The sequence below is a fragment of the Ruditapes philippinarum genome, unplaced genomic scaffold (genome assembly GCF_026571515.1).
Source record: "Ruditapes philippinarum isolate M1 unplaced genomic scaffold, ASM2657151v2 ctg1439_1_1_1_1, whole genome shotgun sequence".
Classification (NCBI taxonomy): domain Eukaryota; kingdom Metazoa; phylum Mollusca; class Bivalvia; order Venerida; family Veneridae; genus Ruditapes; species Ruditapes philippinarum.
Genome location: NW_026862107.1, coordinates 1 through 115,865, shown reverse-complemented (window position 1 = coordinate 115,865; position 115,865 = coordinate 1). Strand labels below are relative to the sequence as shown.

Sequence of the window (115,865 nt, the reverse complement as noted above, 5' to 3'; positions counted from 1 at the left end):
TGTTAAAATGGTGTTTGCCCATTTTTTGAGGCAGGCGTTTTTTAGTTTTTTGGGGTTTTTTGTTTTTGTTGAAAAATTATTCAAAATTTGGGGTAATCTTTTTGCAGGTAGGCATAAATAAGTTTTGGGGCGGGTTTTTTTACCCCGGGTTTTTTGCTTTTTTGGTTTGGGGGGTTTTTCAATTCACATGGAGGATCATTTCCAGGCAGGCATCAATAGAAATTGGGTTTTAATTATTGCGTTGTCATTATTCCTTTGGGGAATGTCATTTTTAAAGGGAGGCATAATTAGTAGGGTGCAATTATTAAAGAAATTTTTTCCCTTTGGGCCAATTGGGGGGGATCATTTTCCGGGCCCAGGAAATAAGGGGGTATGTACTTTTTAATGGGTTGCGTTCTCAGCTTTCACATTGGGGTCAAAATTTTGCAAGGAAAGGGAAATCTTTGGGTATGTGTGGTTATCTTTGTTTTGTCCTTATTCACATTAGAGTCGTCATCTTGCAGACAGGCATCATTGGTACGTGCGGTTATCAGGGTTTTGTCTTCATTTACGATTGGGTAGATTTTTTTCAGGCTGGCATCATTGGTATGTGTGGTTATCGTTGCGTTGTTTTCTTTCACAATGGAAGCATTATTTTCAAGGTCGGCATCATTGGTTCTTGCTGTTTTCATTGGGTTATTGCCGTTTACAACGGGGCTGTCATCTTGAAGGCATGCAGAATTGGTATGTGCGGTTATCGTTGTGTCATTGCCATTTCCAACGGGGTCGTCATTTTGCAGACAGGTATCATTGGTGTGTGCTGAAATCGTATCCTTCTTCCTACAAGTGGCTGGCGCATCATTGCATTTATTTTCAAGTGAAATGTCACTTTGCTCATATTCAATCCGGCATAATTCTACTTCTTCAATTCGTAACTCTTGCCACCATTCCTCAACAGGTGATTGTCCTATCGGAGACGACTCATGGACCTCATGGAGAAGATCATATAAAACTTGTTTCATCTCTTTCAGTGATGCTTGCCTTTCTTTTTCTGCTGTATCTGGTGGTGGTTTATTCCATTTAACAGCTAATTTCTTCGTGACAGCCTTTTTAAAACTACTGCAGGCAAATTTACTCTCCCTGGTTAGGCTTACCATTAAATTTGCAGATGGTCCAGCGGTATTGTCGTCGTTATTTTCGCCTTCATTTATCTTGTTCCAATGACTGCTTTCTGTCGCACTGAGCTTTGCTGTATAAAAATTACCTGTTTGACCTCTGTCACCATTGTAATCAGCTCCAACATTTACTTCTATTTGACTATTTGTGGTTTGGATGTTTGCAGTTTCACTGTTTTGGGTTTGGCTATTTGCATTGTGGATATTTGACGTTTTTGTATTTGCGTTTTGGCTACTTGCGGTTTGGCTGTATTCATCTTGGCTATTTGCAGTCTGGATCTTTGTTGTTTCGATATTTGCAGTTTGGCTACTTGTGATTTGGCTGTTGGCGATGTTGGTGTTTTCGTTTTGGCTATATGTGTTTTGGCTATCTTCGAAGTGACTTTTTGTGGTCTGGCTATTTGTCGTTTTGCTGTTTGTGCTTTGGCTGCTTTCGGGTTGGCTATTTTCGGTTTCACTTTTTGCAGTTGGGCTGTATGTGTTTTGGTTGTCTTCAATTTTGCTATATGAGGTTTGGATGTTTGCGGTTTGGCTGTATACAGTTTGGCAATCTGCACTTATTGAAGTTTGGCTGTTTGTGTTTTGACTGTCTTCACTTCGGCTATATGTGGTTTGGCTGGTTGCGGTTTGGCTATTTATAGTTTGGCAATCTGCGGTCTGACTTATTGAAGTTTGGCTGTTTGTGATTTGGCTGTTTGCTTTTTCGATATTTACTGTTTCAGCACTTACCTTAGATAATTTGATATCGGTAGATGAAGAGCTGCAAGAAGATTCACCACAGGCACTTTGGGCAGAACTTGAACTAGATTCAGATGAACTGCTCCATGGTCTTGGGCCTTTCCCTTGAAAATAGAAGTAAATATTTTTTAAACTCTGCGAAAGTTTTTTTTATTGCAACAGTTCCTTTACGCCATAAATTTCTGGCACAAGGCTTACCCCACCCATACTGCCGCCACTTTAAACATTCATACAGTTTGTTCAGGCTCTATACTGTTTGAAGTTAAATTATGTTTGTATTTTGACATCGCAGGTCCTAAAACTTTGAATGCACTAATCCAAATTCAAATCTTGACAAGTCCGTTACAAATGAGCATGGTGGGCAGTGTGTTCGCATTTCGGTATATTGGCGACATAAGCCGCTGTCGTTGCAAGTACACAAATAGCTATTTTTAGTGTGACTTTTCTTTAAACAGAGGTATTGTTATACTGTTATAGTCACCTGCCGTCCGCAAGCTTGTACCTTGATCATAACTTGGTGTATGATCTTCATACTTGGCCTAACAACCCTTTAAGTAGACCAGGCTAACCTTTACCTTCATTCATAAATGACCTTGAACTTCAAGGTCAAATTTCTAAATTTGCTTGTTTTTTGCTGATTTTTGTTATTAGTGGCTATAATATTGTTATTTTTTGATGGATTGTCTTCAAACTTGTACATATTTTTTAGGATATACTTTGAAGTAAACTAGAAGATCTTGACCTTCACTCATAAATGGCCTGGACCTTAAAGGTCAAATAATTGATTTTCTTTGCTGTCACTGGCTATAACTTTGTTATTATTGAATGGATTGATTTAATATTATAACAGAAGATTTTTAAGGATAAGGCCTTTATGTACATTTGTACATTCAACATTAATTGACATTGGTTCATTTATGACTTTGACCTCGAAGGTTAAATTATTGAATTTTCTTTATTACATGCTTTTCGGTGGTTTATAGAAATATATCAGTGATATAAAACTGGTAATTTCACTGTTTGAAACAGTGAAATTACCACTTTGATAATTTCACTGTTTTGAATTTTAGCCCCTTACGTTGTTTCAGTGAAATACCAGCGTGCACAGTACTAGGAACCAACTTAATGACGTGACGTCGTAAATGACGTCACGTTGTATTATTATTTGGCGCGCTTTTCATTCAGTATTATGTTTAATGTCTTTTTAAAACGTTTCTTTGCATATAATAAAAAGAAAATTTGTTTAGTTTAGTGTAAGATCGAAATATATTTCACCTTGTGAACACCAAAAGTTCATATTTCACTCGTGGCTGCGCCACTCGTGAAATATACCTTTTGGTGCTCACTCGGTGAAATATATTCCGATCTTACACTGAACTAAACAAATATCCTCTATATAATTGACTAATTTGGTAATAAATAAATGGATTATCTTCATAGTTTTAAGACCTTCTTAAAGGTTAAACTGACCTTGACCTTTAAATAACCTTGACCGTCAAGGTCAATTTATTTAATTTCTGTTAAATTGTCATAATTTTGTGAATTATGTACGGATTTGATTTGATCTTGAACAAAACATGACTTACTACCAAACTAACATATTGAATAATTCAATTGTGACCTTAACCTTTTATTGACCGTGATTGTCAAGGTCAAATTAATGAAATCTCTTGTTTCTTCTGTAACTGGCTATAACTTTGTTATTTATAAATGGATTAAATTCATATTTAGATATAACATCTTATAAGTCAGAACGTTAATAATAATAATAATAATAATAATAATAATAATAATAATAATAATAATAAAATCTGTATTTATAGAAGGTAACATACAAAGTTCACAGTAAGAAGTATACTTATTTTCAGTATGGCCTTCTGATTAAACAAAGAAAAAAATGTAGATCTATACAAATATTTAAAATCTTTTGGTATATAAAAAAGATATATATATTCATATTATTTATATTCTTGAATGTAAAGGTTAGATATTTTTTATTCATTCATCCGACCGACACTCATATTAATTATAGTTATTATAGATAAACTCGTAATGATTTTTTAAAAAAAGTGATGATATCAACATTTACAACAATTAAAATATAAAATGATCAACTTTCATCATGTATCTAACTGTAAACTTAGAAAATAAATTTTACATTTGTTTTTGAAAGATTGTAAAGTCGAACATTGTTTGATAGTAATAGGTAATTTATTCCAAACGTCAATACTGAAATAAGTAATAGAAAGAGCACCGAAACACGAGGCTATCTGATTTGTACGAGGGGGCGTAGCCCCCGAGTATTAATCAGATTGCCGAGTGTTTTGGTGTTCTTTCTCTTTTGTATCATAGTCAAACAAAAAAGAACGTTCCCTGTTGTCACAATATGAAACCCCGGCAAAAATGAACCAATGAACGAACATCTGAATTTGACATTTCTGTCGCTTTCCCTTTCTCTGCCGTCACAATATGTAAACCCCAGCAAAAATGAGCCAATCAATGGGCATGCTCTGGAGTGCGGGTAACTAATACCCGCACTCCAGTTAACGCACTGTGCATGTATATGTATACGATTTAATCCTGACACATTTTCAACAGAAAGGTCTCCAAACTATGATACAAGAAAAAGAATCCTTTTAATAATTTGTATGAGGTATACTTTTCAGAACAAGATCTTTATGAGCGATTGAGCGTAAATTATGTAATTTATTGTGAGAGAAACTAAACATCTCACTCGTATATAACGGTGCCAGATTGTTTGGTAATGATATTTGAAATATTGATAAAATGTTTATTTAGTTCATTGGTAATTTCTAATTCATTCTCAATTACTCCATCATTTTTTTTTTCTATTTTAGACGGAAGTGTTATCCGTTTAGTTTGATTGATGTTAGATGTTAGAAGCTTCTTTCAAGTTTTTCATACATACTTTGAGTCCTTATTCTCTTCAATGACATTATTAAAGAAATATTTCTTAGCCTTTCAAATTAACAAAGTAACTTCTTATATTTTTGTACTGATCGAAATCTCCTTTATTATGACACTTATTGCGCAAATTTATCTTCTTTTTTAAAATTTTTTAATTGGCGCATGTTTTGCTAATACTTCATTTAAAACAAAGTAAAAGAAATTTAAAGAGTTATTTGGATTTGTAATTGTTTCAGTAGTATCTATACCAGATGTTAAAAAGATCACGTTGAAAATTTTCTTCACAAAAAGTTTCAGTCATTCTAAATTTTATCACCTTATGCAACCCATATTTTTTATTTTTGTTAGTTTTAGTTGAATAAACCATGCAAACAGGAAAATGATCACTCATAGATAGAGATGAGACGAAAGTGTCCTTCACGTTCTCAGTATCACTTGCATATATATGATCAATTATAGATGAACTTTTTTTTGTTGTTGTTCTCGTCGGAAGTATTATTCTACAGTGATTATTTAAGAATCCATTATGGCAAGGATCACATTTGTTATCACAAAATATCAATATCTTTAGAACAAAGTTACTCTTGTAGCATATTTCTTTGTTTACTCAACGAATTTTTTTCTATGACCTATTAATACAGAAATACAATTCAGATCCGTAAATTATCATACGCTCTTAAACTAACCAAAATGCAAATACTCCAAAAGGCTTCATTATACATTAAATCCATTCAAACAAAAGTGTGTTACTTATTGCAGAAGACCACAAATCATGGTCAATAAATTCGGAGAGGTCGATACAATATAGAAACAAATAAGAAGGTGGAAAGAATGTAATCTCAATAAAAATTTGTGTAAGAAATGGTAACTTCCTACATTTTTATCTTTAAAGGGACAGAGTAACGAGTGCTAATTTGATTAAGTCAAGGGGGCATAACTAAAACTCTTAAGCACGACAGCATATGCAATGTCATTTACTTAACAAACAGCACATGTAATTAGATTTTGTTGAAATGAACGGTATTACGATATCCGTCTGCTGTACGTCCAGACAACAGTGTACAAACCACACCCCGTCTTTCTACAAACTTTTTCTAGACTGTGTCCCTCATATTATAAGATATGCATTATTACTTAAATTAATTATATAAGGCCGGAAATATGTGAGCATTTTGCTTCCTCTGAACAAAGAAATCTCATAAACAAAATAATTTCTAAGACCGTCTTGTAAAGATAAAAAACAACAACATGATTTCATAAGGAACATTGCATTGGTAAATCTTGAAAAACTTTAGATATGGTACTATATAATTGTATAGACTTTGATTTTAAACCAAAATTATTATGTCAGTTTTTGATGCATTTGTCATGTGTGTTGGCTCAATTTCGTCATACTCGTCCGTTTGAGGATATAACAAATCTAAAGACATTAAACGAACGATCGAATCCTCGTGACATTTTGTAAAAGAATGTTTAATGTTAAATTCAATACATGTAATGCAAGCGTATATAGGGAGTTAGATATCATTTTTTTATTCCAAGACATGTTAGAATTATAAAATGCTGGTGTAAATTGCTGAATAAAGACAAATACATTATTTGCATAAAGTTTATGAATTTGATTATCATAAAGGTTGTAAAAATTGGGAGACTGCATGATATATATGGGTTTTAGACTATTCCTTTGATACAAACAAAGTTGATTGTAAAAATTTTCTATAAACAAAGATTGCTTGATAATTATGGTCAAGAGTGGAATACAGCGATTTAAAACAGATTTGAGCCGCGTCACGACAAAACCAACATAATGGGTTTGCGACCAGCATGGATCCAGACCAGCCTGCGCATCCGCGCAGTCTGATCAGGACCCATGCTGTTCGCTATCAGTTTCTCTATTTGTAATAGGGTTGGTCAGGTTGCGCAGGCTGGTCTGGATCCATGCTGGTCGCAAACCCATTATGTTGGTTTTGTCGTGACGCGGCTCATATAAATTGTGTATAACTGCGCATATGACAATTATTCAGATTTTTTACTCATTACAAGAATGCGGATTTCAGCGCATGCACTTGGAATACAAACTACAAGGTACGGTTAAAATAGATTACCACGCAATGAAAGATATTGTCTTTGTTGTAACATTGTTGATATCGAGGACGAGTACCATTTTATATTGATATGTCCGTGTTTCAAAGAAATCATAAAAAAACGTTTATTAAAAATAGTATCATAGAAGAACTTCCATGATTTAAATGTATTGAATTGATATGTAATCGTAGTATGAATATACTTCTAAATCTGTCAAAATACATAAAGGAAGCATTAAATTGCAGACATTCTATGATTAATTTTATCAGTTAATTATTTACAAGCCAAAATGATTATCCTCGATATTATTTTCCTCATTTGGGAAGAAAAAAAAAGAAAAAGAAAGATCCGTGTCAGTTAGCATAAAGTATCAAAAAGTACGAAAGCCAGATTTCAGTTTCTTGGTTTATCTATTTGTAAGGCAAATTCATGATATCACGTCAGAAGAGATGGGCTTAAAAACGAGCTAGTTGAACCAGGGACCAGACTGACCTGAAGCTAAAACTTTGATGTGACTAAATCTAACATCAGCTATTAGACTAAGCCCCTAGCAACTTCATTTTCTTTACATAATCTAAATTCAAAATAACTTTTTTCTGTCCATATAATCTAAATATGTCAGTTGAATCGATGTTCAACTACAGGAAGCACAATAACGTTTCAGTCGTTATCAAATCATGTAATTGACACAAATTCGCGAGTATGTGAGAAGTAAGCAGTGAACAGTGAGCTAAGCAGAAAGGCATTTCAATTTATATAGGGAAGGTAATGATCTGCTGTAATGCTCAGCTGTTTTGGGCATCTAGCAGGGCATTCCTAAATATAGTGTAAAAATTTGCTCTGCTTGCAATACTCAGCTGTCTTGGCAATCTAGCAGAGCATTCCTAGCTATACGTGAAAAAATGCTTCTGCTGCGAAGCTTCAGCAGGTGGCTAGGCAACTCTAGCAGGTGCATTACTTAAATATAGTTTTGTTAAAATGCTCTGCTGGATCTTATGTGCTCAGAGTGCGGTAGCGTGAAGCTGGCCTAGGCAATCTAGCAGGGGCATTACTAATATATAGTTGAGAAAATGCTCTGCTGGAATGCTCAGCTGAATGCTAAGCTGGCTAGCAATATAACAGGGCATTAACTAAACTATTAGTGTACAAATGCTATTCTGGAATGCCTTAACTGGCTTTTAGGGCAATATTAACAGGGCATTTCCTAAATATAGTGAAAAAAAATGCTCTGCTGGAATGCTCAGCAGGCTAGGCAATCTAGCAGTGCATTTACTAAATATAGTGTAAAAATGCTCCTCTCTGGCCAATGCTCAGCTTGGCTAGCTTAAGCTGGACTAGGCAATCTAGCAGTGCACTTACTAAATATAGTGTTAAAATGCTCTGCTGGAAGGTGCTTCAGCTGGCTAGCTAAGCTTGGCTAGGCAAAAATCTAGCAGGGGCATTACTAAATATAGTGAGATAATGCCTCTGCTGGAATTGCTCTGCTGGAATGCTAAGCTGGCTAGGCAATATAAACAGCGGCATTACTAAATATAGTGGTTACAATGCTATTCTGGACATGCTCTCTCTCTCTCCTAGGCAATTATTAACAGGGCATTCCTGAAATATAGTTGAAAAAATGCTCTGCTGGAATGCTAAGCTGGCTAGGCAATCTACGCAGAGGCATTACTTAAATTATAGTGTAAAGATGCTCTGCTGGAATGCTAAGCTGGATAGGGCAAATTTAGCAGGAACATTACTAAAATATAGGAAGAATAGCTCTCCCAGAGGACTCAAGATCCTCTATGTAAAGAAAGTCATCCAAGCAACACACGTCACTCAGAAGGCAGATGAGAAAATGCTCTGCTGAATGCTAAGCTGGCGGCAATTCTAGCCAGGGCTTACTAAATTATAGCTGTAAAATGCTCTGCTGGAATGCTAAAGCTGGCTAGGCATAGGTCTAGGCAGGGGCATATTACTAAAAATAAAGTGGGTAAAAAATGCTCTGCCTGGATGCTAAGCTTGGCTAGGCAATCTAGCAGGACATTACTAAATATAGGTGTTAAAATGCTTCTGACTGGAATGCTCTAGCTGGCTAGCTAAGCTGGCTAGGCAATTCTAGCAGGGCATTAACTAAATTATAAGTGAAAAAAAAATGGCATCCTGCTGGAATGCTAAGGCTGGCTAGGCAATCTAGCGGCGGCATTGCTATAATATAGTGTAAAAATGCTCTGCTGCGAATGACTTTGCGGCTAGGCAATCTAGCAGGACATTACTAAATAAAGTGTACAAAAGCTATTCTGAATGCTAAGCTGGCTTAGGTCAATTATAGCAGGGCCATTCCTTAAATATAGTGGAAAAAAATGCTCTTTGCGGTTTTTTTGATTGGGAATGCTAAGCTGGCTAGGCAATTCTAGCAGGGGAAAAAAAAAAAAACATTACTAAATACAAGTTTGTAAAAATGCTTTCTGCTGGAATGCTAAGCTAGCTAGGCAAATCTAGCAGAGCATTACTTAAATACCGTATAAGTGAACAAATGCTTTTCTGGAATGCTAAGCTGGCTAGGCAATCTAGCAGGGCATTACTGAAAATATTAAGTGTAAAAATGCTCTGGTGGAATGCTAAGCTGGCTAGGCAAGTCTCAGCAGGCGCATTACTTAAATAAAGTGTTAAAATGCTCTGCAGGAATGCTCAGGCTGGCTTAGGCACTATAGCAGAAGCATTCCTTAACTAATATGAAAAAATGCTCTGCGTGGAATGCCTCAGCTGGCTAGGGCAATCTTAGCAAAGAGCTATTACTAGATATAGTGTAAAAATGCCTCTCTGCTTGGAGCTCTGCTGGCTAGGCACTATTAGCAGAGCATCCTTATATAGGTGAAAAAAAATGCCTCTGCTGGAATGCTCAGCTGGCTAGGCAATCTAGCAGAGCAAATTACTAGATATAGGTGTAAAAATGCTCTGGTGGAATGCCTCAGGGCTGGCTAGGCAATCTAGCAGGGCATTTCGAAATTATAGTTAAAAAAATGCTCTGGTGGAATGCTCAGTTGCAGACTGATTCTGAGTTCAGGATTTATTGTTTGCCAAAGTTTTTATTGACATTTTCGACTTCTTAGGCAATTCTGAAGGCACTCGCCAGACTTTTCAGTGAATTTTCCGGTGCCAATAGAAAATTTTTATATTTTTTGACTTCTAAAAACCTTTCAGAGACTATTTCATTAGATCCTGCGACTTTTTGAAGGACACTTGCGCAGACTTTTCAGGAATTTTGTGGTGCCAATGCTGATATTGACAAATTTAAAGACTTCTAGGGACCTCAAGAGTCCATTTTGGTCGTCTGCGACTGATCTTGGACACTGCGGCAGACTTTTTTTCATGAATGGTTGGTGCCAATGGAAATAATCATATTTTTGACTTCTAGGGACCTTTAAGAGTCCATTTCCATTGGCCTGCAGCGTAATTGTTGGCGACACTCGCAGACTTTTCAGGGAAAGTTTGGTGCCAATAGACGATGATTGGCCAATTTTACTTCTAGGGAACCCACCAGAGTCCATTTTTTATGCGTCTGCGACTGATTCTGAGACATTGCAGACTTTCAGGAATCTCTTCGGTGCCAATGGAGATAATTTACATTTTTGACTTCTAGCGACCCACCAGAGTTCATTTCGCTGGTCTGCGACTGATTTTGGGACACTTGCAGACTTTCAGGAATTTTTGATGCCCAATGGATATAATGACATTTCTGACTTTTTTAGGGAACCGCCAGAGTACATTTCTTGGGGTCTGCGACTGATTCCTTGAGACTCGCAGACTTTCAGGATGTTTTTCAGTGCCATTGCAGATCGTGACATTTTTGACTTTTAAGGACCCCTTAGTCATAAAGCAGAGCATTTTAAACCCTAAAATGTCATTATCTGCATTAGCACCAAAATTCCTGAAAGTCTGCAAGTGCCCAATAATCAGTCGCAGACCAACGAAATAGACTCTGGATGGTCAAAAATGTCATAAATTGTAATTATCTCTATTTGCACCAACAATTCCTGAAAGTCTGTGGACTGTCCAAGATTAAGTCGCAGACCAAAAAAATGGACCTGGATGGTCCCTAGAAGTAAAAAATGTCCATTATCTGCCTTGACATAAAAATTCCTGAAAGTCTGTGAGTTGCCGTCAGAATCAGTCCGCAGACCCAAAAACAAATGGATTCAGAAACGGGTCCCAATAAGTTTCAGAAATATCATTTTCTGCATTGACACCGAAATTCCCGAAAGTCTGCGAGTGACTCAGAGATCAGTCGCAGACCAACGAAATAGACTCAGGAGGGTCCTTTTGAAGTAAAAATGTCATTATCTCCATTGGCAGCCGAAAATTTCTGAAAGTCTGCGAGTGTTCGAGAAACATTCGCAGACCAACGAAATGGACTCTGGATGGTCCTAAAAATTCACAAATGTCATTATCTGCATTAACACCAAAAATTCCTGAAAGTCTGCGATCGTCCCAGAATCAGTCGGAGACCAAAGAAATAGACACTTGAGGTTCCCGTAGAAGTAAAAATTGTCACTAAATATTTCAGAAAGTCTACGAGTGCCAAATAATCAGTTGCAGACCAACGAAATTTATACATGTACTTTATTTAAGAATGCCATGCTAGTTTGCCTAGACAGCTCAGCATTCTGGCAGATCATTTTTACACTAATTTTCAGAATGCTTTGCTGGATTGCCTAGCCAGCTGATCATTTTTAACACTATATTTAGGAATGCCCGGCTAGATTGCCCACAGGGTAGATTGCCTTTGTTGCAACTGTGTAGCCTCTTTAAATAAAGACTTTATTATTATTATTATTATTATTATTATTGCATAGCTAGCTGAGCATACCAGCAGAGCATTTTTCACACTATATTTTGGAACGCTCTGCTTGATTGCTTAGCCAGCTGAGCTTGCCAGCAGAGCATTTTTATACTATATTTAGGAATGGTCTGCTGGATTGCCTAGCCAGCTGAGCATTTTTAACACTATATTTAGGAATGCCCTGCTAGATTGCTTAGCTAGCTGAGCATACCAGCAGAGCATTTTTCGCACTATATTTTGGAACGCTCTGCTAGATTGCTTAGCCAGCTGAGCTTGCCAGCAGAGCCATTTTTTACACTATATTCAGGAATGCTCTGCTGGATTGCCTAGCCAGCTGAGCAATTGTTAACACTTTATTTAGCGATGCCCTTCTAGATTGCCTAGCCACTCAGCTGAGCAATTCAGCAGAGCATTTTTTACACTATATTTTGGAATGCCCCGCTAGATTGCTTAGCCAGCTGAGCATAACAGCTGAGCATTTTTACACCTATATATCAGGAATGCCCTGCTAGAATGCCTAGCCAGCAGTGCATTACCAGCAGATCATGTTTACACTATATTTTTGGAATGCCCCGCTAGATTGCTTAGCCAGCTGAGCATAACAGCAGAGCATTTTTACACTATATTTTGGAATGCCCCGCTAGATTGCTTAGCCAGCTGAGCATAAACAGCAGAGCATTTTTACACTATATTTTGGAAAATGCCCCGCTAGATTGCTTAGCCAGCTGAGCATAACAGCAGAGCATTTTTACACTATTTTTTGGAATGTCCCGCTAGATTGCTTAGCCCAGCTGAGCATAACAGCAGAGCATTTTTTACACTATTATTTTGGAATGCCCCGCTTTAGATTGCCTAGCCAGCTTGAGCATAACAGCAGAGCATTTTTACACTATATTTTGGATTGCCCGCTCTAGATTGCTTAGCCAGCTGAGCATAACAGCAGAGCATTTTACACTATATTTTGGAATGCCCCGCTAGATTGCTTAGCCAGCTGAGCATAACAGCAGAGCATTTTTACACTATATTTTGGATTGCCCCGCTAGATTGCTTTAGCCAGCTGAGCATAACAGCAGAGCATTTTTACACTATATTTTGGAATGCCCCGCTAGATTTGCTTAGCCAGCTGAGCATAACAACAGAGCATTTTTACACTATATTTTGAAATGCCCCGCCTACATATTGCTTAGCCAGCTGAGCATACCAGCAGATCATGTTTGTACACTCATATTATGGAATGTACCGCTAGATTGCTTTAGCCAGCTGAGCATAAACAGCAGAGCTTTTTACACTATATTTAGTAATAGCCCCGCTAGATTGCTGAGCCAGCTGAGTATCTTTACACTATATTTAGGAATGCCCTGCTAGATTGCTTAGCCAGCTCGGCATAACAGCAGAGCTTTTTACACTATATTTAGTTATGGCCCCGCTAGATTGCTTAGCCAGCTGAGTATAACGGCAGAGTATTTTTTACACTATATTTAGGAATGCCCTGCTAGATTGCCTAGCCAGCTGAGCATACCAGCAGAGCATTTTTACACTATATTTAGTAATGGCCTGCTAGATTGCTTACCCAGCTGAGCATACCAGCAAAGCATTTCTACACTTTATTTTGGAATGCTCTGCTAGATTGTTTACCCAGCTGAGCATAACAGCAGATCATTATTTCCCTATATAAATCATAATGCCTTTTTGCTTAGCTCACTGTTAACTGCTAACTTCTCACATACAATTCGCGAGCTAAATATTTAAGCTAAAATAAATTGATTATTAATACAAAAATGATGCAAAATTTTATATATCTATTTACATGTACCTGTTTTTGTGATATTTTTTTAAACGAAGAGTAGATAAAACCAATTCAAACTTGTCAGGAAAGTATTTAGGGTTTCCTTAATTCTAGTAGCTTAATAGTTTTTGATACACTGAACAGAACTTATAAATCTAATGTATAGCTATATACCATGAAGCAAATGATATGTTCAGCACAGACGCTTGGGGGGTCAAATCATGCCCCCAACCTGATACGCCCTTGTAAACACGCTATCAAAAATATTTTAATATGCGACTTAATGGTAAAAAGGTATTTGTTTTTCATATATTTAAAAAATGTTTGAAAACCAGTTTTATGTTGTAGCTGATGTCCCATCCGTTTTGAAATATTAAAATATGTTTGATAGATTGTTTACAAGGGCGTATCACGTTGGGGGCAGGATATGACCCCCCAAGCGTCTGTGAAGTTCAGGTAGACCACACGCCCATACAAAATTCCATTGCTTTCAAACCACATTTTACACACAGCTCAGCTAACCATGTTGCCCTAAAATTTTTGGATATATATGAAATTTGGCGTTGGTTATTGGGATAAACATGTATTTACCTCATATCTTATCAATTCAATTTTACTAAAAGGTATTTCCACATTTCTCAAATCATACGGCAGAGTTTTATAAGGTTTGTTCTATGTGTATAAATAGTCTGTAATATCATGAAATCGACCATTTTTAGAAAAGGACCATGTCTGAACATGACAACTTTTCACATTTGTATTACCAATAATTACAGATCTGGTGGGTTTAAATCTGGCTCAGCTAAGAAACATTAATAAGAAAAAATGTAACAGCAACTCACCTAAGGATTTGTACCATCTTCTGCTGTAAGGTGTACCTCGTACACATATAGGGCTATATAACAGTGGACTGGAGGGTACGGCTGTACTCTCTTCGTCTAGAATGTAAATAATATATAATATTTGTGACTTTTAAACTCTTAATATGAGCCGCGTCACGACAAAACCAACGTAATGCATTTGCGACCAGTATGGATCCAGACCAGCCTGCGCATCCGCGCAGTCTGATCAGGATCCATGCTGTTCGCTAACAAACCCTTTAACAAGTAGAGAAACTGATAGCGAACAGCGTGGATCCTGATCAGACTGCGCGTATGCGCAGGCTGGTCAGGATCCATGCTGGTCGCAAATGCATTACGTTGGTTTTGTCATGACATGGCTCATATTTTCTTACCCTAATAATTTCTTTATATAAGTTTGTAATGAGTTGTTAGGTTAGCTGCATGTCAAAAGTATAATACAGTAGCTACATGTTCGTACATATAGTTACGTTGTCCTTTTTATATTAATCTATACTGGATATATATTATGGTTTTGTTTAAGAGAAAAATGCCGTGCTTTTCGAGAGATCCATTCAATATTGACTTTTAGAGGTGACTGAATGATTTATTTTCACTTACCACTGTTACTGTCACAACTACTGTCTGAAAAGTTTCTTTCTTGCCTGCTCAGTCTTGCGTTCTGGCGTCTCATTTCCGCCATCGCGCGCATGTCAGCTTTTATTTCCTGTACGATGTCTCTTTCTTTAAGACTTTTTTTAGAATGTCGGTACGTTTTGTGCGAGTAAATTTTTGAAGGCTTCTCTGCAGGAGAACTGGTGCTTATGTCTTCATCTAGAAAATAGCCATGATGTTTAATTTATTAAATGTATTTATAAAGGAAAATAGATTGAGTCACAGTATGGAACCATTTAAACATTTCTAAAAATGTATCAAATAAATCTCATTTTATTTGGAAATTAAAATTTCACTGAAACTATCTTAATTAATGCCCGATTTTGTCGCATGAAATAATAAGAACATTTGGTAAAGATTTGATTTAAAAAGGACAAGCAAAGAAATATCTCACCGCTGTCACTTTCAGAACTAGAACTACAGCCTGCCTGATTTGTAGCCCTGCTCAGTGCTTCTGTGCGATGTACTTCCTGTGCAACATCTCTGTTTGATTGGCGTCTTTTTCTGTAAAGCTTAGTAAGCGAGTCACACATTGTCAGCTTTTCTTTTTTGAAAACGGTGTCCATGTTCACATCTGAAAGATACAATTGTGATATATTTAAAGTGCTGAATCCTGTTAAGATACATGTATGTCAAATCGTTTTACAAAGTAAAAGTTATTTTATTGCAAGTTATAAAATAACGTAGAGAATAATTTCAAAGATGTCTGACGGATACCTGAGAAAATTATATAAATATTTTAGAAAATTATTACTGTCAATGTTAAGATATTATTCGAATAGAGTGAAAATATGATTATATACCATCATCACTATCAGAGCTACATTCTGACAAGTTTCTGTTTCTTGTCATCCTTTTGTTTCCCGCCCCGTCGTTTTTCCCCCCTGCGTGCGAAATTGTCATTTTTTTTTATTTCCCTTTAAATGTCTCGTTTTTAAAAGGGTGCCCCTTCGGGGTTTTTTTTCTTCCCTTTTTCTTTGTTTGTCATGTTGGAAATTTTCCCTTTCCCTCTGACGAATCGAGTTGCCCCCCCCAAATTCCCCCTTATCGTTCATTCATTAAATAAGAAAAAAAGGATTAAAATTTAATTTTTGAATAAAGACATTTTTTACTTGAATTAAATTTATAATGAAAAAAAAAGAAAATCATTTTGATTTTAAAAATTTTCAAAAATTTTTATTTTAATTGGGGAAACAAAATACTAAATTAAAGTCCCCATAAAAGACTTACATCACTTTTTTCCCCCCGGGGGGCCTTTCCGGTCGAATTTGGGAGTTCCTGGCTGTGGATTGGATTCAGGTTTAAATGTACGGGGAAGTTCCGGGTTTGTGTTTTTGGTTTTGGCACCCCCGTACATTGGGAACTAACTGCTTGTTTTTTGCCCGGTGTTTGTAAAATACTCCCAGCCTGCCAGATTTGTAGCCCTGCTCAGTGCTTCCATGCGATGTACTTCCGCCTGCCGGCGCATATCAGTCGTCACTTCCTGTGCAACATCTCTGTTTGAATGGCGTCGTCTTTTTCTGTAAAGCTTAGTAAGCGAGTCACACATTGGCAGCTTTTCTTTTTTGAAAACGGTGTCCATGTTCACATCTAAAAGATAAAATTGTGATATATTTAAAGTGCTAAATCATGTTAAGATACACGTATGTCAAATCGTTTTATTTTATTGCAAGTTATAAAATAACGTAGAGAATAATATCAAAGATGTCTGACGGATACCTGAGAAAATCATATAAATATTTTAGAAAATTATTACTGTCAATGTTAAGATATTATTCGAATAGAGTGAAAATATGATTATATACCATCATCACTATCAGAGCTACATTCTGACAAGTTTCTGTTTCTGGTCATCCTTGATTCCGCGCGTCGTATTTCCGCCTGCGTGCGCATGTCAGTCTTTACTTCCTTTACAATGTCTCGATTTGAAAGGTGTCTTCTGGGATTTTTTCTTGCCTTTCTCTTGATGTCATGTTCGGCAATTTCTTCCTCTGACGAACTCGAGTTGATGTCTAGGTCTGGACGCCAATATCCACTTATCTGTTCATTCATCCAAATAAGAAAATATGGACTTACAATTAATTTGTTAAATAACAGGACAGTTATACTTGAAATAACATTTCAGAATTATACTAGTACAAAATACTAAAATAAAGTCACATAAAAGACTTACATCACTGTTTTCCCCGCTTCCGGTCGAACTTGACGTTCCTGGCTGTGGATTGGCATTCAGGCTTTCAACTGTCTGCGAAGTTCCGGGTTTTTGCGGGTTTGTGGTTTTGGCACCCAAATCTTAAAAAACTAACTGCTTGTGTTGCACTTTGCTTTTAAATACGACTACCCCCTTTGGGGTTTTCTCAAAGGTTTAAAGAAACCCCGGGAAGCTAAATTGCTGTTGATGGTCCCGTTTTGGGGGCACCCGGGGGTTTGATTTTTGAGGGTTCGAAATTTTGTAAAGCCAGGCTTATTTTTTCCCTTTGGTTCGCAAAATTTAAATGGGCTGGGGTGGTTTGCTCCAGGTAATTTCTGTGAACCATCGAGTTATGCTCAATGTTGTTCGACCTGTTACGGATGTGCATGTTTTGGAAAATCCGACGAGAAATCGCATCTGTAGTAATAGAAATAAGTTGGCATTCTTTAAATTTGTACTCACCACTTATCTCGGTAGCATGATGTAGACCTATCAGAGCAATGCAAATGTTGTAGTTTTAAGTTTCTTAAAATTACGTTATGTAATAACATTGTTTACTGCCCTTCAACATCGACAATATAGTTATTTTGAGTCTGGCTTATGCATTAATAAATCGTATAACAATCATATACAGTGTACTTACTGTCCCGGTTGACTTCATCAATTGGCTCTGTTCTTATTCTCGACAAACGAGAACGGGATCTGCCAACTACTCGATGAGGTGCCCGGCTGAAATTATACACGAGTAGTCTTAAGGCATCAACAGACGGTAGGATTTAGTTGTACAACACTAATTAGAGATAAGATGTACAATTTTCAATGCAAGACAACACTTGCAATCAGACGGTAATTCTGCATTGTAGGAATCATCTCAGGTTTCCCTAAAAAAGTTCCCTCATAATTGATCCCTTACATACTTTACTCACTAATTTTTTTTTCTCCATGAGTAATGATTGAAACACCTCCATTAAAAATCGTTTGTTTTTTTAAATGTGAAGCCTGACCGAGACTCCAACCTGGGACCCTCGGAATACCGTACTGCGGTTCTACTGACCGGCCGCCTACAAACTACCTCCCCTGATTAGAGAACAAAGCAATGCCGTTACATAATCATTTTCGGAACAATTTGGGATTCGAACATACCAAAACTTTGGGTCTCCTGGAGAGTTTTTCAACATTATTTTTACCCCATCTTTCTATTATGTTTATCTTTTAGCTCCTAATTTCATTCATTTCACCCAGGATCAGGAGATAATTTGGTAATTGTGAGAGGTCTGTAGAAATCTGTACGACAAGATTTTCAAAATAGAACATGTCCTATCCCTTACATCTAGACTTAAGGTTTCCGAAATCAAGAAATAGTAGCCTTCACACATTAAGATTTGCTAACATCTTAGTTTTAATTGGTGTTGTACTTCAAAATCATACCGTCTGTGGAGGCCTTTAGAAAGATAAACATCTTCAGGGCTAAGTAAAATGAGCCGTGTCACGACAAAACCAACATAATGGGTTTGCGACCAGCACGGATCCAGACCAGCCTGCGCATCCGCGCAGTCTGATCAGGATCCATGCTGTTCGCTTATAAACTCTTATGGATCCTGACCAGACTGCGCGGATGCGCAGGCTGGTCTGGATCTATGCTGGTCGCAAACCCACTATGTTGGTTTTGTCATGACACGGCTCAAATATGATACATGTACACATACAAGTAAATTCTCTCGATAGATAGTTGTACAAACTAAATAACTAAATGATTTCTTACATAATTTGATAACATATTTCGCTTTGAAATCAATATTTAGCTTCTAAGATCTTTTTTTGCATCATACCAAAGTTATTTATAATATAACTATTTTAGAGGACTCTCTCGAAGTTTATTCCTGTGAAATTTTGTCATAACTCATTCAGTAGTTTGAGAGATATTATTAAAAGGCCCATTATGCCTCAGAAATACTATCATTTTTATTTATCAAACACTTGTTTTTTTATTTTTGGTAACTTGTTACAGTTTCCACAAAAATATTTATTAGCTGTATTCATGAACTATCTTGTGCTACTTTTTCTTTGTTGGCAGTTGGTATAATTATAGTGAATCAGTAGTTGTATGGAAGTCAAAATACTACTTTGTTTACATTTTTTACTTTACAACACATTACTACATGTTCAGGGCTGCTTTCCCTCAGTTGTTAAACATCCAGCATGCTTTAAATCCATAATTCAAACATTATTAAACAATGCTTGACATTTCTATCTAAAGAATTAAAACAAAAAGGATAATGTGCGACTTATGACGGAAAGTATGCTATGTAGGAGCACATTTGTCTCGAAACACATTTGTCTTACGTAAGACCGATGCGGTCGCATTTGTCCCACATGAGACAAATGGGACCTCAAATATCTACCCCAAAAAACTCATTTGTGTGACAAATGTGCTCCGATCAAGTTTTTTAAGGGACAAGAAAGCACATTTGTCTCATGTGTTTTTAAGGGATAAGAAAGCACATTTGTCTCATGTCATTTTTATGAATTTCCCCACGGCAGAAATTCTTTTTTAGAATCGAGGTTCGCCGTATTACCTCATGTCAAGTGTAATCATCAATAGGTTTGCTTACGCTTTCTTTATGAAAACCTAAAGTAAATATTAATTACAATATCTCTTATTCAAGAAATTGATTGGCATAACCTAAAGACGTACACTGAAACATGCTAAATCTCGTTCACGATGGTACAAATGGTGACAGCGCGATGGCACGATGGTACGTTGATGAAAACGCGATGGTGCGATGGTGAAAACACAACGGTACGATGGTGAAAAAGCGATTGTACGATTGTGAAACAACGAAGGCTCGGTGATGAAAACGTGATGGTACTATGGTGAAAGACGATGTTACGATGGTGAAAATACGATGATACGATATGATGAAACTGCGATTGCATGATGATGAAAACGCAATATTTTTTTCTCTATCGTGACATCGCATCTTCGTGACTTCACCATCGTGTCATCGTGTTTTAATCATCGTACCATCGTACCATCTCAATTTCACCTTTGTACCATTGTGCATAGCTGTTCAGGGAGACAAAAATGTTACTTATGTCCAAACAGAACACCGTAATCGGTTGATATTGAATGATACAATATCGTAACTCGTTTCGCATCTCGCCGAAATCTCGCGTCTCGCTTCGCATCTCGTTCGTCGACGTGAGACAAGAAATTGATTCCAGGTCATATACCGCTAAGTAGTATTTCCTTTATAGTCTACATAGAATCACTTAAAGGCCCATTATGCCTGAGAAATGCTTTTATTTGTATTCCACAAAAGCTTTTTTATTTTTGGTATACTTTTATAGCTCCAAAATGTTATTCATTGGCTAATTACCTGAATCATTTTTTCATCTGCTGCTTTTTTTCAGTTTGTACAGTTGAAGTGATTTAGAATTTTGTATTGAAGTCAATTACTATGTTTACAATTTGCTACTTTTATATCACATTATTTCACATTTATCGCGAATTTCTTTGGGTTACAAGCATCTAACTACCTCAGAAATCATTATTTGAATACTAATAAATTGATACTTGCCCTATCTAAAGAAGTAAAAATTTATTCATTTCCGAAAATCTCGTGGTACGGGATACTTTGACATTGCGAGATCTCGTGTTGCAATATCGTGCCTCTCTTCGTGTCTCATTGAAAAGTCGCGTCTCGCCCGATTCTGAGTGGCCCGATATTCCTTAATTATGGCATCGCCCGGATTATTTTAGAAAGCATGTTGTAAGTGCTTTTTCAATGCCGGATATGAAAGCCGCAATTCTTGGAAAATGACTATTTTTTTCTACATATATTTCTGATGAAAACAAAATACGTGTGTAATGGTCTTCTTATTTTCTTCCACAGATCATTTAAGGGCCTCCGTGGCCGAGTGATTCAAAAAAACAAAAAAAACAAGCCCCTAACCGCTGTAGGTTCGACACATACACGGGGCGTCGAACTATTCATGCGAGGATCCTGGTCAGGTTCCAAATGCGGAATACATATCCGCGTGCGCATGCAATAGCTATCTCGTGCGCACGTAATAGTATCGCGTAGCCATGGACGTAATAGCTATCGTGTGCGCACGTAATTAATAAGAAAATTCTATGTCCCGTTTATGCCACCGTAGATACTACCTTGTTTTGCTTAAAATATTTCTAGTGCCATAAATCATTTATAAAACTTTAAGCATTTAATACAAACGTATCACAATTAATAACGATAAGAATAGACTTGCTGAATATTTAGGTATTGGATGCTGCACTTGTAGAAATTTTCATTGTGACATGCAGAACGGGGATATTCTTTACTAACTGGAAGTCACGTAAAAACGGTATTATAAATACAGAAAACACAGAACAATGGCTGGTAGCCGGTATACAGATGGGCATAATTATTACCTTTTAAGAATTTTATGGAAAAATGTGAGACACATGTGCTTCGTGTGTCCTTTCTATTGTGTGTCGAACACATCTGTCTCATTTCCAATTTGTCGCAAATATGAATGTTTACGAACACATCGGTCACACTTCGTGAGACAAATGTGCTCCTACAATGCTATCACAAAAACTCAGATACGAGTTCGAACGTTTCTGCCTTCACCCTCTCAGCATTAACACATTTATTATTTTTCGTAGCCCAAGAAAGGTTTTCTAATTATTTACAATTTACAATTTGCGTAAGGTTTAAATACATTAAATTTTATTGACATCGAGATACCTGTTGAACCTATATATAGAGAATAATAGGTTGGTGCCGTGGATGGAGAAAGTTGATCTGGCGAGGCGGGGGAATTTATTGGGTGAGCCGAAGGCGAACCCAACAAATTCCGGAGCAGAGCCAGATAAACTTTCTCCATCCACGGCACCAATCTATTATTCTATTTATCCTGTCACCGTTTTTTTAAAGAATTTTATTAGGCAAACTACCTTTAATCACACTATCGGAAATGTTTCTATATAAACAAAGAAGGCCCGAAGCGTGCATTATTCTACATTAATACACTTGTTACTATACCTATAGTAACAAAATTGCCTATGATTTCAACTGATTATGAGTGTCACGTGACCTATTATGAGTTTGCGGCCCGGGGCCGAGAACTAGTTATCAGCCCGCAGAACATGTGCACGTGCACAAACTTAAAAACAATGACGTCATATTTTACGTCATCAAACAGTTAACTGTAAAAGTGAAAGTAGGTTGTCAGCACTTATTAAGAGGTTAATACACGGCAGGAAAGGGCCGGAAGCTGATAATCGGCCCGCAAAATGAATAATGGACCCGAGGGCTTTAGCCCGAGGGCCATTATGCATTCAGGGCCGATTATCACCTTCTGGCCCTACGCTGACGTGTATTAATGTCTTTAATACACTTGGTAGATCTTATAGTAGCATTAAAAAAACAAACAAACAAAAACATAATCAAAACAAATAGACTTTGAAGTTCTTTCATTGAAATTCTTGTCTTCTCTTCTACTGTTCTGTACTGGTTTGGGAGATAAACTCGGCCGAAAATCGGTGTTTTTGGGGCATATTTCATTTATTTGTTAACGTATTCTGATGAATCTTGCACCATAATAAACTTCAGCTCTTCGATTTTCCGGTATCACCATAAAAGTTATATTTAGAAACATAACGGGTAATTTTGAGAGGCCCTGGAAGAGGTACGTAAAAAGGATATTTTTAACGCGCGCGAGTAGATAATTCCGGCTCTTTGTTTTTCTTCTTAAATGAGTAAGTTAAAACGTAATATAACATGTTTAGACATTTTATTATTTCTTTGATGTTCATTTATGTCAAATAAAAAGTATTTGTTACCAAAATTGTTGAGCATTACGTTAGTATAATGAATATAGATATGATAACACGATATTTATATGCAACGTACTTTGTAACATATAAATCAATTTTACGGAAAAAAAAACACATGCATTATCATTTATTAACGTATAACGAAATATGTAGTTTAAAAATTAGTGATTCAAATTTATTTTTGCTTAGCTTAACAGAGTGAAGAAGAAATTAAATTTAGTGGTATTCAACCTACACATTAACATATAAAAGGAGCATTTAACATCAGTCTTTCAATCCATTCCACTTAAAGATTACAATTGTGTAATCAGCCTTTTTTCTGAGTTAGCAAGACAAAAGTGAGTCTGAATTTCATCTACAAAATGTATACGTAAACGTCGTCTGCTTTATCGGTAGTCGGTCAATATATAAAAGTACCCCTGTGCGGGCCTCAAAATGAGCATCTGCTGCACATGCGCACAACAATGGGATTCCCGTACTTTTTATAGGCATGTTTTGTAAACAAACAGGTAAAAGTCTGTGTTATTTTTTAAATATCTTACCAAACTTGACAAAATTTCCAGATATTGTCGAATTCCAGCGATAGTATGAGATGGTGAGCTTGATTAGATTAAAAATTCCGATAACTCGATTTAATTATAAAAAGCCGAGTTTATCAACCAGCCGAAGTTATCTCCCCAACCAGTACAGAGATGTTTTCTGCTTGTGTGCAAAGCAGTAGAACCAAGAAGCAAGTTTTATTTTCATTTTTTTGCGGAATGAATTTGTCGTATTATTTCTTCAAATTTCAATAGTAACAAAAATGTGTTTGTACTAAATACGCTTAAGATCTCATAATAAAAATAAAGCGATACGTGCTGACAACCTACTTTCACTTTTACAGTTAAGTGTTTGATGACGTTAATTGTGACGTCATTGTTTCACTTTGTGCACGTGCACATGTTCTGCGGGCTGATAACTAGTTCTCGGCCCCGGGCCGCAAACTCATAATAGGTCACGTGACACTCATAATCAGTTGAAATCATAGGCAATTCTGTTACTATATATAGTAACAAGTGTATTAATGCTTTATTTTTATTATGAGAGCTTAAGCGTATTTAGTACAAACACATTTTTGTTACTATTGAAATTTGAAGAAATAATATGACAAATTCATTCCGAAAAAAAAATGAAAATAAAACTTGCTTCTAGATTCTACTGCTTTCAACACACAAACAGTAAACATCTCTGTACAGAACAGTAGAAGAGTAGACAAGAATTTCAACGAAAGAACTTTGTTGTTGTATTTTTAAAAAAAAAATGCTACTAGAATCTATTAGATCTACAAAGTGTATTAAAGACATTAATACACGTCAGAGTAGGGCCGGGAGGTGATAATCGGCCCTGAATGAATAATGGCCCTCGGGCTAAAGCCCTCGGGTCCATTATTCATTTTGCGGGCCGATTATCACCTTCCGGCCCTCTCCTGCCGTGTATTAACCTCTTAACAATGCACTCGCCGTTCTTATTATCTCCCTGTGTATTTTCACATTGAGGGCGCCATTTTGTTTGAAAAATGTGATAAATAAAAACAATTTTTTGTCGAATTTTGTTGTGAAAACTATCTAGAATGAAAGAAAATTGTCTAACTAAGAAAATGAATTCGAACACCAATATCTTTTATTCAGTCGTTAACGCTGTACAGACGTTTAAAGTATTGTTTACGTGACGTCACAATGTAGCGCCAAACAGCACGTGCAAAACAATCAAATCAAGTACGCTATTTTAATGTCGCAAACGAGTTAAGTTTAGGAAATAGATATCAATTCTGAGTGCATTGTTATAGGGTTAACGCACGTTTTTCCGTGTTATAACGTCTGCAGAGTCCCGAGGAACGGTTGGTGCCCGAGCCCGGTAGGGCGAGGGCTCCAACAGTTCCGAGGGACTCTGCAGACTTTATAACACGAAATAAACGTGCGTTGACGCTATTATAGCATAAAATTTTAAAACAGATTCATGATGTATATTATATATAAAACACAAACATTAAATCCTTGTGCTTGAACGGTTTTTATCCAACTCTACATGTTTTACGTATGCGTTTTATTTTTCCGGGGCCAACAACTTGAGAACCGAACGAAATTTCGAATTTTAATTGATTTAACAAAGTTTAACTTTGGAGATATATTAACTTAAGAAAAACGTAACATAACTCTACCCAAGACAAAACAGGCGCCTCAGAAATTCCTAGAATGATTACAGTTTGGCGGTAGGAAAAAGATTGGTGACATCAGATTCAATTTCAGAATCGGTTTTTTTAAGCACGCAAGTTTTAAAAAAAAATCAGGCATAAATCATTATTTTCTTAAAGAAACATACTGAACATTTATCAATATAAACGTCAATAAAACAACGTTTTCTTATATTCATTTTGTGCTTTCCATTTTTGTAAGTTAATCGGGGGATTAAACTGAATGACAGATTCTATTTGTTTACATTGACAACTGTCCGTTTCTAAGAAAGGGCGACAACCAAGATACGGCGATGTCTATACGCCGTATTGCCGGCATAATTACTTGAATGCTGTTCGCCGTTATGCGACTAGGGCCCTCGAATTAATAGTTCCAATATAACAAGAGAGCATGACTCTGGCAAACAGGCCAAATCGTCATTTTTGTTTGTTTACTGGGCCCTGTATGTATTGCGCATAGGTAAAACCGGGCTATAACAAGAGCGCGTGACTATGTTAACGCATGGTTTTGGCCCCGTTATAACATGGGCAAAAGAGGGAAAAATAGCCGATTTTATGCTATAATATAGGGTTAACGCACGTTTTTCCGTGTTATAACGTCTGCAGAGTCCCGAGGAACGGTTGGTGCCCGAGCCCGGTAGGGCGAGGGCTCCAACAGTTCCGAGGGACTCTGCAGACTTTATAACACGAAATAAACGTGCGTTGACGCTATTATAGCATAAAATTTTCAAACAGATTCGTGATGTATAGTTTATACAAAACACAATTACATTAAAGTCTTGTGCTTGGACGGTATTTATCCAATTCTATGTTTTACGTATGCGTTTCATTTTTCCGGGGCCAACAACTTGGAAAATTCTCGGAACCGAACGAAATTTTGAATTTTAATTGATTAAACAAAGCTTGGCCTTTGGAGATTTATTATCTCAAGAAAAAAAAAACGTTACATTACTCTACTCTCTACCCAAGACAAAACATGACCTCAGAAATTCTTAGAATGATTTCAGTTTGACGGTAGAAAAAAGATCAGTGACATCAGAATCGGTTTTTTTTTTTTCAAGCAAACAAGTTTATAAAAAAATCAGGCACTAAGCATTATTCTCTCAAAGAAATATAAAGAGCATTTATCAACATTAACATAAATAAAAAACATTTTCTCATATTAATTTTGTGTTATCTAGTTTTGTAAGTTAATCGGAGTGTTAAACTGAATGACAGGTAGATTCTACTGTATTTGTTTACATTGACAACTGTCCGTTTCTTAGAAAGGGCGACAACCAAGATTAGCACCGATGTCTATACGCCGTTTTTCCGGCATAGTTACTTGAATATGCGACTGAGGCCCTCGAATCAATAAATTTCAATATAACAAGAGCGCATGACTCTTCGGCAAACAGGCCAAATCGTCATTTTTTGTTTGTTTGTTTACTGGGCCCTGTATGTATTACGCATAGGTGAAACCGGGCTATAACAAGAGCGCGTGACTATGTTAACACATGGTTTTGGTCCCGTTATAACATGGGCAAAAGAGGGAAAAATAGCCGATTTTATGCTATAATGTAGAATAATGCACGGTTTGAGTTCAAATGCGTAGTAATATAATCACGAAGGCCGATAGGCCTGAGTGATTAATTACAAAGCATTTGAACGAAAAACGTGCATTATTATACAATAATGCACGAAGAATTAATATATATTTCCATTCTAACACGTCAAGAAAAAATATAATTATTATTATAAAGTTGGACTTTATGTTTGGTGGTTGAATTTGTTTTACCAATAGAAACGTTCTTTAAAGGCTGTTCCAGTGGGTTGAAACAAAACTGTCGTTAAATCTACCGTGTGTAGAAACATTTTCAGAATAACGAATTTTGAAAACTTTGATAAAACCTTGTTTGTTTATTTTATTTCACCCTATAACTTTTCAAGCGAAATACAAATTATTAAAAGTGAAATAAATGTAAAACGTAACTCGTTTGCGACATTAAAATAGCGTACTTGATTTGATTGTTTTGCACGTGATGTTTGGCGCTACATTGTGACGTCACGTAAACAGCACTTTAAACGTCTGTACAGCGTTAACGACTGAATTAAAGCTATAAGTGTTCGGATTCATTTTCTTAGTTAGACCTTTTCCTTTCATCCTAGATAGTTTTCACAGCAAAATTCGACAAAAAATTGTTTTTATTTAACACATTTTTCAAACAAAATGGCGCCCTCAATGTGAAAATACACGGGGAGATAATAAGAACGGCGAGTGCATTGTGGTAGAATAATGCACGCTTCGGGCCTTCTTTGTTTATATAGAAAAATTTCCGATAGTGTTAGAATTTACATTTTTTCACTTTTAATAATTTTTATTTCGCTTGAAAAATTATAGAGTGAAATAATATAAAGAAACAAAGTTTTATCAACGTTTCCAAAATTCGTTATTCTACACACAGAAGATTTAACGACAGCTTTTTTCATACCACAAAGTCCAACATTATAATAATAATTAAATTTTTTCTTGAAAAGTAGTCCGGCAAACCATGCATACCACGTGATCAAGTGCCGTAGATCAGTAAAAATATACGGCACCTTGTTATCGGGCCGAAATTGATACAAGTGACAGGATAAATTCAATTTCTTTCAATCTATATTTAACCTGGGTGCATAAGTGCTTAAGGCAAAGAAGTATTAATACTGTAAATGGTCTAAGTACAAAATGTAACTGTTAGCTATAATAACGTTCTCTCTGTCTCTCTCTCTCTCTCTCTATTGGTTCCACAAAGCACATCTGTATAAAACATTGTTTGAAGTGTTCTTTGAGTAATGTTCACATTATAAGTTGTGTTCATTGAGTAATTTTAACATAGTAAGTCGTGTTGAATGAGTAGTGTTAACATTGTAAGTCGTATTCATTGAGTAATGTTCACATTGTTATTCGTGTTCATTGAGTAATGTTCACATTGTTATTCGTGTTCATTGAGTAATGTTAACATGGTAAGTCTCGTTCCTTGAGTTATGTTAACATTGTTTGTCGTGCTGATTTAGTAATATTCATATTGTAAGTAGTGTTCAGTGAGTATGTTAACATTGTAAGTAGTGTTCATTGAGTAATGTAAACATTGTAGGTAGTGTTCATTGAGTAATGTTAACATCGTAAGAAGTGTTCATTGAGTAATGTTAACATTGCAAGTCGTATTCATTGAGTAATATTAACATTGTTAGTAGTGTTTATGAGTAATATTTACATTGTAAGAAGTGATCATTGAGTAATGTTAACATTGTCAGTAGTGTTCATTGAGTAATATTCACATTGCAAGTAGTGTTCATTGAGTAATATTAACATTGTAAGAAGTGTTCATTGAGTAATGTTAACATTGTAAGTCTCGTTCATTAAGTTTAGTTAAAATTGTAAGCCGTGTATTTTGAGTAATATTAACATTGTAAGAAGTGTTCATTGAGTAATGTTAACATTGTAAGAAGTGTTCATTGAGTAATGTTAACATTGTAAGCGTCGTTCATTGAGAAATGTTAACATTGTAAGAAGTGTTCACTGAGTAATATTTACATTGTAAGAAGTGTTCACTGAGCAATATTAACATTGTAAGTAGTATTCATTGAGTAATGTTAACATTGTAAGTAGTATTCATTGAGTAATGTTAACATTGTAAGCCTCGTTCATTGACAAATGTTAACATTGTAAGAAGTGTTCACTGAGTAATATTAACATTTTAAGAAGTGTTCACTGAGCAATATTAACATTGTAAGAAGTGTTCATTGAGTAATGTTAACATTGTACGTCTCGTTCATTAAGTTTAGTTTAAATTGTAAGCCGTGTTCATTGAGTAATATTAACATTGTAAGAAGTGTTCATTGAGCAATGTTAACATTGTAAGTCTCGTTCTTTAAGTTTAGTTAAGATTGTAAGTAGTCTTTATTGAGTAATATTAACATTGTAAGTAGTGTTCATTGAGTTATATTAACATTGTAAGAAGTGTTCATTGAGTAATGTTAACATAGTAAGTCTCGTTCATTAAGTTTAGTTAAAATTGTAAGCCGTGTTCATTGAGTAATATTAACATTGTAAGAAGTGTTCATTGAGTAATGTTAACATTGTAAGTCTCGTTCTTTAAGTTTAGTTTAGATTGTGAGTAGTGTTTATTGAGTAATGTTAACATTGTAAGTAGTATTCATTGAGTAATGTTAACATTGTAAGCCTCGTTCATTGAGAAATGTTAACATTGTAAGAAGTGTTCACTGAGTAATATTAACATTGCAAGAAGTGTTCACTGAGCAATATTAACATTGTAAGACGTGTTCATTGAGTAATGTTAACATTGTTAGTCTCGTTTATTGAGTAATGTGAACATTTTAGTAGTGTTCATTGAGTAATAGTAACATCGTAAGTAGTGTTCATTGAGTTATTTTAACATTGTAAGTAGTGTTCATTGAGTAATGTTTACATTGTAAGTAGTGTTCATTGAGTAATATTAACAATGTAAGTAGTGTTCATTGAGTAATGTTAACATTGTAAGTCACGTTTATTGAGTAATGTGAACATTGTAAGTAGTGTTCATTGAGTAATATTTACATTGTAAAACATGTTCATTCAGTAATGGTAACATTGTAAGTAGTGTTCATTGAGTACTATAAACATTGTAAGTAGTGTTCATTGAGTCATGTTAACATTGTAAGTAGGGTTCATTGAGTAATGTTAACATTGTAAGTAGTATTTATTGAGTAAAGTTAACATTGTAAGTCTCGTTTATTGGGTAATGTGAACATTGTTAGTAGTGTTCATTGCCCATGTTAATATTGTAAGTAGATGCTAACATTGTAAGTAGTAATCATTGAGTAATGTTAACAGTGTAAGTAGTGTTCATTGAGTAATGTTTACATTGTGAGTAGTGTTCATTGAGAAATATTAACATTGTAATAAGTGTTCATTGAGTTAAATTAACATTGTAGGTAGTGTTCATTGAGTAATGTCAACATTGTAAGTCGTGTTCATTAAGTAATGTTAACATTGTCAAAAGTGTTCATTGAGTAATGTTAACATTGTAAGTCTCGTTTATTGAGAAATGTGAACATTGTAAGTCGTGTTCATTGAATAATGTTAAAATTGCAAGGCGTGTTCATTGAGTTATGTTAACATTGTAGGAAATGTCCATTGAGTAATGTTAACACTGTAAGTAGTGTTCATTGAGTAATGTTAACATTGTAAGTCTCGTTCATTGAGTAATGTTCCCATAGTAAGTAATGTTCATTGAGTAATGTTACAATTGCAATTCGCGTTCATTAAGTAATATTAACATTGTATAAGTAGTGTTTATTGAGACATGTTCACATTGTTAGTCTCGTTTATTGAGTAATGTTCACATAGTAAGTAGTGTTCATTGAGTAATGTTCACAAAGTAAGAGGTGTTCATTGAGTAATGCTTAAATTGCAAGTCGTGTTCATTGAGTAATGTTAACATTGTGAGAAGTGTTCACTGAGTTATATTAACATTGTAAGTAGTGTTCATTGAATAATGTTTACATAGTTAGTCGTCTTCATTGTAAAATGTTAACATTGTAAGTCTCGTTCATTAAGTAATGTTAAAATTGTAAGTGTTCATTGAGTAGTGTTAACATTGTAAGTAGTGTTCATTGAGTAATGTTAACATTGTAAGTCGTCATCATTGAGTAATGTTAACATTGTAAGGAGTGTTCATTGAGTAATGTTAACATTGTAAGTAGTGTTCATTGAGTAATGTTAACATTGTAAGTCGTGTTCATTGAGTAATGTTTACATTGTCGGTAGTGTTCATTGAGTAATGTAAACATTGTAAGTAGTGTTCATTAAGTAATATTTACATTATTAGTCGTATTCATTGAGTCATGTTAACATTGTACGTTGTTCAACGTTCTTTGAGTAATAGTAACATTGTAAGTCGTGTATATTGAGTAATATTAACATTGTAAGTAGTGACCATTGAGTAATGTTCACATTGTAAGTAGTGTTCCTTGAGTAATGTTAAAATTGTAAGTAGCATCATTGAGTGATGTTAACATTGTAAGTATTGCTTAGTTTGTAATAATCATATTGGAAGCAATGTTCAGTGAGTCTGTTCACATTGTAAGTATTGCTATTGAGTAATGTCCACATTGTAAATAGTGTTCATTGAGTAATGCTTACATTATTAGTAGTGTTCAGTTAGTAATGTTCACATTTAAGTAGTGCTGAGTTCGTAATGTTCACATTGTAAGTCATGTAAGTAGTGCTTGGTTAGTAATATTTATAATTTAAGTAGTGAGCAATGATCATATATCAGTATTACTCATTATTCATAATTTGAGATGCGTTTGACTTATGTTCATGCTATAAGTAATGCTCATATAATGAGCAATGCCTACTAAGAATATTTATCAAAGATTCAAACTTTGAGTAGTGCTAAATGATTGATGTTCATTGAGTGTGTAGTATTTCATGTTTTGTGTTCATTAAGTGAGAAGTGCTCTGTGAGGTCTGTTCACAGAGTATGTGGTGGTCTTAGAGTTATGTTAAGTGGGTAGCTGCTAAACATATGTGATTTTTAAGGTAATTTTTAAATTATACAATTACATTTTTTAAAATTTAAACCTCTCGATTACATTACAAGGACATTTTACATCAATTAAGGGTTTTTAAGTGTCATATACCACACTTCTATACCTATTGTATTTTGAAACGTTTGCTTACTCAGTGCAGTCTCTTTTAAACAAATTGCATGCTAATTCTAAATGCAATTTTACCTCTAAAGCGTAGGGGACATACACGATGCATTGTCCGCAATTGGTTGCTATTCGATTAATTCTTCATGTTCGCAAATGAAACACTTCATAATCATTGTCGTTATGTTGTTTTGTTTTTTGTGGCTGTTTTTACCTTGTCGCCATATTTTTTTTTGTAAACTGATTACATGTAATTCCCAGCCACTGACCTTACCGGATTTGAACCCTAGGCCTCTCGATTACTAGGGCGGACACTTAACCACAACGATAAAAGGTTAACCAACAGTATGAAGAAGCCTATACCTATAATCACTACAGATGAAATTGTATTTTCGTTATTTAAAAAAGAATGTTCTCATAGCGATATGCTTCTGTCATTAGGCATACAGATAATGTAGGGAACTAAGGCAAACACATAACAGCAACAGCATGCGTATATTGGTTGATATCCCCTTTCAGAGAAGAATATCTTCCCCTTCTCTCCCGAACGACACTTCAGGGTAATTAATCGAGTCACAAATTATCAACTACTATAAATACTCTTTATACTATAAGATTTAGAACCATCTACTACCCACTGATGCCATTCTGCATATCCTAGAGCAGACCCGTGTAGCAATATCTGGCATTAACATGCCTCACCCTAGTTGACAAGGCTCCTGGAATTTGTTTCATTTTTATTAACAACATTTTAAAAAACCTATTTTGAGCGATTCTTATTACGCTCCCGTGAGGTGTTGAGATAGATTGGATAGTTAAAACGTTTGTAAAACTAAAGGCATATGAGCCGAGCCGCAAGGCAGGCGCTTTATTACCGGCCATATAAAAAAACCTTTCGAGTTTTTTCATACCAATAAATAATACATTATTACTTCCATTTGTAATAGTCTTGCAGAACAGATAATAAATATAATAATTGACAAATACAAATCGACATTAAAAATGAACGTATAAGACCGATTTAATTATAATAATACAATGGAAATATTAAGGTTGATGTAGTAAAATATAAACTAAAGTACTTACAAAACGGCAGCTTCTCTGTAAGGATCAGCTCTTCCTCTTCTAACCTGGGAATCCAACCTGATTGGGTTCCCCTCCACTTGTCGCCGAGGTTCATCCGGTGGACGCACCATTTTTCGGCTCAAGCGCGCTTAATTCCTTTAAAAACTACATTTTTTTAAAATAATATCTAAGATAACAGTTAAATATTATTTAAGTGATGTGTTAACACTGGAAATATTTGAAAAACTATCAAATACTTGCAATTTTTGACTGCGGTCTAAAAAGGCCCGCTCTTTGTTGCTAGAGTCAACAAATCAATGATTGGCGTCGTTATGCAGCCGACCTTGGTAACGACGTCAAAGTACGCACTTCCGGTACAAGACATGGGGAAACTACGAGGAATTAAATAGTTCGATCTTAAATGACGTCAACATGGTTTTAAATACTTTCTATATATTAAATATTAACCCATTTTACAAAATTGCTGCCTTAGACAACGGGTAGAAATATCTTTTATCGTTAACTGTATGTACTTATTTTTTTATTTCTGGAAAGTAGTCTAAAAATAGAACAGATAGTTTCCAAATATAGAACATTGGCGTCTGGCGTCATATTTGCGATTTTTCCATATATACTGCAGTACACTGTATATTCGTATCGATTTATGTTGATATAGATAGGATTTATTTGACAGTTCTACTTATTTGAAATGATTTATCAGTATTGTTTTTTTTATTTCTAAAGTTTAATAAAGAATCGCATATAAAAGTTTGATTCCGACTAATACTTCTAATGCTTCGGACAACGTTGAAAGTTTTCCGACGAACTCCTGACAAGTTATCATAAGAACTACATCCCTTGTGTAACATTCCCTCCCCCGTGTCATTGGAACACTGTTATTACACTAGCGTAATATCGTTTTTATTAATAAATCAGGTCTTTATTACACTTTTGTGCCGTGAAAAAAGCTAAAACTTCTATCTTTATAATATTTCTACAATATCGACTGTGCCAATGGTGACCCATAAAGAATACGAATATCTTGTATAGACTAAATAAAGCCAATGTAACAGATGTTCCTTATGTTACAAAATTGTAAACCACACTTAGACAATTTTCCAAACCATATATGGAATAATTCTGATGTAAATTAAATCGTTATTAATAAACTTACATATTTGTACTGAATATTATATGAAATTTTTAACAGACGTTGAAATTTAATCTGCTTTTATAAATTTATGTAATACTATTAATAGAAGACACGAACAAATTTATATTAGCATTCAAATATTTTAAAGAACTTTTATATATGAATTCATTCTCTTCACATGGAGGATTTTCAACTTCAATTTATTGACCACTAGGATATTATATTGTATTTGCGTCTATCCAGGATGCTAATTAATTTACTATGGTAAAAGTAAACACAAACCAGTTCAATATATATTGGCATTGATCATTTATTTTCCATTATATAATATTTACACATTGAATAATATAAGTGGAATGCATATACATAATGAAATACATTTACAAAATATCAAAAAACAAGAACTCAGTAACAAAGAGAAGAAGAAAAAAAGAAAGAAAATCAGATTCAAAAAGTCCATAAAATGCTGGCAAGACAATTTTGTTATGACATCTTAGTGAAGAATTCATTTGGTGTAAGCGGACAGTTTCTAATCAGTGAGGAAAAATTGGAAAATGGTAACAATATTTTGAAAATTGAAAAAATGCTAATAATAATTTTATCATTTCCATAGCAACAGTACTGGGTACTAACTACATGTACATGAAAAATTAAACAAAGCTCTGAATAAAAACATATATTTGAAGTTCAAGTATTACACATCAAGTTACTTTAATCTGGGATAAAACCAACAAACTACAAACAGGCATAAAATAGTGTTAAATATCCAAGGCAACAAGCACAAAAGAGACTTAACATGAACATTAATAATTTACTGATTTCTTCAAACTCACTGTTTGTTAACCCAGTAAAATATGGCTATAACTTCACATTATAAGCAGTCTCTCTTTTTCGCAAATTAGTTAAATATACAAATGTCAATTTTTTTTTCTTATCATTTGAAAATAAATGACAAGTAAATCTAACCTACATGCAAATCCGTAACCTTTCCAACATATATGAGATATGAGAAATATCTTCATTTCACACATAGTCTTATAGATCTACTCGAAATAAAAGAAAATATTAACATGAATAACACATATTTAAACTAAATGACCAACAGTGACAATTAAAGCAGAATGCTTTACAGAATCAAGCCAGACTACAGACAACACAAGAACATTTTCTCTAATCACAGATATTCAGAATTATGAGATTCAATTACACTGTAAAATATCTTTAAAAAAATCTCTAGCACATGTTTTAACGCTGAACAAAGACAAGGGACAAAAGTTATAATGTAGATTTGATTTTATTCTCCAATGATTTGCTTATGTCAATAGTATAAGAATGCAAGACGAACCGTATTGCTTAACTATTCTACCAAACTCAAGTATTTTGGTATTGAAATACAACTGAATTTACAATAGGCAATTTAACTAAGGTCATTAGGCATAGAATAATCTTTAAACCTGCTGCATTTATTCGTGTACTTCCTCTGCTTTGAATTTGCAACAATCCATTGATTCAAGAATTCAATATTTGAAATATAAAAAATTTGGCTACCAACAGTATAGAGCCTGCTCAGATACCATGAAAAAGAGCAGCTTGCCTGGCTCTATACTGTAACAAAGGTAAATTCCATACAGTTCCAGCTAATCAAGTTTCTATCATGTTTCTTTACTGGAGAGCTTTCTTAATTAATTAATTGACAATTAATAAATTTACAGACTCTTGTGAAGATGACTTGAATCTAAGAGTGAAAATAATGAAATCTATATAAATCTAAACACAAATTTCTATTCTATGCGGAATGTTAAATCTTGGTCCCTTTTATCCTTTTCTGAAAGCACGTGTATAACACACTGAAAGCTTGGAGTGAAACTAAACAATTCAGTTAGAATCATTAACAAGGGCATATATATTGTGTACACAAGTTTTCACATTTTAGACAAGAAATCAAATTTTCCTTCTTACACATAAATCTAAATATTTAGCAACGCCAATTCTGATAATTTGTTGATTAATTGATACAATTCTTATCAGTATCTATATTTTAATTATGTAAATAATTAATTTAGACATATTTACCTAGTCTATATACACACAATCAAGGAATATCATTTTTATATATCACTATAAGCTTTATTTCAATTTAATAGAAGCATGCATTTCATTATCTTAAAACTTTTGCAGTCTAATTCTTGGCAAATTAAGGAGCATTTACAATTCAACATAAAGCAAGCATATATACACAAATTGCAACACAAGTTAATGTTCTTATATCTGTGGTATAACCACCAAGAAAGCATAAATTTTATCCCTTTTTTTAACAACTTGATCTAGTATTTCCTTCCAAATGCATTTGATGCATTTACCTAATTAGTCATACATTATACAATAAAAACAAATTTTCTTGTTTCCATCACATAGCGAACACATTATTTTATCAGATATAACGTTTCCCCTAATGTCCTTCACAAGTCTCTTAATTGTTAGTCATCAAATGGAATCTTTGAAAAAAAATAGTTGAAAATCATAAAAAATGTTAAAATGCTCTTTGTGTGTTTCTAATTTGGTAAATATAAAATATTTCAACAAAAAGCAAAGACAAAATCATTATATTCCTAAGAGATTATATTTTTTTTAAGAGATTATATAATTGAATTTATTTTTTGAGAGCTATATATCTATATTACTTAAAATCATACCAAACATTTGGCAACTAACTATAATAATAATTATCACTGTCATAATTCAAACACAACCATTTCTTTCTTGACTTTTGTGTACAATTTTTTATTTAATGTACATGTATTCTGTAATATAATACCAGCCAAAGTAACTCTGTATAAAAGCCTTTTAAGATACAGATATAAAGTGTAATGTTTTAATTGCAGAGAAATCCAATCACCAGAACAATAAGCTTGGTAGATTACTAACACTACTTTACATAAAAATGATCAATTTCACAGTACATATATGATAAACCTACATTTGAGCCGCGCCATGACAAAACCAACATAGTGCGTTTGCGACCAGCATGGATCCAGACCATCCGCGCAGTCTGATCAGGATCCATGCTGTTCCCTTACAAACCCTATTACAAGTAGAGATACTGATAGCAAACAGCATGGATCTTGATCAGACTGCATGGATGTGTAGACTGGTCTGAATCCATGCTGGTCACAAACGCACTATGTTTGTTTTATCATGGCGCAGCTCATTTTATTTCAGTTCTAAACCTGTTTAATATTCCATTATTTCTAAGGTATTTAATAGAGGAATTCAAGCTACACATATGATATATCCTATTCCTATACTGCTTCAAGACATACCTTACATTTGGTGACTAGCTATTTCTCTGTTTCATGAAGCTTATTATCATTTATTTAAAGTAAGTAATAAAAATAATACACAAAAAAATGAAGTAAAATAATAATAATAATTATACTGACTATTTTTCTATGAATACAGATCTAAGCTAGAGCATCTGATACTAGGATCACTGAAAACAACTTCTATGATATCTATATATATATATACAATTTACAATCTTGTCAAAAATAATTCTTAAAACTATGTTGCACCTATACACTAGTAAATTCTCCCTAATATCACAAAATTAATAAAAGGCTATGTTTATTTGAAGCCAACTTATTACACAGATGATCCTGAAAAATTGACAACCAAAACATAATACAACTTAACATACATATCTTTCAAAAAATTTCTTTTCTTTGGCAAACAAAATTTCTAAATTTCTGTTTTCCAGCTAGTGGATTACCATTTCAAGCATTTCTATGTTTATTCAGCATACTGTTTAAACAAATGGTGAACATTTTTAACAAAGTCAAGTTATAAATAATTATAAACTTATATAATCACATGCTAATTTGTAACTACATATCCTAGACTAATAAATTTTTTACTTTGAATGGAACATTGTACATATTTATCCAAGAAGATTAACTCGTAAGCTAGTATTTAATACATTAAAGTCTTTCATATAGTTTTTCCATTTTAAGTGCTTTGCTTGATTATTTGTAGGTGTTTCAAATTTCATGCTTTTAGGCATTTAAACCTCAGTGGAGTTCCTTTAAAAGCAAGTTATCACTTTCACCCTTTTTAAAGTAATCGATACAATAAGCATCCTTACCTTTAAATGAATAAAATGACAAAATACAAATACAACTGAAAGTCTTCTATCTATCTCATTCTAGTACCTGTAACATGTTGTTGTTTTTTTTAACTTACATACCTTTTAGTAAATATTATATATAACAGAATCTTTTCTATTATTTTCCCTGCACTTTTCAGTATGATAAAATAATTGCTTGAAGATCTCTGAAAAATGACTAAATCCTTAAACTGCTTAATGTCTTAATAAATGACAAATCCAGTTTATTTTTTAGAGATATCAAGATGAAAATTTAAATTAGTGAGGCAACATATTAGAGCGTGGTCAGACTGAACACATCTGCAACAAGGCCTAGAAGCTGCAAATACCTATCATGTTAGGTTGCTACAGGATAGAGGTTAAAAATGACTTAATACAAGTAAACTTCTAATTAAATGCCCTATTGTGTTCAGGTATTGCATATTATAAAATCTGAACCAAATTTAATGTTGTTCACAAACCAATCATTATAATATTTATATAATATATATATTAGTAATTCTATTTGCAATACTGAAAATATATTCTCATCCCCCCCCCCTTATTCTTATGACAAATGTCCTCCACTTTTTCTCTCTGTCACATTTTTTCATCAAATTCACAACATAAACTGACTTTTCTTGTTTAAATTCTGTTTTCTATACAGTTAACCAATATCTGGTGGTTTTATTTTTTTTTCTTGTAAAGTTTCATTTCATTGGTCAAAACAAATCAAAAGATAACTTTTTTTATGTTACATAGAAAAAAGAAAGAAAACACCTTAACAGGATAAAAAACATAAGATCAGAAATTTGTCAAGATCTATACAAAACAAGAATGATACAATCATGGAAGTACTGAATAAAACCCGTTGACAAGTCACGTATCACACATGTGACTCTGCCACTAATTTACGTATACGTTCTATCTCTACTTGAGTCGACAGTCGAATCTTTTTCTCCTCGTCTACCTCTGCCATAATATCTCTCATTCTTCTAGAATAAGTAGATTTCACCGAGTCTAGTTCTTGTTTCAGTCGCTCGTTCTCAGATTTGAGTTCGTTAAAAACTGTTTTTGATACAGAGTTATTTTTCAGATCAATCATGTCCTTTCTTAGTTCATCTATGGCTAATTGTAGACTTGCTGTTGCTGAAAAACAAAATAATGACTATCCATTATTAGTTATACTCTCTAACATTTAAATGCAATACAATTAAAAGGCAAGAAAAGGAAATAACTTAGTACGACAAATGGAAAAGAAAGGAAATTACTTAGTAAGAGACATACATTTAAGTAAAAAAGAAGAAATGTCATTCAAAGGTTATTCTCTAATGGAATTATTGCTTGCAGCAAAATACCAAATTTTGAAAGAAATTGACCATTTACTATTTCACAGTATTACAATATCATATTACTGTTGAACTTCAGAAGACCACTGATAACAAACAACATAGTGAGATGAAATAAAAGTTGTGGCATCCCAAAATGAAATGAATATCTATCTAATCCCAGTACAACTGTTGTTATAAATGTTACAGATTCATCATAAGAAATTTATGATATTTATAAGACTATGACAACCTTTTTTATCTAAAAAGAATGATCTTTGCTTTATAATTATAAATATAGAATTCTTCTTCAGGATTATGTTTTAAATACCAACATAAGAATTTCATTCCTGCCTTTTCCATATCTCAATATCATAATAAGACTATAGTGTATACCATAATAATTAAAAGCTTATCAGTGCAAAAATCAAGTATATTATATTTTCACAAGAATCATTACATTTACCTGGTGAGGGTTCTTGCGGGCGTTCAACTGGTCGTGATGGCACAGAATGGGATTTTCCCGAAACCTGGAAAAATAGAACAAGTATTTAGTAAATTATATACTATCACAGTAAAATCATGACATCTTCTTTTGATATTGTTACCTATGTTAGAACATTCTCTCTCACCATGTTGATTGTGCCTAATTCCTAGATACAACCTTATTACAATGGTCAATTATTAAATATAATAGCCTACTGAATTTTGAGTTTTCCTACATATAATTATTATCATTGTATGGCAACTAATGGCTTTACTGGCAGATAAAGAGCCCAGAAGCAATAATGTTTATCATTTATGTCACTACTGGGATCTAGGTAGAATCTCAAGTCTTTTTAATAAACAACACAAAATCTTACTCAAGACATTATTCACTCAATCCTTTAGGAGTAAAATTGTAGTAATGAAGTTAGCAACAATTAACCCTTAACCTGCTAAAACTGAAATTAATAAGCCTATGAAACTAGGATAGAGTAAGGCCAGACTGCTCTGAAATTCCTTTGATGTTGGTAGCTCAATTTTTGTATTTCTATACTGAAATCCCTTAATATTAAATGGAATGTTCTAAATTCAAAACAAGGCAAATCCATCACACAAATTCAGTCTGTTAAGGGTTAACATCAGCTAAAGAGGCTAGTATAGTCACTTGCTGGTACAACAAATACAAATTTCTGCAAAACAGATCTTCATTTTTGTTAGTCAGTATGTCTATTACATTAACTAATTGGAACACTTACCTCCTCGGATTTATCAGGTTTCGAGTGATGGTGTGAGGTGTGGTGGGAAGTTGTATGATGCGAGGCTGCATGAGGTTTATCCTCCTTTACATCACCGTTCCTCTCTTCTTCCTGTAACAATATAATAATATAACTATATATCTGATACATGTACCTTAATTACAACACCTATTATTTTCTATGAGGTAATAATTTCTAACTATAAAATATAATTAATATGTATACAATAAAACATCTTTCATGAATAGTTGTTTCATATAATCTTGTTAGCAATCTCGCCAAAAGTTACAAAGCGATTATGTGGCAAGCTTTTTTAACTTTACTGGGACAAATTAAATGCATGTCTATGGTATGAATATAAGATTCTTTTCATCACATGAAAACCATACAAGTCAGAAATGGTCGGAAAAAAAACAACACAAAGGCTTAAGTAACATAACATGCAATTTTGGAATGACTTTATACGTTAAGATTGGTGAAAAGTTATCTTTACAATTTTTCCCTTCTTTTATCATTTGCCATAATCTCAATTTATTTACTACCTGTAACAATGAGCTTTACATTAAAAACTAGAACTATCGCTGAATGCGATTCATACCCCCACCAATGTCCTTGACAGAAGACCACTTTGAAAGGTGGTTAAGGGAATAACTTATGTGGCACAAATACAATAAAAACGAAATTATCTCTGGTGAAAAAAAGATTAATTGTAACAGTAATAGTATAAATATATATTATTATCAATGGTCGAAACTGTTACAATAACCTTTCATTTTCCCAATGTATTAAAACATTTTATTTATAAGTCAATTTTTGAACCTTCAAGTGTGGCCTTGACCTTAATCCTGGCACAAGGGTAAGATGGGTTTTGCACAAATCACCCAGTTTGGTTGAACATTTTGAGTAAAGTTTGAAGAAAATCCTTCCATTTAGTATAGAATTTATAGAGTAGACCAATATATTGTTAGTATTGGTTGTATTGTAATTTGAAGACTTAAAAAAGGGGCATAACTTTGTCAAAATGCAACTACAGAGTAATGAAACTTGACCTGCATATCTTATTTGCCACATCCTCAGATATATCTTTTAAGTTTCAGCAAATGCCTGCGCTAGTTTTCAGAATTAATTCAAGTACAGTGTTAAAATTTAAGAACATTTTCCTAAGTCAATTTTGGACTTTCAAGTTTGACCTTGACCTTTAGGCCGGCACAAAGGTGACAAGGATTCTGCACATAACCTTGTTGAGTGAAAATATGAAGTAAAATTTGAAAGTAAAATTCTTCCATTAGTAAGGATTTATATAGAGCGGGACACAACATATTGGTCTAATATTTGATTGTATGTAAATTTGAAGACTTAAAAAGGGGCATAACTTTGTTAAATGACAAATACAGAGTTATGAAACTTGAACGAACAGCACTATCGGAATTGTGACCCTTCAAAAATTTTTAAGTTTTCAAGCAAATACCTTTTCTAGATTTTTAGAAAATATTCAAAAAAATGTTAAAATTTTTTTTTTTTAAGAAATATTTTCTAAGTCAATTTTTTTACCTTCAAGTGTGACCTTGACCTTAAGCCAGCAAAAAGCAATGACATAAGTTCTGCACATCCTCTGCTTGAGATGAGACATTTGAGCCAAGATTGAAGAAAAATCTTTCAATTTTTAGTGTAGGACTTACAGAGCGGACATGACATACTGTGTCATATTAGATTGTTTTGATATTTGACCTTCAATTGTTACCTTGACCTTGAGCTGACACATGGGCAACATGGGTTCTGCACATCCCCTGGTTGAGGTGAATATTTGAGTCAAGTTTGAAGAAAATCTTTCAATTAGTGTAGGACTTACAGAGCAGACACAACATACTGTGTAATATTTGATTATTTGATATTTGACCTTCAATTGTGACCTTGACCTTGAGCTGGCACATGGGCATTACATGGTTCTGCACATTCCCTTGTTGAGATGAACATTTGAGCCAGATTGAAGAAAATCTTTCAATTAGTGTAGGACTTACAGAGCGGACATGACATACTGTGTAATATTAGATTGTTTGATATTTGACCTTCCAATTGTGACCTTGACCTTGAGGCTGACACATGGGCAACATGGGTTCTGCACATCCCCTGGTTGAGGTGAATATTTGAGTCAAGTTTTGAAGAAAATCTTTCAATTAGTGTAGGACTTACAGAGCGGACACAACATACTGTGTAATATTTGATTGTTTGATAATTTGACCTTCAATTGTGACCTTGACCTTGAGCTGGCACATGGGCAACATGGGTTCTGCAGCATTCCTTCTTGAGGTGAACATTTGAGCCAAGTTTGAAGAAAATCTTTCAAGTAGTGTAGGACTTACAGAGCGGCACACGACATACTGTGTAATATTTAATTGTTTGATATTTGACTTTCAATCTGTGACCCTTGACTTGAGCTGACACATGGGCGACATGGGTTCTGCACAATCCCCTGCTTGAGGTGAACATTTGAGCCAAGTTTGAAGAGAAAATCTTTCAAGAAGTGCAGGACTTACAGAGCGGACACAACGTACTGTGTAATATTTGACTTGTTTGATATTGACCTTCAATTGTGACTTTGACCTTGAGCTGGCACATGGGCAAGACATGGGTTTCTCCATATCCCCTGGTTGAGGTGAACATTTGAGCAAAGTTTGAAGAAAATCTTACAAGTAGTGTAGGACTTACAGAGCGGACGACATAATGTGTAATATTTAATTGTTTGATATTTGACCTTCAATTGTGACCTTGACCTTGAGCTGACACATGGGCGAACGATGGGTTCTGCACATCCCCTTGTTGAGGTGAACATTTGAGCCAAGTTTGAAGAAAATCCTTCAATTGGTATAGGAGTTATAGAGCGGACACGAAAATGGAGACAGACCGACGGACGGATGGACCGACGCGACAAAGCGAATCCATTATAGCCCCCCCCCCACATTTTGTGGTGGGGGTATAAAAAACAGTCTTTATACAGTGTTTCTACTGTCATCCATTTAAGCATGAAACAAGAATATCAGTTACAGTGACAAGGTGCTCACTAATGTCACTTTGACCATGCTAATAATATAGCCTGATGAGAAAAAATTGGAAAATCTCCTTTTTCCCAAACTCTTAACCACCTAAATTCTAAAAATGGACTTTTCCACCTGTTCTGGGAAATGACTATGATCAATTTCCGGATATTATGATGAAAATTTTAAATCTAAATTTAAACAGTATAGAGTCTGTCACACTGCCCAGATATCAACTCTGGCTCGGCTCTATACCAATCTAAAATTTAAAGTTCAAGTTTAAACAGTATACTGAGCCTGTCAAATTGCACAGATCTATACTGGTGGCAAAGGAAAATCACTTTCAGTTCCGGCAGGGTAAGGGTACAGACAGCTTGATCTGAAGTCTGACATACATGAAATGTATCAACATATCAAATATCAGTTCATAAATACTAGTAACCAAGACAGGAGGAAGGATAATCTGGTAACTATAAACATCATCAAAACATTCAAGGGTGCATTAAAATTTTCCGAATTTTACTACATGCATGATGCATGCATATTTGAGTTGACCTTACCCAAAATATATTTTTTGATTCAATCAGATTTATTTCTTTGCACCATAAGAATGAACTTTAGCTTAAAATATAGGACAAGCAATTTGTTCAGTTTTTTTATGCTGAAGAAAGAATAACATTGTAGAAAAATTGTTATACAAATTTCTCGAGAAAAATAATTGATTTTTGTTTTGTACAATAAAGCAATGAAGCTCTGAATATGCAGTGATGTAGTATTCAAGCAAAAAGTAGGGGTATACATTAAGACAACACACATCAAGCCCTTGAAATAATTTAAAACTGACAAACAAGCAGCTAACATTCAAAGAACTAAACAGAACTGTAATTTCTTTCTTGTGTAAATAAGACATAAACAACCTGCCAAGTCTGGAACTTTCTTTAATGATTTCAAATCTTAGATCCTATTATATAGAGGTAAATAACTTGAATATGGACTGAATTTGCAAAGATTTGAAGTAAAATATTCTCTATTTAAAAAATCTTTAGTAAAGTGTTTGTGCAGAAGTATTTAAAATTCTTACTTAAAATGATTCATCAATATAACTTGCCAAGATTCCAGCAATAATACAATACAGTACAGTCATGTGCATCAGTGTCTTAATTTGTTCCTTTTATGACAGTCAGTAAAGACATTCAATGTCACACAATAAATATACTTGTCAAACTTCTGTTAAGCTTTAAAGCTGAAGCAAGAACTAAGGTGCCAACCTGTGAATTATTTCAGGCATAAGCAGGCACCTGAGAAGAGCTTTCAACCTTACATCATGAACTTTTTTTGTTGGATTTTAAGTCACACAAACACTGTAATGGTCATACATTGGTGACTTTTCTGGTTTACAGGTGAAGGGAGAGTTCAAGTGACCTACTCTGCATTATTTTAGTAATGACTGGGAACCTGATTATATCCTTTACATGAAAGAATAAAAATCCCCGAAAGGATTCAAATCAGAAGTGGATAAAGCAAGTTTGAGGCCATTACATTAAACACTTGCCAAGATTGCCAGAATAGAATCCTCTGATTATTTTACTGGATTATAATTCCTCATATAAACAAATTCACAGTTCTTAGCAGGTTTTGTACAAACAGCAGATTTGGGCCATAAACCTTTACCATTTGGTCACAGAAGATGCTTATATAGTGTATATATATGTGAGCCATAATTTCTATCTTAAAATAAGGTGACATACATTAAAATATACATATAGAGATCTACAGCTAACTGCTTCTAACTTTCTACTCTAGTGTTTCCATTAGCAAGCCTTGTCACAAAGACAAGTACCCCACCCATCTGATAAACACTCAACTCTGACAGGGAATACATGTAACTCATATTGTTTAAAAGAATGCATTTTGACAATGAATTTCATTGATATACTGGTATTAAAACTGAACCTTTTGTAAGATAGGATACAAACAAAAACTTGCAGAGTTATGTATAATACAACTGTTTGATTGACGAGTAAATAAAATATTAAAACTTTATTATGAACAAAAGTTCATTTTTTTCTATCTTACTTAAATAAATTTGTTCTGTTTCATAAAGTCCAAAGGGAAATTGATTTTCTGTCAAATTACACTTTCTAAGTGACTTTAATATTTTATAAATCTCTTTAACTCTGCTTTAAGAAGCCATACACTAAAGTAATGGGACGGAGTAAATTAAGATATGAATAGCTATCAGCTGTCTGAAAATATCTGGCGAGAAAATCGAAATTATGTGAGAAGAAATACACCACAACTTAACAATGACTTTTTTATAAAATCTTTCAAGAAAATTACGATGGGTTTCTCAAAAACAAGATAAATTGTCACTGAAAGTAACAATAATGTAACTGTGACACCCAATTTTTTCATAACTTTCACTGAAGGTTTCATGAAAAAATATATCATTAAGTTGTTGTATATTATTGCTTCCATAGTAAATGCATAGAGACTGGCTTCTTTTACCAAAACAGGGGATAGTCATGAAAAATTCATTGTCATGCGTGTATACATAAGTTAGAAGACATGAATTTGTGTTAAGGATACCTCATACGCCACGTTGGCTGTCTTGGGCTGCAAACAAATACAAGACACAACACTTACATACACACAACAACAAACAACACTACACTCCCCCATACCAGACACGTGGTGTAAAACAGTTATTACTCAAACAACATCAAGGTATACACCTATTTTGCACCAAACATGATTGTAGTGATAGTTGCATGCAATAGGATACTATTTCATTACAAAATCATGCTATTTAATGAAACATCAAAACCTTTAATATCTACCTGATATGAATATATAATATACAAGTATAAAAAACCCTTTTTTAAAAGGGGAGAGAGTTTTTTTTTGCTCAAAACAAGGGTTTTTCCAGTTTAAATATTTTTGTGCAGGTTATAAAAAAGGGGGCCCATGAGGGCCCCTAAAGGTGCTCCCCTGTATATAGGCCCGCCCCAACCCCCAGGGCTTTTATTTGCACAAACTTGGTAGACACCCATATGAAAATGTTTCATGCTAAACATCTAAGCTCTAGCTCATTGGGCTATTTAAAAAGAAGATTTTTTTAAGTTTTTACTATACACATAGTTAAAAACAATGACACGCCTGGGGCCGGGCCAGTTATGACCCCAGGGTTTTTATTTGAACAAACTTTGTAGACACTTACTAGAATATGTTTCATGCTTAATATCTAAACTCTAGCTATTTGGGTTTTTTTCAAAGAAGATTTTAAGTTTTTGCTTTACACATATAAGGAAAATCAAAATGACCCTGGGGCAGGGCCAATTTTGACCCCAGGTCTTTTATTTGACAAAACTTTGTAGACACTCACTAAAAGATGTTGTTTCATGCTTAATATCTTAACTCTAGCTATTTGGGTTTTTTCAAAAAGATTTTTTAAGTTTTTGCTATACACATATAAGGAAAATCAATGACCCCGGGGCGGGGCCAATTTTGACCCCAGGGCTTTTATTTGAACAAACTTGGTAGACACCTATTAGAACATGTTTGATGCTAAATATCTTAACCATAGCTCTTTGAGTTCTTTAAAAGAAGATTTTTAAGTTTTTTACTATATGCATATATAGGGAAAAATCAATGACCCCCCCGGGCGGGTCAATTTTGACCCCAGGGCTTTTATTTGAACAAACTTGGTAGACACTTATTAGAACATGTTTCATGCTAAAATATCTTAGCTCTAACTCTTTTGGTTCTTTAAAAAGAAGATTTTTTAAGTTTTTACTATATGCATATAGGGAAAATCAATGACCCCCTGGGGCGGGGCCAATTTTGACCCCAGGGCTTTTCTTTGAACAAAACTTGATAGACACCTATTAGAACATGTTTGATGCTCAATATCTTAGCCATAGCTCTTTTGAGTTCTTTAAAAAGAAGATTTTTTAAGTTTTCACTATATGCATATAGGGAAAATCAATGACCCCCGGGGGCGGGGCCAATTTTGACCCCAGGGCTTTTATTTGAACAAACTTGGTAGACACTCACTAGAAGATGTTTCATGCCAAATATCTAAGCTCATAGCTCTTATGGTTTTTTAAAAGAAGATATTTAAAGTTTTTTCTTCGGTTGCCATGGCAACCAGAGTTCTGCATGGAATTAAATTCTTTGAACAATTTTTTAAAGGTGACCACCAAAGGAACATTCCTGTGAAGTTTGGATGAAATTGGCCTTGTGGTTTATGAGGAGATGTCATTTAAAGTAAAAGTTTACGGACGACGGACGGACGGACGCCGGACGAAAAGCGATCACAAAAGCTCACCCTGTCACTTTGTGACAGGTGAGCTAATAAGGTATACAAAAATCAACCACTTTATATACTGATGAATCCTTTTTATAACTTCCCATAGCATCTCAGTTAGTTTTTCATTGTTTCAATTCTTTCTTAACTTTTACACTTATTTTGTTAAATGTTACCAAACCAAATAGGTACTGGGGTGCCATATACAAAATACTTGTGAGTTCTTAATTGTTAAAATCTACTATGCCAGTCTTTATTTTGCTTGTCTTAATGGATCTTCTTGTTTTCTTGTCAACAAGACTATTTCTGGGAGATTGTAATTTACTGACTAGTGAATGACAAACTTTATCACCTCTGTACATTATCTAGATGGCTTTCTTGCATAAAATACATTAATAACATCACTGGTAGAACAAGCAGAGGTGTGGAACAACAAGACTTTATGTTGGCAACCTCAACCACCTGGCCATCTTTACCACACTTAAAGGACATATTAATTTATAGTGGTGAAGTGTTTACAACAAATTAACTTTAAATATGATGGTGCAAAATATTGTGGTGAAGTGTTAACAACAATTTGACTTTAAATATGATGGTGCAGAATATTATTAGAGTGCATGGACATCAACATGTTAATATTAAACAATGATAACTCTCAACAAGATTGCATTTGAGAAAAATGCTATGCCACCGCATTAATACAACACTAAATAGTAGTGTAGGAACAGATTTTTTTTGTTTCTTTACAATTGAAGATTGTCATAATGCATAGATCCCTTACCTTTCTAATTTTAAATTATAGATTTAGTGGTTAAATATATTGTTTTATTCCCAATAAAAGATAAAGTAGGAATATAACCAATGCAACCGAAGTCAGGAATTTTCGGTGGTGAAGGTCATATTTCACACAGCTTAAATTTCACGACTACATCAAAGGACAACACAGAAAGACTCTTTGTCAAAATCTAGGTCAGCTGTGATATTCAAAGTTCACTTTACATCTTAATCTGTGCACATGATTTTATAGCTGTACATCAAAGGCAAGAAAGTAGGTCACATCATCAAATCTTAGGTCACCTGATATCAAAGTTCAATTTTACAAATAAAAACTGTGCACATGGTCAAAATTTCATTGCTGTACATGAAAGGACAAGAAAGTAGGTCACTGTCCCCTTGGGGCAAGGCCAAGGGTTTAATTCAAAACAATCTTGATACAGGTCCACCAAACAACATTTTTAAGTCAAATATCTAACCTGTAGCTTCTTCCCATTTTTTACTATATACATTTAAGGAAAACCTATGGCCCCGGGGCAGTGCAATTTTGACACAACTAGAGGCAAAAATTTGAACAACTTTGGTAGAAGTACCTATAGATGAAATCATTTAACAAAATTTAAAATTAAAGCTCTAAGCCTTGTACCTTCAGACAATAAGATATTTTTTATTTTTTACTATATGTATATATTGAAAATCAATGACCCCCAGGGCGGGGGCAATTTTGACCCCGGGGCTATAAATTGAACAATCTTGCATGAGATTCACTTCACAATGTTCATGCAAAATATCTAACCCTTAGCATTTGTCAATTGCTAGAAGATTTTTTTTTTAAGTTTTTACTATAAGTTTTTACTCTATACATATAAGGAAAACCAATGACCCCCGGGGCGGGGCCGTTTTTGTCCCCAGGGCTATAATTTGAACAATCTGGGTAGAGGTCTACCAGACAATGCCTTATGCAAAATATCTAAGCTCTAGGCCTTTTGGTTCTTTACAAGAAGGTATTTTAAGTTTTTACTATATGTACATAAAGTGAAAATCAATGACCCCCGGGCGGGGCCAATTTTGACCCTAGGGCTATAATTTGAACAATCTTGGTAGAGGTCTACCAGACAATGCCTTATGCAAAATATCTAAGCTCTAGGCTTTTTGGGTCTTTACAAGAAGATTTTTTAAATTTATTCTTATAATTCCTTTTGGTTGCCATGGCAACAAGATTTCTGCATGGAATGAAATTCTTTGAACAACTTTGGAAGCCCTTCACCCAAGGATCAATCCTGCCAAGTTTGGTTGAAATTGGACTAGTGGTTTTTCACAAGAAGATTTTTTAAGTTCACTATAAAATCTATATAACACACACAAACAAACAAACAAACAAACACACACACACACACACAGATGAATCGCTATATGCCACCGCATCGCAGATGCTGCGGTGGCATAAAAATATCCATTAAAACACTCCCTCTTATTTTTTCTCTCAGTCTCTTAAATTACTGACCTATATAAATCAGTTTGTTTTTTATGATAAATACATAATATATCTTTATCATTAATTTTTCTATTCTAGAGAGTTATATATACTTCACTGCTAACAGGCTATATCATTAAATTCTTATAAATATCTGTTTATTCTAAATATTACTTTATTTTCAACAAAAGGAGCTCTCAATTTTTGTGATTTTTTTTTCCTACAAAAAAGATCTGATCATCTACAAGATATATTATATCTACTTTGACAACACTATAACGTATATCATACAAAAGGGGAAAAAAGCATTAAAAACATAAAGTTAGAGACAAATACTAATGCTAAAATAGTCAGAATTCTATAAATGTTTGTAAGTTATTATTCTTGTACTATATAAAGAATTCATTTTCTTAAAATATGAAACCTCTTTTGTGTATGTTAATTCAAGCAAGGAGACATATACTCATGTTCTGAAAACTGGCATCTATAAATTTATTATCAATATTTAGTAATTTTCTCCTCTTCTGGTAATAATTAGTTTATGCCAAATAGTTGTTTTTTATTTCATCTAAAACACTATTGGATATGTTCACCAAATGAAACATTCCTCAATCCTTTGCTGACTTTGGTTTATCTATACTGATTTATATCAACAAACTCAAGAAATCCACTTGAGTAGACAGTTTAGGAATATGCATACTTTCATATTGTACACAAATTTATAGAATTCCGACATGTATTACAACATCCAACCAGTGTGTATACTGCTGGTACAAGGTGAGCTCCCACTTGGTGAAAATAGAAATATTTCCTAACATTTAGTAAGAATACTTGAGAGGGTGGTCTTTTCGCTGGTCCCCGGGGTCGTGATGCAGTAAGGTGTGTCAATTTGTCAGATCCGGTCTCCACTGCTTCAAAACTATGAGCTTTGTCTGAAATTAAACATAATGATTTAATGTATCAATTATCATAGAAGTGTTAGCTACAACACAGTCATGGCTTGAAGATGTTAGTCCTCAATATTAAATTTTGTAATAGACTTTTCCTGTTTTCCAAGTCGGCGCATCAACACAATTTAGGTCATATGGTGCAGAACAGGAAAGATTTTGGCTAACTTCGGGTGTTACAAAATAAATGCAACACCAGGACTCTTGTAATTCCAACCCATTTAATTGATTTTTATGGTTACGCAGGGATAAACTGTGGCTGCAATTCTGATGCCTCAATCCTTAAAGGCAGCCTCTCAGCCACAAGGTGCCAAGTTGAGCTCAAACCCAATAGTCATAGGTTAAAAGGCATACAAATTAACAACTACTGGTCGACCACTGCTCCTCTTTGTATGTTATTAATGTTCTTGAAGCAAGGATAACATGAATAACATTACCACAATTTGTGATGAAACCTTAATAATTTAAATGTCTTAGTTACAGAATACAGTGTTATAAAGCTTCATCCGACACCTGCCAACAACTCAGACAGGGGATTCTTATTTTCTTTAACAGAAAATTTACAGAAAAATAAAAAACAAAATAGGTTTCCCATTACTTTGTCATTATTGGCAGTTATAATTTCTGGCACACAACTTAATTGATAAATGACTGAGAGGCTTCTTTTTGTCATTACAATTCTTAACTTATGAAGGGCACATTGACCCTCAGACAAAAAATTACTTTGTTTCTTTTTATTTAAGGCAAACATGTGTTTTATACTATTTCAATAATGGATCTACAGCAGGTTTGACTATTACTGTAAAATCATTATTATTCGTGGGGCACGAATTTTCGTGGTTTTCGTGGGTAGGTCAATCCACGAATTTAAGATCCGACGAACTTTTATCCCAACAAATTCATCTTACCCAGTTTCTGTTCCATATATAACAAACATGCGTCGGCTCTTTTCCGGTCGATATTTCGTAAAATTGATGTAAATACAGACATATAATCAGGTTAGTGACATATTAAATCTGTTTGCAATATTTAAGAAACTTGAAAGAAAACTCGATTATATAATGTCCTCAATTTACTGTATAATGAATCCAGTATAATGAATTTTAATCTGTATTTGTGCGAATGCTATTCCGTAAACATCAGACGCCACCGACTTTTAAAAGATCCACATTTACTCGTGTTATTTACCGAGATTAATTTATAGTATATGCATTTATTTACACAGTCGCTGTGACGTAGCGTGTACTTACTGTCAAATATGTTAAGACCAATTAAGGGTGTAAACTTTTAAACTCTCTGGTTAAAACCTGTCAGGTGTCGTATAAATTATGCGATGTTTACATCGGCGAATTACAGGGGCAGTGTGTCCAACGGAGGTGCATATCATGTCACATAAATGTGTTAATTGCAGTCAATTATCGGCAGTAACTCTGCTATATTAGAGTTATGCCCAGAGGCAAGGATTAAATTTATTGACACGCGCTGTGTGACAAGTAAAGATATGTACATGTTGTAAGTAAAAATGTTCGGCGATTAAGTTTTAGATTGCTATGCATTAGGTTACTGAATTTTTTTTTAACAAGAAAACGAAAATCCACGAATTTAAGAACCCACGAAAATGCCCGTTTTGATAAAACCACGAAATTTCATGCCCACGAATATAAGTGAATTCGCAGTATCACCCAAGGTAAGTTCGCTGCATGTGGAATAATGTGGTATTTTGACTTCCATACAAAATATTAAATCACTGTAACTGTACTAAATGCAAAGATGGAAAAGAAACAAAAGATGGTTCAGCTTTATGGTTTATGAGTAATTTTTGGAAACTGTTACAGGACCCAAAAATAAAAAGCTTTTAAGAAATAAAAGTACATGTAATATTATATTTGTGGCCTAATAAGCCTTTAAGCTTAGCTATCTATAGGATATATTTCACTTACTTGTTTTACAATCAATGATAAATATTTACAATACCTGTTTTTGATTCGTCTTTCTTGTCCTCTTTGCTAATAGCATCTATAGCTTTGATTGGTTTCTTTGTGAGAGGTGGAGGTGGGTGTACTGGTTTCTTTGTTGGAATAGTCGGCTGCTGGCTGACGGGTTTATCTTCTGAAATATATGATAAAATATGATAACAACATGCAACAAGAGGGCCATGATGGCCCTGAGGTCGCTCACCTGTATATAGCCCCCCCCCCCAACGTTGCAGGGCCAATTTAACCCAAGGGCTTTTATTTGCACAAACTTGGTAGACACCCATAAGAAGATGTTTTATGCTAAACATCTAAGCTCTAGCTAATTGGGCTTTTTAAAAGAAGATTTTTTTTAAAGTTTTTACTATACACATATAGTTAAAAACAATGACACCCCTGGGGCCGGGCCAGTTTTGACCCCAGGGCTTTTATTTGAACAAACTTTGTAGACACTTACTAGAAGATGTTTCATGCTTAATATCTAAACTCTAGCTATTCGGGTTTTTCCAAAGAAGATTTTAAGTCTTTGCTATACACATATAAAGAAAATCAATGACCCCCGGGACGGGGCCAATTTTGACCCCAGGTCTTTTATTTGAACAAACTTTGTAGACACTCACTAAAAGATGTTTCATGCTTAATATCTTAACTCTAGCTATTTGGGTTTTTCAAAAAAGATTTTTTAAGTTTTTGCTATACACATATAAGGAAAATCAATGACCCCTGGGGCGGTGCCAATTTTGACCCCAGGGCTTTTATTTGAACAAACTTGGTAGACACCTATTAGAAACATGTTTGATGCTAAATATCTTAGCCATAGCTCTTTGAGTTCTTTAAAAGAAGATTTTTTAAGTTTTCACTATATGCATATAGGGAAAATCAATGACCCCCCGGGGCGGGGCCAATTTTGACCCCAGGGCTTTTATTTGAACAAACTTGGTAGACACTTATTAGATCATGTTTCATGCTAAATATCTTAGCTCTAACTCTTTTGGTTCTTTAAAAGAAGATTTTTTAAGTTTTTACTATATGCATATAGGGAAAATCAATGACCCCCCTTGGGCGGGGCCAATTTTGACCCTAGGGCTTTTATTTGAACAAACTTGGTAGACACCTATTAGAACATGTTTGATGCTCAATATCTTAGCCATAGCTCTTTGAGTTCTTTAAAAGAAATTTTTTTAACTTTTTACTATATGCATATAGGGAAAATCAATGACCCCCCGGGGCGGGGCCAATTTTGACCCCAGGGCTTTTATCTGAACAAACTTGGTAGAAACCCATTAGAACATGTTTCATGCTAAATATCTTAGCTCTAGCTCTTTGGGTTCTTTAAAAGAAGATTTTTTAAGTTTTTACTATATGCATATAGGGAAAATCAATGATCCCCCGGGGCGGGGCCAATTTTGACCCCAGGGCTTTTATTTGAACAAACTTGGTAGACACTCACTAGAAGATGTTTCATGCCAAAAATCTAAGCTCTAGCTCTTATGGTTTTTTAAAAGAAGATATTTAAAGTTTTTTCTTTCGGTTGCCATGGCAACCAGAGTTCTGCATGGAATTAAATTCTTTGAACAATTTTTAAAGGTGACCACCAAAGGAACATTCCTGTGAAGTTTGGATGAAATTGGCTTAGTGGTTTATGAGGAGATGTCATTTCAAGTAAAAGTTTACGGACGGACGGACGACGGACGGACGGACGCCGGACGAAAAGCGATCACAAAAGCTCACCCTGTCACTTTGTGACAGGTGAGCTAATAAAACAGCCCAATTACGCATATTAGCACTTGGTGTCCTTATTTATATTAATACATCTAACAGATGAACAACAGATTACTTAATATGCAATAAACTTCACTTATAGACTTACACTTATAATAATAACCTGGCTGAAATTCATGTAAAATATAGGTTGAAATCGTTAAAAAATATCAACAAAAGCTTTATATAATATTCTGCTTTCAGGTCACCAACAATTTTATTTCACATTATTTATCTATAAAGTTATACATAATGTTGACTTACCTTTCACAGGATCTGGTTTGGAATGTTCTGTAACTGCTGGGGCTTTGTCTGGTAGTTTGGGCGGCGGTTTGGTTACAGAGGCTTGTGTCGGTGGTGGTGGCTTCTTCGGTTTAGGCTAAAATATAAGGGGCTTGTCAATTTATATATATCTAGTAATTCATTTTCATTTCTTAAAAGCATGCAGGTAAAGTACTTAATAGTAATATAAGTATGGCAGAAATAGTAATTCTATCTATGAAATAAATAAGATGGCCAGATATAAGAGCACAGTAAACTGCAGATTACACTTATTTCTACTTTCTACATAGCCTGTCTCTTGCCTAAGCTTCCATATTGTTTGAAAAGTTAATGTGGTGTAAAAATCAATTGTGTAAATATATAATCTAAACCAATCTAACATAAATAAGCAGATATACCTTGGTGTTCTAAGCAAATTAATAATGCATCTTTAAAGCCAAGTTTACTGTGCCTTCATATCTGACTAAATATCAACAATATCTAAATTTGTAGCTTTATAAATTTATACACATATATGTTAATTTGATTCATCAATAAGGAAGACAACCCTGTCAACAATATCTTATTTATGTTTCTTAAAATTCTTTTATTACAGTTTCATCATAAAAAAGTTAATGGTAATTTTTAGAAACAATGATAATTTAAAACTGATTTAAAACTTCAATTAAATTATATGACTTTTTCTGAAAAGTACATAGTTTAAATGAAAATGAAAATAATATTAAGATATTTATTGTGTAAATCTAAAAAATTGTTTTCAGTATTATGTACAAGATTTGGCCGCTAAAAAAATAGCAGGAGAACTGGAATGTGCTACTAAAATAGTCACCTCTATAGTAAAATATTTAGTCCATATAAAAATAATTATCATTTTGTAACAATATATTTCTCAAAACATAATGTAATTTGTTAGAAAAATCAATTTGAAACAATATAACTAAAACGATTCATGCATTGTCTGTGCAACTTTAATGAAACATGAACAAGCCCTATCAATAACATAAAATGGCACACTCTGATATACTATAAAACTTGCTACATTCCAAAACCAAGTCATGCTAAATCTACACAAATCTTATCATAATATGCCATTGGTCACAAATTTGACATGAACTTTATTTCTCTGAAAAATCAACTAGATACATGTATAGTAGTGTTAAAGTTATTTGCAATATTCAATTCAACCATAAAAATCAAGCTATATTCCTTAGAATAAAAGGTAAAGTGGCCTATCAAAATATCAAACTTAAGACTCGAGTAATATCAGAGACTGGTGACCAAACTAGGGATTTCAATACACAGGTGTAACAGCTAAAAGGCATAAAAGAATGTATGTTGTTACAGAAAAAGTTGAAGCATTGCAAGAAAAAATTGAGTTCATAAGTTATTTGAGCGGAAAAAAATGTTTTAGTACATGGGTTGGAAGATTATAATATAAACAAAATATTTGATTACAAGCTAAAACTGAGCAAGAGCTGTCGGTATGACAGCATGCTTGACTATTCTCAGAGCTTGATAGAAAAACAATAGCCTGGATAATGTAGATATTTTTAAGCTCAATTCAAAAACTCATGAAAAAAGCCCTTAATTCTGTCAACTTCTATGTTAGAATTAAGGCCCCAAAGATTACAAATTTAAACGGATTCGTTTCGATTTTTATTCGTAAAAGTTTACGATATTTTCTACCGTTTAATCGAAATGACCATATTATCTTACAAAATTTCTTAATCATTGCCTGTAATCATGGATTTTATCAATTCTTGTGGTTTATTCCAAAGTAAACAAGAACCGGTTGAACCGGGTGATGCTCCCCGAGAAGGTTCTGGACACAGGAAAGTATAAAACAAATGAACAAAGGGCAAAAACTCCAAAATTAGGCAAAGCAGAGTTATGTTTTTTTGCACTGCACTTCTATTCAATGAGATCTATCTATCTATAAAGTTTCCTGATGATATCAGAGTTATGTCCCAGGTAAAAGTCAAAGTGTAAAAATGAACAAAGGGCAATAACTCCAAAATTAGACCAGGCTTTGTTGAGGTTCTTTAAGCATTGCAGTTCTATCCAATTATATCTAGCTACCTACAAAGTTTCATGTTGATATCTCTAATAGTTTTAAAGTAATGTCCAAGACAAAAGTCAAAAAGTAAAAATAAACAAAGGGCAATTACTTCAAAATAAGGCAAGGCAGAGTAATGATTCTTAAGCACTGCACTTCCACCCAATGAGACCTATCTATGTTGATATCTCTTATAATTTTAGAGTAATGTCCCAGATAAAGTTCAAAGTGTCAAAATGAACAAAGGGCAATAACTCCAAAAGTAAGCAAGACAGTGTTACAGTTCTTGTGCACTGCAAACTTACTCAATGAGATCTATCTACCTACAAAGTTTCATGTTGATATCTCTTATACATTAAGAGTTATGTCCCGGACAAAGTTCAAAGTGTAAAAATAAACAAAGGGGGATAATTCAAAAATTAGGCAAGGCAGAGTTAAGGTTCTTGTTCACTGCACACCTACTCAATGAGATCTATCTACCTACAAAGTTTCATGTTGATATCTCTTATACTTTTAGAGTTATGTCCCGGACAAAGTTCAAAGTGTAAAATAAACAAAAGAGATAATTCAAAAATTAGACAAGGCAGAGTTACGGTTCTTATGCACTGCACACCTACTCAATGAGATCTATCTACCTACAAAGTTTCATGTTGATACCTCTTATACTTTTAGAGTTATGTCCCGGACAAAGTTCAAAGTGTAAAATTAACAGAGGGGAATAATTCAAAAATTAGGCAAGGCAGAGTTACGGTTCTTGTGCACTGCACAAATACTCAATGAGATCTTTCTACCTACAAAGTTTCATGTTGATACCTCTTATACTTTTAGAGTTATGTCCCGGACAAAGTTCAAAGTGTAAAATAAACAAAGGGGGATAATTCAAAAATTAGGCAAGGCAGAGTTACAGTTCTTGTGCACTGCACAAATACTCAATGAGATCTATCTACCTACAAAGTTTCATGTTGATACCTCTTATACTTTTAGAGTTCTGTCCCGGACAAAGTTCAAAGTGTAAAATAAACAAAGGGGGATAATTCACAAATAAGGCAAGGCAGAGTTACAGTTCTTGTGCACTGCACACCTACTCAATGAGATCTATCTACCTACAAAGTTTCATGTTGATACCTCTTATATTTTTAGAGTTATGTCCCGGACAAATTTCAAAGTGTAAAATAAACAAAGGGGGATAATTCACAAATTAGGCAAGGCAGAGTTACAGTTCTTGTGCACTGCACACCTACACAATGAGATCTATCTACCTACAAAGTTTCATGTTGATACCTCTTATACTTTTAGAGTTATGTCCCGGACAAATTTCAAAAAGTAAAATAAACAAAGGGGGATAATTCAAAAATTAGGCAAGGCAGAGTTACGGTTCTTGTGCACTGCACACCTACTCAATGAGATCTATCTACCTACAAAGTTTCATGTTGATACCTCTTATACTTTTAGAGTTATGTCCCGGACAAAGTTCAAAGTGTAAAATAAACAAAGGAGGATAATTCAAAAATTAAGCAAGGCAGAGTTACGGTTCTTGTGCACTGCACACCTACTCAATGAGATCTATCTACCTACAAAGTTTCATGTTGATACCTCTTGTTGTTTCAAAGTTATGTCCCAGACAAGAAAAGGGGACGGACGGACGGACGGAAAGAGGGACGGACAGACGGACAAGGCGGCGAGCATAAAAACAGAAAATGGGTGTTGACAACCCTTTACACAGCATTACCGTGCAAAAAATGCTTGTGACATAATACATTTTTTGTAAAAAATGGGGTTACAATGCAGAAAATGTGTGCTGACTCAATCGTGATGAGCCCTGCACAGTAAATCATCATTTGGCGACTCAAATACATGGTGTATATAGTACATAGAGGTACCACCGTTTAAACTGTATCGTTTCGGTTCTTAGCAATCATGTAAACGTTTACAAAAAATTGTAAACGTGGGAGCCTTAGTTAGAATTATGGGTCTTGGACAGTGATCTCTTATTATGTTCTAAAATTATTTTGGGAAGTTTCATCCCACTCCAAGTTTCAACCAATTCTTTTCACTAGTTTTAGCGCTACCAACTTGCAGCAAAAACTTAACCAAAATGTGATGTAGCGTCCGAGACCCACCAGTTCAATAGCTCTCCCTATTCTTCAAATAGTCAAGCCATAAATGCTTTCACGCAACTCAAAATAAATATTTCCTACTTAAAAACAGCAAACATAAAGAAGAAAATTTTCTTAAGTTGTAATTTACAGTAAACAAAAACAAAATAATTACATTTATGCAAGGAAAGCCCTCAATAAAACAAGTAAGGTTTAAAGACCACTTATAGTATATTATCCCGCAAAACAAACTTGCTTATTGAAGATCCACCATAAATGAAAAGCTGGCTGCAATATAATTCTGCACTCATGAATTTATCCATTTATTACATTTTATTTCTGGTTTTTCAAAATATCCTGTAATGGGGAAATCACTCAAAAAGTAACGTACTCAACAAAATTATATGAAAAATACAAACTTGGTTTGATTCAGAGAAAATGTAAAAGGCAACATCTCTCATCCTCCCATATTTTCTAGCCTTGATATTGATCTAATTTCAGTATTTTTGACATGGATGGACACACCAGTAGAGCCACTGACCTTACCATATCTAACTGGATAGCTTCCTTTTATGAAAGAATTCAAAATCTCTCCAAGCACAATGAAAATCTGTCATGGACACAGCGGAAAAAGATATAAAATATTGCTCAAATTCAAGAACTTATTTTAACTATTTTCTTAATTTGTAAATTTATATACCTAATTTTATATTAGTACTGTTGCAGAAGAGACAATTTTAGCAGTCATTGTTAATAAGCTCCAATACATGTAATCATTGCTTCCAAAACTAGAATTTTTTATGTAGGTTTGGTTTTATATATTTTTGGATTATAATTATTATTTTTGTTACTATATAAAGCAACATTACTATCCCATCTCCCTAAATGATTCTTTCTAACACTATGTCAAAAGCCATCTATTATCATTCACTACTAATGCAAACAAGAGCACCGCTAGGCGGAGCATTATATGCCCGAAAGTGTTTTTTTTTTTTTTAGTAAGGATGAAGCATTTGTAAGACATGGGAATTAGCTGTTCATCCTATAAAATTTTACAGCTGTAGGTTGATTAATACTTAAGTTATTAATAATGACCTTAACCTTTGACCTTGTGACCCCAAAATCAATAGGGGTCTTCTACCTTATATGGACAATCATCCTATGAAGTTTGAATATAGTGGGCCAAATGGAACTTACGTTATGCTCCGGAAACTGTTTTTGGTTTTAAGGTAATTGTGACCTTGACCTTTGACCTAGTGACCCCAAAATCAATAGGGGTCTTTTGCCCAATATGGACAATCATCCTATGAAGTTTGAATATTGTGGGCCAAATGGAACTTAAGTTATGCTACGGAAACTATTTTCAGTTTTAAGGATATAGTGACCTTGACCCCAAAATCAATAGGGGTCTTCTACCCAATATGGACAATCATCCTATGAAGTTTGAACATTGTGGGTCGAATGAAACTTAAGTTATGCTCCCGAAACTGTTTTCAGTATCAAGGTAATAGTGACCTTGACCTTGTGACCCCAAAGTCAATAGGGGTCTTCTACCAAATATGGACAATCATCCTATGAAGTTTGATCATTATGGGTCGAATGAAACTTAAGTTATGCCCCGGAAACTGTTTTCAGTTTTAAGGTAAAAGTGACCTTGAACTTTGACCTTTTGACCCCAAAATCAATAGGGGTCTTCTACCTAATATGGACAATCATCCTATGAAATTTGAACATTGTGGGCCAATTGGAACTTAAGTTATGTTCTGGAAACTGTTTTCAGTATCAAGGTAATAGTGACCTTGACCTTTAACCTTGTGACCCCAACTTCAATAGGGGTCTTCTACCCAATATGGACAATCATCCTATGAAGTTTGAACATTGTGGGTCGAATGGAACTTAAGTTATGCTCTGGAAACTGTTTTCAGTTTTAAGGCAATAGTGACCTTGACCTTTTGACCCCAAAATCAATTGGGGTCTTCTACCCAATATGGACAATCATCCTATGAATTTTGAACATTGTGGGCCAAATTGAACTTTAGTTATGCTCCGGAAACCAAATTGCTAACGGACGGACGTACGGATGTTCTTATAACAATAGATGTCTTTGATGTCATTCATTCTGGGGTTATTTTCTGCATTGTGGGGTTAAAAAGAACAAAAGAAATAACAAAAGAAAACCCCATAATGTAGCTCTGGTAAGAACAATTGACCAAACCCCATAATGAAGCTCTGGTTTGTACGGACGGACAGACAGACGAACGCCAGGGGGTATAACATAATATGCCCTTTCGGGCATATAAAAAGGATATATTTGCAGAAAAATATTGTAATCATGTTGAAAATTTGGAGTGGTTTAAAACACATGGTCGTATTAAAAAAAAAATTTAAAAAAATGTAATGCATCAGCTTCTGCGAATGAAGATAATTTCTGACAGAAAAGAGTCCAATTATATAGTAACATAATCTTCTCTATTTTCTACAAGCAAATAAAATTTGCTTTACATATTTCTTCATGAAAAAAAAGCTTTGCCTTTCTCTTCTGTAAAAGATTGGCCTACTTGATTATTTAGGACAACATTGATAGGGGAAATAAAAGTTACACATACTGTTGGAGCAGGTATCGGGGGTTGTGGGCCTTTGTTTAGCTGAAAATAATCGTAATTGAAAATTTACAAGTTAGTAGGACTACATTTGAAAGACAAGACATGAAAACAAAATGGCTTTAGTCAAAAGATGAAAATTTGCCTTTTTAAAAACATTATTTCACATACCATGTCTGGTATTTCAATTTGCAGCTTATGACAGACAAGAGTGAAATTCACTTTTTAAGTCATTTTGAAGCTAGATCCCAAATATATATGATAGTATAATATTTCAAGCATATTACCTTTTAAATACATATAGTTAAAGTATTAATACAGGTATAGTGTATTTTTACGGAAATCACACACACTTTAAATATAAAATGTATAAATAAAATTTTTCAAATATTTCTGTATAATAATATAGTCTAGTTTAGAAAAAATTTAAATAATAAAAAGTGTATCCAAATTTAAAGATCTCTATGGTTTAACAATACTTTCAGCCTTTCTCTGTTTCAGCACAATCTTTTTAAGTGTTTTTATTCTCTGTTAAGCGCAATCTTTGAAGTGTTTCATTTATTAACTTTACCCAATCATTCATCGAAATCTGTACTGCACAGATCTAACAATTACCTTATTCAGCAAATATCTATGAAATCCACGACATATCAATTAAATCATCTATAGAAGACCAGAAGCATCTGACATTTTGTGCAAAACAACCTCATAATACAAAGCTCCTTTAAGACCTTATGCTTTCCCTACTAAAACTATTTCATACCACAAATTTATTATATGTATTACTTCACCAATTAAGTCACCAAACCAATGCTATGATTCCTAGGCTGATATAACATTATGATCTAGAACCCACATATTAATATAAAGATAGATATATTAACCCCTTACTGTGCTTCTAGTGATAATGACTTGTGTATATGTCACCAGTATAGAGCTAGGCCACTGAGCTTGCATATTTATGCAGTCTAACCAGGATCCAAGGTTACAATTTTTTTTTCTAAGCTCCAACTCAAATCTCTAGTATTTGATTGGTCAGAAACCAGCACAGAATATATGGACCAATGAAAATCCTGAGATTCAATACAGAACTCAGAAAAAAGTTTTACAACCTTCAGGTCAATGGCTCAATTTCATTATTTTGATATTAAAATCCCTTTAACTCCAATTCCAAGCATGACAAATACATTATACATAATTATGTAAGCAAAGTAAGGGTATAAAGAATATATTTGATAGCCAGATAAACTTTTGCTAGATTTTACATGTCATACAAACAGCTACATATATATACCTGAAACTGGCTAAATCTTTGACGCTAAATAATATTACAAGAAAAATTTGATTAATATTTTAGTACATTATATTAACCATAATATCAAAAATATAGATACAGACATACACATAAAAATATGCAAAACAGATACTAAAGTGACAATCATGCTTATAGAGAAATAAGTTATTTTTTGACCACTAAACGCTAAATTGTATTAAGTCAATAATGTAAAAGAATTAAGTTACAACAGCTACAATACAAATGATTGATGTATCGAACAACATAAAAAATTAAGTAAAATTCAACATTACACTTCCACCTTTTAAATACTGACTGAATTTTGTAAACAGCAAGTAAGCTCAGATATAACTATGATGATTTGTTTTTTTATTTTTAAGCAAACCTATATTTTGAAATGTTCCAGCTTGCTAATCAATAAGAATTTTTTAACCATTCAGTAAGACATTACACAAGGCTGAAGATGTACTTGGAGATAAAACACCCCTTATATCCATAATTGCATCAGAATTTTCACGAAATGGTAACAGCTAAAAAGTCTATTTGAAATTTCACTCTGCCTGTTGAGTACAAGAATCCACTAGTACTCATGAACCCAAACTACACTTTTGTATCAAATGCTCAGTCATTAGCACTCATAACCAAAAGATTAGAATTAGATTATGAAAATATGCAAGTAGAAAACCTATCACTCTACATTGCTGTATGATATATAATATTGAATATTATTCAGTTTACATCAATTATATATTACATGCTATTATAACATATAATTACATTAAATGAGTATCACAGCCAATGATAAACTTATCTAGCAGTTAAAACAAAAATCCACATAAAAATCTCGTATTATCTAAAATACAGTAGATCTACACTCAAAAGCCACACCATGCTATAAATACTTTTACAACAAAATGTGTGTTGAGAATCAAAAATTTCTTGCCTTTTTCTCTGTTAATATCTAGACACAAAAATTAGGAAAATGTAAAATGGTAATTTCTCAAAGATAAAAAATAATATAAAATAAAAGACTATTTATCAAGGCTATATAATCATAGGTTTTTTGTGTGTCACATACACATACCAGATTATATTTTTTATGTTAATTATAATTCACTCAATACACTTAATACAAACAATTTAAAAATTTTACATCAAGGAGAACAAAACAATCTCAAACAATACCTGATACAGTAAAACTTGTGCATAAAGACCACCCATGTGACTTATATAATACAGTTACCACAGTAGGCAGTCAGATTTATACACATCAAAGCGTAGTAAAAATGATACTTAAATTTCTGACACAATCCCAGTCTTTAAAAGACTAAAATAGAAGGTAGAATCTGTTCAGGTGGGCTTTACAACAGGTTAGCATGATCATCAGAATATAACAGGAAAAAAATCTTAAAAACAATATACTTTGGGGGGAAAAAAAGGATAAAATATTCAAAGGCAGATCGTTCTCACCTCTTCTTTGATGATTTCTACAAAGTTATCTGGAAAGACACCTATTCGACCATTTAATTCCCCTTTCCACCATCCACTATCTTCTAAATCTTTATCCAGAATATTTACAGTCTCTCCTTCAGTCAGCGTAAGTTCATCCTCATTTTCAGCTGCATACGAGTACCGAACAATTGCCTTCTCCATTGCCTTTGTTTCTGTAACACAATAAAAATTTCAACTATAGATAATTTATTACTCTTATATATTCACAATCATGTATGATTCAATCACAATATTAATAGGCTATATATGTTGCATTTCTGTACATGCAGGGTAAATAATTTGCAAAACAGTTTTTTTGTTGGGTTTTACATTCCACTTGCCACTTACACAGGTAACTTTCAGCTTTACTGGTGAAGGAAGACCTCAGGTGCCCCTCCATGCATTATTTCAGGCATGAGCAGGCACCTGATTGAGGAGAACCACTGAGATTCCTTAAGCTAGCTGCTGGATAACTTCCTCACATGAAAGGATCCAAAATCCCTGGTGGGATTCAAACCTACAGCACGTAACAGCAGTGAGTGGCAAGTAATTTGAAACTAATGACCTAAACCACTTGGCAACAGATGCCCATTACATTTTAATAACATTTATCAATATATTGATAGCATCTCAATCAAAAATATCAATTTCAGAACAGAAAAACAAAACCTGTATGAAAATACAAAATATTGAAAATAAAAGCCTGAGCTCATCAAAATCATGATTGAAAGCTTTTATTCACCTATAGATCATAGATTCACATAAAGTTGTTAATTATTTAAGAAGATGGATTTTATATTGTAAGTTTTTTTTCTATATCCAAAGACAGTTATGTGTTGGATAAAATTAAGATCAACCTTTAACATACAGGGTAAGTCTAGCTTAATCAATCAATTAAATATAAACTCAAAAGCAGTACATTAAACAAAATGACTCAAATTTTACCCTGCTGAATTTGTGTACTGGATTTGTCCTGCTTTGAACTGGAATAGTCCAATAATAGTATTAACCAGCCATGAGGTAGACCACAGATGTACAGGCTGGCTGAATGCTTACATGTGGCACTGGCATGTTGTTGTTTTTGTAAAATTCACATCATATTTTAATTTATATGAAATACAGATTTCTATGGGCCACATAGAAGATTGGTTGTATTTTCCTTTTACACTTCATATGAACACTTGTTTAAGAGCAAACTTTTTATTCATCCAAACAACTTCAAGAATGTGATTTGTTGCAATGACAAATCTATATAATTATACAGAATGCAACAAGTGTACATAAAGCCAGGTTAGCATGTACATCTGAGCAGTCAGGCTGGACACAATCCTCCTTGAAAGACTTTCAACAGTTTTTTGTTTAATTCAAAACAATGAGCAGCACAACAAGTCTTGTACATAAATTTAAACAAGGTAATGGAGAAACATTAACTATAACAACAGTAATGGAGAAACATTAACTATAACAACATGCATATAAATTCAAATAATCAATTCTATATTCAAAATAACAACTACAACTTGAAACTGTGAAAAAAACTGTATAAATTCATACAATAACAATTCCAACAAGATAACACTGTAATAAATTCATAATCATAACATTTTCTTAAACAGTGCTTTTACCTTTGTAACTTGTCTGATTGTTTTTTCCCCCAGCGAATTTGGAAATTTCATCTAAATTTTCAACTGGTAATGATTTCACTGACACAACATTTCTGTCTACTTCATTAACTAAACACCTGACAGCTACAGTGTTCATGCATTTCTCAAATACTTTCAGTCATACTCATATGTAACTACGATATTGTGATGAATTGATCATTAACATGCCAGTGCCACCATCGCCTACCAGTATAGAGCCAGGTCAGACAAGCTTGCATATTCAGCATAGTCTTACCAAAGTTTTCTAATGTTTTCTACTTCATTATTTGATATTGAAATCCCTTACGACTAATTATAGACAATTCTGAATGTAAAACAGGAGAAGTCTATTACACAAAATCAGCTGGGTAAGATTTCATACTTTGAACATGTTCTAATGCCACTAGTTTAACAGATAAGGATAAATAATATTCCTAGTGAATTTCTCAAACCATCCATCAAAATTCAGGACAAGATAATTTCTATGTTTCAATTCTATAAAAGCTTGTGGCAAGGATGATTTGTCTGAGTGCAACCAAACTCTGGCCTGCAAAAACTAGCAGGCCGATCAAACTTCCTACTGACTGTCAGTCTCAATTTAAGTATTTTGATACTGATGAAACCCCTAAACAACTCGCAATTATGGACAGCTCTATATTCAAGACAGGTGAAGTCCATTATACAAAAGAAGTGTAAGAATACCAATTAAAGATTGAGTCAATGATTTGAATTTTAGAAAATTCTATGCTTTGAATTAACATCTTATTTAGTATTTTTGTTACATACATTCTTGAAAAAGCTCCTAATAAAAAAATAACAGTGGTGCCAGATAGCAGGACTCTGAACACAATTCAAAAAGTACAAAATAAATCTAACAAACAACTTAGATAATCGGTGTTCTATTCAATGAACTTCTTTTAAATTTAAAAACAATTAAAAGGAGAATTTTGGACGGTATAAATTACCCTATTAACTGTTAAAACATTAAGTTCCTTATTAGATTAGTAATGAATGCATGATAATTATTTTTTTTCTTTCGTACAATAATTTCTTTTTGTTAAAACAAAATTTATTTCCTTATCAACACCCCTAAATTCCGTGACTCAATGACATTTTTTTAGTTTTGTATCTAAAGTTGATTTTATAATCAAAATAACTATCTCCCCATGGCTGATTTAACAAATCAAACTTAAAAAAAAAACCCAAAAAAAACCATTGAATATTTAACCTCACGATATGGAAATCAGACACTTTCTTTTGTTTAAATAATTTTTCTATGTATAAATGTTTTAATAGCCTATGCTTTATGATTATTCACTGAAATAACATTTTCATATATTTAAAATATATATAGTCATGTAAAAACATGAATGATAAAACCTTGAATCTGTTAAAAACCTTACTTGATTTATAGTAAAATCCTTTGTCTTTTTCCATTCAACTTAATGACAAAAAAACCTCAACAAAGTTAATTCAAAGTCAAACAAGAATACTGGACTTTGAGACTAATGTAATAGTATAATGTAGCTATATTTAGACACACATGTACATATGACATCAAAATGACCTTGATATTGTATATACATCATGTAGTGCAAACAGATCTTGTATATATAACAAATTGTTAAAGGATGATGATACAGTATGACTGGGCTATCATGAGTAAAAATTTTCAAATTGATTTATGAGGTTTTAAACCTATTTATACCATTAAATTTGTGTAAATGGACATGTCCTGCTATTTGTAACTGTTCAATATCTCTCCAATAATTGAATTATTGAATGTGCTGGAATTTCTCACAGAGCGCTGTAAAAAGGTCATGAACTGGAAAACATTTTTTTTTAAATAGTTAACAATACAGATTACAATGTCATAATATAAAATCGAGTGGAAAACAATAGACCCTCATGTGCGACTGGACAGAAATGCTGGCTGACCGACTTAATACTAGTATCAAGATAGTATGAAATTATTATCAATAATATCAGTCATAAATCGTCACCTTAAGTGCAGTCCCAACGAGTTAACTCCTTATTTCATTAAATAGCGTTTAACCTGTTATCGCACTAAAGATATGATATTTTTCTTACAATTTAATCAAATTCATAATTTGTGAGATATTTCATGGGATCAGCAAGGAGTATTTATTCAATGGTATAAACATGTTATTGGATAAACCGTTAAACATATTTACTTCAAAGGCCGAACTTAAGTTAGTTTAATCTTTATTTTTATACAATATTGGGTCTGCATTATCAATCAAACAAACACTCTATTCATACATGTATTTTTTGTAACTTCCTGTTGACCAAGTGTTGATAAACTATAACCATGCTCTTGTTTGCATAATGAAAATAAGCAAAAATTGCAAAACTTATAATCATTTAGATTGTTCATTTTCTATTATTTAAATTACTGTTAATAATGGAAAATTTTATACATTAGTGTACATTCCTCAAAAATTTCCAATTGCGACAATAAATAATGCCTTTTTATTATAGAAATTTGATATTGAATTGTAAGAGATACTTTCGGGAAATACTTAATTATAACTTGTATACAATTGTTAATCATGTACATGCCTTTATACATTTGAACAATATGTAATTTGATATGGTGATAAAATATTTAAATGTTTAATGCCTGATAAATAAAGTAATGTATGTTTTGTGTAAACCAGTTTTATAATTATTCTTTTTATTTCACACCATTTTTATTGCTTGAAATGTGGGTAATATCAAATCTAAAATCATAACAATTCTTAGGTTCTTTTTTACTAATGCCTAACTTTGAAATGAAATAAAATCCTCAAATTATCTTTGGCGTATTCTCTAAAATTAACTTTCAGGCCAATTTTTATTATGCTTTCATTCCTTCACTAAACACTAATGTAAGAAGTAATCACACATGACATTATAATAACTTCCACAGCTTGATAGTAAAACAAGAGTTTAGATAATGCAGAATTTCATGTAAAGGTTAAAAAGGTACAAATTTTTGTTATGGGCCTTGGACAGCGACCCTCTATTATGCTCTCAAATAAACGTAGGAAGTTTCAATCCATTCCCTTCAGTAGTTTTGCAGATACAACTTGCATGCGAAAGCTAAACTAAAGTGTGACAACGACACCTGGGTGAGTACAATAGCTCTCTGGTCAAACTAAAAATATTGGAAAACAATTCTAGATTTCAAATATTTATTTAACTACTAAAATTTTACCTTATTTTTGTTTAAAAGGAACATAATCTAATTAGCAACTAACTACAACAACAACTTTAAAACATTAGAAGTTCTTAATCTTTCTAACATTGAAAATTAACAAATAAAGGCGGAAAAAACATTAACAGGCTTATCTCTTAACCTCCAGTCTAATTTACTGTCTGTCATTCATGGACAAAACTTTAATATAATCTTTCATTAACTTAATTTGCAAGAAATTCTTTTTTCTATTTACATTTTCAGTAAATGATTCCTGATACCAAACATCATTTCATTAACAGTATAATATGTTAGAAAACCTCACAATGTCAATCTGGAAATGAATACAACAAAATAACTTCAACAGATCTAAAACTTATCATTTAAAGAATACTGTCTAACTTAACCATAACTTCTAAAAAATTTAATATCTAAAACTATAAAACATCAAAATATCATATTAGTAAGTACTGAAGTACAGTTCATGTTAAATTATAAATGGTTTCAAGTAATTATATATAGGCCTATAGAATTTGTAAGATTTTTAACAACTTTCACAAAAATGTATTATTTTCTTCCATCTGTCATTGTCATAATGATTTTTTATCAAATTGAACTTTAGGTAAAGCTGTATAGCATATTTACTGAGGAGTTCCAATTATTTGTAGCCAGGGTAAAATGAAACTTTCTCTTCAAACTCAGCTGGAAGATGATCAGTGAGAGGGGACTGATGACATTGACCTTCTGTTTCTACTACATTAGCTTTACTTGCCACCATGAATTCCTGTAACCACTTCCCTGAATCCTGCATCCTTGACTGGATATCTTCTACATCATCTGTTACACCTTGGCCTCCTTGTTTTATACCCTGATCACTATTAATGGCATTAGATTCATTCCCAACTGTAAGATCAGTATCAAGACTGGAGCCTCTTGTTCTATTCAGCTCATCATCGCTCAAACTATCCATTTCTTCCAGAAACTTTGACACTTCAAAATCAAAATTGACATCTGGAGACTCAAAAGAAAGGTCAGTACTACAAACATCTTGTTTAGACATAGTTTTATTTTCAATATCTGCAATAGGACTTATCTTGAACAATGGAATATCTTTGTATATTTGGGTTTCCTCCTCTTCATCACTGTAGTCATTCTTCAACTCTCCTACAGTATGGTAATATGCAACTGAGGAACTTGCACAAAAGTAGGATGGCTGCCTTTCATAGACATAGTAGGAATCTACTACTACAGCAGCCTTGCAATCATCAATCTTGTTCCCATCCACATCATATGCTTCATCATAATCTACTGAAGTATTATCTTTGATGGAACAACTAGAGTCATCATCTGATACATTTTGTTCAGGAAATGTGTCTCCCATCTCAGTCTGTGTAGCTGTTTCCACACTTGTGTCAAGTATTGAGCATTCTATTGTCTGGGTTGAGATATTTTTCTCTTGAGGACTTGACTGAGTAGCCTTGTGAATAAGAGACCTGTCAAAGCTTTCTTCTGTAACATTTTCCTCAATATCCACCAATCTGTCTCCACATCCTTTCAATCCATCATTATCAAATCTATTTCCAATCTTCTTTTCTCTCTTATAGAGTTTTGGTGGACTTGGTCCATCTGGAAATCCTGCTGAATTATCTAAGAAGTAATCAGCCTTATGAATTACACATTTCTTGCCAACAATTGTGAGTACTGGGTCATTAAAGATTTCCACACATTCGTCATCACCCTCATCATCACCTTGTATATTTTCACAGAACACATCTTCAGACTCATGAAGAAAACATCTTTTACCAACAACATTTAACACAGAATCATTCTGAATCTCAACTGTATTGTTGAATCCATCATTGACTTGGATACTGGCATCCTGCAAGTGTTTATTGTCCGCAGCAGTAACTGATCCTGTTGAAGTGAAACTTGCAGTCATTAAATCATCAAGAGATCCAAGAGCTTCTTTAAGGAATGCATGCATTTCGGTATCCTCTGTCTCATTGTGTACATACTGTGGGGTGTCAGATAGGTCCAAATCTTTTAAATCATTCATTAAAGCATCTACATCAGGTGTAACATCACAGCCCTCCTCATTTCTACTAAAATCCTGGTCTGTCCCTATTCTACTTTCTATTCTATTCATACTGTCAAACTGTGTTACTTTCTCCTTCTCCATTTGTTCTGAACAGGACTCCACTGCTTTTGACATTGCAGAATACATTTTGTTTCTAGACTCTAACATATCAGAGACATCAGCTTCTCCATTCACTGCATCATCTGTTGTTTTCATGTGCGTGTCTACAGCATTTCTAACTTCAAAATCTTTGAACCCAAGACTAGCCAATATAAGACAATTTCGACTCACTTTTACTGTCTCATCATCATCTTGCATACATTTAACTTCACTTTTATTTTGACATGGTTGCTGTAGTGTGTTCTTTGTGTACTGATCAAAGAAATCTAACATATCCAGTCTTTTTCTAGCCTGTTTTGTTGCATTTTTTGTTTGGCATTTTGTCGGTTTTGACCTATTAGTCAATCTTAAGTAGTCAGGAATAAATTCTTCATCCATTTTCTGAAATCGCACCAACTTTACAGGACTTTCTTTTGTAAAACTGGTGGTTGACTGAGGACAGTAGCTGTTTTTCTTGTTATTTACAATATTATTCAATGAATTATTAAATGAATACAGTTTGTCTTTAAAACAATAAGTGCCATTCTGTGATGGTTTACTATCTAAATTTGAAGTGCTAACTGGCTGTCTGATTAGTAAATCATACTTTTTACAACTCCCTTCTCTTTCACTACCTGACTTCTGATCTTTGTGATGTTGCAGGTCCAAATTTCCTGGGGAGGCAACAATGTCAGTGGTACCTACATTTTTACAAGAGCTTTTATCATCTAGAGCATCATCTAAATTACTTTTAAAGAAAGTTTCTACACTGTTACTGTTGTCTTCAATATATGGTAACTGTACCAATGCATTCCAGTTGGAGTTCAGATTTGAATCAGGATGTCTGTAAAGGTAGTCTGCTATTGCTTGCTCTGTTGTTCTCTTTCTTCGTTTTTTAGCAGGAGACTTATTATCAAGAGACAGTGGACAAGTTGATAAATGTGGGAACTCTGCTTTAAAAGCCTCAATTTTTCCTTTGAACTCTTCCAGGCAGTTTTTTTCTGCAATATCTAGCAGGGATGGTACAGACTCTGAAATTTCACTGCATGTTCTCTTTGGGGATCTTACTTTTGTCAAGCAAACATTTTCAGACTTTGGAGATTCTTCAAAATCTTTACAAAACCAAAATGTTTGCATGTTAGAGCTAAATGGTATTCTGCAATAGCTAGATGAATGTCTTGCAAAATCACTTTCTGGTTCCTTCCTAGATAAAGAGCCATGACTTCTAAACTTCTGGTAAGGTTTTGGGGGTGTTTTAAGAGCATTCCTCCTCCTAAAAAATTGCTTATCTGCCTGAAATGACGAAAATGATTTGTCAATATGTAATCTATTTTCTTTTTGGTACTTGTCTTGAATGTCTTTGTAATTATACTCTTTGCGTAATTTGCTGTGCCACTGGATGCCTTGATCTTTATTCTTTTCAACATTGCAAAAATCCTCACCTTCTGTCATACAAAGAAGTGTACTTGACTCTAAAATCTGCATTGAGTTATCATCAAGATCCTCTTTTGAATTCACTATTCTCACTGAATTTTCATCGACACATACTGCCATAGAGATATCATCGTCAGTCTTGAGATTACCATTCAGATCTGTTACTACGCCTGCTTCGTCAAACTTTGATCCGTTTAATCCCAGAGCAGCATGTCCACCAGCTATGACATCATAAACATAATTATTCACCATCTGATTCACCAAAGGATCTGTCAGATCATTACTATCATTTAACAAATCTTTACCCTCAGTAAAACGTACATCATCTAAACTGATATCTGGCTGATGGCTCAACAAACTCATGGTGTAGGACTCTTCAAGATCTTCTTTCTGAAAGTCTTCAACTTCTATTTTCTTAAAGTGAGGTTTCCCTGACTGAAACAATTCATACTTTTCTGCGATGGATTTAATGAATGGAGAGAGATGACCAGATCTGTTCAAAGAAGCAAAGTATGTCTTTGGAGATTTAGAATGAGTTGCTTTTACATCCTGAACTGTATGTGTATGTGGAATATCTGGAGTTGGTGTATGTGGGATATCTGGAGTAGGTGTATGTTGGATATTTGGAACAGTATGTTTAGGCACTTGAAATGGTTTAGCAACCACAGAAGTAGAACCATTATCATCTGTAACTACACTGAATTTCATAAAATCTGATGCTCCAAGATCTCCTGCTGCATAATTTAAGGCTCTGGCAGCTTTTTCCATGTCACCATACTCCTTAAAACGATAAAAATGGAGAGGTGTTTGGTGAGGTAACTTCTCTGAAGAATCTATTAGTCTCTTCTTTGTGACAAGAACACTGTCTACAGCTCTACAAAAACTTACCCTTTCAGGTGGTGTTAGTTCAGTGTGCTTCCAACAATTCAAAGTCTGTAACTTTTCATTATACTGTCTAGGTTTTGAAGCCTTTATTTCCAGCTCTGGAGGTTCAACGTCATCATGTATTAACGCTGAGAGTATACTTTTGTCATGTATATCTTCATCTTGTTCTTTATCTACTTGGACTTCAGTCAAAATATCATCCTCGTTTTTATCACTTTCATCAAGGCAGTTGTCAAGGTCATCTAATATTGACTTGAGAGATTCATTATAATCACCTGAGCAATTTCCTCCCATACCAACTCTTTCTCTTTTCTCTGAAAAATTCCTGGAGTGATAATTTGACCAGTCTTGAACTCCTGCATCTCTGTTATTATTAAAATCAATATCCTTACTTCCGTCATCAGATACATCTGAATCCTCTTCTGGGTAGGCAAGCTTTATCTCAATGTGCTCATGCCTATCACAACCTAAATTATTATCAGGATTAACATCAACATTTTCAAACTCATATAGGTCTTCTTCAATAGAAGCTTTATAATTATCAGAACTCTTATCAGACATATCTAAGACATATAAATCTTCATTTTCAAAGTATTCAATATCATTATCTAAACAGTCAATGTTTTTAAAAAGCCTTCGATGTTTCTCAACCAGGCTCAGATCTTTCTTGGCTACATGCAATGATGACTGTGATTTTTTGGACTCCTCAGAATTAATTTCTTCTGTTACATCTCTGAAACCTGAAGTGTTAGTAGGACATGCAAAAACAGAAATACTAAGTTATACTAAGCATGAAAATCTGTACATTGTTTGGCTTACTGGACTGCCTGTTTTTCATGAAGGTTAGTATATTTTCCAAAGAAATTATCTTGACAATTAATTCAATAGTCCATTCAAAAACAATGTAAAAATGCAAATGCCATTTATATAATGCAGTATAGAAAAGCTGATCAACAAGTAATACAAGTGCCATGGCAATATATGATTTCTTTGAATCAGACCACTGAAACTTTTTTCCCTTCATAACTTTTATCTAAAACTTAATATCTAATGAAGCAATCAATTTTGTGATCTCAAGTGCAAAAAAAACATATTGTAAATACCTTAAAATGTTCTAAACATAAATATACACAGGTTAATAGTGCACTAGGGTATATAAATAGTGTGGGGAATGGTAAGCACAAAATTAAATACAGATCATTTGTACTTTTAAAGCCTACCTTTGAGTCGTCTTTGCACTGGGTCTTCTCGTTTTTCTGCCTGGAAGAAAGAGGCAAAATAAAAATAACCAAATAACCCTAACAAACTAATTTCAATTTAAATTTTTTGTCATAACAAAAACATACATTTACAGCCACAATCAACATGGATAAGCACCTTTTACAAAAACTTGCACATGTAATTGTAATTAGAAATTTAAAATTTATCTTATTTTACAAAGAACATTTTCAAAGTTTAAAAACACAACTGGGCTATAAAACAAATTAGATCATTAAATTCTTACACCAGACTGACTATAGTTTGTTGTTGTTTCTTTTTTTTCTTTTTTAATTTTAAAACTTTAAAGATCCTGTAACACATTTTTTTCATGGTTTTATTTCATAAATATGATTCTCAAATTAAGATTGTCAATATTGTAAGTTCCCATCGCATTATTTATAAAGATATTACCGAATTTAAAATTGCATGTAAATAAAGGTAGGTAATTAGAAATTTATTTTCTATAAATTCAAAGTCAAATTTCTCAATAAGAAATGAATGCATATAATTTATTGATTAAATCTAATGTGAACAAATATTTGCAGTACACATTTTACATATTCTTTGATGTTTGAAAATTGTTCTATTTGCATAATTAAATACATATATAATTTTTTGCAAGTGTGGTATACACACAGTAACAATATCAATCACAAAACATACAGGATCTTTAATGATAAATGCATTAATAAAATTAAACAAGAACACAACCATGTCATTGTCATATATAATTAAGAAATTAAAAGAATAAGTTATTGCTCATTATCTTTATATGCAAATAAAGTACATTATTCAGTGTGATAAATAAAAATAATTGAAGGCAAAAGGTATAACATAATTTTGATAAAAATATATCAAAAGAATACATATGATCACACATTATAAATATATCAAAGAATACAGTATCATATATGTATGAGGAAAAAACAACTTTTTTGTTTCTTTATAAAAATTCAAAGGAGCAAGCTTACTTTTTCTTTTTATAATTTGACTTCAAAAATAAGAAAATCCACAAGACTAGTATATCAATATGCAAAAACATCAAGATTTCAATGAATTTGTTACTGTAGACCTGAGGTTATACAAATTGCAAATAGATGAATAAAATTTCTTTCATGTATACATATGTAAAATATAGTTTTTCCTGAAAACAGCATTTGAAAACAGCACAGAAAAAATGCTTTATATCATACTCGTATTAAATTTCATAGAAGAATGCCTTGTTACACATATTTTCCATGAGAAAACAAACAAAAAGATTAACAGACATACATAATTATACAATATAGGAGAAATCCCATGCAGAATGCTTATGTTTTTGAGCTAGGAAATCATTAAAATGTCTTTATACCTGGTTGTAGATTGGCCCTGTGTTTTTACAAGTCAAGAACTAACTTCAGATTATTTGTTTTTGTTTGTAGTATTTGAAATTGTACAAGATTTGGTTATAAAAACATACATCACATTTTTTTCATTAGTTTAACACCTTCATTACCCTTTAACCTGAACTTCTCAACAAAGCTTATACCCTTGTATGTGCCATTATACCAAATTAGAATCGAACCAAAGCACAAATGTTTTGTTATTAAGCACAGTGAAATGTGGAACTTGATCATTTAGGTGACACCTATCAAAATGACTATTAAAGATAACCCTAAAAATCAACAAAGACAGGTCAACACATGCACTGACAGATGGACAAACAGCACACTTCCTGTTTGTCTCCCTTGAAAAGTGTTTTCATAAGAATGCTTTACCATCTACTATATTAGACTGAAATCCGCTGAAACAGGAGATAGACTAGAAAGAAATGCAGTATTTACCTCCTAATTGATACACAGAGTCATTTTCTACTGCCTGTAAAGCAAATACACTTATTTCACTGTGTAAATGATTCTTTTTGTAAGACTGACAAAAAATGTTATGTAACTTCTGTATTTACATTAAATGTGTTGAATTTACTTATCTGTGTGAACAGCATGCAGTCAAATCTCATAACAATCAATAAAATAAATTTTCCTTGATGATAAAATTTGTGTTTTAAACAAGAAATATTTAATTCTTATAACCATTTAACTCCAATTTTAGATAAATTTAACAACACAGTCAGCTTACTTTAAAGAACATTGTGTGTTTTCATGTCAATTTAGATACAGCCAATAATCTAACATCTGTTTAACATAGACATACACTAGCTTGCCAAGTATCGATAAAACTAGACTTTTATGTCTTCTAATGTACAGTGCACACACAAGTGATAGACACCTGTCATTACAAGGATTTTTTTCAATGTAACAGATAAATTAAAAACATTACAATCTAAAATTCATAGTTTTTTCTTCTATCAAACAAGTTCTGTTGAACTTAAATTGGCATGAACTAACATGATGAACATTGAGAGTTGTCTTTTCTAAAAATTAATTCGTCACCCAAACTGACAAAAATTTTCATATTGATAATCAACAAAAACTTTCTATTGCAGCCTGAAGAATATGTAGTTAGATTTTACTTGTACCCTCAAGTGGAGTGAAATACTATTTACACTTTATAAATAAGATATATTTCTTACAGCTCATTACAATATTTCACTTATTGATTCTTAGATTTAAACAACCATTACTGTGTCACAACTACGATTCAACATATAACACCAGTACTGGTGAGTTAAGGAAGCTGTCTCAATCATGACTTGAATTATTTTCATGAGACAACTTTACAAACAAGAAAAGATAAATATGTATAAACTAACCTACAAGCAGTCTTACAACTAAGGACTAAATTTTACAAGCAAGCCAGACTAGTATCGGTAACATTAAACAATTTTTCGCTGTAAATTATAATTTCAGAAGCCTGAAGGAAAGTCCACTAGTTTTACGCTAACACGCTAATTTCAACCTCTGTACACCGTTTGTTGTTTTTCATTATCAATTTAAATAGGTTGCTTTTCAATACTTTTTTTATATCTTAAGTGTCCTTATTCATAAACAGTACAGCTAAACAACAAAGTCATATTGATTGTTCAGGTGTGCTTTCATAAAACAGTATAATAAACAAAAAAAATACTGATAATTATTTTTATCATTTTTTTTTACCTTTGGTGGCTCTAGAGGTTTATCACCAGGTTTCTTGCCTGCTGTACTTCTCAACTTGATAGGACCATCCCCAAATATATTTCCTAGACCAACACCCTGTATTTTTTTCCCTTTGATCACATGCTCCTCAGTATTTTCTGTAACAAAAGTTCAATTTTTCCATAAATTTAGTTATGTATTTCCAATTAAAAAAAATCAAGCTTGATCACATGTTACTCAGTATTTGCTGAAGAAAAACATACTAACATCATTTTCACTTGAACTTTATGTAAAAAATAAAGATAAAAGGCATGTTTTACCAAAATTTCTCTCAAAAGATTTTTATTACTAACTTTATCAGGCATTAAATGAGAGGCCATCTTCCAAGTGAAAAGCAACCTTCCCTAGGCTTTCTGTAGCTGAATTAAAATTTAAATAATCTTTTTTCACATAAAAGCCTTTTTCTGGTTTTCCAGGACAAGAAAGTAAAAGACAAATTATTTTTAAGATGAACAGTACTAAACATTCAGCCACTTTTCTTTCATTTGATTTTCTCTTTTTCAGATATAATCAATGTCTTTGAAAACATTAAATGAGCCACGTCACGACAAAACCAACATAATGGGTTTGCGACCAGCATGGATCCAGACCAGCCTGCGCATTCTGATCAGGATCCATGCTGTTCGCTTACAAACCCTATAACAAGTTGAGAAACTGATAGCGAACAGCATGGTTTTGTCGTGACGCGGCTCAAATTATCTTTTATAATATAAAATTCTCAGGTTTGTCATTCAGAGGCCACTGTAGGCCAAAATAACTGTCTAAAATGCACTTTTGGCCACCTCAAAACTTAGAAAACTCTCTTACTTGACAATGCAACAAAACCAGAAATGACAGACTCAAATTTGAAACAAACCATCTTTGAAAACTTTTAATGATAACCCTTAAATTTTGCTCTAACTTTGAAGCAATAGCTTTAATTACAGAGACATGTTCATGTAGATAGAATTACATGTTTAAATGCCACTCCTGCAGACAGTATGTTTCTACAGTAGGTCTCTAAGGTATTTGATCAATATTGTGTTTCTGGAACCACTTCAATAACAACTAATTAAGGCCATGCCTAAATAATTACTACATTATCATCCAAACTATTTGTTATTTGGTACCAAGAAATGTCTGTGGGATGATACCTAATACATTTTTTGTTTCCTGTATAAAAATGACATTGTGAAAAGGATGCACAAAGTGAACAGAAATTTGAAGACTTGAGATAAAATTAGAATGAAAGAATAATTATTGGTGGCAATGAAAACATACCTAAGCAAAGCATAAAAGATAGATGGCATTAATTAATAATAAGCCAAATTGATAGAGGATAAACGAATAATAACTGAAATTATAGACTTATACAGAACTTGAGTTAAGGTCTCTATCAATTGCAATAGAGGAAACCACAGAACTTATTAGTAAATCTATCAATCATGTATACAGATCAACTACTAGAAATGTATACAAGAGCCATATATATTTTGATGGTAAAATCAACTTTATATGTGTTGAAATTGGATTGCTCATTAATTAGTTTAGTGCCAGTCTGTCATTGTATTTTAGTCTTGTATTAGCGAAACTATTCAACAACTAACTTTTCTATATACTCTTACACAGATAGCAACAGTAAATTTATAACTGCCATGTTTTAGGAGTTTTGTTACTTCCTACTTGGCCTGAATCGGAATAGATGGATAATCCAATTTGACATGTTAACCTTATTTGTAATTTTAATCTTATATATGACAAATACAAATATCAACATTTCAGCACTCACCAAATTTGTCTGCATTTTCAGGAGATGGTGATTCTCCAGCTTCATCTACAATTTCAACAAAGTTGGATGGAAACATACCCTGTTTACCATTCAATATTCCTTCCCACCAGCCTTCCTCCTCCTGGCAACATAAAATATGTAGGTAAAAGTATATATCATCAAAACATTCTCTACAAGTCAAAAGCATGGTGCAAACTGGTTGTAACCAAGCACCAATTACTTGCATGTATTTCAAAAATAAAAGTTCATAATAACTTATCACACATTTGCTTTGACAACTGTTCTATAAAACTTGCCTGGTAATTATTTTGTTATTAGGTAAGAAACCTGTGAAAAAAAAGCAAGCACACTTATTTGAATCTTTCTCGTGCTTATTCTCACTTCATCAGTCTTTTAATTATTACATATATATATATATATATATATATATATATATATATATATATATATATATATATATATATAGATAGATAAAATTATAATGTTAAAGAAATAACAAACTCTATGTAAATTCTATATTCTATACTCTATATATATATCCTAATTTGGGGACATAATAGATTTTATTCTAAATTTCAATTTCAAATACATTAATCAGGGTTTTACGGGACGCAGAATCTGCGTCCCTATATGCATAAATTTTGACATGTACGCATATAAGTTATCCACTTGCGTCCAAGTGTACGCACAAAAACAATAGATATTATTGTTTCTGACCAGACATGATTTTATCTCTTCCTTCTTGAAGCTCACAAAATTCCAGTTAAAATCTAATACAGAGAGCAGAAAATGCTTGCATTTGTTTATTTTGGAAGTTAACATAACTGAAATCTACTGCGCATGCTATTGGCAAGTGCCCGTCGCAGAAACTGATGACATTTACAGTGCAAGCTACAGTAACTGATGACGTTTACCGTAAAATCTATTTTAGGTAGCTGTTTTTGGTTTTTCTGTGGCTATATTTAGAAGGACTATTTATTACAGGCAATAACTATTGGTTAGCGTATCCAATGTCAATCTACCGGTTCGGCACAGGAACAGGCGATAATAAAAAAGGCAGTGTTTTTTGCAAACTTATTTTTATAGTGTTATAGAAATTAAGTCACTGGGTATGTAATTATCGGTGGTGTTATAAATATAATGGTTTCGGCGAACTAAACTTATGAGGAGGTGCAAACGCGGTTTCGTCAGCCTTGTGTTATATGATATTTAAAAAAAAAAAAAAAAAAAAAAAAAAAAAAATTTATTATTATTAATTATGAGAATTTTTGTATCACATGTGCAGATCCATATTATATGTGTAATTCATTGTATATTGCTGTATTTATATTCATGAAAGATTCTGTATTTATTGGACAAAGTTTTTATTCCCGCGTTAACGTCACGTTCTGTTTAGCGTATAGTTAAACGGACGTTGCATCATTTGTCATTTGTTATTTTATAAACGTCAATTTTTTCTGAAGAAGACTAAACGTCGAAAGCTTAAGAAAAGCGTTTGTTTTTATTGAACTGATTATATGATATTTTTTAAAAATACAACATCTTTAGCTGACTGGTCTGTAAAGACATCTATTGTGAGCTAAAATATTTACAAATAAATCAGTACAATTTTCAGTCTGTTGGTGTAATCACCTTATCAATAACAATATATGCTACTAAAACTTGAAATTCCAGCCACTCAAAGACTAAGCCTTGGAAGTAGCACATGATATTTTTGTTAAGGGGCTATAAAAAAAACCCTAGTGATAACAGATATTGAAATCATATACTTCTTATGAAAACAGTACAATATACATACATGCATATTTCTTACAGGGTAAATAATGATTTTAAGCAAAATTGAGTGGTCTTCATAGTCTTTTTAGTGAATATAATTTTGGACCCCTAAAATTTAGGCCTGGACCCCTACTTTTCTAGGCTGCGCATCCACTGGACCCCGAAAATTTCAAAAGAGATGTAAAACCCTGCATTAATTGAACAGTCAATAGGTAATACCCGTAACTTCATATTTTGTTTTCCAAGAACATTAAAGCTGTCTATGTTAACAGTTATATTGGTAAAGCATCTGGGTAAAGTCAAAAATGAGATTTTCAGATTAATTTAACTACTTTACTTGTCAATGTTCACTATGTTTCACCAGTTTATTTAGCAGGAAATAAAATGTCAAATTTAGTCAAGATTTCAATTGCTGATAAAATTGATGGGGGGGCGGGGGATCTTTTTACTGCTGAAGTAGGGAAGAGTGATAATTTTTTTAAAGAATGTTGGATTTTATTAAAAAGAATGAACTAAAGCCTATTAACATAACCTTTTGGCTACTGATTTCAAGGACTTTCCTATATAAGTCAAGTCATTATTAACATTAAATACACTTTTCAGAGGCACATTATATCCTGTATACATAAGGAAACAATTTTGCAACAGGTGAATGCAATTAAATGACACATGTTCCAATTAAACATCAATTGATGTATAATTTGTTTAAAATAGCTTGCAAAACCCAAAACAAGTATGATAATTTCATTCACCACACAGGAACTCACACCTGGCTTGAATTGCTATTATCAGTGTATTCTGAAGACTTGTATGACTGATAAGTTGTTATAAGCCTACATGCCCACAAACTTTCTGCCATCAGTCTTTCTTTAGGGATTCTGTTATTTTTTTTGACATAACTGTTAAAAGCCATGGTATCCTTACTATTAATATTATAAGTATTAACACTAACAGTGGGTGGGTTACAGGGTTATAGAAGCATGATAAGCTGACACTTAACTGCACTTATAGAAGAACTTTTTGAAATACGTTTATTGAAATCTTTGACTGTCTTTGTTTAGCAACCCAATTTCAATTTTGTGTTTTGCTTTTCACGTATGTGTATATTTTATCAATGTCAGTAGTTTGTTATGTGTCCTGCATAAGCATTTTGTTTGCTTGACATCATGTCTAACCAGGGTTTGAAGAATCTTATATTTAGTCACTTACATGAAAACATATATTTGTATGTTCTACTCAAAATTTTAGAAATCAATCTTGAACTGAACACTATAACATTTACTGCAAAAGTATGGGTTAAACTTATTCTCCCATAATAATTACCTGTTGGCTTCCTTTATTATCTACCCAAGTTATCACAAAAGCCTTTTGTTTAATTTTAATGGCAGATTTTTAATATCAATTTACACTTCAAATTTTCCGACTTTTTCAACAATCTTTTTCAAATTCAAAGAGTTCTCAAGAACCTTTCGTCTGTTTCAAATTCAAGGAATTATAAAAAAGTTGCATCAAATTTATGAAGTTTTCAAAGTCTGTTTGAACCATGTTAAAATTTAGTTTTCAAGGAAAAATTTCCAACTGTCTCAAAGGTAATAATCAATTTATCAATGAGATCCTGTTTAACAATTTTACCTGTTTAATAACATCTAAAACATCTCCAACTTCTAGTTTAAGTTCATCATCATTTTCAGGCTCATAAGAATAGACTACTTTTGCTTTCTTTTTCTTCGCTGGAGGTTCTGCTAAAACATAAACAAACCATACAGTATGTTAAAACCAAAAATTTATTTGTTTTTAAAAAATCATGTTCCTCTGCATTATTCTGTGGACATTCTCATTTTGTCTGCTAAGTTCACAGACAGTGCTATGATGCATGTCAAGTGGTTCTCATGTTGCTTAAGTAAAATTTTAAACTAGTCCTCAGGCTCATGTTGCCTAAATAAGTTTTTGCTGAGCTTACCTTTTAAAATGGTCCTAATGTTGCCTAAATAATTCATTCCTATGTTACCATATATATTTTGGCATGTCCTTTATTCATGTTCATGCAACTGATCTATTTTTTAGCTTTGTCAGCATTAACAACATTCAATTATACAGACAAAATTAACACACAAGGCTTGACAAAGTGGTGAATATTGTGCAACAAGAATATTGACATCAAACAACAAGCAGTTTTTGTATGGTGAGATATTTTTCCCTAACTATTTTATAGATCATAATTGCAAGTATATTTAATGGATCTCTCAAGTCACATCAATTCTGCCCAAGCTAATAGCGATACTTCTTAGTACTTTGAGGGCAACCTTATTTACCACTTTATTCATAATTGCAGTTATTGGGACAAGCACATTGGTTGAATCAATGACCTTTAGAGCTTAGGAAGGAAATAGAATTTATCCAATGAAATACAGTCGAGACTGCCTTAGCGACCCCCTGATTTCAATAACTCCCTGTCTTATCCAACATTGTTTCAGTACTCCAAACGTATTTTCCTATATTAATGGTCTGAATTAAATGACTCCCTGTCATATGTGACAAGCGACCCTCAATTACACAGTTAACATGTATACAGGTATCGAGTGACATAGCGTCTGTTCCCTACTGCCAAATATGGTAAGCATGATGCAATCGATGTGTGTAATGTACATAATGACCTGAGTAAACTGGATTAAGACTTGTGTCAGATTTTTTTTTAAATTATAGAGTGCGAACGGAAGATTTTTTTTATGCAGCATTTTTTTAATTCAATTTTCGATGGCTGCATAATTAATACGGAAAAAATATTGATACCAAACCAGAAAAAGCTTTGGATATGGATATGTTTAACTTTTACAAGTATGATATTTATTTCAATGATTTGAATGCATCAAATTCCAGTTTATTTTATACCATAAAGATTCAATTTAAATCTTAATACAAAAAAATAAAATTAAATTGTATATGATATACATGCTAATATATTTGTTTCACATGGATTCTTATTTTGTTTACATATACCTATGTTTATTTGCAATTGGTTAGATATTATTCCTTCACACAGTAATGTATGTAAAGTCACAATGGTATATAGACAGATAGATAGTATTTAAATTTAATTTTCTTTGAGACTGTATTTAGAGACTCCCTGTCATATGTGACCTTTTTCTGAAGATCCCTTGGAAAGTCACATATGACAGTTTCGACTGTAGCAACAAATACCATTATTACCTTTTCTCCTCATCATAGGTGGAGCACCTTCATGTACCTGGCCTTTAAGCTTGTTAGCCAGGTCTTTCACTGACTGTCTCTTTGATGCTTGCACATCTTTTTTCTTTCCTTCATCCTTCTTTGCATCTTTATCTTTAATAACCTGACAATTCCAAAAAAAAATTGCTGATAAAATATAAATAATTCAATATATATCAAAACATACAAAGCACAAGATTCTCAAATATATCTTTCTGACATTTATTGCTAACATACAGATTTAAAGGTACTTAAAGAATTACAAATTTATATAATACTTAAGTATGTGTTGTTTTTTTTACCTTGACAAAATTGTCAGGAAACATTCCTTTCTTGCCATTAAGCTCTCCCTCCCACCAGCCTCCCTCCGATATGGTAACATTCTTGATAATGTCCCCAACTTTTATTGACAGCTCATCGGACTGTTCAGCCTCATAATTGTATTCCACTTCCACCTCTGAAAAATTACAATACAACAAATTGACAGAACTTTATTTATACTCAAAATAATTAAATGACATGAAACATGGAATCTCAACTTACAAGAAAACACATAAATAATTTGACGCTCAATTACTGAGTAATAAAACTTTTGGGGTATAGCCTAGCTTATAAATTTAAAAATTGGTAGCGAGATAACAGGACATGCTTTCTTAGACAATGATATACACTATTTCAAGTAGAATCTAATGTAAAGATTTGACATTTAGTACTCCCTGCTGGTACTGCATTGCTGCCGATATCTTGGTAATCTCAACATGCACTGAATTGTTTAAGCCAGGGCTCCAGATAAGATGCGTATACGCGTAAATTACGCATGGAAATTACATGTTACGCATTCAAAACAAAATTTAAGCGTATGAAAACGCACACAAAATTCAGGTTACGCATTGAGCAACATTTCTTTCGCGTAAAGGTAACCGAAAGTAAACTCGGTGATTATCATCAGCGTCACAGGTAACTTCCTGTAGTTCCGACCATCATCGGTTGTTATCGTATGTATAGTATGGTGGTGGAATTAACTTCGTATGAATACTTTGCAGTGTCTAACGGTAACTTCCTGTAGTTCCGCCTATCATCGGTTGTTATCGTATGTATAGTAAGGTGGTGGAATTAATGCAATTTCATAAACATCCGGTACAATGTCGCTGTCAAAAGTTAAAATGATTGACTCGTATTTTCAGCCAAAACTAATCGACCCAAAAGTAATTGTGAAGGTTATAATTAATGAAATAATCAGCACTGCCTTGTATGAGCAACAGAAACATGCCTCAGGTTCAAATAAAACGTATGCCGTTTGGAAATGCAAGATTATAAACCAAGGGAGTCCAAAAAGCAAAAGAAATGACTTTGACATATCTTGTATTGCAAGTATAATAATGCAATAAACATGGAAGCATAATAAATGTTTTATTCTTTTACATACATTTTAAGGAGTAAAAATACTCCTGCTAAATTTCAGATTTCAAGTTTTACTCATTCACAAAAAAATCAATGAGTAAATACTCATTGCCCTAAAAAATTATCTGGAGCCCTGTTTAAGCAGAGTTTTGTTTTTTATCTGAGGTGGCCAAGGGTCAATGGGGATATTTTAATCTACAGACTGAAAATATAACCAATTTTAACAGCATTTCATCTGATGATATGCATCACCAATCTGTTAATAATGAAAACTCTGCATAAGTAGTACCACCTGTAAACATGGCAGACTGAATTAAAGACGTTTTCGGTAGTTTTCTGTGCGCATCGTTATTCGCATCCAAGAAAGATAATCACGGATTAATTACTCTTCAAATGAAGGTAAAGTTGAATAGTATTCGGATAAGTGTTTAAATTTCGGCTATAAGCAAATAATGAGTAAATAATACAGAATAGATATTTATAAATGTTCAAAAGGAGATTGGTTCAAAAGAATAAGAATGTCGTTTAGACAACATCACATAAAGTATTCCTCCAAGCATTAGTACGACAGCATTGATGATAATTCTGCGCGCGTTACCCCACCAGTGACAAAAGTGCGTCGCGACTTGATTACTGGCAGACAACTGAAATGATATATTTTAAAAGTGTTGAATAAAAAAAACAAAATTAATATCCAAGAAATGTTCAGAATTTCATTATTTTCTTTGTAAATTTCTGAATACTTGCTTACTGTTCGGGTATGTTAGTCGAGTGAAAAAATAATATGGCCCTAGATATGTTTTAAAAAAAAGTATTCAGTATCATTTACTTAATATAACATCAAAAGAAAAAGAAATTCGTATTACAACATGTTTTATATTTGACAATACATTTAGTATAACACTGATATTTCTTAAGAAAGCGTGGTAATTTTGACAGTTGGCATATGCGGTAACCATGGAACCTGCCCGTTTATAAAAAACTAACACTTCAACATATATATTTTATTTCTATTTTTGAATCCACCATCAAATGTTACTTGATATATCAATAATGTAGAAAATTCTATAAAAGAAATTTCTTATAGCTTTAATTTTTTACAGAAAATTTTCATGTTTATTTTTCTCATTTTTTGTTTAGTTAAAAAGCATGAAAACTCATTTTTTAAAGAAATATGTCCAAATTATCGTTTGTTTTTATACAGAACCCTAAGAAAAGCAAGCTTTGTATAAAATTATGTTTATTGTGAGTGTAATAAGCTATTTTATACATTATTATAATACAGTTTGGATATTTTGACAATTTTGAGATATACGGTTACCATGGAAACTGCCATTTTTCAAAAAATACAACACGCCAACATATATTTTTCTTTTTCTTTTTGAATTTGTCATTAAATTTTACACAATATACAAAAAAATTAGAAAATTCTATGAAACACTTTTTTCAATATCTCTAATTATTCTTAGAATTCATGTTCATTTTTCTCATTTTTTGTTCGGTTAAGGAACATGGAAAACTCATTTTTTGAAGAAATATGTTCAGATTATCATTTGTTTCATACAGAATCATTAGATAAGGTTATCTTTGCATAAAACAATGCCCGTTGTGTGTTTTAAGCTATCTTATACATTTTCTATTCGTTATAACACAGTTAGGCTATTTTGACAGTTTTTAGATATACGGTTACCATGGAAACTGTCATTTTACAAGAAATCCAACACGTCAACATATATTTTTCTTTTTATTTTTACATTCGTCATTAAATTTTACTCATCATACAAAAAATTTAGAAAATTCTATAAAAGGATTATTTTTTCATAAAACTGTAGAAAATGTCTTTAAATCTTATTGTCTAGGATTATTGACTTAATCTTTGATTGATACATACTTTTAAGTAAAGATGCAACAATTTATTATATTTATATATGTCAATTAATGTAAACGACTTTCAATGTTATAAATTTATGAAAATATAATACCATGGCACTCAAGGGATCCACCCTGGTTCCAATTCTTATTTTATGGAGATTCAAAAAGGGAAATAAATAATTTCCATAAATTAACAAGTAATCTCATCATTTAGTTTTTATCTAAATTGTTACCTTTTTTAACTTCTGATTCATTGCCATTAACATTTGAGGATATTCATCCACTGTTTGTTACCCTAACCATTTCCACAAATACAATTCTGGTCATTGACCATCAACCAGACACTTTTTGTGTATCTTCCCATACAGATTTCACAACTTTTAAGCCAGATATCAGGGCTCATCCGGAAGGGCGATTCAGGCGAAAACTTCGCTGTGTATATTTCCATTCCGCTCTCCCAATTGATCAAAGAGAAGTCAACATCGCCAATAAAATCTTAATTCCCAAAGAGTAATTACTTGGCGATGTAAAGAGCAGAGATTGTATCTGCCCATATGACGACTGCTAATTATTAGGGATGTGCGGTATTACCGGTATACCGCGGTTTCGTTCAGACGCGGTACGTACCGGTACGACCCCTAGGAATACCGGTTTTTTAATATATATAATTTTACATAATATTTTTGTAAGATTCGGACGTTATTTACCCTGTAATCTGTGTTTCAACTTTCAACCTAAATTAAAGTGGAATTCCAAGTCTATTTTTAGAGCAGCAGTAAATGCACAGTATAATACTCTAACGAATAATTAGTCGCGGAAAGGTCGGATCGTTTCCCGGTTGCTTTTCATATTTATTATGTAGTGTAAATACATTTCATCCGCCGACATTTTTATAATTTCTATATATCATTCTTCATTTAAATGCATTAAAAGGGGACACCCATGTTAGTGCTCAGTCTAAGGCTAGTAAACATGTTGACGTATTGATGAGTGGCGACAATAACAAAACGTAAAGCATTTAGACATAGCCCAACTTGTAAACAGCTCATACCGTCATGGATGAATTCACCACGGTCAAAAATCCAAAGGGGAAATCGGATATTTGGAGGCATTTTGTTAAATATTATCAAGACAATAAGGTTATTTTCTTCTTTCTTTTATTTATTATTTTCCAGTCAGGTAGACAGATGTTAGTTGAAAGAAATAAAGATATTAATCTGTTTTTCTAAAATGTATTGTGTTTTATCAAAATGTTTAAACATTCTTATGGCAGTTGGTCTTAGTTTGCATAAGTTAAACATTAAAAAGTGTCTTCATAATACCGTGGTACATACCGCGGTACACAGGTGAAATACCGCGATATACCGCGGTACAAAAAAATTGGTGGTACCCATCCCTACTAATTATCATAAACCAATCAGAGCGTCGCTTTATACTACCCTTCTACCTGTATGCAAAGCGATAGACCGCCTACTCTAAACAGTAAATAATGAGAGCATCGGCCCGTTTCGGGTACATAATTGTGTGACAGTTTTGCCAGTTTAATACAGGATTTGGCGATAATTATAGACTGTTTTTTCCCGATCATCTAAACACGTGCAAATCTTCCCTAATTGATATACACGCGGTGTTTAACCTGAGTAAAGGCGATGTGCAATGGGTTTTTCACGGTTATCACAAAACTGTTAGTCAATTAAATATAATCAATTTCATTAATGATCAGCGACCGGATTAAAAAACTTAATCATAGTTTTGAATGATTTCAGTCCGTTAACATCAATTAAAAATTGTTATGTCGCTCATGTCATGGCTACAGGCCGAAATGCCCAAACCTAGCAGTAAAAGAAAGTTACTGATTCTGATACACCTACGCAGCCAATTCGCAAAAATCTTACGATTGGTATGTTATAGACAGTGTGAGTGTTTGACATGTTGTTATCTTTGTAGAAATGCCAAATTTGACACAGCTTACGCACGTGGGCACGACATCCCAGAAAAAACTAGGAATCATGATCAGCATGCTACATATCGGTCGTATATCATGTGTACATGTATGAAAATTTGTTAGGAAAGAAGTGTTCTTATTGTTTCAATGTATATATATTTGTTTTAATGTCATAAATATGACGCTCAGTTTAAGATTTATCAATATTGAAAATTTCAAAAAGCATTATTTATAAAGATATTAAGAGTTTAACATTTCATGAAAATAAAGGGAGGTAATTAGAAATTTATTTTCTATCATTTCTCGGTCAAATTTTTCAATAAGAAATGAATGTATTTATATGATTTTAGTGATCAAATATAATGTGCACAAATGTTTGCAGTACATATTTTACATATTCTTCGATGTTTGAAAATTGTTTTATAAGCATCATTATATGCCTATAAATGTGACATTACAACTTACAAGATCATAAAAGAAATTTATGTAATCAGAACAGCTGGGATAAACAGATCTTATTAATCAATATCCAATGTAACTTTATCTTCTATTAAAAGTGAAGAAAGTAAAAATATAAAATTAATCTGGGACATAAGATAACTCTTATGTCCCAGAATTAATTTATTCATCATATTTTTTTACACATTATTATCAATAAATCTATATGAAAATATATAAATAAATATTTAGAGAAAGCTTATAAATAGCTGATAAATAGATTAATTGTGTTTATATTATAGTTAAAGGATGTTAATGCATACACATTGGGTTGTTTCCCTTCTCCCTATTTTTGCGAGGAAGTCACTTCTCCCTAAAATTTCCCCCCAGGATGAGCCCTGTATTGTTACATTTTATTTTTTCCTTTCTTTCATTTGGCTGAAATTTTGCAACTTGCAGAAAGTCAAGATCTTTCACATCTGGTCCGACTAATTTTATCAATTGTTTAACTACGTCCAAGTGATCTTTAGACCCTTGATGACGGACCAATGTACTATTCTGGAAGTTCAAACATCCATTTTCCGAGGCAAATGGATTACATTTTTTGGTTGAGACGCAATGGTTGCATTTCATACCCGTGGTCTTCTTGTTTTGGACGAGCCACGGGTAAGTACTTAGCCACTTTTCATTAAAACTAGTAACGTGATTTCTTTGGATGAGCAGCTGACATGTTATACGATTTATTTCATAGCAACGCATAGACTGGGACGCTTTTTTAAGGTTGACTAAATTCTAGTGTGCGCCGTTTTATTTCGTATTTAACTGTAATTAATTGAAAGAAAGATAACTCTGCTGTATTCAATATTAGAACCCATCTACCAAATTACGTCATTTCCTTTAAAAAAGCGGAAGGAATTTCCAAATGACATTTACGGAGGAAAATTTAATTTGCGTCCCTGTGGACGCAGACTTAGAGTAATTGAGGGTCCTAGGTTACTATTTTTGCGTCAAGGACGCAGGAAATGTGCGTCAATAGAAACCCTGCATATCAGATTGTTTCCTTTCATAAAGAACATCTATCCGAGTGTCCGAACTTAGTGACATCAACAGAAATGATGCCGACTCTTGGACAGGAACAATTATATTTTGCGAAATCTTAACAAAGTTAACAATCTTAACAAACGTCCTGTGAACTTTGCCTTTGCCTTGTTGATCTTTATTCTTGTTTTTTTTACTGTAGTTTTAGGAATTCAAGAGATCGCCAAAATTGGCTATATCCTGGAATAGACCCTGGGGTCTAATTCATGCACATTTTTAAGTGTCATTCCGTTTTCTTTAGTTTATTATATCCTTAAATCCCCCTCCTACAGATGGTAAATAATCCAGGAGATTATCTAAAAATTCTTCTTTGGGTTTCAAAAACAGGGGGTTTAAATTTGCCCTTTAAAGGAGAAAAGAATTTGGGGCTTTTCTTTCTATTTAAAACCCTAAAAAAAATTTTAAAAATCGACAAATTTTTCACCCAAAAATAAATTCATGCAATAAAAATTTTCACTGAAAAAAAAAAAAGTGTAAACCAGCAAAATTTTGCATTTTCTGCATTTTGCTTTCAAACGATTTAAATATATAATTCAAATGACACAAATGTTGGAAATCATTCTTAAGAACGAAAGTATGAGTTATTTACCCATGTTGAGGCCAAGAAGTTCTTGATTTCATGAAAAATGTCAGTAAAAAATTTTTGCAGCTTCCTCCACCACAATATGGCGGATAATCACGTGACCAATATTCGGACATCAGCGTTCCCATTGACGCGGAGTAGCGTTCGAAATGACACGGAGTAAAAGGAACACTCGCAGATTTTTACGGAGTCGATTTTTGATATTGCCATTATTTCCTTTTCTATGTTTTACAGACTAAAGTGATTAGGCATTATCATGATCAAAATCTACTTTTGATGTTTGCATAGATCTTAGGTTTACTTGACCTGAGATTTATATTACAGAATATTAGATCTAAATATAGAGAGTGGTTCGATTTCAAGAAGTTTAGATCTACACAATAGATCTAGACTTATAAATTTATTCTAGATTTATATGTTATCACCACGGACCTAATTGACATGTGATGGATAGAAGCTAAATTTACTATTTTTCAATGGATTTATCTATAGAGGTTTTCAAAAAATATAGATAAATATTTTCAAACATCTAAATTCTACATGTATATATATCTAGACAGGGAAAGTCACATTTTGTGATAAACCAAACATTTGATAAATATCTTTTGTAATTTTGCCCTTCTATTGGCTAAATAGTTGATACACGGGAAAATAGTTCACAAAGTCAATGAATGTGAGACATATTTGTTGTTAAATGGCAAATATTTAGCCAATAATTAAATACCTATAGTAATTATATAATCAAACACATTTTTCCAAGAGGGATCTGAAAGATACAAAAATGGTGTTGAAAGAAAAAGAAAGAAAAACGTTGCCACTTTTGGGGTTTGAACCTACGTCCATCAGTTTCAATGTAGTTGACAGTTGACAGCAGTTCTAGCCTATTTGAATTGTCTTCAAATAAAGCGGAGGTAATGCATTAGCGGTTGGGGGTGTGTCATACCTTAACCAAGAAAAGTTCCTACTATAAACGTTAGATCTGCTAGACATATGTACAATCAGCACATGCATCTCCATTTCTGTCGTTGACATTCTTCCAAAGACACATTAATAAATGCCCCGAATTTTCAAAAACCCTTCATTTCCCACTAACAACAGTATAACGATCATAAAAGTTAGCTTTATCTATGTTAATTTAAGAATTAAAAGTTGATATGGAACCAATATAGAATCTTGAATTCTAAGACCAGTCCTGTAGATTTAAAAGGAAAAGCCGTTTACCGACACTTTGGAAAAAGCTGTGATTCAACTTTTTTGCTCCTTTTTTTTATAAATATTTTAATAATACAATGTTACAAATATGCACAAAAAGAGCCAAAAATGTGTTTAAATTAGATTTGAATTTAACTTACAACAACATTTTAAAACGAGAAATTAAGGTTTAGAAGTTAAAATGATGTAGCTTGACATGGTATTTCTTCATTGTAGTAATGATAGATACATGTATACGAATCTTAAATTTTCATCTTTTAGACCAGTATATGTTTTGAAACTATGCTTTGGGTTTAAAAAGAAAACAAAATTACTTATTTCTAGTAATGAGTGCACAGCTCATATCTTAATTATTGAAAATATTGGAAAAATTTAGATATGCATCATTTTAATTTTTATAACAACTATAATTTACTTTGTATTTAAAGAAAGATAATAATGTAAAAAACTGTAGATTTAGTTTTAAAATATAAATATTCTGTCACTGAATTGATAATTATGAGTTTGGAAATTATGTTTCTTTAACTGCCTTGCTATAGATTTTAACAAAGCGTACTAAATAAATTGATAAGAAATAACTGCCTGTCAATAATTAAATATTATTTGGGTAAGATACCACTTAAATAAACTTCGGTGGAAAAATATTTTCTAATGCTATAATTCTCCGGGTAATTCAATCAGTTTTCATATTTTCTCTACATCATTTTCAACAAATTATCGGAATATACCAGTAAATTATTTTTTGAAGAAATCACATAGATATATTAATACAAGTTTACCGTAGGCAAACTTTATTTGAAAATGAAAAGGAGACTATGGATCGTTAATTCTACATAAATAGGTTCCATCAAGGGCCGAATCCAACGTACGAGAGATTTAGTTTGAAGCCCATACCACGTGTACGAGGGTGGAGTGTCGTGTCAGGTGAGCATCCAGGGGATGATCCTTTCTTGTAGGAGTGTCTGGAAGAATTATCCCAGGAAAAATAAATCCGTACGTTCATTGATTTTCTTTGTATTTTCTGGAATGTTTTTTTTTTGAGAAACTTTCAGAATTTTCACAACAAATGAACATTATATATGCACGTGCGCCTTTTCGGCAGAAAAAAAACAGCAACAAAAAATTATGCCACTATGGAGAGGATTCAGTCCTCAACCCAAATTAGATAGACAATTTGACGATGAAATATATTGAAATATAAGAATCCGCTTCAAAATGATTTTCACTTTTCACACTTGTCAAATACAGTAAAACGTGCCGTAACTTAGCACAATAAATACACTTACAATATAGAGAAGTTATAATACTGCGAATTCACTTATATTCGTGGGCATGATATTTCCCGGTTTATCAAAACGGGCATTTTCGTGGGTTCTTAAATTCGTGGATTTTCATTTTCTTGTTACAATAAAAATATAATGTGTACTTACGACATTAATATCAAAGACTTTTTTTATTTAATAAGAACAAACTAACAATTTTATTAGCGCTAATTATTGCAATGGGTTCCCATATTTACTCGATTATGTCAAGTATTCAAGTTAACACAATCAAGCTTACAACGATCAAGCATTCCCTATGATGTATTTATGCGACCGACATTTGTGACAGCAAACTGAGGAAATTATTATAATCGACTTATCTTTCAAGTTTCTTAAATATTTGAAACATAAACTGTTTATGCTTTAATCTGTCACTTTCCTGATTATCTGACTGTATACATTCATGGCACAAAAATCGGCCGGAAAAGCGCCGACACATGTTTATATTATATATAATAGAGACATTGTAAGAAGTATATGCTGGGATAAAACTTCGTCGGATCTTAAATTCGTGGATTGACCTACCCACGAAAACCACGAAAGTTCGTGTCCCATGAATAATAATGACTTTACAGTAAGACCTCTAGGACATCTTCTGAGTTATCATAAGAACTACGTGACATTTGAAAAATCGGGTATGTATACATGTATTAGCCTGTTTTTTGTTTCAAACTTTCCATTATAATAAGGTTATTTAGTATGGCAGCGAAGAAGATCACAAATGAGATATAATTTTTATATAATTAGTGAAACTTTTTTGGATCATTGACATTGCAGAAACAAGATTAGTAGCTAGATCACTGCTGTTTATTCTCTTTTTTCTCTTTTTTGTATTTTCTTTTCTCTTTTAGGATCTAATATCTTTATTATATCATCAACATCATCGATATTATTATACTAATCGACAGTCTCCTCATTGACGGTCTTTGAAGACCGGGGACCGTCGAAGATCGGAGACCGGAGACTGTCGAAGACCGGAGACCGTCGATTAGGTAAATGTTCATATTGTCGTAATTTATTTGCCGTAAAACAGCTCAATTATTCGTGGCCCAAAATAGTTCTGAGACTTTTTATATAATTTGTGTTTACAGGTGGAATTAAAGAATTGACAAGTGCTACCGACAAGGTGAGAATAACGTAGTAAAAAGAACAGTATTTCTTGACATTTAGCGTGTTTTTAAAATGTGCCTTTTTAAAAATGAATGAAAAAATCCCTGATCAAGTTGATGTTACATTGACTGAGGGAAACTTATAAGTCTCTCCCCTTCAAATACGTTACGTGCAGCTGACGTTTCCACTGTGACTAAATTCTCCATTTTTATAAGTAAAGACTGCATATTTTTAAATGCAGAGTTGTCAAACTCAGTAGAGTTGGCCTTAATATATGAAAAAAGTCAAAGCCTCAAAGCAAGCTCAATTTACATTTACCCACAGGGAATCTCTCCTTATGTTATTAAATCTATATAGATTCTATATAAGTTCTACTACAAACTCTTCATTAAAACCTGTTACCAATGGCGCAGGCAAATCTCTGCATATTTCACCATTGTATACGATTCACTCTCATGCAAAAGGGTCACTCTGATTGGCTAATGCCGATAATGGGCGGTTACAGATCACAAGCAACAATTGTTTGGGATTCAATGTTTTAAGCAAATGGGGGACGAGCCTTGCACCTGTAATTATCAGAAATTAAATTATTCAACTGAAGAAATTGATAAATTATTCAACTGATGAAATTAAACTACCAATCGGTACATAGAAATCACTAATTCTGATATTTTGGATTATAAACTACCAGATTTGCATGTGTCAATTTGAACGCTCAAATTATGAAACTGTGCGTCTTTTTCGATTTGTATGCGTATTTTACGCAGGACGCACATCTAGATTAATCACTGCATTATGCAGGTGTGTTTATGTTGCATGTATTTTCGTTGGCTAATGAAAATAACGCTGTTTGTGGCAGCTATACAACATCATTATTCTCTCTCTCTCTAAGAAGTGTTGTCATTTCACATTTTCTCTTGGTGATTGTTTTCTTTGACATTTAAAAAAATTGAATTTGAATCCTAGCCCACACAGCTTGAATATATTTTCCAGTAAATAAATAATTAATATCTTTACTAACTTTACCAACAGTCTTGAAAACTGGGAATCTGATTGGCCCATGGAATTAAACCCAGATAAATGTGAAGTCCTTAGTATCAGCCCCAAAAAACGTCCAGTATTATTCCCTTATAATTACATGGTAAATATCTAAAATCCACTAGGGTGCAAAATTTTAGGGTTTTAACAATTAGTAAAAAATCTATTTGGACCAATTTATATTCAAACATTACAGCAAAAGGAAAAAATTCACTAGATTAATTTTAAAAAAAAGTGTTAAAAATTCAAAAAAAAAAGGGTAAAAAAAACTGCCTTTTCAAAAACCCATGTTTAAAGGCCCCCCGTTTTTGAATAATGTTCCCGGTTTGGCATTTCCCAGGGAAAAATATCTTGGGTTTTCAAATAGAACAAGTTTTTCAAGGTTTAGCTTTCCAAAATAGTATCAATGACTTTCAATTACACCCCGTAGTTTATTTTAAAAAGTTGGGGTGAACTTTATTGGCAAACTCTAGAGCAGAGGCGCAACATCAGGTCTGTTACCCTACTCTACAAAATTCAACACAATCTTGTGAGGGTGGTCCATCACCACCTGACACCCACTAGAAACCTGAACTACCTAATACCATACTCAAGGACACAATACCACTCCTATTCATTTTCCCTCAGAAGTATTCGTCTGTGGAATGGCCTACCTGTGTCTTTACAAGCTAGTCCTAATTAAGACCTCTTTACTGGGCAGCTGCATCCTTTTTACCAGTTCTGATTCAACTTTGCTTTTAACTTTTTATCTCAGTCTTGTACAATGTATGAAAGCCACCAACAACTTTAACACTGCCAATGGGACTTAAAACTAATAAAAAAAGAAGATGTATATAATGTTAACAGTTTCAGTGTCACACCTGATGTCATGGACCGACGGGCAGGTTTACAGTTAGGTGTATTGCTGTTAGCGGTACCGGTACAGTATTTAGTCTCACAGTGGATGTTTAGTACAGAATCTCAGAGAAGCTACGCCATCAGAAAGTAAGCTTACAATTATACAATCTGTATTAAAATCCATCTTAGTATTAATCAAACTTGATTGTAATGAAAGTCATTAGCACGTTATTAAAAACAATCAGCTATAGCTTAACTTTAAGAGTACTTCTACTGTTTGTAATTTATTATATACATGATCATTTAACTATTATTTATTGAGAGATATGTGGTAATTTTAAAGCAGTTTGCCTATTAGCTATTTTTTCTTGAAAATTTTGAAAATGAATTAAAAAGCAAAGTATTTTAAAGTGAACAAAGAAAGTAATTCGCACATTGCAAATGGCACATTCAGACAACATAAACAAACAAATAAATGTTAAAATGTGGAAAAAAAACAAAAACAACTTAATAATGTGTTAGTCAAGCAGTAGAAATATGGTGATGCATACTGCAAAATCAGTTACTAGTATTCATGAATTGCTTATAAAATACATGTAATAAAAAAATTATGTAAATTATTATTTTAAATGTAAGTATATTTACTTTTCTTAAAATCTTAGCACTTTTTTGGCTTCTTTTATTTTTAAGCTGAATGCTTTTTTTCCTGAAAATTTTTTTTTGCATTTTTGAAAAAGGGAAGCCTCAGGTTAACTGATGTTTTATTTCTCTTTGGAAACCCTAAGGGAAATTTGGTGTGTAAAAGAAAATTTAATTTAACAAAAAACACCATATAAAAACCCCACCCAAAAATTTTGAGGGTCAAGATGATCCTAAGGGGGAAACCCCCGGCTTTTTTGAAGTCTTTTAACCCACATGGCCCCCTAAAGGCTTTTTTAAAAAGGAAATTTCTTAATATTTTCCCTTAAATCTAAAGGGCCAATTTCCCTAAATTTGGCGGAATGCCCAAAAGTACTTAACACGTCTGAAAATTTAATTTAAATTTGATGCTAGCCTATGGGTTCAAATCCATCAGGCAATTTTGTTTTTTTCCTTTAAACAAAAAATTTTACAATCTTGCTCAGTATTTGGGTTTGGGTTCCAGGAAGGATTTAAAAGGGTTTGTCTATAAGCTTCAAACTTTTTTAACTTTTGGAATTAAGTTTAAATTTTTTGGAAATAAACGAAATTTGGCCATTCTAGGGACGGGGGTTAGTTTTTAAAATTTTGGTTCTTTGAATGTTAAGGGGGAAAAAAAAAGAATGCTGATTTAAACCCTTAAAATTTTATAAATAACAACCATGTATTACTACCATTTTTTATACTATTTCCACCCCATGATTTTCGTGAACTTCCCCTTTGCTCCCCCAGTTTTTGGGGGCCAGCCCCAGGGCAGCCTGCCAGGTTAATACTTTTGGGGCAGCTTTAGTTTTTTTGAATTTTATATAAACCCCTTTAAATTTAAATGGATTGGTTTTAAATTCAAAGCAGGGAAAATCCATTACAAAATTTTCAGCAATTTAAAGGGGTTTTAGAAACAACTTTTTTTGTTTTCCTTTTATGGGGGTTTTAAAAAATAAATAAAAAATTGAATTGTACTGGTTGATGTTTTTAATGTGACGATTTTAAAAAAACTTTTTAAATTTTTTTTTTTAATTTGCTTTTTATGATTGATATGTTGCAAGGCCAATCACTGCTTTGTTACTTGAAAAATAAAGTAAGAATGATGAAGTATCTGTAAAAAGACTTATAAACCAAGTGGTCCTTAATTTTAATGATAATGTACATTTAAGTTCAAATGCTCGCATGTGAATTACCATGACTGCTTAACATGCTGTTCTTAAATTTCATTAAATCAGCTTTAAACATTTTAAAGGATAAAAAGGTGGAAATTATCATAGGCCTAGCTTCTTATGCCACCAGTCTATACCCATGCCTGTAATCAGTGGAGACTCACTGCAACTTTAAATGGAGGTCTGTAAAGTGCTTGTGTCTTGATAATGAAATACCTTGAACTTAAGACTCATATCTTTGCAAGTCATTCACCAAAATACAATAGGGTTCACATTTGATAAAACACAAAATTTATGTAATATTTGACATATACTACATAATGGGACAATATTGTTTACAGCATCTGTAGAACCGAGGACTTACAGACCACCAGAAGTGAAATATCGTATAGGACAAGTAGTTAAACATAAAAGATGGGGATATAGAGGTGTTATAGTAGGCTGGGACGAGTTTGCTAAGGTAAGTACTAAAGTGTCCATCATTTTAGGTCATACATGTACATATATAATTTGAGGGATGAAAAAATAATGTTATGGTAGGATATTTCTGAGCATAATTTGTCATAATATTGAAATTGAAAGATCTAAATTGATATTAATACACTTTCTTAAGCTTTTTGCATAATATTAAAAATTCAGAAACTTTTGCATACGCCATTCGTTTTTAAGAGAATTTTTGGAAGTATTCTTTTTAAAAATTCAACATTAAATTTTGCAGCAGATATCAAGCTATATACACTTTTAAGCCTGCAATCTTTGTGTCCATATAAAATATATACATGTATTGTTATCAATCTGGGATTCTAAGTTACCTGAGTCTATTGCTTTACCTTGCTGTTGACGCGAGGGAATTAATATAAATAAATGGATATTGATTAAATTTCATAGATACTTCATATATCACACCTGTTGTCATTTATATTCATGGAATGTTTGCATATCAACAATATAATAAATTATTGTTTATGTATAATGTATAAGATATTGACATTTCAGGCTCCAGAGTATTGGATAAAAAATAATCACCCGCCAGGAATGGAGGTAAAGAATAAAAATGTTTCGAATATGAAATATTGAACAGCATGCTTTGACAATTTACATTGAATACAGTATATTCTATAATAAACACTCCCTTGTGTTACATTTTCTGGGTATGGGGCTATGGGGGACATTAATTAAAAGTGCCAAAAATGGTTAAATATTGTCAAACTAGAAAGACTGTTTATTTGTTGTAATATATATACTGGCATAACAGGGTGTGTTACAAAAAAATTGTGCTTATTTCCTTGGGCTTAAAAAAATGCTATCATCTTGGTGACACTGTTTTATTTTCTTTGTCATAAAAAAGAGGGAAGGGGGTTTATTAGAGGTAATATACAGTATGTTTGCTTTGAATATGATTCAGAGATTTTTTCTAATGAAATATTTAACGAAGTATGGCACTTTACATTATTCAGTATCTCTTATGAACAGACATCAATTGATAATACTGTGTCAGCAGCAATGATCACCCATTTTTTTTTTTTACTGCTCTCGAGGGCTTTCCCCCTTTTCATGGCATAACTTCTTCTACCACTAGGTACCATTGTATGCATAGTTCTGTTCAATTGATATATTTAAGGCCCATTGTAGCTATTTAATGAAGTTGTGGATATTGAAGCAAATCTAAACAAATAGTTTTTTTTCCCTTCTCATCACCTTAGTGCAGTGACAGTTCTTCTAAATTAAATAGGAATTAATCAGTTATTGCTTTAAGGTGACTGTGCATAAGGTGCATTTGTAGATAATTATACACATAATATCATAAACACAATAATTTTCTTTCAATATTCAAAATAGTGTAACTGTTTTTGGTTACAAATATTCTTCTCTGTAATAAAATATCTAAGTACTGATTAATTTAACTAATTTCCATGCCAATGATGTTGTTATTATTATACCCCCGCACAACAAAGTTGTAAGGGGGGTATACTGGAATCAGCTTGTCCGTCCGGCCGTCCGTCCGTCGGTTTTTTCTTGTCCGCCCAATAACTTAAGATTCCTTTGACCCTTAGTCTTCATATTTGGCATGGAGGTTAGTCATGATTAGTAGATGACCCCTATTGATTTTGAGGTCACTAGGTCAAGGTCACAGGGGCCTTGACTTCAAAAAGCTTGTCCGCCCAATAACTTAAGATTCCTTTGACCTACAGTCTTCATATTTGGCATGGAGGTTAGTCATGATTAGTAGATGACCCCTATTGATTTTGAGGTCACCAGGTTAAAGGTCAAGGTCACAGGGCCTTGACTTCAAAAAGCTTGTTCGCCCATTAACTTAAGATTCCTTTGACCCTTAGTCTTCATATTTGGCATGGAGGTTAGTCATGATTAGTAGATGACCCCTTTTGATTTTAAGGTCACTAGGTCAAAGGTCAAGGTCACACGGGCCTTGACTTCAAAAAGCTTGTCCGCCAAATAACTTAAGATTCCTTTGACCTACAGTCTTCATATTTGGCATGGAGGTTAGTCATAATAAGTAGATGACCCCTATTGATTTTGAGGTCACCAGGTTAAAGGTCAAGGTCACACGGGCCTTGACTTCAAAAAGCTTGTCCGCCCAATAACTTAAGATTCCTTTGACCCTTAGTCTTCATATTTGGCATGGAGGTTAGTCATGATTAGTAGATGACCCCTATTGATTTTGAGGTCACCAGGTCAAAGGTCAAGGTCACACGGGCCTTGACTTCAAAAAGCTTGTCTGCCCAATAACTTAAGATTCCTTTGACCCATAGTCTTCATATTTGGCATGGAGGTTAGTCATGATTAGTAGATGACCCCTATTGATTTTGAGGTCACCAGATCAAAGGTCAAGGTCACAGGGGCCTTGACTTCAAAAAGCTTGTCCGCCCAATAACTTAAGATTCCTTTGACCCATAGTCTTCATATTTGGCATTGAGGTTAGTCATGATTAGTAGATGACCCCTATTGATTTTGAGGTCACTGGATCAAAGGTCAAGGTCATAGGGACTTTGACTTCAAAAAGTTTGTCCACCCATTAACTTAAGATTCCTTTGACCCACAGTCTTCATATTTGGCATGGATGTTGATCATGACTATAAGGTGACCCCTATTGATTTTGAGGTCACTGGGTCAAAGGTCAAGGTCACAGGGACCTTGACAAAAAAAAAGCTTTTCTTCACAATTGCTAAAGAATGTCCTGTCCGCAATGTATTGATTTTGACATTTTCACATTTGAAGCATGTAGAATACATAACTTAGCAATGCACTGGCTTTGTAACCTCAGATTTGGCAGGGAGGTTGTCCTTGAGCTCTAAATGGCCACTGATGATTCTGACAAAGTGGTATGCGGGGGTATTCACGCCATGATAGTGGCAGTTCTAGTTTGATTATTATAAATAATTATTGTTATAAACATTTTAATTTAGCATTGGAGAACACAGCCTAACTATGCAATTATAGTTGACACAAGAGACAGGCTAGCCCCACAGATAACTTATGTGCCACAAGAAAATTTAGAGGTCGTTGTGAATATGCAGGTATGTAACTTAACATTATTCACATTATTTTTATGCTCTCAATTTTTTAGGTGGATCATAAAAGTTGCCAATACTGTCCTTCTCTTCTTTCTTTCAATTCCCTTGTGTGTACCTTTAAGGGTTGAGTCATTAGAATTGCAGCCACCATTTATTATTAAGAGACAACTAAATGTGTTTGAATTGCTGGAGTCTATGCATCTCTTAGCTCCTGTAGGCCGGGTGATTTTGAACCCTGGTGTTGCTTTAAGTTTGTAACATCCAAAGTTAGCCAAAATCATCTTTCATGTTTCAGCCATATTGCCTAAATTGTTCGATATGCCGTAAAACCAAACATTTTGTTGTGCCTTTAAACCAAATATAAAATAATTTTTCTTTCTGTCATACTTTATAATCTTTCCTCACATCACCTTTTTGTAATGATTGATATCTCAGAAGGGGTGTGTGGCCAAGAAATTGAGTGTCTGTGGCTTAGTTGTTAAGATTTTTGACTTCTTACCACTTGCCTCCCACTGCTGTGATTCTAAGTCATGCAAGGACTTCAAAATTCAAATTCATAATGATATAAAAGATAATGTCAATGCCTTCAATTAAGCCCACAGTGGTAAAGAGCAAGAGCTTGTCTTTTTTCATAAAACTTTATTTTTCCTTTGAGATACAAGTCATCAGACATTCAAATCTAATGATTTCATTGATATATTTATAAATGTATCAAATTCTCATCTTATTTCAGATTCTTCATCCAAGTATAGAGGAATATTTCGAAAAGTTTGACGGTGCCCAGTACTTACCTCGACCTTGGCTCAAGGCTGTTTATCCATATGACTATTAGAGGCCAACTGTGTGATAGAGCTCATCTGTGATCTGTTATCTTCAAGGATTTTTCTGCGTATGTGTGTGTGTGTGTGTCCCATTCTATCATTTGTGGTACTCTCTACTTGTCACACACAATGAGTACAAGGATTTGTGAGTCCCAAACTCAACATGTGTCACAATTTACCATGTGCGTTACTCTCAACATGTCACACTCAGTGAGAACAACGATTTTTGAGTCCCGAACTCATTGTGTGTCACATTGTACCATGTGCGTTACTCTCAACATGTCACACTCAATCTGGAGAGCAACATTTTGTGAGTCCCAAACTCTATGAGTGTCACAGGAATTTTGTCATACTCAGCATGTCACACTCAATGGGAGCAACAATTTGTGAGTTACAATCTGGAGGAGTGTCACAGAATTTTATCGTACTCAGCATGTCACACATGTTGTTCTCTTTGAGTGTCGCACTAGTTAACATTTGTGTAACACTCAGCACGAGTCACACCACAGCACAACTTACTTGTGGATTGATTTTAATAAGCACTTAGTGTAATGTCTTAGTAATGTTCTCAGCTGCACATTTTTTATTCATTTCTTACAAAGTTACAAATTAGGCAATTTATGTTGTAAGTTTGGATTTGTTATTTATAATATACTCTTGGATAGGGAATTAATTAAAAAAACAACATTGTTAAACTTCATGGAGTGAAGAAGGAATTTATGTAAGTGTTTTTGGTATATTGATGTTATACAATGTATCTGATGATACACATAAATAGATCACTTTACCTAAAAGATATTTCCTGTTTAAAATCATGTATCTATTAATGGAATTTGCACTCAAATTTTTTTTATATTAATAAGGAAATAATAATAATAATAATGATAATAAAAAAAACATGTTTGGATATATATCAAATCATGTGTTATCTTAAGAGAAATAATTTTTCAGTTTTACCTTGTGCTGTAAATACTTAAAACTACAGAAAAATATAATTATAAGAATTATTATGAAGTTAAGAAATGTTAACTTGTTATACCTTTAAAGTTTTAAAAAAATCTTGTGCACATATTTAAATTACTTTATTCTTTACTGTATATTCCCCTGTTTTATAAAACATAAAAATTAGCACTTTGAAAGCTCTCTTTCCTGGTTAGCAAATATTAATTTCTCTTTTTAATGTGCTTGAAAAAGCAGAAAAAATATTAAGTACTTAGGTACTTGAGATTTTCTGAAGGGTTTAAATTCCAAACTGAAAAATGCATCTATAAAGAAATGACTTATTGTATGTTAAAAATGTATATATTGTAAATAATAACAAGCTGCCATAATATTTATGTAAATAAAATAAAAAAAAAACGAAATTTAATTAACTTTGTAATGGGTATTCTTTCATTTCTTTATACATGTTATATAGTTTGTCGGGTTTTCACAAATTAACCACCTGGTCCCATTATTATATTTTGAGATGAGAACCAGTCTGTAAACCTTGCTTTTCTGCTATTGGTCAAATTTCAAATATTTTTTTGAAGCAGCCAATCAGGTGTTTGAATTTTAGACTGGTTTCTGTTTCAGAGATTTTTGACACTGAAGTCAGTATTTACAGAAATGTTTTGATGCATTTAAATGGTGTATAGATATAGATATTTCAGTGGGGTTATTTATTGTTCATGTGTATTTTTTTCAGTAATTTTGTTTAAGTTCAATGCTGTAAATATTGCCGGTCTATTGTTGTTATGCTTTTAATGCTGATGAGGTCAGTAGAATTTGTTGTTAATTTTTCTGTTTTGTTTTATGTTGTTTATGTTTGTTTTATGGTATGTACATTGTAGTAGAAGGAAAATTTTCAATTATAATAAACATACTTTGCAAAACATAAGTATCTTTATGTAAAATAGGGGGAAAAACAGTCAGGTTATTTTTGTACAGTCAGACTTTTGTTTTTGTTTTATTAAGAATTGAAAAATAAAAAATAACAGAAGAAAAACTTATTTTGGTAATCTTTTGTAAAAAGAAGATGTGAAAGTATGTTTAAATGTATTTTTTTTTTTTATAGATTATGACTTTAAATTATACAGTCATGTTGTTATGACTATTTTTTGTCCTAGACATTTTGTACTTAAAATCTGAGTAATGGTTTGTTGTATTTTAAATTGGATCAAATAATATTTGCCTATTTGAGTAATTGATATGTTGAATGAAAAGGATTTTTTTTCTGAAATCTATATAAATTACCTCAAGTGATTGTTGAAAGGCATGGTACTTTCTAGGGAATAAGAACCTAAGTTTCTGTGTAAAATTGGTTTTATGTGTTAAAATTATAAAATAACAACTTTGCAACATTTGATTTATATGTCAAGCATAAAGAAAATTGATACTGCATATGCCTAAGGCTTATAAATATTGTAATTTGTGGTTATTTTTTTATATTTTATATATGTCCAAATGTTTTTAGTAACCAGTTTATGGTAATTAGTCCCCTACCGGTTTAACCGGAGGGGACTTTAGGTTAACCCTCCGTCTGTCTGTCCGTCTGTCTGTCTGTCTGTCTGTCTGTCCGTCTGTCTGTCAGTCCGTCAGTCCACAAAACTGGATCCCGCGATAATGCAAAAAGTACTGAAAATATTTTTATGAAACTTGATATATGGATAGATGGCAGTATGGAGATTATGCACGTCTTTTTTTTTTCTTCCTATGTTGAAAATTCTGGTTGCTATGGCAACAAATAGTCTGAAAATATGGCAATTTATAAAACAAATTAATAAATTACATGTGTGGTTTTCTTTACACAGTTAAAGGCCTTTTCTTTAATATAGAACAGTACTGTAAACCTAGTTTTCTGTATGGCAAAAATATTTTTTTGAATTGGAATAGGTTTAATTTAGATGGTCTGTTAGATTTATGCACAATCATATTTACTTCTTTTTTGAAAATTTTTGCTAGGGCATTTAAATATGTGATAGTTAATATTTCTGGATTATTTATTGTTTTTCATGTATTTTTTTTCAGTAAGTTTTATTAAGTTCAATGCTTTAAAATGCGCATTGTTTCTGTGAGTCATAGAATTTGTTTATTTTCAGTTTGTTTTGTACAAGAGATTGTATAAAGGAAAATTCAATTATATCATATATCTTGAAAACTTAAGATTTTTTTAAAGGGGAAAAAAAATTGGTTATTGTCAATTTTTTTTAAGTGGAACTTCTTTGTTTTTAATTAAGAATCTAAAGTAAATTAACATTATTTGTTTTTATTAAAAATAGGAAATTTTTTGAGAAAAAAAGTTAAATATCTCTAGAAGACTAATTCCATATAATTTATGTTTGTCCCTTGACTTAGTTTTTTAAAATCTGGAAATTGTTTTTGTAAGTTCTTATCTATATAGATATTTCCCTTTAAAATGCAAATCGTATAAGTGGAAAGTTTTTAAAATAATTTCCTCAAGATGGAAACTGTAACACATTCTGGTGAATAAGAACAAACTTCTTTTAAATTTGGGTTTTATGTGTTAAAATTTTCAAATAACAACTTCACATTAGAATTCATATAGTCAAATAAGAAATTACTCAGGGGGTTATAAATATTAGAATTTGTTGAGACGGTTTTGATACTGTTATTGCCCAATTTTTTAGTAACAGTTTGGTAATTTTTAATACTTTATGAGTTTTAGTGTTCATAAACGAAATATATACTTGAAAATGTTTTTTCATTAAATGGCATACTATATTTTATATACATCAAACTACAACTTATTGGAATAGGAGGTTTTAAGATTATCAATTAGTTTATTTTAGATTTTTTTGTTTTAATTAGTTTATTTTAGATTTTTTTTTTACAAAAATGATTTAAACATATCGGTTATTTTCACACAGTGCCTTACCCATCAAATTTGCTGTTTTTGTTGTCATTGTCATTTGTGAAGAGAAAAATGTTAGCTATAATGATTGTTGTTCAGGTAAAATCAAGACAGATTTTTAGCTGGTACGTTTTAAAGTAAAAGTCAAGCTATTACGATGGCTGTAGCCTCGTAGTCGTGCATAAACTTGAATGTAGCCCATTATTTAAAACAAGTTGACAACTTGAAACTTGGAATACTTGCCTATCGTGGCAAGGTGCATTTGTTAGACAAGGGGCATAACTCTGAAAGCAATATTTTTGGAGTTATGTCCCTTTTTAACAATTAATCTCATCTGTATATTCTTGATTTTTTTTCATCTTAAGTATGTGTTAACTATGTTTTAACATTTAAATTTCCCATTAAAATATGATCTTTTCTTCAGTATAGTATATTTAATTTTCTAGACATGATTTTAACTCTTGGCTATGCTATAGTCTACTAAATAAGATCTGCATGTTTATTTTTGGTTATAGATTATAAAATGACATATAATTCACATTTCATGAAATTATTATTAATATATTGGATTGTCAAATCATGTATTATTACCGTCTTTAAACAAGTGCTGGTAAAATGGCATCATTAAATTAGTTATAGTTTATGTATAACTGGAAAATGAAAGAAGGAAATACATGCATCTGTTGCTAGGATATATCCTTTTTCCTGGCATACAACAAAAATGTAATCCATGAATTGCTACTTAAGTGAAATTTGAATGGGCTAAAATTTTGATGGTTTTAAACTTTAGATGTAACAAATAATAGAAAACCTTAGCCAAGGTGTTATGATATTGTCCATTAGTTATTTTAGGGAATATTAGTATAAAGTTTGACCTTGGCTTACAACAATGTACATTGTACATTCTCCTCATTGAAAGTACTAATACAGGTATTATGTCAGTCCAGGAAATTGGATATTTTTATTGTTGAAAAGTTGGAGGGTATAGTGTGGTTTTAGATTGTCTGTAACTCCAGCTAGAATAATTGGTTGTATCATGTTGAAAATCATATCAAAGTATCTGAATAGAAAGAATTATTGTAGTTTGTAATTTTCTTTTAGAGCAAAAAAATCAACTACTGGTTCAAACCAATGAATAGATATATATGAGGCATTATCAATTAAAAAATATTGTGTAAACTGTTATCAAAACCTCAAAGCTAGTCTAAGTATCTAGACTTCAGCCAAGTCAGTAGCTAGGGACATTAATTCTATTATAAGTATTTATGTTGCTCGAACAAGTTCAAGCACTGACTGAGGGGGAGTAGGGATGGAGAAAAACCCTTCTGGAAAAATATCCTACCATTCAAAAATGACATAGTTGGCAAATGTTCTCAGAAGCCAAAAGCCCTCAGATCAATTAAAGTTGATAAGACAACAGCCCTCCCATTCATTTGAAGAGTTGGACATCACATTTTAAGGAAAATGTTTGCATGAGGGAGCGTTACCCTTTGCTGTAAGATAGGAAGTTAGTTACATTAGTATTAAAGTTTAAATAAAACATGATGAGAAGAAGAAATCAGATATGTTGGGGGGAAATGTATTTAAATGAGATTAGACTGCCTATAAATTTTGTATATCCTTCGAATTATTGTGTGGTAAATTCTAGTCTCCTATATTCAGAACAGTTGCTAAAACCATATTGTGTTCTTATAACATCTTTTGTTGTATGTATTACAAGTCTTTTAAGAAAGGATTTGATTAAAATATAATTTTGTCATATATAATAGTACAGATTAATAGTGTTTTTGCATCTTCGGCTATATGGACAACGCCATGTTTGTTCTCGAAATCATGAAAATTACCTACTCAGTATTGGTTTTCCGAGGGTTAAAATTAGAAACCACATCGCTTTCAAAATGATGAAAGCTCGCCGATGATTGGCTGTGTGAATAGTCACCAGAAACAATTTCGTATATGGTCACGCTCAGATCTAAAAGCGGAGCGTTATTTAGAGCTGACTTTAATCAGATTACAAATAAACTTCCCTGGGGGCGTTATATTTTTCAAAGGGGCTGGGAGGGGTAGTGAAAGTCAAATAATGAATAATGTATCAGAAGGTTAGATCCATTATCTGATACTTCAAGAAAACTATATTAACATAGTCAATATACATGTACTTATATAAAACAAACTCTAGTGCAATTAACTAAATATAAATCCATGTCATAGTTGCTTATGTTGTTATCATGTCTTATGTACTCATTTATTTGTTGCTAAAGCATTCCATAGATATTCTCTATTTTCTTGTTATCTGTGCTTTGATTTAATATGCATATTTTAAATGTATTCATTGAAAAAAAAAGTTCATTCTAAATGGTTATATTATACACTTTATATTGTTATGGGATCACGAGGTCTCTTGAAAAAAGACCAGAGTTAATGGCAAATGATACCAAATTGAGTATAAAATTAAGACCCTGCCTTATAGGTAGTCCGTCTTATAGGTAGTCCGTCTTATAGGTAGTCCGTCTTATAGGTAGTCCGTCTTATAGGTAGTCCGTCTTATAAGCAGTCTGTCTAATATTCAAGAAATATATTATAATTATGTTCTATTGTCATTTAGTATGAAAATGTTGTTAATATTAAATTATATAATATTGATAAATACTACTTTAAATAAGACACATACGGTAAATATTTGCATTTAATACATGTTTGACTGTATTTGATGGCTTGATAAGGCAATGAATTATTTTCATGCTATTAAAATTTATTTTATATGATTCATTTTAAGCAGGTTTCGATTTATGCTTATTCATATTATGTTGTAAAAGTAACATTTGAGGTGAACAAGACAGTATTTACATGTTGCACTAACAGTCCATGAAAATTACCAAAAATAGGTCAAAATATGTAAAATAGTACTTACTGCGTTAGTCACACGCAAATTAAGGTTAAGATATAGTCATAAATGCTGCAAAATCAGTCTTTAAGGTAGTACAACCCTAATGGGCACTATAAGGAATTGTAAATTTGACAACATAGGACAGTTATATGCCTTAAATGTCACCTGTTTGCAAAATTTAAACAAAATTTACCGTGTGGTTTATGAGTTATAGACATTTTTATGAACTAAAACTTTGCCATTAGAAGGGATTTTTTCAGAAATGAGGAAACTCTAAATAATCTATAATATCATCATTATGAAAAATGTTTTCCTTTTGCTCATTGTTAAGAAATAAACAATGACATATAGGTAACAAATTAAACAAGCAAAATGATTGTTTTTAAACGAAATGTTTTTAATATGTATAAAAATGTAACCCTACCCCACCCACTTTTAACACTAATTTGACCATTTCCTTATGTAAAAAGCCTTATTTAAAATATCCCTAAAATTTTCCAAAATGAGGGGCTATTTTCAAAGTTTGAATTAAATTTTCTTTAATGTATATTGGTTGGTCTTGCAAAATATAAAATACTTTTACCGTTTAGTTTTTATTTTATTAAACTTTGAAAATATCTGGTATCATATTTGCTATTAAATTTGGCATTATTTAGTAAATAAATAACTACAATAATTATATAATTAAAATAAAACACTTTTTTCTTCCGTAGGGGGTTAGAGAGATTAATAAAGAATGTTAAAAAGAAAAAAAAGAAAGAAAAAAAATTGCCCATTCTGGGGCTTGAACCCACGCCCCCTCAGTTTCAATACACTTTACAGTGATTTAAGCCTATTTGAATACTCTTCAAAGTGGATACAGTGCATTAAGGGTGTTCTACCTTAATTGCATGTAACATTTACATAATTACTTGAATCTTGAATATTTTTACCTTTCTTAAAATCTATGTAAATTTTTCTCAAGATATTATTTTCTTGAAATATTTTGGCTCATCATGCAGCTTTAAGCATGGCACCATTAGTTATTTCAAGTTGCCACCTTTTGGAAATGGTCATAGAATCATTTGAGCCGTGTCACGACAAAACCAACATAGTGCGTTTGCGACCAGCATTGATCCAGACCAGCCTGCACATCCGCGCAGTCTGATAAGGATCCATGCTGTTCGCTATCAGTTTCTCTACTTGTTATAGGGTTTGTAAGCGAATAGCATGGATCCTGATCAGACTGCCCGGATGCGCAGGCTGGTCTGGATCCATGCTGGTCGCAAACCCATTATGTTGGTTTTGTCGTGACACGGCTCATTTGTTTTTATTTATTTGATAATTACTCTTTTCTCATTATGACATTATTTTGATATTTCTTTCAATATTGAATGTTTTAGATTTACCATGGATTTGTTTAAAATACTTTTATGATATGGCGTTGAATATGAAACCGAGTCTCATTTGATATACGACAATAAATCTGACAATTTTACTTTTAAATTATATGACACTTTTTTTGTTGAATATGACACTGTTTTAAAGACTTAACTACAATTTTTCCACGTGATACTGCATGACTGTTGGTCCTGATAAATGGCACATTGTATTTAAATGTTACTTATTATGTTGCATACCCAAACATAGTGTAAAGACGCGCAAAATGTTAGCGTTACACTATATGCACGTCAATCATGTCAATGAAAAATGATTCTTTTGCTCTTTAAACAGTCTTTATTTTGGGTATGTGAAAAATAGAATAATTATTATATTCGTGTAGGTTCATTACTGAATTTATTGAACTTGTTAGGTAATATTTTGCTCTCCAGATAGGATGGCATAGTATAATTTTATTCAACTTATGTAATAAATTCAGTTTTGAACTTTCACTCATTTGATATCCTCTATTTATTTATTTTTTTAAATATGATGCTTTATTCTTTGACAATTTCCATCAAATATCATGTGACACTAAATGTTGTTAAAAATGCTTTTAATTAGTAATAAATATTGAATAACTGTCTAAATAACCATCTATTGTTAAAACATGTAAAAAATATAGTTTTTGTAGATTTGTGTTTGTACATAAAATGTACACAGTTTTTGATGTTGTTTCTTTTGAGTATATAAATAATTTAAGGTTGTGCAATGATGTCATGCAAACAAATTATTCCTTTTTTATAGTAATTCTTCCAATTTTCCCGATATTTTATCATCTAAGTGTCTAGAAAAACATGTACGTAATGGTGACAATCATGAAAATAGTGCCCTTGTCTTATATATATACAGGTATAATTGAATATCATGGTATATTATTAATAGGATTAACAAAATAAGCATATATTTTATACCATTTTAATATCAGTATTTGTTGATATAAATAAAAATACTTCCACAATGCTTTTCTAACTTATACCCTGCAAACTGTGTTAACACCTATTGTCTGCATTGTTGAAATACTAGGAACATTGTTCCATGGAAAGTATTATGACGTGATAGCATGTGATGTCATAATAGCATGTGATGACATTACAGTATGTGATGTCATAATTGTATGTGATGTCATACAAGTCTGTGATGTCATAATAGTATGTGATGTCATAATGGTTTGTGATGTCATACTAGTATGTCATGCAATAATAGTATGTGATGTCATAATGACATGTCATGTCATAATGGTATGTGATGTCATAATAAGTAAAAGAATGGCACCTCCTGTAGATAGAAATTGTTTCTGTTTTTGATTTTTTTTCTCCATTCCCAAGTGCTTGGATTTAATTTAATGCAGAGATTTACAGTACTTTTATTTTAAATCAGAACAAATTATAGTAATATACAAATGGAATTGTTTCAGTAGTTTTACTTATTTTGAAATGTGTGGATACTTTATGCTGATATAAAGTATAATATTATTATGTAATTATTATATTATGTTTCTCAACTGTTCATATTTCTAACAAACATTATTTAATGGACTATATTTGAGGAATCTGGGTTCCTGGTGTTATTTGAATAAAAAATAAAACTATATGTATGTGTATGTTTTTTTTCCTTGGTTGAGTTGTTAAGGTCATTAACTTCAAACAACTTGCCCCTCATCCCTGTAGGTGAGGCTTTGGATTCTGTCACGTGAGTAAGCTATCCAGCTAGCTTACGGAACGTCGGTGGTTTTACTCAAGTGCCCGGTTCATGCCTGAAATAATGCACGGAGGGGCTTCTGGAGTATTTCTCCACCAGTAAAGCAGGAAAGTCGCCATAGGATCTGTGTTGGTGCGACGTTAAGCCAACCAAAGATTTCAATTAGCAACATTCTAATAATAGCTTTATTTGAGCCGTGTCATGACAAAACCAACATAGTGCGTTTGCGACCAGCATGGATCCAGACCAGCCTGCGCATCCGCGCAGTCTGATCAGGATCCATGCTGTTCCCTATCAGTTTCTCTACTTGATTTAGGGTTTGTAAGCGAACAGCATGGATCCTGATCAGACTGCGCGGATGCGCAGGCTGGTCTGGATCCATGCTGGTCGCAAACCCATTATGTTGGTTTTGTCATGACGCGGTTCATTTGTCTTCTAAACGACAAACTAAATGAAAACTGATTGAGTAAATAACTAGTCTTAGAAATAGATAACTAACACAAGTTTGAGAAAAAAAACATTAACAACAACACAAATAACTACACCCCCCCAAAAAAAAAACAACAAAAAAAACCCCAACAACAAAAACAATAGTCACAATGAAAGATAAAAGGTAACAGTGATGTGAGAGACTAAATTTGTTCTGTGTAACGACTATCATGCCGTAAGACGTCAAAATTGTTGAAATGGCTTCGCAGTAAGTTACCAGTCATTTCGTCATCATAATAAAACAAAATCAAAGGTATCATAGGGAAGTGTTTCTGTAAAAAAAAATCCGTTTACGTTGTGGCGTCGTTAAATGTCGCACTTGCCGCTAAATGTCGCACCATTGCCGCTAAATGTCGCAACCGCCGCTAAATGTCGCAAAATCATTTGCCGTTAAATGTCGCAATGTTAACGCTAAATGTCGCACGAATTTCCCTTACCGTTAAATGTCGCAACACTACCGTTAAATGTCGCAAGATTCATGTTAAATTCATGATTAAAGTGGTATTATATTACTTTTTAACATTCCAATAGTTATTTTTATTGTAATTGCCATCTTTGTTTTACTTGTTTTCTTTTATGAACCTAAATATCGAGGTTTTGAGCTGCTATATAATGTAATCTTTAGGCTAGAAAGGATAATTAATACTATTGTAAGTATTTTTCTTTTGTTTCCCATTTTCATTTGTAACCCTGATTGACAACAGATTAAAGGTATTATGGTATTGTCGCTCTCAGAATTTGGTTTAAGTAATTTCATTTATTTTCTCAGACACTACCGAATTTACTTTAAATGTGGATTATTTGTTTACTATGATCATATGATGCAATATCAAAGGGCAGATAATCCTAGATATAGTTTGCAAAGTTATTCCCCTTATTTCCCTAAGATGTTTTCGCTCTGATTAACCTTTTGGTTACGGCTAATTTTAAACATATTCACTTTAAACTTAAATAGTTATTTCATATGAAAAGTACTAATGCATTTCTAA

At 32.9% G+C, this 115,865-nt stretch overlaps 4 protein-coding genes and 1 long non-coding RNA gene across 16 annotated transcripts; 1 reads left to right on the top strand and 4 right to left on the bottom strand.

Moving 5' to 3' along the window:
• Positions 1–404: 404 nt before the first annotated feature.
• On the bottom strand, positions 405–17,283 carry LOC132717950 (uncharacterized). Its single transcript, XM_060701535.1, has 6 exons — positions 17,201–17,283; positions 16,833–17,067; positions 15,422–15,601; positions 14,974–15,186; positions 14,356–14,451; positions 405–1,996 (listed from the first exon to the last, which is right to left on the bottom strand). Exons 2-6 carry the CDS (start codon positions 16,918–16,920, stop codon positions 405–407), a joined length of 2,169 nt encoding a protein of 722 aa, XP_060557518.1. The 5' UTR covers positions 16,921–17,067; positions 17,201–17,283.
• A 128-nt stretch (positions 17,284–17,411) lies between these two features.
• Positions 17,412–33,367, bottom strand: LOC132717949 (uncharacterized). Its single transcript, XM_060701534.1, has 3 exons — positions 33,058–33,367; positions 17,862–17,947; positions 17,412–17,635 (listed from the first exon to the last, which is right to left on the bottom strand). The coding sequence occupies exons 1-3, from the start codon at positions 33,165–33,167 to the stop codon at positions 17,412–17,414; spliced, it is 420 nt and encodes a 139-aa protein (XP_060557517.1). The 5' UTR covers positions 33,168–33,367.
• A 5,089-nt stretch (positions 33,368–38,456) lies between these two features.
• LOC132717954 (CD2-associated protein-like) lies at positions 38,457–92,943 on the bottom strand. 12 transcript variants are annotated; one of them, XM_060701542.1, is made up of 19 exons: positions 92,829–92,943; positions 85,788–85,942; positions 85,468–85,609; positions 83,893–84,002; positions 80,485–80,605; positions 78,678–78,814; positions 77,409–77,442; positions 76,937–76,953; positions 75,546–75,585; positions 64,968–65,161; positions 63,498–63,521; positions 62,210–62,248; positions 55,434–55,548; positions 53,410–53,544; positions 51,305–51,420; positions 46,521–46,547; positions 40,900–41,010; positions 40,125–40,188; positions 38,457–39,479 (listed from the first exon to the last, which is right to left on the bottom strand). In XM_060701542.1, exons 1-19 carry the CDS (start codon positions 92,830–92,832, stop codon positions 39,217–39,219), a joined length of 1,848 nt encoding a protein of 615 aa, XP_060557525.1. In that variant the 5' UTR covers positions 92,833–92,943; the 3' UTR covers positions 38,457–39,216. The 12 variants fall into 12 exon arrangements, with proteins under 12 accessions (XP_060557525.1, XP_060557526.1, XP_060557532.1 ...); XM_060701543.1 differs by having other exon boundaries at positions 51,320–51,420; XM_060701549.1 differs by lacking the exons at positions 62,210–62,248; positions 63,498–63,521 and adding an exon at positions 64,441–64,458.
• On the bottom strand, positions 53,639–55,168 carry LOC132717953 (uncharacterized). The gene is made up of 2 exons (XR_009624012.1): positions 54,356–55,168; positions 53,639–54,188 (listed from the first exon to the last, which is right to left on the bottom strand). It is a non-coding gene; the product is annotated as an uncharacterized LOC132717953 (long non-coding RNA).
• Positions 92,944–96,328: 3,385 nt separating the features above from the next.
• Positions 96,329–107,267, top strand: LOC132717948 (F-box only protein 21-like). Its single transcript, XM_060701533.1, has 6 exons — positions 96,329–96,482; positions 98,351–98,488; positions 100,510–100,633; positions 101,170–101,214; positions 103,599–103,709; positions 104,440–107,267. The coding sequence occupies exons 2-6, from the start codon at positions 98,373–98,375 to the stop codon at positions 104,536–104,538; spliced, it is 495 nt and encodes a 164-aa protein (XP_060557516.1). The 5' UTR covers positions 96,329–96,482; positions 98,351–98,372; the 3' UTR covers positions 104,539–107,267.
• Positions 107,268–115,865: the final 8,598 nt, after the last annotated feature.

Coding starts and splice junctions, on each gene's coding strand:
- LOC132717950 (XM_060701535.1), bottom strand. CDS start 16,920: ATGCGCACGCAGGCGGAAATACGACGCGCGGAATCAAGGATGACCAGA. Junction 15,602..16,832: donor TAGCTCTGATAGTGATGATG/GTATATAATCAT, acceptor TGTATCTTTCAG/ATGTGAACATGGACACCGTT. Junction 15,187..15,421: donor TAGTTCTGAAAGTGACAGCG/GTGAGATATTTC, acceptor GCTATTTTCTAG/ATGAAGACATAAGCACCAGT.
- LOC132717949 (XM_060701534.1), bottom strand. CDS start 33,167: ATGGTGCGTCCACCGGATGAACCTCGGCGACAAGTGGAGGGGAACCCA. Junction 17,948..33,057: donor TACAGAGAAGCTGCCGTTTT/GTAAGTACTTTA, acceptor GTATAATTTCAG/CCGGGCACCTCATCGAGTAG. Junction 17,636..17,861: donor TGATGAAGTCAACCGGGACA/GTAAGTACACTG, acceptor CTATTACTACAG/ATGCGATTTCTCGTCGGATT.
- LOC132717954 (XM_060701539.1), bottom strand. Junction 84,003..85,467: donor ACCTATGATGAGGAGAAAAG/GTAATAATGGTA, acceptor TTTATGTTTTAG/CAGAACCTCCAGCGAAGAAA. Junction 78,815..80,484: donor TGAAAATGCAGACAAATTTG/GTGAGTGCTGAA, acceptor CTTTTGTTACAG/AAAATACTGAGGAGCATGTG.
- LOC132717948 (XM_060701533.1), top strand. CDS start 98,373: ATGGACCGACGGGCAGGTTTACAGTTAGGTGTATTGCTGTTAGCGGTA. Junction 98,489..100,509: donor AGAAGCTACGCCATCAGAAA/GTAAGCTTACAA, acceptor GACAATATTGTT/TACAGCATCTGTAGAACCGA. Junction 103,710..104,439: donor AGGTCGTTGTGAATATGCAG/GTATGTAACTTA, acceptor ATCTTATTTCAG/ATTCTTCATCCAAGTATAGA.